Source organism: Brassica napus, chromosome C2 (genome assembly GCF_020379485.1).
Source record: "Brassica napus cultivar Da-Ae chromosome C2, Da-Ae, whole genome shotgun sequence".
In the NCBI taxonomy this organism is placed as follows: domain Eukaryota; kingdom Viridiplantae; phylum Streptophyta; class Magnoliopsida; order Brassicales; family Brassicaceae; genus Brassica; species Brassica napus.
Window position 1 is genome coordinate 29,360,327 of NC_063445.1, and position 124,467 is coordinate 29,484,793.

Sequence of the window (124,467 nt, forward strand, 5' to 3'; positions counted from 1 at the left end):
TAATACACCATTCCTGGTTTTGAACCTTCCGTGACATGATGATGCTTAATATTTTTTTTAAAGAATATATTATTATGTGCAGCAATTTATATGGTTGGAATCAGATACTTGTATTTTTCATGTTTTCAAATACTCTATTTTTCTCTTACTTAAATGGAAATATAAAAAGTTAACATTTATATCAACACAGAAAAACATAGTTCAAAGAAAAAGTATAATAAGCATTTTGAAAGATAGGAAACAAAATATCACTAACCTAGTATATTTTCGTAGTTGATTAAACCTTGTCCACTCTAAAAAATATGAAGTTTGATTTGCCTTTTTTTCTAAAACATTGTGAAAATTATCATCCACATGTGTAGTTTCCTATATTCATATAAAAAAAAACTGAATGGATTCGTGACAATATGATTATAGTATAAGAAAAATTTTTATTGTTACCTTAATTTTGGATATAAATTGCTGCAACTTTTTCTCTGATGCTTACTGAAAATGAATTGATGGTTTGTTTCTTCAGATTTTCTTCGTTGTTAACTTCCCCTTCTGTCATATTTGATGTTGCTTCAAGTTTGTTGATGATTCATGAAATCTTATTACTGGCAAAACATAGTAGAATCCCTTGTCATCTTCTTTCAAATATGTGTTCTCCATCTGTAAGAAATAGGTAACATAATTTTTTAAATATAATTGACAAAAACAGACATGAAACTTAACTTAGGAGACTTGGAGTTGCAAGAACACGTAGGATTGATTGCTCATATTTTTCCATCGCTATATAATAAGTTAATAACAATGAAGCACTTACCGCATCCTTTTTGATAACGTGAACTGGCTCCTGATTTTGATAAATCAATTACAAATTACACAATCTTTGGTGATAGATAAAGCGTAGAGAAGAAAACAATAAGTTTTTAAATTTTATAGAGAAGAAAATAGTTGGAGATCGAAGAAGTTAACTAAAACGTGAGATGAAAATTTTGAGAAAAATCCGAAATTTAGGTAGTTGAAGATTTGGATAGCACAAAAATAAGAGATAAAGGAAATACAATTTTAATTGTTTTTTTTAAGTTTTGCCATGTGTCAGAATTTTAGTGGTCATGTGACTTGTGCTTTATTATATAAGGGATTTGGCCGCTGCTTAGGTAAATTATTTGGCACAACTACGCATAAAACATATTTTACGGTAACTATGTTAAATTTTTTAAATTTTTAAATTTTAAAAAACAAAAACATATTCATATTTTCTTAATGAATTTTTCAGAAATATAAGAAGCTCAAACCAAATTTTGGATAGATTTTTTAATTTTTTAGAAATATTTATAAAAATAGAATATTATAGCTTTGTGTTTCATTTCGAAAAATGTTAATATAATTATATATTGTGAGAATTTGGTAAGAATGATCCATTAATAATATATTTTTGAAAAGGGATTAACAAGCTTTTGATAACTCTATTTAATGCTTAGTTCGTTATCTCTTTTGTGATTAAAGAAGAAACTCAAAGAGGTGTTTCTTCATCATTACTTGGGCTCAACTTTTGTCATAACAGAGTAGCCACCACTATAATCAAAAGCTCCATCTCCATCACGGGCTTCTTTCTTCCTCACAATCTCTCCATACAAAACTTTATCACCACCTTTTACGCCTCCAAAATCTGTCGCCGAAGACGAAGCCGACGCAGAGGAGCTGCTAGTGCTCGCTCCACTGTTCTGTATAATAATCTCGATCTCCTTCACCACTTCGCTCATCGTTGGCCTCTCAGACGCCGTCTCATCGACGCATTTTAAAGCTAACTCCATGTAACGTCCGAGTTCTGGCAGAGCTCCGGCGTCTCTCAACGGACGATCCATCTTATCTCTCAGACCGTAGTATTCCTCGTCGTTCTTGTTCATTACAAGCTTGATCTCTCGGACAATGTACTTGCCTTTCTCTATCGGCTGTTTCGCGGTGATCAGTTCTAGTAACACAACGCCGAAGCTGTACACATCGCTCTTCTCTGTAAGTTTCTGTGTTGTGTAGTATTCTGGATCCAAATATCCCTGCCATTGACAGTTTTATAATGGATGTGAGAAAAATAACACAGATTATACAAACGAACTACGTCCGCATGGAAGCGTCACATGCAAAAAAAGATCTTATTATTTAAAGCGATTTTGAGTGCTCCTCAGGTTAAATAATGCAATTAGTAATCAAGAAACACAAGATTATATGAGTATTCTGCATCCGAATCCAATAAGAGTGACTAAATAGAAACGGGTCGAACATATTTAAGCAATGTTCAAAAGATCGCTAAATTAACGATAACTATGCGCTTCATAGGGGACTAGCGACTGGTACGCCTATACCGATTTTTAGAACATTGTATTCAAGACATATGAACATATAGTTTCTTCAATAAAGAAGCCAGTGATTCATGGATGTTATATCATGATATTAAAGAAAGGAACCTTACCAAAGTGCCTTTGACTTGGGTTGAAACATGGCCTTTAGTGCAGTCAGAAACCAGCTTGGACAAACCAAAGTCAGCAACCTTGGCAGTGAGATTCTCATCCAAAAGAATGTTGGTTGATTTCACGTCCCTATGGATGATGGGAGGATCCGCCAGTTCATGGAGGTATGCTAGTCCTCTTGCTGATCCCAGAGCCACTCTTAGTCTCCTCTTCCAGTCCAGGGCAATACTGGATCGCCCTATAAACAATGCACAAGGAATTAAAATGTATCTTACTGTTTTAGCAGCTAAAGACCATACTGTGCAAAGTACCTGTCAAGCTGTCTTTTAATGATCCGTTTGACATGAACTCGTAGACCAGAATCTGTTCGCCTTGTTCGAAACAAAACCCGACAAGCCCAACTAAATTCTTGTGATGAACTCTAGAAAGCAACTCAATCTCTGTTTTGAACTCGTGACCTCCTTGTGTTGATCCTTGCTGTGCTCTTTTTATAGCCACCATCTGTCCATCTGAGAGCATTCCTTTATACACCTTTCCATAACCTCCAGAACCCAACTCACTGCTCATAGAGAAGTTGTTGGTGATCTTCTTGAGTTCTTCATAGGAGAACCATCTAGCCCCTTTCAGCTGCGGCGCGCCGCCACTGTCTTTCCCACTTGATGCCCATGAAACTGAGAGACAACCACTGTTTGTCTTAGCTAATCAAAAGATTCATGGTAAAACATAATATTGCATCTTCTATGTTATAGTGAATGTAAGCTAATATGAAGTTTTTTCTTCTCCTTCTGGTGGACGCTCTTTTCAAAATTTACTTGTTATCCCTCTATTAGAAATGTTCCAGAAATGTCTGTAATTGAGTAAATAGCTCTACGAACTTGCTCATACTCTGAAGGCACTAAAAGCATATATTGTTTCTTCAAATAATGCAATTTCTATATAACATTTGACTTACCAAACGGTCTACTCAAACCGATAGCTTGCTCTGCACGTCTCTTCTGCCAAAATGCGTATATTCCTAGGGCAACAAGGCACAAGACCAAAGCGCTGCAACCAGTTATTATCCCTGTGACCATCCTAGAGCTCAAGGAACGTCCGTTACCGTCAGCTGCATAAAGTTTCAGGACTGTTAGAGCCCAGTTATAACTAAGGTTATAATTAGTTTTTTTTTATGTACATGTTACCTGGGAAAGTGTAGGGAGATGCAATGAAATAGTAAGGTCCAAACAGTGGAGGAGGTTTATAAGTTTGATTACTCAAGTCAAATCCAATTCTCTGTACTTCACTTCTGTTAAAATACTTCCCCATAGATGGAAAAAGCTCCAACTGTATCTGGAGATAATCATCATTGTTGAAGAAAGGGTTTTGTAGAGAGACTGATCCTGGAGTGAGTCCTAGCTTCACCCACAAGCTCATCTCTAGTGAATGGTACGTGTTTGCATTGGTAAGGTCTCTGAACATAGGCCCTCGGAAGTAGAGTGTGCCTTCATAAGGGTAGGCGCATTCACAGCTCTGAGGGCTAACCTTTTGGTCTAATGGACAAGATTTTCCTCCACAGTTAGCAAGACTGGTCGAGTATATACGTTTGGCTTGTTTCTGCTGAATCTGGCAGTAGTTTGTGTTGGAGAGAGCTGTTGTGCATACAGGGTTTCCTACGAGTCTACAACAAAGAGGGCTTAGTTAATAAGTTGCTAGAGAAAGTTTTAGTAGCTAGTTAGTTAAAGAATAGTTTTACATTAATGTATTAGTGTATCCAGAGCTCAGTGTTACAGAGGAAATGTCATTATCTTGCAGATCAACGAGTTGTAGCTCTGGACCTACTGTGTCTCCTAAGCTCAGTGTTCCATTGAATGCATTCTTTCTCAGTTTCCTGCAAATCAAAATTAGATTTGGGATGATATTTAAAGCTGTTGTTAACTTGATGAGGACTTACACTTGCTGAAGCTGTGGGTAGCCAAAGAGCTTATTAGGCAATGGTCCATGAAGAGCCCCATATTCCATTACCCTAAAACAAGAAAAAGAAGAAAATATGTTTACATATTTCCTCATGAGATGGTAAAATGTAATAGAGCAGCACTTACAGTGTGGTCAGTGAAGGTAAGGTTGAGAACCAGAGAGGAGACTCTGATGGATCAAATGAGTTGTTGCTCAGGTCTCTGTAATATATATCACATTTTGTCACAAAAGTGTAGGCAGACAAAGGCGGTTTCTGGTGTTGAGAAACTTACACATAATTCAGAGATTTCATGTCTGATAAATCTGGTAAAGATCCTACCAGCTTGTTGTGTGCTAAGTTCCTGAGAAACCACAAGTAAAACAATGTAATCTCTCATATGATCCATATGTAAATATTACAAGTAGTATGTTGATTAGACTCACAGTTCAATGATGTTTGTGAGATTGCTAAGATTCTCTGGAACTTTTCCGGTAAGAGTGTTTCTGTCAAGCCGACTGATACAAGTCCAAGAGAGTGAGATAGTGCTACTAAAGGGAAATAGGGAAAAATAATATGAAGCTAAGGTACAAGGAGATGGTATGTTACTCACAGAACCTCTAGTGTCTGAACAAGTCCCAAAGTGGAAGGTATGCTTCCTGTGAATTGATTTCCATCAAATAATCTGACATTTGAAACAAACCATCAGTAACCTGAAATCTTGTGTTAGATTAAATAAGCAATCTAAGTCCCACATCAAATATTAGACTAAAGAAAGTATAATACATAAGACTAAAGAAAACCAAATTTATAAGTCTGGTCCAACTCCACTTAGTATGAGAGCTCTTGAGAAGCAACCGATCCAATAACAAATACGTGATGGTTTAGGCCTAAAGCGGACAATATCTTACTATAAGCTAGGGATTGAACATTTGGTAAAATACTATTTGACTTACACATGGATCAATATCATCTCAGAGCTGAATAGTTTTGGTGGAATAGTGCCTGAGAGCTGATTCTTGTTGAAGTGACTGCATTTTTAAGCATTTGCATCAGATGAAGCTGAAGACATACACAGACAGAAGATGTCTTGTAATTAAAAAAATACTCACAAGTGTTTGGCTTTTAACAGAAGATCAAGACCAGGACTAGAGCCTGATGATATTGGAATGGGTCCTGTCAACTGATTATCCGCAAGATCCAACCAATAGACTTTGCTGAGGTTTCCTAGAGACGCTGGAATTTTACCAGTGAAGTTATTGGAGTTCAAGGCCCTGGAGAAAATATGATGGAACCCATCAGACAATGATTTGATTTCAGGATAAGAAGTATTAAAGGAGCTTATTACAAGAAAGATAGATCCTTGAGATAACCAATCTCATTTGGGATGCTACCAGTGAAGCCACATCCAGCAAGTATACTGAAAATCCAATAGGACTGTTTGTTAGATAGATACACAACACAAACACAAGGAAGAGCAGGGAGATTCTCACAGAATGTTGAGCTTTTGCAGGTCTCTTAAACGAGAAGTAAGTGAACCTGTGAGTCCTGGATTGAATGAAAGGTCCCTGAAACAACACAAAGTCTCCACTTTAGGTAAAGAAATAACATATGTTCATGTCTTGTGTTCATAAAAAAAGAGACTGACAAGGATCTTAGTTCGGATAGTTCTCCAATGTCTCCACTAAGCCTTCCTTTGAGACCCATTGTTGACAAACCCCTGAACAGAAAAGACTTGCTTGCTCAGTACGTTATCAAAATGAAGCAAGCCTAATGTATTAAGCAACACTCACAAAGCAGTGATTCTGGAGCTATTGCAGGAGACACCTTCCCAAGGAGTTCCACAAGGATCATCAGAGCCTCCCCAGCTAGGTGGCGTGTTGTCCCACTGATCCATCAAAGAACGAAGAGCCGCCGCTAATAGATACCAAACAAAACAAAGATCAAAGAAGCATTACAAATCATTTCCGTTCCATTCAAGGGAAAAGCATGAGAATACTACCATCACGAGGGTCAGTGACTGATGAAACCATCGAGAAGACAGTGAACGAGTAAGTGAGACAGAACAAGAACAACCGCGAAGTAGCCGTCATGGTGGTTGTTGCAGCCACCATTGTTCCTCAAAATACATGAGTTCTTGAGGTTTGATATTTAAGTGAAATTTATGAGAGAACAAATAGTTTAAAGTATCTTCCTTGTGAGACACGATTAATCATTATATCATCAAGAAAGACAAAATGTGTGTGCCAATAGGAACACGAGTGCTACCAAGAAAAGTTGGTTTCATTTGCTTTCAATCAATTTTCCTTTACTTCTAAGTCAATCTAACGGCTGGTATGTCTCTTTTTCTTAAAATAATTTTTAGTTATTAAAACGTTTGAGTGATACATCTTCAAATAAGTACAAAATCATTTCAGATAACCAATACAAAGATAATCATGTAAGCTTAAGTTACCGTTAAGCTATGTTTTATAATCGAAGCAACCTTCTTCCATCATTATGCTCAGACAAATAAGATAGTGGAACCTACAACTACAAGTGGGTCCTGTCAGCACCAACCATCTCAATATTTGTTAAAATAGTGACAATAAAAACAATTTGTTTTACAAGCTTCAATCAACCCAAATACCATAATTTTGAGAATACAAATTTATTATCTAATATATATATAAATGTTTGATATTATTAAATAAAACAGAAATAATCATATAAAATTAGTTAAAAGCTTTTATACATTTTGAAGTTAATACACTAGTAAGAACTTCATATGAAAGAATAAAATAATGTGTATTTGCAAAATATTTACATCTATTAAGATGTTTTTCTTAAATGTTTTATCAACAAAAGTTGATTTGTTAATGGAAGGCTTAATGTTTTTCTAAAACTCTATTAATCAAGGTCTTAACCATTATTACTTATTGTGAGACCATGAGTGTTAAAGAAAAGTTATACAAGTCAACAAATAATGCTTTTCTAAAAACATTAAGCATTTTACTACAAAAACTATTAATATAAATCTTGTTGTTTTGTTGTGAATTAAATATGTATGATGAACTATCTCACATGTCTAAAATATTAATTGAAAAAAAAAAGTTGAATATGAAACAAAGAACATGGTGATGATGTGTAGTGTTTGTGTAGGTTTAACTTAGAAGCACACAAGTAAACAAAAAAAAAAGTCACAACCATTTTATCCAACTAGTTGATCTAAGCTCACCAGAGAAGAACCTTGGAATGCTCAATAAACTATTAACCCTCGTCAACCCTTCCAAAGCAGACCACTCTTCATCATCCTGTGCAACCGATATACATTCAGCAAGTGTCATTGTCATCATCTTTGACTCAATCCCACAACTCTTAGAGATACTTTCCTCTTTAACTGGAACAATCTCCTCCTCCTTGTTACTGATACTGACACTCTCTACAGAGTCTTCTCTGAGTGAATCCTTTACTACATTGCTTGAATCTTGTAGAAAGAGGCAGACTACAGTACAGTCATCGTTCTTTGAAGTTGGATACTTGATTCTCCATGATCTAACCGCTGTGTCCACCAAAGCTCTAGCTGCTGTGCTTCGACTAGGAGCTGAAGCAACAATGTCCACAGCTTCTTTGTTAGATAACACATCCCATACACCGTCGCTAGCAAGAATGATGAACTGGTCTTCTTCTGTAAGGCGGCGGTAGTTAATGTCCGGGACTGAGATAAGACCGTAATCTTTGAGACAGAAGTCACCAAAAGCTCGAGCCATTGCTAAACCAGGTGAGTTGCTGTTTGGTAACCATACACGAGCTACCTCTGGCTCATCTTGCAACGCAAAGACTCTGCCTTTGCATTTTTGGATTCTCGCTGATTCACCTGAGAGAGTACATAGAAAGATAATGTTACTAAACTGGCTTCTCACTTTGTCAAAGTTTTGAAAGATGGAACATACTTGGCAAGTCCGGTTTTAAGTCTATGGTTAATTGTACAGCGACCAAAGCATTGTCTTTGTCTCTTGTGGCAAGAACAGCTCTCGAGTCACCGATGTTTCCGACCACCAAGTCCTCACCCTAAAAAGCAGTCATTATTGAACAATAAAAGCGATGAGATTAGAAGTAAGAGTCTAAGCTAGTACCTGCTTGATCAAAGTGACAGAAGTGGTTCCACTGCAGAAACAATCAATAGTTGGATGCATTTTAAGCTCTTTATCTATCTGCTGACAAGACTTGAGCAACGCGTGTTTAAGAGGCAGATACATCTCTGGAAGTTGTTCACCGTTTGGATTCAACTCACACCATTGCTCATCCATAGTAGTATTAACAGACTCGCTTCTCCGCCCTTCTTCTTCCTCATTCACTAAGCCGCTTTGTTCTGACTCTGATGCTAATTTCAACTGTGTTGAGAGTGTGGAGGGCAATGTGTCTCTGACTTTCTTGGCAACCATATGACCAAATGGTCCGTGTCCATCGAATACACCACAAAACACTGTATCGTCTCTCGAACAAAAGTTCTGCATTTTGGAAGTAGTTTTCATAAGTTATATAATTGTCTTTTTATCTAAATATAACACTAAAAGAAGTAATAAGATAGATACAAGAAACTAGTGGTCCCTTCACAATTATGTGGAAACAGGTCAAAGACTCAAAGACAGCACAAGAAGAACACAAAGACACCTCATTTTCAAAGCTCTAAGAGCATCTCCAATGTATTACCCCATTTTTTACTCCAAAATGGTGCAACACCAAAATGGAGTAAGGTTTTACTCCAATGTATTAATCTATTTTCTACTCCAAAAATAATATTTTTTAAATGATTTCATTTTTATTTTATCAATAATTGCAAATAATATCTTATACTTATAAAAATTTACCAATTAACCCCAACTATTTTATGTTTATAAATAATTAAAACATAAATTATTTGAATTAAATATTTATTATTAAAAAGTACAAGAAATCATTAAAAAAGACAACATATATGTGGGTTCAACAATGAGCATTAGAATATTTTTCCCACAAATGATCAACTAATGCATTTCGTAATGAAAAATGAGCTTCTTTATCTTTGATATTCCTAAATCGAGCAAGAAAATTTTGAAATCGGACATTTTCATCTTCTGCAATTTCGATATCCGGAGGTGGAGCTTCTCTTCCAAGTTTAATTGGTGCATCGAGTTCACGCTCATCTTCAATTATCATGTTATGTAAAATTATACATAAAATTATACATGTAGTCATAATGTCATGTAACACATTTTTTTTCCAAAAACGAACAGGTCATTTGACAATGGCGAAGCGCGACTGTAGAACTCCAAATGCACGTTCAACATCTTTCCTGCATGCTTCTTGTTGCGTTGCAAAATATTTTTTTTTTGGACTCCTTGGCTCTTGAATAGTTTGTACTATGGTCGACCATTTTGGATAAATACCATCCGCTAAATAGTAACCCATATAATATTCTTTTTCTTGAATAAAATAATGAACAGGAGGAGCAATACCTTGAGCAAGATTGGAAAAAAGATGAGAAGAGTCCAACACGTTGATATCGTTATTAGTGTCTGGCATTCCGAAATATGCATGCCATATCCAAAGATCATAATCTGCGACAGCTTCAAGAATTATAGTTGGTGATCCACTACGACCCGCATATTGTCCCGCCCAACCGGTAGGACAATTCTTCCACTTCCAATTCTAATGCATGCAATCTAAACTGCCAATCATTCCAGGAAATCTTCGGTTTTCACCAATATAAAGAAGTCTAGCAATATCACTAGACGTTGGTGACCGTAGGTATTTTTCTGAAAATATATTGACGATGGCTCGATTTTCTGAATATATTATTTTCATGTTATTGTATCATTTTAAATATTATTTAAGTAAGAAATAAAAACATTAAAGATTCAAAGGACCATTTTATAAATAAAAAAAGTTCAACTCCAAAATGGAGTAATGGGTAAGATTACTCCATAAATGGAGTAACCCTAGCCATTACTCCATTTTGGAGTTGAAAATGGAGTGGGGTTGGAGAAGATTTTACTCCATAACGATGTTTGGAGTTGAAAATGGAGTAGGGTTGGAGATGCCCTAAGCTCTGTGATGGTCCAAAAAAAAAAAAAAAAAAAAAAAGACATGCAACATTCCAAGTTTCTCTCACTAGCAACAACAAAAAATAAAGCAACAATGTTCTGAATATCCATTTGATCTCCAACAAGTAGCTTCACTCAAACATTGAACAAACCTTTCTTTCGAGTAGTGATCAATTCCTAGTAAATGGGTTGCAAGAACTTAGTGAAAAGATCAAAACTTTGGAGGAATATGAAAGAAACAAACCTCAAAAACGAGCATAGCGTCTTGATTGGTTCCTTTCTTGCCTTGCTGCGTGTAAAGACATGCACTTTTATTTGAACCATTCGAGATCAACCGATCCAAAGCCTGTTGAGTCCCTTCGATTTCGCCGCCTCCCTTGTAACCTCTCGGCCGCCGCCACCTTCCGGAGCCTAATATATCATCCTCCGCCGTAGAGGCGGTGGTGCTTGTTTCTCCTGGTTCCTTCCTATCTACTGAATGACACAGACCCATTTTTGAAAATCCAGAGAAAAAAAAAGCTAGAAGCTTTGATAAACAAGATCGAAATCTAGGAACTTTTTGGGGGTTTTGTTGGTATAATCTCCTCGACGAACAAATGAGCCAAACGAGAAAAATGAAACCCAGAAAAAGAGTTCTTACACAGCTTCAAAAACCCATACTTTAGCTTTAAGCTTTAAGCTTTAAGCTTTAGCTTTTAAACAAACAAAAAAGTCAAATTCTTCTGAATTGAGTTACGATTCCTTTAAACGCAGTGAAACCAATTCTAGCAGAGCCCAACGTTTTACTTACTCCACTTCCCCGTTCCAGAGAGAAGTAGTGTAATGCTACAAAGAAAGAAACAATTGTGAGAGAGAGGGAGACGAATGATCAGATTCAGACAAGGGTCATAGTTTGGTCCCGCACGTGACCTCTTTTCTCCTTTTTAGCTTTTTTTTTTTTTAATAGTAACGGTGGGAAAATTAGGTTCTTGGCTGCACCGTACCCTCCATCACCAGAAACTCACCCAATTACGACTTGCCACATGTTGAAAACTAGGGTGTCTTCCATCTTCTGGCTGTGTGTAATGTTTAGAATTTGAACTTAATAATAATTTATTAGTTTAGCTCCACTAATTAATATTTAGTTGAGTGTTAACTAGTAATCAGTCACAATGTCCCTTTCAATCTACATTCTGAAGCCAGCAAAATTTACAAAAATGAATTTTTGTCCAAAATTATTAATCTAAGTACCCACTTGTCTTTAGACCATATCACATTTTTGAAAGCAATGTCTAGTTAATTCCTTGACTAAAGGTGTTAATCTGGATTTTAGTTTGGTTTATGTTTAAACTTTTAAATCTATACTATTAAAGCAGGATTTTATTGTCATAATTACCTTAGGGGCATGTTTCCTTGACTAACATTGCATGTTTCATTAAGGGCAATTAAGTAATATTAATAACAAATCTATATTGGATCATTATTTTTGGATCCAGCCCAAATCAAATCTCTCTTGGGCCATTTGAGCCTATTAAAAAATCAGATTCAATTCTCACCTTTTTTTTTCCTTTGGACCATTGAGTCCAAGTTCAAATAATTTTTTTTCAACTATTCTTAATTATTATTTTTTTCTTTTCTTAATATAATTTAAGCATTCATAAAAATAATTGAATTTTTTTATTGAAAGTATAAATCTTTATTAAAAGTATATAATTTTTTAATTAAAATATTAACCCCATAATAAAATTAATTTATCAGAGTTATACCAACTTAATTCATTAAAAAATAAAGTTTAATTTTTTTAACATAAATAGTCATTTAAAATGAAATACGATAAATAAAGATAAAATTTTTAAGTCTTTTATAAAATAAAACACAAATATATGAAAATGTGACATTTACTAAATATTTGTCAATTGAAAAAAAAACAAAAATAAACCCGCGCTTTGAAAGCGCGGGTCAAAATCTAGTTTTAAGATCTTAAATAAACATCAGAGAGAATATAAAGTTACTATTGAGTTAACTAGGTTTTCAATTCGGCATGAGTTAGGCTAGTATACTCTAAGAACATCACAATATAAATAAATATGTAAACACCAGAGCGTTAAAAAAGAAGCAATTATGACTGAAAATAGAATTCACGGATTGTGTGTTGGCCTATGCGACACCGAAGACAAGTCTTAGTTGTCCCATTGAGCTGGTGAGAGAGAGAGAGAGAGAACCTTTTGAAAACATTTTTATGGTTTGAATGTAGAGTGGAACATTAGGAGTATTTGTTATCACACAATTAAACCACATTTTGGTACATCATTGCAGTCTTGTCAGATTCCATCATGACCATGTTCGTTGAGGTACCAGTGGTTCAACATCTAACTTAGGCGATAAATCAAAGAGAGACGCTGGAGCAGTCATGTCCACACTCCAAGAATCATCTATGTTAATTTCTATTGGCATTTCTTCTTCTTCTTCTTCTTCTTCTTCCTCTTCTTCGATAGTTACCTCTAAATCTTCAAGTGATGAACGGATCTTCTCAAGGTCACTGGAAACCTCTCTCATGCTTGGACGCTTCTTCCCTTTTAGGCTTAAACACCTTCTCGCAAGTTTTGCCACAGCCTTGCACTCTTCTTTGATCCGAAAATCAACTATATCAAGAACTCTGTTCTCTTTCATGGCCTCGATGAAATGAGATGCAAGCCCTCTGTTTTCTTCAAGCCGCACAACAGAAAACGGTTTTTCTCCCGTTATAAGCTCAACCAAGACAATCCCAAAACTATAAACATCACTTTTATCAGTGAACTGGCTAGTTTGAAAGTACTCTGGATCCAAATATCCAAAAGTACCTGCAACATGAGTTGTCAAGTGTGTCTGATCTATGCTTATAGATCTCGAAGTACCAAAATCCGACACCTTGGCTCTATACTTCTCATCCAAGAGTATGTTTGTGGTCTTGACATCTCTGCGATAGACCGGAGTAGATGCAGCCGAGTGCAAGTAAGCAAGTGCTCCAGCAATCTCTACAGCGATTCGCAAACGCACTTCCCAAGCCATTGCGTAATCATCTGAATCATCATGTAGCCGTTTGAATAGATCTCCGTTTGGAATATGCTCATAAACCAAGATAGGAACCTCTGTCTCGAGACAACACCCCAAGAGTTTCACGATGTTTCTATGGTTAATCTGCGAGAGAACATGAACCTCATTGATGAACTCTTCTACTTTGTCTTTGTCCAAAACTTTAGATCTTTTCACAGCTACGATTCGTCCATCTACCAACATTCCTTTGTAGACAGTGCCTTGACCTCCCTGTCCAAGAACCCTGTTCTTGTTGAAGTTATCGGTCGCTTTCTCCAGCTCTTTGGAGCTGAATATCCTAGATGTCTCAGCATTACCTCCTTCTTCTGTATTTAGTTGTTGTTTCAACAGTAAGCCTCCATTACGTTTAAAGAACTCCCTCTTTCGAATAATCTTTCTTTTCTTCTTAACCAATTTGATCAATCCCCATATCCCAAGAACCAAGAACAACAGTGTCAAACCTATAACAAGACCTGAACAATGACGAAAACAAAAACATAAAAGATCAAACTCCTTTTTGCTTTGTTATGTGACTTCAGAATCTAAATTAAAAAAAAAAAAAAAAACTCCTTTGGTTCACCTTGGATCACAGGCTTGATCTTCTCTGTTTTCTTTGGCACACACCTAAACGATCCAGGGACATTCACACAAGTTTGTCCTCCACACCTGCTTTGTCCTAATTCTCCCTCACATTCATCAATGTCTAGAGAACAATAACAAAAATGGCAGAATCAAATCAACAGATCCATAATAAAAATAATTAAACAACATTGAAGTCAAATAAGATGAAGATCTTACCAACACATCCACCCTGAAGATACGGATTCCCTTCGTAACCGTCATTGCAGAAACAGCTACTGTGACCAAACCCAGATAAGTAACTATCCTCGCAAACACAACTTGATTCGCTCGTGTCATAATCATCACCCGTCAAATTAAAACAACCCACTGGCTTCGCTAACTGAGTAACTGATGCATCAAAGAACCATCCAAGCTCGATCACAGTAAACCCATTACTAGAAATTTGCTCCGGCTGGATAACATTCGCCGGAGAGTAAGTCTCCTTCGTCAAGAAAGCGACTTTACAGCTCCCTCCTTGTGTTGTGTTACCACCAGCGGAGCTTTCTAAGTCAACGCCGATCACTTGCGGTCTATCCGCCGTGATCATCGCCTGACAACATCTGTAACCACCGCAGATCTTGTCTAGGCCTAGGCGACTCTTGTTCCTGTCGCAGCTCGATTCACATCCTATGCTCTGAGATTCGAGGTCGGTAACCAAAGCTCTGGTGTCGCAACCTACAGAGACGAGACGATTTGACTGGGTGATGAAAAAGGGGCTTCCTTTACCGGTGAGGTTTAAAGGAAGAGGCTTTTCGTCTCGTTGAGAACAGCCGGAGGAAGTCACCGTAGATTTGATGTGAAAGACGCCTTGGGTACTGTCGATTGTTTTTCGAAGTGTTATGCTCATCAATTCTCTGTTGATCTTAGAGAGGAACGGAGTGGAGAGGGAGCTGGTGGTGTTGGTGTTACAGACAACCTCGTACCAGTCGTTGAGATAACAATGTTTCGGTCCGATACCGAAAGGGAACGGAATCGAGATTCCTCCACAGAAACGATTACATAAACTTGAAGAAGGGTCAAGGTTTTTAGCTGTTATTAACAGTGTTAGGAGAGAGAGTAGAATACAAAATAAAAGTCTCTTGTTCTTCATTATTTTCTTCTTCTTTTGGCTATGTTTTTTGGTTTCTTCATGTCTGTGTTTTGCCTAAATACTGTGCATGAAAGTTGGCAATTATCAGTGTTACTTTGAATATAGCCTCGTTGTAAATTTTATACATCACACTGACAAGTAATAAAAAACTACTCAACGGTCTGAGAACCCATGTGCAGGTTAGGTAAACTCTATTACTAAAAAAAAGCTCGATCAACTAATAAAAATACAAATAAACTCCGCATGTTTAATACTCCCAGTTTTTTAATATAATTCGTTTTATAATTGTCCATATAAATTAAAAAATTATTTTTTTTAAATATTTTTTAGACAAAAATATCATTAATTATTTATCTAACCACAAATCAACCAATAATAAATAAAATGTATATTATCATTGGTCATATAACATTAAGTGTTGATAAATTTTACATAGAAAATCGAAAACGTCATATAATTTGGAACATAAAAATTTCTCTAAAATGACTTATATTAAAAAGCGGAGGGAGTACATTACGAAATTATTTTTATGTATCCGGAAGTGTCTATGGATACAAACAAGATCAGTGATTACAAATTTAGAGTCATTCACTAAAAAAGAAAATACATTCACACACACCGAGCCTGGACGTAAAAACAAATGCATTATTAATTTATTATTGAAGTTCTTACCGTGTTTGAAACGGAAACAAAGGCTCACATCGACAAGAGAAACTTCCTAATAGTTACATGAAAGCATATTTTTGCGCTATTAATATTTTCACTAACATAGTAATAGTATATTAATATTTGCATATAGACATAAGACAAATCATTTTCTCCAATTCCATGTTACACTTCTCCCGGACGGGGAGTTGTGGTCATTGGTTCCCAGTTCCCCAACTCTGTTGGTTTCCATTGTTCTTGTATAATCCATATGTGGTGTTGTGACCTCCATTGTAGCTTCCGGAACCTTGTCCGGGTTCACAGATGCTGCAGGCGAAGCTGTTAATGCTTTGACTTCCAAAGGCACATGTAATACCTCCTTTTGATTTACCAAGGAAGGAACACAAAGAGATGAAGACTCCTAATGAAAGCTAAATCTCTGAACCAGATACTCTGATAAAAACAGTTAACAGAGATTTAAATGGCTTTAACAATTGATAAGTTTCTATTAGAAACAGAGAAAACCAGAAACATAAAGAGGGAGAGAGAACCTGGTCTATTTCTTGACTTGCACGCGATCTAGTGGCAGAGACAGGAAAAAGGTACTCATGGGCTCACTTATATTAATTGGGCCAAGGCCCAATTAGTCTTACCCGACCAAAATCGAAAAGATTTCTTTCCCAGACTATCTATCACTTTTGCTCAGGCGATACAGATCTTGGCGACGACCTCGTTAGGGTTCTTACTACAGGTTTACATCTTCTGTTATAATCTGGAAAGGTTCGTACTTTATCTGTAACTCGGTGTTGGGTTTAGGGTGTTTCTACAGCTTGAAATTTCAATCTATGGGTAGGCACGATAGTTCATCCGAGGAAGAGGAGAGAGTGAGAAGAGATAGAAGCCCAGATGAGAGGCGTCGGGTTAGGGTTTCTGATGATGACGACCGTAAGAGCTCGCGAAGAGATCTAGAGATTGGTGGTGTTGCACATAAGATGAGAGCAGATAGCTCCTCAGGTGAGGAATCAGGTAGGCGGTCTAGGAAGAATCGAGGAGAAGTAGACTCTGGTTCTGACGATGATAAAGGAAGAGATAGAGAAGTGGATGATGATACTGTTCGCGAGAGGAGGGCAAGCAAGGATAGAGTTAGAGCAGGCACTTCTTCTGATGAGAAGCATCTTTCAAAGGGTACTGAAGATGGAAGAAAAACTCGTAGAGGTTTGGACGATGAAAAGGAAACAGAAGAGGTTGAGGGTGATTACGAAACGAAGAGAAGCAGGGAGAAGCATGATAGAGAGAGGGGTCATAGGGGTAGTAGAGTCTTAGCTGATAAGCCTTCTGGTAAAGAAGCTGACAGGCAAAAGAGCAGGAGAGGTGGGCGAGAAAGCGAGAGGAAAGGTAGAGATCACCAAGCATCTGACGACGATGAGGAAGGTGAGATTAGGAACAGGAGAAGAGGGAGAGAGAGGACTGATAGAGGTAACGAAGGTCTCTTAAAGAGAGATCGGAGGGAGAGAGACTGGTCTGATAGGCATCGGAGGGACGATGGAGGTAGAGATGAAAAGGAGAGGCGACACAGTGACAGATATAACGATAGCCAAAGAGACAAGTTGAGAAAGGAAGAGAAGAGCGAAGTTGCAAAGCCCAAGTTGCCAGAACTCAATCCATCTGATAGCAACGCTATGGCTTTGGGGAAAACTGGTGGAGTTTATATCCCTCCATTCAAGCTAGCACGCATGATGAAGGAAGTGGAAGACAAGAGCAGTGTAGAGTATCAACGTCTTACATGGGACGCTCTCCGTAAAAGTATTAATGGGCTGGTGAATAAAGTCAATGCGAGTAACATCAAGAACATAATCCCTGAACTGTTTGCTGAGAACCTCATCAGAGGAAGGGGACTTTTCTGCCGTTCATGTATGAAGTCTCAGATGGCATCTCCTGGATTCACTGACGTCTTTGCAGCTCTAGTCGCTGTTATCAACGCCAAGTTCCCTGAAGTTGCTGAACTTTTATTGAAAAGGGTCGTTTTGCAGCTTAAGAGAGCGTATAAGCGTAATGACAAGGTTTGTCCTTTTCCCTGTAAGCCTTGTAATGCATTTTGATTATGTATGTCTTATTTATGCATTTGCGTGTTCCGTTTTCGTTTCACCAGCCTCAATTGCTAGCTGCTGTTAAGTTTATAGCACATCTAGTGAACCAGCAAGTCGCTGAGGAAATCATTGCACTTGAATTAGTCACTGTACTTCTGGAAAACCCGACTGATGACAGTGTCGAGGTGGCTGTTGGATTCGTTACAGAGTGTGGTGCGATGCTTCAGGACGTTACACCAAAAGGATTGCATGGTAAAAATCTTTTCAACCTCTCCTTCTGTTATATTGAGAAACATTAGACTGCTTGTTTGGCATATGCTGCTATGATAATCTAGTTCATCTCTTGTTGAAAGATAACTTTGAAATCTGGTTGTGTATCTAAGTGATTTACTTCACGCATTCATCCGTGTTTTCATGGCATGCATGTTCTATTTTGCCACAGGTCTTCCTTTTATTTTGTGTTTTTAAGCTCTTTCAATTTCTAATACAGGGATTTTTGAGCGGTTTCGTGGTATACTGCACGAGGGAGAGATTGATAAGAGAGTTCAGTATTTGATTGAAGGACTCTTTGCTATTAGGAAAGCGAAGTTTCAGGTAAAGATTGTAGAACTTGCTTGAATTTTATTCTGAGATTATCAGGTTGTTGCAGAGATGGAACCATGCTTTGTTTTCACAGATAGCATATTGCTCATAAAATTGTGTGAATGATTTACTTTCAGGGACATCCGGCTGTTCGTCCTGAGCTAGATCTTGTGGAAGAAAAGTATTCGCATGATATATCTATTGATGACGAAATAAATCCGGAAACCTCTCTTGGTAAGCTTTGGTAACACATGGTTCTGTAGAGATAGATTACTTTTTAGTGTTAGTAAAACTCTTCTTAACTTTAAAAACTCTCTCTGATTTTTCTTCTGTTTGCAGATGTTTTCAAACCTGATCCTGACTTCCTTGAGAACGAAAAGAAGTACGAGGTCCTGAAGAAGGAATTACTCGGTGAGGATGAGTCTGACGATGAAGATGGCTCTGATGCTAGTTCAGAGGACAACGATGATGAGGAAGATGGTTCTGATGAAGAAGAAGATGAAGAACAAATGAGAATAAGAGACGAGACAGAGACCAATCTTGTTAATCTTAGGAGGACAATATACCTGACCATTATGTCTAGCGTTGATTTTGAGGAAGCAGGTCACAAGTTACTTAAAATTAAACTTGAACCAGGCCAAGAGGTAAGCCCCTTCCAAATCTTAAAGTTTGTGATTTACTGGTAGTAGTCAAGGCTTATAACATTCTTTATCCAATTCAATGTCGCAGATGGAGCTATGCATAATGCTCCTGGAATGTTGCTCTCAGGAGAGAACGTACCTGCGTTACTACGGTTTGTTGGGTCAGCGTTTCTGTATGATCAACAAAATTCATCAAGAGAATTTTGAGAAATGTTTTGTTCAGCAGTACTCAATGATCCACCGACTCGAGACGAACAAGCTGCGTAATGTGGCTAAGTTTTTCGCCCATTTACTGGGCACAGATGCACTCCCCTGGCATGTGCTTGCCTACATTCGGTTAACCGAGGAGGACACAACTTCGTCTTCCCGTATCTTCATTAAGATCCTTTTTCAGGTAACTTGAATCAATCAGCAACACATTCCATGAAACTCATTTTGACCATTTCAGAGCTGTATGTCTCATTGGTTTGATTGTAGTTGGGTCATGTGATTGGTTAATTCCTTTGTAGTTGTGTTGATTTGGTTACTACTTTGCATTTGGTTGTAGGAATTGTCAGAACACTTGGGGATTAGGCTACTTAATGAGAGGCTTCAGGATCCAACAATGCAGGAATCACTTGAATCCATATTCCCTAAAGACAATCCAAAGAACACGAGGTTTGCAATCAACTTTTTTACCTCCATTGGTCTTGGAGGCATCACGGAGAATCTGAGAGAGTACCTGAAGAACATGCCACGGCTCATCATGCAACAACAGAAGCAAGTTGCAGAATCAGAATCATCGTCTGGATCAGACAGTTCTGGTTCTGAGTCAGATTCATCGACTTCTTCTTCTTCATCTTCTTCTTCTAGTTCGGATGAAAGCGACAGAGAGAAGAGGAAGCGAAGAAGAAGATCTTGAGAGAGAGTCTGTTTTGTTTGTCAATTTTCAACGAAATTTTTTTCAACATCTTGTGTTGGGTTATTGAATCTTGAATTTACATGAGCAGTCATTTTGGTTATGTTATTGCATAAGCTGATGAACAAAGAGACTAGACTATAAGCTAAGACGATCAAGATTGTGAACAAAAATGTTTTCTTTGTTACTATGATTGTCTTCCAAGTTTTTTTTTTTTTCCCATCAACATATTTTATTAAACCAAAGTAGGATCATACAACACCAACGGATAATATGATTCTCCGTGGTTAGCTAAACCGGCAGAAGACAGAGATATCTCCGGACACTAGAATCCACTGCGGGGTAGCAAATAAGAACGAAGCAAACTACACTCTTAACACAAGCAACTAAACTTCTAACCCTCCAGAAAAAGTTTAACAACAACAGCAGGGATGACTAGCTTTTAGAGAATCTATAACAGCTGTTTAACGTGAATGCCCTCGGCCAGACCACCGCTAAACCACCACCTCCTAGCACAATGAAGAAACACCTCAAGAACCAAGGCTTCATAAACCAGAAGTTAAAATCAATCACAGATTCAGACGAGAACTCCCGAAAGCGGTTGGGTCTTCATCAACTCTTGAAAGCCTAGGAATGAAGCCACAAAACAACAAATCTCCACGAGATTTGAACAGACAGCTAGGGGCGAGGCCCACCTGATCCGGAAGACGAGCACAGGCCAAGAACGGCATAAGAGTGGACTAGATGGAAGCCACAACAGACTCTACACAGACAGCCTACACCTACAAAGAAGAGACCATCCCAGAGGCGAAGAAGAAACGCAACATCAACCGGGCAAAATAGATCTAGAATGAGGTTCGAAAACAAAAGCCTTTGTAGTTAAACTACACCGTAAATCGATAGATCCGGTACTTTTGTAGCAAAAACCCAACCAAATCAGAAAGCCCAAGTTGATTTGAAGTGAACGAGTCTCTCCCAAAACAGAGGTAAAGTTACACATCGACAAACCAAAAGTCATGGCTACACAAACTACAACCTAAAGGAGACAAAGCGAACTAGACCGGCGGTGGCACTATCGGAGCCGCCACGCGCCGGTCAATCGGAGTTACAGAACCGCCGCGAGTCTCTTCCAAAACAGAGGTAAAGAGTTATATCAATGAGACGAAAGAAAAAAAAAGATTGTCTTCCAAGTTTAAAATATCTCTTTTCAGTAAATTTTATCTTTATTTTTTAGATAAGATGAGTGCGACATATGAAATGTAGAAAATGTATTTTTAAAAAACAAAAATGTACTATATCTATTGAATTAAATCGTAAGAAATAAATGTGATCCACAAAAATATATAAAATTTGTGTTGAGTGTATTGAAGAGAATCATGAGATATTTTGAATAGTGAAAAGTATCAAATTGGGAAAGAATCATTCTTGTATTTTTTGTCCATCAAATTATTTTGGATAAGAACGCAAAAAATATCAGTCTTTTATTTTCTTAAAAAATGTCAGTATCATCATCTTGAAAAAAGAAAAGAAAATGTGGTACATATCTCAAAGTTAATACTGCTGTGAGAAGCTTTAGGGATCGCGTAGTGACAATGGTTTTTACTTTTTAGATTAGATAAAGAGACCAGATTGGTAGTCGAAAACCCACAGTATCTAAAACATAATTAGGAAAGCTAATAAATTGATCTTGCTTACATCTTAAAATACACCAAACTTTTAAAAATAAAATAAAAAACATGTAAATATAATAGTAACAAAAAAAGTAGGAATAGATAAGATTGTAATAAAAATAGTAAAAAGCCTTTGGAAATGGATAAGGACACGTACGTAGAGATGACAAAAGAGACCAAGTCACCGTTTCCCTCTTCGTATCTGTGTATATATAATCCCGCTCTATCCAATCCATTTACTTAATATCACAAATCCATTTAACTCTTAAATCTCAAAAAAATTCTTTATTTCTGTAAATCACATTACATTCAGTTTGATTCTGTCTTGTTCAAAACATGACTATTGCTTTAACCATTGGAGGAAACGTGTTCTCGGGTCTATCCGGATCAAAGTCCAGCAGAAGAAAGAACGCGAAGATGCTAAACAGAACAAGAGTCGTTTGTTCTTCATCTTCTGTAATGGATCCTTATAAGACCCTTAAGATCCGACCTGATTCATCCGAATACGAGGTCAAGCAAGCTTTCAGACAACTCGCCAAAAAGGTTTGACCATTTTTTATACTAAATTTAGTTAATTGGGTTTCTCAAAGTTGATAACTTCTTGTTGTCGGTGATGTTGCAGTATCATCCTGATGTTTGTAGAGGAAACAACTGTGGGGTACAGTTTCAAACAATCAACGAAGCTTACAATGTAAGAGGGTGTCTCTATGAAAACATCTTAACAATCATACTCTTTGATCATTAACAAAATTAATCTCCTTTTTTGGTATTTTTGAAGATTGTATTGAAGCAAATAAAGAATCAGATGGAGGGAACAGAGGAGTTTCAGCCGTTCGATGTATATGAGGAGGGGTTCAACGGAATGAACGATCCAGATTGCGACACGTGGGAGGAATGGATGGGATGGGAAGGTGCAGGAACCAGAGACTACTCTTCTCACGTCAATCCTTACGCTTGAAGTAATGATCCGAATTGCACATAAATAACAGCCGAGACTGAAATGGAACAATGTAAATATAGGTGTCGTCTATGGGACTTAAAAATGTGAATAAACGAGTAATTTCTCCAATCATGTGAATCTCAAACGTGAATCTGCAAGTAATAATATCATTAGACTTCTAATGTTTCTGTCTCGACTTTAAAAACCGTCAAGGGTGAAGAAGTTCTATTATTTCTGTAAAATCAAATGTTAGACCAAATCATCAATTCTTTTCAACTGCTTCTTTATACTATTTTATAACGTAAAAAAAATTATAAACAACTCAAAATACTTGTTAAGAAAGTCGTTTTGGTTTTTCTTTTGCAATTTTCTTCGAACTTTTAATCCATGGAGAATGCTCTGCTGCTGCAGTACCCGAAGAGATTCAAAGATCAAACATCATTTCGTTTGTTTTGGTGGATTAGTAGTAGTAACAGAAAACACCTGTTGCCAGAGTCTGTACTGTAGGCTGTAGCATCAAGAAGCGTGACTTAATTGCTTTCTCTAATGCCATTAGGGATGTTAATAAGGGCTCAAGCCCCACAGGGTTAGGACAACCATTTGTAGCCGTAACCCTGTGAAACCATTTGTAGCTATAACCCTTATCTATATAACAATGTTTAAAAAGGGCCGGTCCTAATAGGTCTAGGGCTTAAATCTTAACCCTTTAATTTTGATTCACAAAATTATTTTATACAATATTTAAATATATACTGAAATTTTAAATTTGTTAGATAATGCAAAATATAATTTTTCCGTCAAAATTTCAAAAACAAAAAAAATCAAAATTTTCTGCCAAAACGGAAAATTAAGTTTTAGCTAAAACATAAAATTGAGTTTTCCCGCCAAAAACTAAAAATCGAGTTTTTCCCCTACAACTAAGAATCAAGTTTTCCCGCCAAAAACAAAAACTCGATTTTTCCGCCAAAACCACAAAATAAAATTTTCCCCCAAAACCGGAAAAACTCAATTTTAAGTTATAGCGGGAAAATCGATTTTGCGGTTTTAGCGGGAAACCCCAATTGTGATTTTTTTTCCCGAAAAACCTGACTTTTTGTTTTTGGCGGGAAACTCAAATTTTCGTTTTTGGTGGGAAAAACTCGGGTTTGCGATTTTGGCGGAAAAACTCGGGTTTGTGGTTTTGGCAGGAAAACTTGATTTTGTGGTTTTGGCGGAAAACTCGATTTTGCAGTTTTGGCGAAAAAACTTGATTTTCCAGTTTTGGCGAGAAAACTCGATTTTTGTGGTTTTGGTGGAAAAACGATTTTGGCAGAAAAAACACAATTTTTGTTTTTGACGGAAAACTCGATTTTGCAGTTTTGGCGAAAAAACTTGATTTTCCAATTTTGACGAGAAAACTCGATTTTTATGGTTTTGGTGGAAAAACGATTTTGGCGGAAAAAACACAATTTTTGTTTTTGACGGAAAAACTTTATTCTTACTTGTGGGGCAAAAACTCGATTTTGCGATTTTAGCAGGAAAACTTGATTTTGATGCTCAACAAATTGGAGGAAAGTATCATATCATATCTTAATTTTTCTAATTTTATCTTTAAAATTTAAGAACAAAACTAAATAAAATATTTTTTTAATTAAATGAGCTAACCATAACCATGATACTAACCATAATCCTTGATTATAATAGTGTTAAAATAGAACTGGGTTAAAATAGTGTTGAGCTTATAATAAACAAAACCCTAACCCTCTAGTTAACATCCCTGAATGCCATGCAAGGCTCTTTCCCACACGTTATTCCTTGCTCGGATCGGATGTAGGTTTCAATGTCTTTCTCTTGCCTCGTACGGCTCATCGTCATCCATTGGTCATCCCACCGACTCTTTTTAAAGAAATAAATTGCACGTCGTCATCTCAATCTAAAACCATTCAATACTCCGTATTAATTACTTTTGTGTCGTCACGCTTAACTAAATGGACTAACATTAACTATCTACTTAACTTTTCTAGTGGTTAATATCGTTATAGCAAGTATTAATCTGAGTTCAGTACATTTTAAGTCTAAACCAAAATAAATTAGTTAATAATCGGTTTACATTCCGGTTATTAAGCTCTCTCTTCTTGTAATTTGCGTCTACAAGGGCAAAAGGTGTGCTTACTTTTTGCTTCTTCCGCATTAACTCAATCAGATTGGTTAAGAATCCAATCCAACGAAGTCACTTCGGAATCAATTCTCGATTTTAGCTTCAAGGGTTTTCCCGTCGCGAGGATTTCGATACGTAAGTGTACAATTTGAGACCTTTCCGATCATTTTTTTCTCTGTTTTATGATTCTGAGACGATCCATCTGATTCTTCTTCTGGGTCCCAACTCGATTCTGTTACATGTGGTCGTATCTCTCAGCGTTCCTAGTCACGATATTGTTTTATGATACTTTTCTTGTGGTGTTTTCTATCTAAAGCTTCCATCTTTGATACTGCTTCCTCTTTTTCTTATTACAGCTGTGGCTAGGACAGAGTAAGAACAGGCGAGATCGGTCTTGATTCCTTCAACACGGAGGTTTGAATCTTCTTCCTGATCATATTTAGAGAGAGTCTTGTAATAAAAGTTCATTCCTTTTTTTTTTTATAGCATCTGGAGATTATTAGCAAACAATGTCTGATCTCAAGGAGCGTTTGCTTCCTCCAAGACCCGCTTCAGCTATAAACCTTAGAGGAGAAGCAGCGTCTCGCCCTTCTGCCTCAGGGAGACAGCCTCTTCTCGGAGTTGACGTCTCTGGTCTCAAGAAGCGTGGACAAGGTCTCAAGTCCTGGATCCGTGTTGACACTTTCGCCAACACACAGGTCATCGAGGTCGATAAGTTCTCAATGATGCGTAGATGCGACTTGCCAGCACGTGATCTGCGCCTGCTTGATCCTTTGTTCGTGTATCCCTCTACTATCTTGGGGCGTGAGAGAGCTATTGTTGTTAACTTGGAGCAGATTCGTTGTATTATCACTGCGGATGAGGTTTTGCTGTTGAACTCTCTCGATAACTATGTGCTTCGGTATGTGGTTGAGCTCCAGCAGAGGCTTAAGGCAAGTGCTGTTGGTGAGGTTTGGAATCAGGACAGCAACGAACTCATCAGGAGGAGGAACAATGTGTTCCAAAACTCGTCCCCTGATTATTTACCTTTTGAGTTTAGGGCTCTTGAGATTGCTCTCGAAGCTGCTTGTACCTTCCTTGATGCTCAGGCTTCAGAGTTGGAGATTGAAGCGTACCCGTTATTGGATGAGCTTACCTCAAAGATCAGTACTTTAAACTTGGAGCGTGTGCGTAGACTGAAGAGCAGGCTTGTGGCATTGACGAGAAGAGTTCAGAAGGTGAGGGATGAGATTGAGCAGTTGATGGATGATGATGGGGATATGGCTGAGATGTATTTAACCGAGAAGAAGAAGAGAATGGAAGGGTCTTTGAATGGTGGTGATCATCACTCCTTACTTGGATACAGATCAAACGATGGTCTTTCACTCTCTGCACCAGTGTCTCCTGTTTCTTCTCCTCCTGATTCTTCAAGGAGACTTGAGAAAAGCTTGAGCATTGCGAGGAGCAGGCATGACAGTGCAAGAAGCTCGGAAAGCGCAACAGAGAATATAGAAGAGCTGGAGATGTTGCTGGAAGCTTACTTTGTTGTCATTGACAGCACTCTCAACAAGCTAACCTCGGTAACATAAGAAACCACTCCTTTGTGTTTAGTATCAGTTAAAAAACCTGGTTTAATCCTCTGCATTTCTCTTTTACAACTCAGTTAAAGGAGTACATTGATGATACTGAAGATTTCATCAACATTCAGTTGGTATACCCTTTAAATCTTGATCATGCTTATACTTTTATTTTGCTTAGAATCTATGGTATTGGCAGGATAACGTGAGGAATCAGCTGATCCAGTTTGAGCTGCTGCTAACTACTGCAACGTTTGTGGTGGCCATCTTTGGGGTTGTAGCAGGGATCTTTGGGATGAATTTTGAGATAGATTTCTTTGAGAAGCCTGGTGCTTTCAAATGGGTTTTGACCATTACTGGAGTCTGTGGTCTTCTCGTATTTTTGGCATTCCTCTGGTTCTACAAACGTAGAAGGCTCATGCCTCTGTGAGGACATATAACTGCCCTAGACAAGTAGGAGATTTCCATTTTACCGTTTAATGTTGCTTTTATTAATCATCTGTGACCTTCACAAGACGGAAACAGTGCTCTAGATGAAATATTATGAGAATGAAGCTTTAACTTTGAGGCATTATCGATGAGAAATCTTCAATTTATTTTGATACAGAAACTTATGAGTACGTATCTGAACAAAAACCAAACTGGCTCAGACATTACATTACGGAGTTAAGTTCCTATGGACTACTTGTCAGAGGATGAAGATGAAGAGAGACGCTTTATCAGCCTTCTCCATGTAATCTTGGTGAGACCGATGATTAGATCCTAAAAAGAAACCAGAATTTAACAAAGAGTTTAAAGATCAAGGAAGAAACCATGCATACATAAGAAACTACTAAAACGATGTGATCAAGAAAGACAAAGCAGACAAACACGGTAGGATTGTGATCATGCAGGATGCAGGTATACGATCCTAACAAGATAAAACATTGGGACTCATCCTCAAATTCTATCTGTTAAGCCAATCTATCAATCTATCAATGAGTTTCAAAAAAAAAAAAAAAAAAAGCCAATCTATCAATCATTTTGTTAAGTTTTCTGGACATTCAACTCGAAACTAATTAGCAATTAGTGGATTGGATTGGTTATTTAAGACCTATGGCCTATTATTAATCTCTAATGAATCCCAATACGTTTTTGCCAATAGTCCAAACATACCATTGAAGGATAAATTTAACAGCTGTACCGCAAAAATGTCATAACCCCCTCAAAAAGAAACATTTTTCGATAAAAAAATCTTTACTTTGCATCTAATTATAGCTTGTATTAACACAAAGAAGTTGAAATTAATCTAAAAACGAATCAAACCTTGATTCATAAGGTACCAAGGGATGCCGAAGATGACGGTGAAGATCCCGATCCCAGCTAAAACGTGATTCTTCTCCCCACTGTACACATAGTGCCCTAAACCCTCCTCCACCCCATGTTCGAAGCTCCATTCATCTTCTTCTCATTTACCATCTCCGTCGTTCCGACAACTTCTCCGACTCAGGTTTATCAGGAGTTTGATTTCTCCGTAACGACCCTTTTTTCGTCGGCGTTTCAGGACCATCTTAAATGGGCTTTCATTTATTTATGCCCATTAACATAACTTTTTTATTTACTTAAGCCCATTAACATACGTGACCCCCTCCATCAGTTCCATAATTTCATCTCTTCGTCTCACAAAAGACGCAGTCAAAAAACCATTCCGAAAGCTCTCCTCTCACTCCGATGAGCTGTGCTGCGATTGCTAGGAAACTAACGCGTACAACACAGCTGTTGATTGTTCAACGTCAGTATCTTTCACGTGCAGTGTCGAGATCGTTTTCTAGCTCATCTTTCCACATTGTTTCCTTCTCCTCAGCATTTCATCGAACAGGTCTTGCGCATTCTCAAATCTTAAGCCATGTCCCTTATTTTGTCTACTACAATCGCTTCTCCACCAAAACCATCTTCGAAGAATTTGATATCAACAACGAAGTGGCTCCTTTGGAGAAGGGTCTGATTGATTTAGTCAGACAGGTCTCTGAGCTAGAGTCGGAGTCGGATGCCATGGTTTCTCTGGAAGAGTCAACCTTTGATCTAAATAATGGTTCTTTGTACGCTTTAATCTGGGAATTAAGAGATGAATGGAGGCTTGCCTTTCTAGCGTTTAAATGGGGAGAGAGACGAGGCTGCGATGATCAGAAAGCTTGTGACTTGATGATCTGGGTGTTGGGTAATCATCAAAAGTTCAACATAGCTTGGTGTTTGATCCGTGACATGTTTCATGTCTCAAGGGATACTAGAAAGGCCATGTTTCTCATGATGGACAGGTTTGACTTTCTGTCCTCTTATGTTTAATTTGCTGTGATCAATGTTCAAGAAATCGTTAGCCGTAGTGAAAGCTATTAGGTGGATTATATGGGGTCTCTAGAGGTGAACAAATTATTGATTTATATATATATATATATATTTTTTTTTTTTTTACATTTACATTATATATTTTAGTTTTTAGGTTTAGTTATGAAATTGTTTTGATGAATTATTAAATTACATATTCAAAAAAGACAAATTTGTAGATTTGCACAATTTTTTTTACTTAAATCTAACATATTTACACTAATTTAGATCGATTTAGCCCAATTTTAACCAATTTAAAATAGTTTAAACCGGTTTGAGTTCCAATTGTTTCGGCTATGGCCGATTTGCCCGTCTAGACGAGCAATTTTTAGAACATTGGTTGTGATATTGAATTGGTGTTAATGTAGGTATGCTGCTGCTAATGATACAAGCCAAGCTATTCGAACATTCGATATCATGGATAAATTTAAGCACGTTCCTGATGATGAAGCGTTTCAAGGACTGTTACATGCCTTGTGTAGACATGGGCACATTGAAAAAGCTGAAGAATTCATGCTTGCAAGCAAAAAGCTCTTTCCTTTGGACGTTGAAGGATTTAACGTGATTCTTAATGGTTGGTGTAACGTTTGGACTGATGTGACTGAAGCCAAAAGGATTTGGCGAGAGATGGGAAACTACTGTATCACGCCTAACGAGGACTCTTACAGTCACATGATCTCTTGCTTTTCCAAAGTTGGCAACCTTTTTGATTCTCTTAGGCTCTACGATGAGATGAGGAAACGAGGGTTTACTCCCGGGGTTGAAGTTTATAACTCTTTGGTTTATGTGTTGACTTGCGAGAATTGCTTTGGTGAAGCTGTGAAGCTTGTGGAGAAGATGAAGGAGGAAGGTTTAAAGCCAGATTCAGCCACTTACAATGCGATGATACGGCCTCTTTGTGAGGAGGGAAAGGTTGAAGAAGCGAGGGATTTATTGGTGACGATGATAAGTGAGAAGCTAAGTCCTACAGTTGATACGTTTCATGCATTCCTTGAAGGTGTGAATTTCGATCAAACTTTAGAGGTTTTAGGACAAATGAAGACTTCTTGTTTAGGTCCTAAGGAAGACACCTTTCGCCTCATTCTTGGAAGATTGTTTAAGAAGAAGCAACCAGAGAATGCTTTGAAGATCTGGGCAGAGATAGGTAGTTTTGAGGTAGCTGCTAATGGTGCTCTTTACTTGGCCACAGTACAAGGGCTTTTGGCATGTGGGTGGCTGGAGAAGGCCAGAGAGATGTATTTAGATATGGAAGCAAAAGGATTCCCTGGTAGTCCTAAGCTCCAGAAACTTCTTAAGGAACAGAAGGTGAAGGGGGTTAGAAAAACCAAGAGGAAAGATCTTCAAAAAGTTGGTTCTCGAGGAGGCTATAGAGGTCAACGATCAGTAGTATACAAAAATGTATCTGATAGGGGTAAGACTTGAGATCAAACGATCACTCAAGTAAAGTTGATTCTCAGACCTCGTGGTCTCAGCTCCTCAGAATGTGACGCATGCAATGTGTTCTAGCTCGTCTGTTCCATTTGGTTTGTATGCAGTCTTCCAATTACCATATTGGTGATCATACCTTTGCTTAGCCTAATAATATCAATCAAACTGCAGGGCTAAACATTTGCAACCATGCTGATTCAGGACCGGATTACATGAAGATGTTATTAACAATTCTTATTCTTGACTGTTCTTGGCACACACGTCCACACATCCTCCAAGTTCAAGTAGAGTAAATTTAAGTTCAACGTGTTGTGATATGAACCAGACAATTCAAGAGGCAGATGCTGAGCTCACTTTGTTTCAAAAGCAAGATTTTTAGGACTCTCCTTGTCCAGCTTGTCTTTTTCTGTGTTCTTTTGTCCTTAGTTTTGTTCATAACTCATCTGTCTCATTTAGTTACTCATGAACCGTGATGATTGATATTGCTTGGATTCTTTTTGAGTGTTGCAATTGTTATGCCACATTTCAAGCTACCATCAAAGAAAAAGTTATGGGTCCCTTGCTTTATGACTTGTTTACTTTAGCAGCTGGCAATCTTCTAAAGATCTAATTGCTTAGTTGCTTTTTTAAATTGTCTTGCTTGGTTATCATTGAGAGCATGCAATTTGGGTTTTGAGGCATTTCAATACTGCAATTGAGAAATCTCTCACAACAAAACTGCACTTGAACTATAATTTGATATACATTCTTCTGCATTTTGATTGAGTTGGCATCTCAATCATAGATTACAAAAACATCACAACATAATACAATTCGCAAAAGTTAAATTTAACAATTTCATAAAGAAAACACCAACAAAAAATCAGACCAAACTTCCAACTACTACTCTGCAATGCTCTGTTTTTAACTTCTCCGCTTTGATCTACTGCCATAAATTTTTGCAGGAGGCGATGGAGAAAACTCAAAAGCAGTCGCTGAAATCTCCATTTCACCTCTCAGTATCCTCACAACTTCACTGATATCAGGCCTTAGCTCAGGCGCTTTCTGTAGACAAGCCAAAGCCAAGTTAATGCACAGTCCCGCTTCTTCCTTGCTATACACATCCTTCAACCTCTCGTCCACCAGCTCAAGAACGTTCCCTGACTGAGCCAACTGCCTACACCAACTCACCAAGTTGGCTTTCTCAAGCTTCATCGGCGACGCAAGGACGTGCAAAGGCCTCCTACCTGAGATGATCACTAGGATCAGCACTCCAAAGCTGTAGATATCTCCTTTCTCCATCAAGTAACAGCAGCCGCCTCCGTACTCTGGTGCTATGTAGCACAGTGTTCCTCTCATGCTCGTAGTGCTGCTTAACTCTCGGCTGAATAAATCTCCACTCCACATCTCACTCCCTATTGATTTATTCTTCTTCTTGCTGCTGCTGCTGCTTTTCCTTCTCCATCCTCTTCTGAAGCTGAACTCTCCCGCTGCTGCTTCTCCTTCTCTATCTTCCACGCCGTTTTCGCCTTTACCATGGAAACAGTACCGAAAATGTGGGACTTTTAAACGGTTCTTGAACTTGATTCTCAAGACTCTAATCTTCTTTTTGTCTTGATGTTCTTCCTCTTTCCACCATTCCTCCATGTTCCTATGCTTCTTCTTCTTCTTCCTTTTCGATTTCTTCTTCTCGTTGTTCTCTTCCTTTGCAAACTTCTCTTCTAGAGTGTCAAACCTAGCTTCATTCAAACCAGACTCATCTTTATCTACTGTCCTAGTTGAAACTCCCAGCTCAGGAGTGTTACTGCTAACGGTGATCTTCTTCCCATCATCATCCCAATCCGGATTCTCGGTGTGAATCTGACTCCCTATCCACTCCCTAACGTAATCTTTACTACACAACTCGCCACTCCCTTCTTGCTTCCACCACCAATCTCTCCCCCACTGTTTCCCCAAATCAAGAACCGAGTTCGGACTCACACTCATCTCCTTGCTCTGCTCAAACTCATTCTCCTCCTCAACCTCTTTCCCTTTCGCCTCACTTTCTTCCATAGCCAAACTCATCGAGCTCAGATGCATTCCCTTGATGTTACGGCTCGTCCTACTATTCTTAGAAGACGAAGAAGCTTGTAACGCAAGAGAGAAATCAACCTCATGATGATGTGTTGGAGTGCCAACGCCCGTCTGAGGAGTGCTCTCAGAGAGCTCTTGACTGAACAAATCAACCCCACCATAACCTCCTCCATCCTCCACTTTCACTCTAGACAAACCAAAGTCAGAGATCTTGGCCCTAAACTCAGAATCAAGAAGAACATTACTCGGCTTGATATCTCCGTGAATCACCGGCGGGTCACACCCGAAATGCATAAAGTCGAGAGCTTTCGCCACATCAAGAATGATACCAAACCTCCTCTCCCAGCTCAAGCACGAGCCTTCTTCGTTGAAAAGAAGCTCTTGGAGGCTCTTGTTGGGCATGTACTCGTAGACCAAGAACCTGTGGTGATCCTTCTCGACGCAGTACCCCAAAAGCGTCACGAGAAAAGACGATTTTAGCCCCCCGAGGATCTGCAGCTCGTTCTGGAACTCGGTCTCGGACTGGAGAGAGAGGCTGTCGAGTCTCTTGACCGCGAAGAGCTTCCCGTCCCTCGTAATGCCTCTGAACACGGTCCCCGAGCCTCCTTTGCCGATCACGTTGGACTCGTCGAAGTCGTTGGTTGCGAGCTTGAGTTCTTTGTAGGAGAAAAGCTGGAGCTTTGATGGAGGAGAGGAGGCGACGTCGAAGAAAGGGATGGTTCTTGAGCGGTTGAGGAGGGATGTCCAGAGGTGGTAGATGAAGTAGATGATTGCGAAGAAGATGAGGAGAGACGATGAGACTGTGAGGATTAGGAAGAGAGCTCCTGTTCTGCTGTTGTTGAATGGCTTTGGTTGGATTGGGTTTTGTCTTGAAGGCATCTCTCTCTCTCTCTCTCTCTCTCTCTGTTTCTTGCAATTGAAAGATGAAATCGCTTCTGAACATCCGGTAATATCTCTGAATCTAGTCGTTGAACATGTCTAGTGATTGTTTTATTCTCTTTTTTATATAGTTTACTTTTTTTAAAAATAAAATCGTATAAATGAGAGAATCGATGTTCAAACTGCGTAATAATTACTTTTAGGAAAAAAAAGGGATAAACAATAGTGGAAGGATTTGACAAAAATATAAGAAGACAGAAAAAGTTGTAATTTAAAAAAAAAGTTAGGAAATGATAATGTTGTTTTTAAATGATGATGTTACTTGCTTTTCCTGTAGTGGATCATATAGTGATGTTTAAGATTGGACTTTAATTTGATCACTTGATTTTGACCTGCTCTTTCAAAACGCGGATTTAATTATTATTATTTTTTCAATTGTCAAAATATTTAGTAAATGTCATATTTCATATATCTGTGTTTTATTTTATAAAAGACTTAAACTTTTTATTTTTCTTTATCGTGTTTCATTTTAAATGACTATTTATGTTTAAAAAATTAAACTTTATTTTTTTAATAAATTAAGTTGGTATAACTCTGATAAATTAATTTTATTATGTGTTTAATATTTTTAATAAAAATAATTATATACTTTTAATAAAGATTTATACTTTTCAATGAAAAAATCAATTTTTTTTATGAATGCTAAATTATATTAAGAAAAGAAAAAAAATTAAGAATGGTTGAAAAAAAATTATTTGAACTTGAATTCAATGGCCCAAAAGAAAAAAAAGTGTGAGAAGTAGATCTGATTTCTTAATCGGCCCAAATGGCCCAAGAGAGATCTGATGTGGACAATGGGCTGGATCCTAAAAAATGGCCCAATATAGAAGTGTTATTAATATTACTTGATTGTCCTTAATGAAACATGCAATGTTAGTAAAGAAATGGCATGCTAAGGTTAAAAGGACAATAGGATCCTGGTTTATTTTTTATTTTTTTCAATGGTCAAAATATTTAGTAAATATCATATTTCATATATTTGTGTTTTATTTTATAAAAAGACTTAAACTTTTTATCTTTCTTTATCATGTTTCATTTTAAATGACTATTTATGTTTAAAAAATTAAACTTTATTTTTTTAATGAATTAAGTTGGTATAACTCTGATAAATTAATTTTACTATGTGGTTAATATTTTAATAAAAATAATTATATACTTTTAATAAAGATTTATACTTTTCAATGAAAAAATCAATTTTTTTATGAATGCTTAAATTATATTAAGAAAAAAAAATAATTAAGAATGGTTGAAAAAAAATTATTTGAACTTGGACTCAATGGCCCAAAGGAAAAAAATGTGAGAATTGGATCTGATTTCTTAATCGGCCCAAATGGCCCAAGAGAGATCTGATGTGGACAGTGGGTTGGATCCGAAAAAAATGGCTCAATATAGATGTGTTATTAATATTACTTGATTGCCATTAATGAAACATGCAATGTTAGTAAAGAAAGGACAGGCTAAGGTAAAAAAGACAATAGGATCCTCGTTTATTAGTATAGATTTTGTATTCTTTTGTCCTAGTCATTTACTTTGCTAGATTATGTTGGGATTATATTTGTATGAAAAGAAGATTTTAATTGAATTTTGGGTTAACTAAGAGAAGAGATTAGTTAGTTTGTTAACGAGATTCAAGCGAAGAAGAAAAAAAATTGTTAACGAGTTGAGAGGCGAAGTTTTCAAGATCCGCTTTGACTGCTTTGAAAGCTATGCATATATTTATTGATTTTGTAATTTTTGCCCCATATCTTTAAAAGATGCATATCCCACCCCCACTTTTGTAGTCTTGTCTCTACGATGCACATAAAAATATGCATAAGAACAACATTGCTTTGATCACACTTGCCGCTGAGAGAGACATTGTAGCTGTTTGGCAAAATGTGCACGAATCTTAAAGATTGCAATGGATTTTTTTTTTTTTACTTCAAGAGATATCAGTATGAAGTTTAACATTTTTCTGAATGCAAATATGAATAAATAGTAATATATGTATGGCAAGTGGCAACATTCTATTTTGAGCTATTTTAGCATGGGTTAGCATGTTCTTAATATGGTTTTAGAGTAAAGGTTTTAATTTTAGCCTGTATCTTACTTGTGGATATCTAATTCCAGAAACATCATGTATGTTAGTCCAATCAAATGGGTGTATTATATTTCACATTAAGAATTGAATGTGAATGATAAGAATATAAGGTAATATTTTACTTTTGAATTATATGAATATGAGTTAGGTCTACTACTACTAGAGAACAACTTATGTGTCATGACAAATATAATGTTTTAAGTTCATAAGAAAACAAAAACTATATAGGATAGGATGTCCCATTCCTTTGTGTTATGATAAAGTCGTAAGTGGATGTTTTGTAGGCCTACAGTGCCATGTGCACTCAGATTTTGAATTTTATTTCGTTATACAAGAAAAGAATAGTAACAAAGAGAGTGAGTCAGGTCATGTATAAAAAGAATCTCCACTGACTTTTTTGTTTTGTTGCGCTCTTACAGTGTTCAATTCTCATTGAACAATTGCTATCATTCATATTGTTTTCTTTTTAGATATTGGTGAAGGAGACAGTAGACATAATTCAGTACTCTTCGTAATTCGATTGAGTCTCTTTTGTCTTTCCTGATCTTTAGCAGTTTAGCTTGTGACCTTTTTGGTATTTGCTTGTTGTATATACATACTATAAAAGGATATTTAGGTTACTATAAGAGAAATCTGTATATAAATTATTGTACATGTATGCAAACTAGTTTATTTCACTGGAAGATTAGATTGATACTAAACCAATAATTACATGATTGTATCTCAAAACCGGTGAGCCATTAAGACTCCCTGAGCCAAAAGGTCAGAAGGAGTGTTTTGTTGGTTCAACTTCTAGATTTCCTTCCACTTTATTGGCATCAAGATTTGCGGCTAACGGGCTTAAGGGTCATAAGCTAAGAGTCTCTGAGAGTTCAAAGAGTTTGATGAATCTGCAAAAGCCACCAGAACCTGATTTTACAGAGTAATTAGAATTCGATCCGAGCTAAAACGCAGATTATGTTTTTTTTGTTTCATTTACAAAATCAACAAAACAGATTTATTGTGTTATATTAATTTATTTGATAAAATGTTTAGTTAGCTGGAGCTATATTTCTTTTGTTTTAAATTTTGCTTAGATATTTTTATCAATAACGGCAACTTTGTATAGAAACTAATTTTTTATTCTATTTAATAGTTGATGCTATACACTGTGTAATGATATTAATTTATATTTTTCAGCATTAATACATAATAGTTAGTTTTATACAAATTGTTTTTCATAATATATTATAAATCTCATATAAACGGGGTTAACATAAACTAAGTGAGAATTTTAAACAATATTACTTATCAGATAGTATATATCTTGAAATATATTTTTACATTATTTTTAATCAATTCAAATCTACTATCACGAAGCAAATCAATTGTTTCCAAAATATAGTATACTAGAGAGAGACATGCGCCTTGCGCAAGATGAACGTTTATGACAATTAGCTTGTTAAATCTAGATTTTGGTCCGATTTCGTTTCAGTTTCTTCAGTTTTTCAGTATACAGTTTATAAAAATTAGCTACCATATATTTGAATCATATCTAGTTTGGTTCGGCTTATATATTATCGATTTTCGGTTTATTTATCTTTATAACAAAATTTAGTTTGCATGATTATAAATCAAATTTATTAAAACATAATTACATATTCCTTACTTTAAGTTTTAAATATAATATTTTCTGTTTTATTTAACTATTAAAACAAAAGTAAGAAAAATAGTAAAATAGTAAAATCATATTATTATATAATTATATTTTAACACAATATTTACCGTTACAAAATAATTTTATTTACTTTGATGGAAATGAGGGAAACAAATATAACATTTTTAACTTAAAACAAAATAACAAATTATTTAAATCAACGTTTAAATTATGAATATCATATTAATAAAATAATTTATGTATATATTAATTTTATTATGAAATATATATATATATATATACATATATATATATATACATATATATGTATACTAATATATTTAATTAATTGGTTTCTTCGGTTGGATCGGTTAATATACCGAACTATATCCATATACATCAGTCAAGAGTTACAGGAGACACTTGGATATTATGAAATTGTTGTTGGCTAGTGACTACTTTAATATTTCATTTTTTCACGGGATATATAAGGGTTTTTATTGGAGGTTTAGGGGAAAATTATTATGGGTTAGGGATAAGGTAATGTTAATAAGCTTGAAGATATTAACGTGGAGAAGAGATTTTTTACTTTGGGGGTTGGAGAATTCAGGGTATCATTACACCTAATCTCCACAGCTCAAAGGAGCTTTTTATATATATATATATATATATATATATTTTTATATATTTTTTCAATGAGAACACTAAGTTGGAATTTCCGAGGAATGAGAAGTAAGTGGACGATAAGTTATTTAACGGAGATATGGCATAAACATAAGCCGGATTTTTTATTTTTATCGGAGACAAAGCAAGAATTTGAGTTTGTCCAGAAATTTCAAGGTCATTTCGGATTCGATAATCTGGTCACAGTGGATCCGGTGGGACGAAGTGGTGGATTAGCGCTTTATTACAATAATGAGTATCAGGTTAATGTGTTATACTCAAGTAATCGAATGATAGATGTGGAAGCAGTGGCTCTTGGGAAAACGGTATATATGACGTTTGTGTATGGAGACCCAGTTCAAGATTTACGAGAACAAGTGTGGAAACGTTTAACTAGATATGGAATTTCGCGATCAGAGCCTTGGTTTATTATTGGTGATTTAAATGAGATCACAGGAAATCATGAAAAAGAAGGTGGAGGGTTGCGAAGTGCGAATTCATTTGTTCCTTTTAATAATATGATAAGGAATTGTGGTCTACTGGAGTTCCCAGTCAAAGGAAATAAGTTGTCACGGCAAGGAAGGAGGGGTAAGGGCAAATGGGCAGTAATGGTTAGATGTCGTTTAGATCGTGCACTAGCGAATGAGGAGTGGCATACGCTATTCCCCTGTTCTTATACAGAATATTTAGGGATGGTGGCATCGGATCATCGTCCAGTGGTGGATTATTTGGAAGATAAAGTTGCTAAGAGGAAATGCCAGTTTAGATTTGATAAGAGATGGGTTGGACAAGAAGGTCATATGGAATCAATCACAATGGGATGGTCCGATAATAATGAAGGGACAAGACCTGGTATAGTGGAACAAATTAGTAATTGCCGCCGTGAGATAGCCAAATGGAGGAAAAATAATCCACCTTATGGGAAGGAAAAGATATCGGACTTGCAGAAAGCGCTTGAAGAGGTACAAACAGATGATACTAGAACTCAGGAGGATATTATGGAGGTGTCTAGGAAACTACAAGATGTGTACAAGGATGAGGAGGAGTATTGGCACCAGAAAAGCAGAAATATGTGGCATTCATCTGGTGATCTCAATACAAAATTCTATCACGCTTTAACTAAGCAACGATGGGTCCGTAATAGGATAGTAGGGCTACATGACGGTGAGGGAAATTGGATTACAAAGGACAATGGAATAGAGAGAGTGGCGGTTGAATATTTTGAGGATTTATTTACTACTACTTCTCCATCAGAGTTTGATGAATTTCTCTCAGAGGTAACACCAGGTATAACTCCACAGATGAATCAACGATTACTGCAGATAGCGACAGAGGATGAAGTTAGAGAGGCTCTGTTTATGATGCATCCAGAGAAGGCACCAGGGCCAGATGGCATGACAGCTCTTTTTTTTTTAACATTCATGGCATATTATTAAGAGAGATTTGGTGGAGATGGTGAATGATTTTTTGGTGTCTGGAGAAATGGATACAAGGTTAAATATTACTAATATTTGTATGATTCCAAAGACAGAGAGGCCTACAAGGATGACGGAGTTGCGACCTATTAGTTTATGTAATGTAGGGTATAAAATTATTTCGAAGGTTTTGTGTCAACGTTTGAAGGTATTGCTACCTTCCCTAGTCTCAGAAACGCAATCAGCATTTGTGGCAGGGAGGCTGATCTCTGATAATATCCTTATAGCTCAGGAAATGTTTCATGGATTACAGACTAATGAGCCGTGTAAAGGAAAGTATATGGCAGTCAAAACGGATATGAGTAAGGCTTACGATCGGGTCGAATGGGAATTTATTAAGGCATTATTACAAAAAATGGGGTTCCATGATCATTGGATTAAACTAATGTTTGAATGTATATCTTCGGTTCAATATCGGGTTCTTTTAAATGGTCAACCTCGAGGACTTATTATACCACAGAGGGGATTACGTCAAGGAGATCCTTTATCCCCCTATTTATTTATTCTGTGTACCGTGGCTCTGATAGCGAATATTAAGAAGGCGGAACGGGAGAAACAATTAACATGAATAAAGGTGGCCAGAGCATGCCCTTCAATATCGCATCTGCTTTTTGCGGATGATAGTCTCTTTTTTTTGTAAAGCTCAAAAGGAAGAATGTCATACCATTCTAAGGATCTTAAAGGAATACGAGAAAGCTTCGGGTCAATTAATAAACTTTGATAAGTCTTCAATTCAATTTGGACACAAAATCGAAGAATCTGTAAGAGCTAAGAGATATTTTGGGCATACAAAATCTGGGAGGCATGAGAACTTATCTAGGATTGCCGGAGAGTCTCAGGGGTTCTAAGATACAAGTTTTTGTCTTTGTACAGGATCAGCTAAATAATAGGGTCAATGGCTGAACTTTTAAGTTCTTTACGAAAGGAGGAAAAGAGGTGATCATCAAATCAGTCATTACGGTTTTGCCAAATCATGTGATGTCTTGTTATCGTTTACCTAAAGCTACCGCAAAAAAAATTGACGAGTGCGGTAGCACAGTTTTGGTGGAGTCCTGGCGGTAGCACAAGAGGAATGCATTGGAAATCATGGGACAAAGTATGTGTCACTAAGGAAGATGGAGGCTTAGGTTTTAAAGATATCATTGATTTTAACACAGCGATGCTTGGTAAAAAATTATGGAGGCTGATAGAAAAGCCAAATGCTTTATTTTCTCGAGTTTTTAAAGGTCGGTATTACAGGAATGCATCACCCCTGGAACCGATTCGCTTATATTCTCCGTCATATGGTTGGCGGAGTATAGTTTCTGCTAGATCTCTGGTAAGCAAAGGACTAATCAAAAGGGTGAGAACAAGATCTTTTATATCCGTATGGAATGATCCTTGGCTCCCAACCACTCGCCCGAGACTAGCCAACAAAAATCAACACAATCTTTACCCAGACCTTACTGTGGATTCACTTATTGATCCTCATTTGCGAAGATGGAATTCGCCGGCGATTCGGGCTTTGGTGGACCCACAAGATGTGAAATTAATATAAAGTATACCATTGAGTAGAACTCGGATGGCAGACAAAGATGGATGGCATTTCACAAATAATGGAAAATATACGGTTAAATCTGGATATCAGGTTGAAAGGATATACCCAGATAAGGAAAAACCACCAGTAGTGTTTGGACCCACGGTGGATATTTTGAAGGCATACTGCTGGAAATTACGGTGCCCACCTAAGATTAAGCATTTTCTATGGCAATTGGTGACAGGGTGTATAGCAGTCAAGAAAAATCTGCATAAGCGAGGGATACCCGGCGATATCGTTTGTACAAGATGTGGTGCGGAGGAGGAATCGATCAACCATATTTTTTTTGAATGTCCTCCTGCACTTCAGACATGGGCTCTTTCAAAGATTCCAACAAATCCAACTATGTTTCCAACAAGTTCTCTCTTTGTGAACATGGATCATCTTTTTTGGAGAGTTGCTCCACAGATGGAGGATCATCAGTTTGCATGGATACTATGGTATATATAGAAGGGAAGAAATAATAAAGTCTTTAGCAATATGGATGTGAATCCGTTGGACACCCTTAAACTGGCTGAAACGGAATCAAAACTCTGTGCTGAGGCACAAATATTGAATGGTAACAAGAGATCCACAGGTAGAGGCAACGATTCTTCCGTCAATTCCAGGAAGATGGTGTTTCACGGATGGTTCCTGGAAAGAGAATGATATTTTTTCAGGACAAGGATGGTATAGTACTCTAGAAGGATTTGCGGGTTTGATGGGTGCAAGGAATGTTCGGGCGTCCCTTTCTCCTCTTCATGCAGAAATGGAAGCTTTGTTATGGGCAATGGAATGTATGAAAAATTTACGACAATTTCAGGTTACGTTTGCAACGGATTGTTCTCAATTGGTGAAGATGGTTTCAGCACCAGAAGAATGGCCAGCATTTGCAAGTTATTTGGAGGATAGAAACAGCCTGAAGGAGAGTTATTCCAGAGCAGAGATTATCTATGTACCAAGAACGCAGAACAAGAAGGCGGATAGCTCCGCAGTGCTAGGAAGGAAACGTCTTTTGTAGTTCACATGGATCAAGATCTCCCAGTTTGGTTCACAGAGTCAATATGAGTCTGTAAAGTTGATGACAAAAAAAAAATCGGTTTCTTAAAAATAATATCCATTCGGATTATTCGATATCACCAAATTGAAAACACTTTTTATATTTCGGTTCAGTTTGGTTTTAATTGGTTTTGTTTTACCGGATTGAACATATAATGAAATTAAATATTTCGGGCTGATATTATATAGAAAATTTCCAAAACTGAATTAAACTTTCTTGAAGCAAAACTACTCATGAAGATCACAGACTCGTTCTATAAGAAAATGAAGAGTTTTGGTAATCCAAAGTAAATGTTTTTACATTTCACTTGTAAACGTTCCTTCATAGGTAACTACTCAGTTTGCATGTGTTTATATATCTTTACTTTATCAAACTTTATGATTTGTTCGACGAAAAAAAAAACTCTCTAAGACATGGCTTTTGCGTGTAAACTGAAACTCAAAAGAATAATAACAGCAGAGTAAAAATTGTTCTACTGCAGAGCTTCAATATACAAAACATAAAAAAAGGCCACCATGCATCCAGCCACACGACCGCTTACACTGCTGAAAGTAGCTCGAACTTCTACTGACCCAATCGGGATTTGTTCCTATCAATAGCCACATGATCTTCAGTTTTAAAAACTCCAAAATGGCTCATAAAGTGAGACTACAACCTACGTTTTATGATACTCCATGACATAATAAGAGATCTCATCATGTGTAGCTCTAAATAGGAATGTTGATCAGATCAAACAACACAAAAACGCTTCAGAAGTAGTAATGAAACTGGTGCTAACCTCAACAGACTCAAGAAGTTCTTCCATTGTGTTTTGTACATCGTCAGTAAACTCATAGATAACTCTCTATAGTCGTATTTCAATATTTTTGTGTTCTGCAGTTTTTTTTAACAGAGACATATGCTTAAACATTAAAGCCAAAACAAAAATGATGGCTTCAGTCGCTGATGCTAAATCAACATCATTGTTGCTTACATTCGTAGGAAAGAAAATTTCCATTAGGAAGTGGCTGTGTCTGTTTGAAAGCAAAACATCACAAAACCCTCGAATCTCTCGACCTCCACGAAACCCTCCTCCAAACTCCCCACCATTGTCGTAACCTGCAATGCCGGCTCTCCATTCCGCCTCGTCACCTTCATCTCTTTCACTAACTGCTCCCCTGATCTCTCCATTTCATCCACAATACTCAAAGCTCTCTACCGTTCTCTCATCTCCCTCTATTTCCCCAAGGCGAAATCTTTGTTAAGACGATGTGTGTACATGCTACGATGATGTTTACGATGACGTTGATTGAAGATGCCGTATAGGTGCTAATATGATGTTGGATGAATCTAGGTTAAGATGATTTTGGATGAAATCTAGGTTAAGATAATTTTTTCTAGCAAATATAAAGTTGGACTAACATTTTTTAAAATTGATTCTAATAACCCCACATAAGCAAATTGGTATGATAAAAAGGTGACACATCAGCAAGTTCATTTTGTAATTAATACAAAATTAAGGTTACATCTTTTTAAAAGATCCTCAATTAATATATATGGGATATTAGATTATTGTTTCGGTACATGGCTATATTTTTAAAAATTGTGTTCAAATTAGAAAATAACCCAAATATGCCAGATTCGTAATAATATACTCAAAAGTTATATATAACTACACAAAATGTAGCAAAAATCAAGAAGAGTAAACAATTTTTAAAAGTATATTTAAATTTAAAATAAGAAGTTATTGCAAGATTTATTAGGTTATTTAATTTTTTTTGATAAAATGTTTAGTTAGCTGGAGTTATATTTCTTTTGTTTTAAATTTTGTTTAGTCACTTTTATCAATAACGACAACTTTATTTACTCGTATATAAAATTTTTTTTTTAATAGTTGATGTTATGTATTATGTAATATTATTAATTTATAGTTTTCAAGATTATTGCATAACAGTTAGTTTTATACAATTTTTTTCTCATAATATATTATAAATCTAAAGTAAAATCTTGCAATAAAATTTTATTATAAATTTAAATATACTTTTTAGAATTGCTTACTCTTCTTGGTTCTTGTTACATTTTGTGACGTTATAAATAACTTTTGAGTATATTATAACGATTCTAGCATATTTGGGTTATTATCTATTTTGAACATAATTTTTAAAAAGCTAATCACGTACCGAAACAGTAATCTAATATGTACTATATTTTGGAAATACCTGATTTGCTTCTTGATAGTAGATTTGAACTAATTAAAAATAGGGAGATTTGCCAAAAATGACTTAAAACTTGATTTTGAATACAAAAGTACCCCAAATTCAATCAAATGCAAAAGTAACTCAAAAGCCTAGTGAAATTACAACAGCCCCTTATGAACAAACAAAAAACATGTATTCAATTTTACCATTATAACCCTTCGTTAGAGAAGACTTATTTGTAAGTCTTCTCTATGATTACTTATTTGTAAGTCTTCTTGTTTAGTAGATCTTAAAAATAATTTTATAATTTTATTAAAAATATTTTAATGGGTAAAAAATTGAAATCATGTAATAATAAACATTTCTCAATGATGTAAATTTAGTTCATTTGAAATTGAATTGTTTTCAACATAGATGAGTGAATGTATATTGGTTCATGAGTCATTGGTTTAGGGTTTGGTAACATATGTTATAGTATTGTATGTATCTTTAGGGTTAGATTCTAAAATCTTACCTTCATTTTTTTTTCTTTTTCAAATTGACTCATATATGTTTAGTAACTATTTAATAACTTGATTTAAACATTTTTAATTTTTTTAAGAAAGTGTTTTTTGCATAGTTAATTGATTTTAGGATCAGAAAGACTCACAGAAGACTTAAAAATAAGTCTTCAGACACCTCCCGCCTAAATTTTAGTAGAATTTATGGTTTCCGCCTAAATTTTGGAATAATTTAGGTTTCCCGCCTAAATCAAAGTCTTTCATAAGTCTTCCAGGAGTCTTCCATAAGTCTTCCAGAGAAAGTCTTTTCATGGATTAGATCTTAAAAATAATTTAATTTTTTTTTTAAAAAATATTTTCATGGGTTAAAATTTGAAATCATGTAATAATAAATATTTTTCAATGATGTAAATTTAGTTTATCTGAAATTGAATTATTTTCAACATAGATGACTGAATGTAGATTGGTTCATGAGTCATTGGTTTAGGGTTTGGTAACATATGTTATAGTATTGTTGGTATCTTTAGGGTTAGATTTGAAATCTTATCTTCATTTTTTTTCCTTTTTCAAATTGACCTATATGTGTTTAGTAACTATATAATAATTTGATTTAAACACTTTCTAAGTTTTTTTAAGTTTAAAAAGGTTTTTTTCATAGTTATTTGATTTTAGGGTCTAAAAGACTCACATAAAACTTAAAAAAAAAGTCTTCTGACACATCTCACCTAATTTTAAGTAAAATTTAGGGTTCCCGCCTAAATTTTGGAATAATTTAGGTTCCACCTAAATCAAAGTCTTTTATAAGTCTTCCATGAGTCTTACATAAGTCTTCCATGAGTCTTCCATAAGTCTTCTGGGTTGAAAATATTTAACTAATTAGAATTTTTGTCTCCATATATAAAGAAAATTTACACATTCTCTTTCTTTCTCTCAAATGACTGCAACAAAAATGTAATGTTTCTCCCTCTAAAACTCTCCAATCTCTCTCAAATCTCTTTGAACATCAAAAAACCAAACTTTATATCCATTTCTCACTTTTTCTTATATCTTCTCACTAATTTATCTTTTTTTTCAGGTTTTTCATTACATGATTCTCATCTTTCACTCTTTCAAAGGTCGATCTCTAAATTTTGGATATGAATTTATGTATGTGTTTATATGTTAGATTCTAAAAAGCTATAGATTCATCATAGTGTGACTGTTTTGTTTATTTTGTAAGCATAAAATTTTCATTTTTGAAGTTTTTCTCTGTTTTGAAGTCATTTGAATGTTTTTGAATTTGCAGATTTTTCCAGATCTGAGAGACTTTGAAAGAATTCTCAGAAGACTCTCAGAAGACTTCACAGAAGCCTTCTTAGAAAGTCTTCTAATGCATTTTAGGCTAGAATACTTCCCACGAAGTCTTCAGGAAGTCTTCTGAAGTCTTCTGAAGTCTTCCGAAGTCTTCAGCCTAAAGTGGTATAAATTTTGGATATGTATTTTGTGTGTTTTAAATAGTATATTCTAAAAAATTATAGATCCAACCTAATGTGCCTGTTTTGTTTATTATCTAAAAATTTATTTTTGAAATCTTCTATTTTGAAGTCATTTGAATGCTTTTGAATATGCAGATTTTTCAGATCTGAGACAGATTTTGGAAGACTTCTGGGATAATTCTTGGAAGACTCTCGGAAGACTCTCGAAAAACTCTCGGAAAACTTCTTGGGAAATTTTCTAATGTATTTTATGCTAGAAGACTTCCCACGAAGTCTTGAGAAAGTCTTCCAAAGTCTTCTGCCCAAAGTGGTACAAAGAGATGATGTGAAGTGGAGTCCAATCTTATCTATGTTGAGGAATAATATCTAGCTGTGTAATAATTTTGTTGTGATTATAGTCTTTTTATGATTTGTATGTGTAATATTTTAGTTGTAAATTATTTTGTAAACTTTAAGAGATGTTAATCAAAAGAATGGTAAATATGTTCATGTTTTGCCAAAAGTACTTGACTTCATTAAAGTTATTGATGCAACATACCAAAAAATATTTTAGTAATTCTACCCACACATAACAAAACACAACAACACAAAAACTTAGTAAAATTTGCTAAAACTAAAAGAGAAGGCTTCTCAAGAAACCTTAGTCAAATTCACAAAAGATCAAAATTGAATTTTAAGTGAAAGTTGAAATTTTAAATCTCGTGGAAGTTAAAAATTGTATCTTATGAGGAAGACAACACAAACACAGAACATCAAATTAATAAAACAAAATCATCGGAGAATTCTTATGAAGTCTTCTACAAGTCTTACAGAAGACTTCTCCGTTTAGCTAGAAACATTATTAAACATCAATGTTTGTAACTTCATAAGTATCACCAATTAAGTTATAAATTCGAATCAGTAGTCCCAATATTGACTAATAAACATGAATTAGTAACAAGATATTAAAAATTCATTTTAATTTTGGATAAATTTGAAGTTTAATAAAGATTTACGTAGAAGACTTCTTTTGAAGTCATCCACGGAAGACTTCAAAAGAAATCTACTCTCTGTAGACTTCAAAAGAAGTCTTCTATTTAGGTCATTTTTGCAATTGCAAATTTACGAATGAAGACTTCTTAAGAAGTCTACTCTACAGAAGACATCTTCGGAAGTCTTCCTTTGTAAATATTGGCTTACTCTAGGTAGGTCATTTAGAAGTCTTCTCGGATAAACATGATACTTTTGAATGTGACCGAAGTTAGTCAGAATTTTGACTTTTACCTGGAGAATACTTCTAGGGAAGTCTACCTGGAGAATATTTCAAAAGAAGTCTTCTCTAAGTCTTCTGGAAGTCTTCTCAATGTCGCAAGAAGTCTGCTTGGTTACTTTTTCAATTAACTATATTTGACTTTTCGGATGACTTCTTTAGAAGTCTTCTCTCGCGGGCAAAGGTTTGACCAAAACCCATAATTAAACTCGAGAAATTTGACTTTTTGTACAAGACTTCTAAGGAAGTCTTCTACAAAAAGTCGAATTTCTAACCAACTTCAGTCAAATTTAAAAGTGACCTATTTATCCGAGAAGACTTCTCTGGAAATTTCAAAAAAAATTTGTTTACAAAGGAAAATTAGAAGACTTCTAGGGAAGTCTTCTATTAAAAACACACAAAAGGTCAATTGCAAAACTAACATATGCATTGACTAAAGAAGTCTTCTTCGTCGAACATATCTGAAAAATAAAATGTAGTTCGCGATTTCATACCTTGAACTCGTGAGATGACTTGCGTGATTTCTCCAATTACCCAGAACTTCACCACAATAGCTACCTACTCGTTAATCACCGAGAATCGTGAGCTTATGAACCTTACATAATTTGTAATCAAAATCTTCAGATTTTTTGATGAATTTTGAGAGAAAGTGTAAGATATGTGGTTTGTGTGGATAGAAAATGAGAAAGGATAAGAAAAAATCGAAACTTTAGGACATTAACACTCTCAATTTGGTAGTTCATGATGGTTGAGGTATAGATATCAATGGCAAAGTTGTAAATATTTGGTGAAGATGAGGATGGTAAGATAAAAGCCTTATTTTCGGAAAAAAAGTAATGGCAATTTCGTGAATAACTAGAACTTCTAGGGTGAATAGGACAAAACAAAGTTTCAAAAAAAAACATAGGTTATTTTTGTGTTTGACTTGAAATTTTGAGTCATTTTAGAAAGAACCCCTTAAAAATAATGTAAGTATTTAACAATACTATTTCAATACATATACTATCTCATAAGTAATATTATTTAGAACTCTCACTTAGTTTATGTTAGCCCGGTTTATATGTGATTAAGAGGTTTAATATATGATCATATTTTGGGCTCAACATTATATTATTTTTAAGAATGCATAGAAGGTAGATTGATAATTTATCGTTGATACAATTTGTTTAGTGGTTTGTATAGCTGAGTGTAATGTAGAAGACTAATATATAGTGTATGGTTAACCGGTTCGCATGATAATCGTTTATATAGGGCTCACTAAGTTAATTAAATGATCGGATAGGCATTGATTTCTACTAAAATTAAGAAAGGTGGCTTGCATTTGATGATCAAGGATGGTTAATATGATTTATATCAAAATTTATGTGCCAATTTAGTTTCAAAAAAATTATGTGCCGATTAATGTTGATTAGTATCGGCTAGATGGATAACTAACTTATAGGAAGGCAGTGGTTATGCAAAAAATAAGGAATCTACGCGATAAATATGAATGGTCAATCATTTCAAATTTTTATATGGATAATTATATTTATCACTAATTTAATATCTTATTGGCCCATTTTAAATTTAAATGACAACTTTTGATCGATAGATAAAAAATAGGTTAGATTTATCTAAGTACTTAGATTTTTTTCTTTATATCTAAAACTCAACCGGTCATATGTCATTCTATGATCAAAATCTAGAGAAACATTTATGTAAAATATATATGACATTCTCTGATCAAACATTCATTATAACTTGTTTGGTTCCAATTTTGGTTTGGTTATTTCAGATAATTCGGATAATATCAGATATTTCATGTAAAATGTCAAGTAATTAGGATGATTCAGATAAAAATTCGAATTATTTATATATTTTGGATAAAATTATTCGGTTACTTTAGGATAATTTGGGTATTTTAGATAATTTTGATAATTTCTGGTTTTCATATGTTTTCAGATAATTTTCCAATTTTTTTTTTCCCGTCAATGGTTTTGATATTCATTCCAAAGTGAAATACAAGAGTTCATACATAAGCTGGCGGTCTAACATGATAACCCCAGAAACAAGAGCCCATAGAAAACGGCAACTAGAACCCACACCGGGGCAACTTAAAAACACAACATAAAGCTAAAATCGCAGCTAAACCCAAGACAAACGATTAACTACTACACTCAAGTATGAAACATATCAACTCATCAGACAAATTATAAGCACATGCCAATGATCGGGATTTACCGCTGCTGCACATAGCCCTACCACACGGTAACTTCCACTTCTACACTCACACCACGACCGACCTATCGCTGCTGCCTACGCCCGCCAAACGATAACGCCCAAGAACCTGAGACTTCATAACCCGACAAGAGGGATCGATACTCGATCAACACTACCTTCAGATACAGAGCTGACGCAATCATAAACGTCCATTTACTCCTAGATAGAAGCTCAGCCACAACACCACTAAAACGAAGCCTTACCACCCGAAACTTACCGGACGCATTCACGGAAAGGAAACGGACGACAAGCGATCACTGCACTCACCACCATTGGAAGAAAGTCTGCTAAATCAAATGTCAAACTCCAAACGCAGAGACATCGAAACCCATATTTGAGCGAAAACAAAGGACAACTGATTAGTAAATACGGGTTTCAACTCCTGACCAACCATTAGTCACAGAGCCACCGAGACACCAGGGTGGACCACCAGACCCGGAAGTCGCCACCGCTCTGCATAAGGACCCAAGAGGTAGATCCGGAAACCAACCACCAAGATCCATAGCAAGAACCCAAGCTCCACCTCCACGCGCAGCCTTCTCGAGAAGCGGACGAAAGGGGAAAACGACCACTTGAGAACCCTAAAAGCAGAGCCTCTCCGACAGCTACCACTCTCCTCCGTGCCTTAACTCCAGAGCTAGTAAATCCCACGCCAGATCGAAACTCTTCTCGAGCGAAGATCTCACCGGGTGAATGTCCAGAACCAGAACCTTGACAAGACGGAGAAGAGGAAGACACCACGGAGAACCAAAGGAAAACCAGCGGAGAAAAGAAGAAGATTGACGTCTCCGGCGCCGGGACGCGCCACGGACACCGGAACTTACGAGATCCACGCGCTTGTCTTCGAGAGTCGGGGGCTCTCGAATTTTATTTTAATAGAATAGATATGATAATTTTCCAATTATAAATATATATATGTGATTATGTTATATGTATATATAAATAAAAGAATCTGTGTTTTCAGGTATCTGTTTGTATTTTGGTTCAGTTATGTTAGATACAAATATAAAAACTGTTTTGGAATCTGAGGGTTTTGGTTCAGTTTCGGTTATTCTCGTTCGGTTCCAATTTTTCCAGGCTTAAATTGTATATAAAGAAGATATGGCTGTGAGAATTTATTGGGCTAAAAACTATTTAAGCCCATTCATAAACCCTATCAGATAGCTGTCTGAACGAAACTCAGATTTTGTCGGGGGAACTCAGCAAAAGACTCAAACGAGCAAAGAAGTATCGGGAGAAAAAGGAAAGTAGAACGTAATTCGAAATGGGGATAGTAGCTGCGATCGGAGTGTTATTGCCATTCCCTTTCTACTGGTGGCTATGGACGAATCCTCAGTCTTGGGTCAATCTCTGCGGCCAAGGAAAAGACCCTTCCACGGTGATGGCACGTGTGTCTCACGTCCTCAAGGCTGCTCAACTCCTCTCTCTCTTCTCCGTCGCCTCTCTCTCATGGCCGCCTCCGCTTTACTTCTGGCCCGTCATGGCCTTTGGCCAGTTTCTCAACTTCAGGTCCCAGTCTCTTTGTCCTGGTTCTGTCTCAGTTTGTTGGATCGAAATCGAATCGAAAGCGTAGATATTGATGGAAAGTATGAATCTTTAGTCCACCCATTGTTCGCATTTGTGTCTAATCTCTAGTGGGTTTGTTAAAGTTTGTGTCTTTTTCAAGTTTCAATCATCGTATCTGGTCTTGTCTCTTATATCGACTGCTTAGATGAAGTTATATTGTGTTTTCTTAAAAAAAACAAGGTGACTTCTTTGCAGGGTATATCAACTGTTAGGTGAAGCTGGAACATATTACGGTGTACGATTCGGGAAGAACATACCTTGGGTTACAGAGTTCCCATTTGGGGTCATCAGAGATCCACAGTATGTTGGGAGTGTCATGTCTCTGTTGGCTTGCCTCTCTTGGGTTCCGTTCCAGTACATTTTCCTCTGGTGTCTCGGTTATGTTTTCATGATGCTAGTCGAGTCAAAGGAGGATCCCAGTGCTCGTGCCAAACCAATCTCCTGATGTCTTGGCATTACACACTAGTTAATAGAGTTTTAACTCCCACGAAAGTCAGGTCTACATTTCTTGTTGTTTTGATTGTTTCTGTTCTCAGCTTTGTACCCAAACTAATTTTGTAGTTCCACGGACAATGCAGCTAGACTTTATACATTTTTGTTGTCAAAAGTTATTGGAACAAAATATAAGATATGTAATAAACATAAACCAGTAGTGAAAATTTGTAATAAACAAAACCTAAGTCTTTTGTCTGTGGACTCCCTAAGCAATTATTAAGCAAGAATAATACTTTATAAGTTGTTTGCATCCGTTCTGTTCATGTATAGTAATCATTAAGCAAGAATAATACTTTTGAAGTTGTTAAATTTTCTACTCGTTCATGCAAACAGCGGGTCTCACAAACAACCATCTTACTAGTTGCTTCAGACCAAGAATGCATATCCATGGACCTAGAATGTCCAAGAAAGAGAGAATAGTTTGACACTTTGCTGCTTAGTTTCTTATTTAGTTATGTGTTTGCATTTGTTGTCAAACTAGGTATTGGAGATTGCATGAAAACGATTACAATGTTACATTTTCAGTACCGGAAGGGATCATATGATCTACTCTCTCTCTCTCTCACATATGCCAAGTTCAATCTAAAAAAAACACTTAATAGAATTTGAAGCTAAGCTACTTGTCGGTTTGATTCTGTTGGTACAGTTTCCCGGTAACAGCTGCTGCTAATGCTGCTGTGAAGTTAGGATCTTTTGTCAAGGAAGACGCCATTTGCTCCACCAAAAGTTTCTGAACTTCTGGAAAATCTACTCTTGATGGGCTTGTCACTTTCTTGGTTTCAGTCAGATCAATGGTAGTCACAGGCTCAGCCAAGCTCCTACTTCTGTTGGCAGCACCAGGAGAACGGTTTAGGCCACTGTTTGAATCGATTTGTGATGGCATTGGATGGTTATGTTCACCCTCATAAGTTGCTACCAACACTGATTGATCCTCCACACTTCTTTGAACCTAAAGACAAAACAAACATAAAATCATAATCAGATTAATATGCCTAACAGCAATTTCTATTGATTTTTTTTCTTAATCTTTTTTTTTTTTTTTTTTTTTTGAATTTTTAAGGAATTCAGGGTTTCCCCAAAGGCTTTCTAGGCCCAAAGGACTAATCCCCCTCCTGGCGCTGACGAGCTCCATGTAATAATGCCCCAGTGGCCCGAGAGAATTGTTTGCAGCGTGAGGCTTCGAACCCGGGCGTATTGGCACCATGGGCACCTCAACCACGAAATTCTAACCACTCGCCCAACTCAGTCGGGTTCTTAATCTTGATTAGTAGTACCTTCTTTTTGACAGAACAGCTTGGAGCACAAGCACATTTGAAGTAAGCTCTTGGAGATGGATTATCTCTAGTCACTTTCTGTCCATACTTCCTCCATTGATACCCATCTTTCACAACCTATAAGCAAGAACTTCTATGATCAATAAACTATATATATTTTTTGAAGTTTCTATACAGAAGCCTGCAATCACTCCTTTAGTTCCTGATCTTGTTCTTGGTGCTTGTCTAAGAGTATGAATGTTGTTTTTACATAAATGACATTTTTTGAAAAAAAATTGTTTAAGATTACATATGTTTTTAATTTCAATGCGAAATTTATTAATTTTTATGCAATGTGCGTCTATCTTCTATTGATTAAAATGTTATTAGATAAAAAAATAATGATGTTTTTTATTTTAAAATATATAATATACAATATTTTGTTAATTTGCGTGCACAAAAGAAAAAGTTATTTAAAAAAACTGAAATGAGTGATTTTATGAAAAACTTACAAGGGTAGTGTCAGAAGCTTCGGTCTTGTAATAAACCCTTGAGACTTTCTCCTTCACAACAGTCTCTTCTCTTTGCTTCTTACACAGATACTGATCATCCTGATCCGTTGAGCTACTCTCCGACACTCCACCGACCACCGCCGAACTATTTGCGTCATCTCTCGCTGGAGATTTGCGTTTCTTGGGAGGACTGACTTGGTCTCTCTCGGTATTGTTAACATATTCCATAAGCTGTTCCCTCAATACGTTGTACTTGTCACACATCAAAGTTAGCATCTCTGAGAGCTTCTTGTTCTCAGCATTCATTCGGTTTAATTCATCCACTAAAGCAGTTGTCTGCAAATAATATGTATGTATATTGCATGAATTTAGTAACTAGGTGTATTAACATATCCATTTTTTTTGTTAAAATCACTCCTTTAGTTCCTGATCTTGTTCTTGGTGCTTGTCAAAGAGTAGGAATGTTTTTTTAAAATAAATGACATTTTTTGAAAAAAATTGTTTAAGACTAACATATCATAACTTTATACGACCTAAAATTTGCTGTTACAATCATATCATGAAGTTACCATTTTTTGTCAAAATACTAGCAAGTTTTTTTTCAAGTTTCTAAACTTAAAGTATATCTAAAAATCTTTGTGTGTATACATATATATTTTATATGTGCCTATGTAAAGATATTTACGTATGCAAAACTATAGATTGTTGCGATCGTATACATGAAAATCGAAAAAAAAAAATATATATATATATACATGTGTTCATAAAAATGAAGTACTAACAGTTCGAAATCGGATTCTGTCTACAAAGTACTTTGAAAAACCAAGGCTAGGGGGACTACTTCAACACTGGTTTGCAGCCCATGATGGGCATATTTAGATTGATTCCCGCTATTTTTTATTTATGCATTGTACATAAACATTTTTGCTTTAGATGATCAATAAATTTAACATTTCATAAATAAAAAAATACTAACAGTTTTCATGAATATGTGTTTTAAGTGAAACTTTCTGAAGATGTATAGGATCAACAATACAAGAGAAGCATACCGTGGAATCTTCTTCAACTCGCATACGCGTAACACCAATAGTGAGATCTAAAGAAGTATCGACCAAAGACGATGGGTACTGGTCCATGGATGTTAAGATTGTGATGAATCTTCTTGATTATTGAGTGTATGTATATGTAAGCTTAGAAAGAACGTTGAGAGACTCGTAGTAAGAGTTCGATCTTATTGACTTCTTCTTTTTTCTCTTCTGGGATTTGTGGAAGAAGGAATGGTTTTGATTCCTATATATAGAGAGAAGTATTGATAGGAAACTCGGTGGAAAGAGAGAGCAACATGTGCTGTTTTCATTTTAATGCAATAAACTAGTGGTCTTATCATATTCCTTTTACTTTTAGTCTTTAGACTCTCGACTCGTCTTTCTCGGGTCCACAGTTGCACATGTATTTGGTTCAATCCTTATTACCACCATTTGTGCAAGAGCATCTCCGACGTACACTTCTATAATTTTCTCTAAAATAGAAATCTTTATTGCAGAGATGAAAATGCTCTAATGTATACTTTTATAATAGAATTCTTCTGTTTTAGAAGAAAATATAGAAGATAATTACTTTTTGCCTCTATATTTAGAGGTGAAAATAGCATATCTCTATATTTTCTCCTATAAATAGAATAACTCTATAATAAATGCATACATTGGAACATTTTTACCTCTATAATAGAATTTTTCTATTTTATGAGAAAATATAGAGATATAAATAGAGATAGATTGAAGATCGTTTAATATCTAATTATCTATTGCTCTTTTTCTTTGCAAACAATTATCTATGTTCTTTTTTTGTATAGTTGGTTGAAATTCTTTTTTTCTAACAAACATATTGCATATGATTGGTTCTGCCATCTACTATATACATTATTAAGATTATTTCCACGTTTTCCTTTGAGATGTCATTATTTTCTTACGTTTCATAATTATCAATGTCCAAACTGAAACTAGCCCTCCCAAAAAAAATCATATTAATATTGCAACAATTTAAACATTTACTATATCAAATCGTAATTGAAAGCATAGTAGGAGAATTCGAATTCTAATCTCTAAACCCGGATGACAATTATTTTTGAACTACTAAACCACCTTGTATTTGTAACTATAAACAGTTATTTCTGTGAAATATATATATTGAAGATTGAACCCTTTATATATACAACACAAATTATGACATTATTCGCGCAACTAAAACGCTGATTCGTAGAATAAATTTGTTTGTAATGCATCATTCTATTGAATTCCTTAAAATATTTACCAGTTAGCAAGAAAACGTTTTAAAATCAATTCCACATATTCTATTTTTGGAATGAAACAAAAGAATACATTCTTTATAAAATATATTCTTTTTATTTCCTATTATAAATGTTCATGAATAAATGGAATAAGGGCTAGTTTCAGTTTTTATTCCATTTTGTCCATCATTCCATTTTCTTATATTCCAAAATTTCATTCATTTTTATCTCGTACATTCCATTTAATAACAACCATGTTTCTTGAAGGCAGGGACTTGGCGGTTTTATTTTTTACTAGTTGGTTTTGCTGTATAAAGAATACAAACTATTTACATTATAGTATGTTTCTGGAAGATAAGAACTTGACGTTTTTATTGTTAGTTGGTTTAATTATCATGTAATTAATAAGTCTACGCTCTTTTGAATCTAGAAATCATGATCGTTTCAGTTATTTATGAGCCAAGCATGCAAAGCCAGCGAAGATGTAAAATTTTAAAACTTTGATTTATTTCGATGAAAATAAAAGAACAAAGAAATGATAACCTGGTAAAACACTGGACATTCTGTGGTTTAAGTGTATGTGTTGATGTTATCATATTCCTGATTCGAAACATGGTAGAAGAAACGTTAGCTGGTTCCGAAATAAAAGAGATTATGGTCTAAAATCCAAACTCTTCTTAGTTAAAAAAACTTGGTTTAGCTATGCTAACATTGTAACATGTTTCTTAGCATTTACACCCAAAAGAAACAAAAAAACTTTGTAACATGTTATTGACCAAGAAAACATAGTAAGATCTGTTTTTTAACCAGAAAAAAAAAACAGTCAACACGAATTCTTAAACAAACTTAAAGCAACAATTCTTAAACAACGTTAAAGCGTGATTCGACACATTTGCTAATATTAATTTTCTAAAAACATGTGCTATTATTTTGTCATGTAATTTAACTAGTTGACCTAAACATTAGACAACAGTTATAATGTCTTTAAAGATAACTAAATACATAAAGTAATGGGTACCAGCGACATGCGGGATAAAAGAAATGACCGAGTATTGGTTTATAATAGCATAATGAATGTAATAAAGGCGTGCTCAATTAGAAAGTTTAATGTTCTGTTTAAAAATTGATTGCATTTGCATCTGGTTGACCAAAAATAGTGATGAGTAGGATAGGATGCCTACAAAAGGACATCCCCAACTCAATTTCATTTTTTATTTTAAAATTGAGTAAAGATAGACATGAAGTAATAAATGCTCTAATCCAACTATATAATTGAGTTTACTATACTTATACAGTAATTTATTTTTTTGTTTGTCCACTATTTTATTATAGAGGGATAAATGAAATAGGATTAGAGTATTTTTACTCTATATCTAATTTTACTCTATTTTGGAAGAAAAAATCGGAAATGCTCTTAGGTCAAGTCCAACCACACGGTAAAACAACAAAATAGTGTGTTGATTTGATGTTTCCTCTCTCCAACCGAACGTTATATCAAACTGCATTTTAGTGTCATTTTCCTTTTTGCTACAGTGTCACACCATATTTGGTGCAACACTGTAGCAGATGGCAAAAGTTTTTTTTTTGATTTTTTTGTTAAAACGGTTTATTTATGTATTGTTTAATTATATTTGATTTGTATAATTAGCTTACAATTGAATGAATATTTTTTAGTTATATCACCATTGTTTTGTTATATTTTAATTGTTATAAAATATTAGGGTTTATAAAACAAATATAAAATTAATTTTTAAATACATAACAAAGTTTAATTCAAACATTTGTAGTTGGAATATTATAATATTTAGATCTAGTATGTTATAATTTAACTTTTTTTGTGTGTTTCATTAATTAATATAACAATATGTATTAATAATAATGTTATTATATAATGTAAATACATTTATATATAATTATTATTTTAGTTACAATTTTGATATTAGTTAATATATTTTAGTCATAAAACTATTAATATTTATCAAAATTATTAAAAATAAAAGAATTTGATAATAGTAAAATAATGAAGAAAAATCATTTTTAGTGTAACATTTAGCGTTGTGGTTGGAGATAAGAAACATCAAATCAACATACTATTTTGCTGTTTTACCGTGTGGTTGGACTTGGCCTAACAATTGTATTATAGAGTGTGCGGAACGTGGTTTATATGTTTCTAATGCGAGTTACTCTAAACAATTGGGAGATTCTTCTGAGGTAGTATTATTATTAAATTATGCAAACGTGTGCCTTTCTTCATTTCTTCGGTCAAAGTCAAGCCGACGCGGCTTTTCAAAAACAATTGGACAAATTGACGACGAACTTTATCAAATCTTAGTTTCCTTCTTCTTAAGTTTTCATTTATTTAATCTTTTTTTTTTGACAAATTTTTTTTTTGAAAATTGGCTTTCAAAATTTATTAAATATTATGATTCACGAATATCAAATTATAATATATTTACACGTAAGATTAGAAAACCAAAAACATATATTGACATGAAGCATATCCACTATCTCACCTAGAAACTTGACGAAGCTAGAGGTGGGATCACCGTGGAGCGATCATTTTGGAATTTCTCCAGCATTACAGTATACATTTTGGTCCTTGATCTTCTTCTTTTTTATTCCTTTCATATATCCACGTAAAAATGTTAATTAAGAAAAACAAAAATCTCACACATTGTAGAACTCATTTCTGACTGAATTTTTGCCATTTAAAGAACCAATTTTTTAAAATTTCATTTAACTATAGTTTTAATTTTTTCGACAATGTAGTGTTTTCTTATAACTAGAGGGGCTGAGCCTAAATAATTCTCCAACATATTGATATCAACGAATGTTTAATTCTGAATTTTCTAAGTGAAGCGTTAGACATTATATCATGTCTTCTAGCCAAGCAATAACAACTTAATTCTTAAAAGAAGTCAAATCCATAGTTGATAGATTTATGAACTATCTAAAATTTTCCTTTTACAACTAGATTACTAGTGTTATCTTTAATTTATTACTCTCCCTCTGTTTCATTATAAGTGTCGTTTTAGGTTCCAGCACACGGATTAAGGAAACAATTAATTTTGTACATTTCCTATAAAAAAAAATATTACCTATACACCTAACCATATTTCAACCAATAGAAAAATAAATTTTGCATTGAAAATCGAAAACGACACTTATTTTGTAACGAAAACAATTCTCTAAAACGACACTTAATATGAAACAGAGAGTACATTTTATAACCCAAATTTATTAATAACTAATTAATCCATGAGTTCATGACACGAGGCCACGCGATGAAATCTTTATCCCTTATGTATTAAAGGAGAAACATTGTAATAAATGCGTTCATACTAAACTGAACATATGTCTTGTGTAGAAACATTGTAATAAATGTGTTCACACTAAAATGAACACATGTCACATGTAGAGAGCTTCTCAGCCAAACTCTACATAAATATGTTCACATTATGTACTTACGTTTTTTAAATATAAAACTCTCATGCATGGTTCTTCTTTAAGTTATTTTTACTGTTTACGAATAGAGCTGGACAAATTATTCATAAATTTTGATTCGATTTGTTATTTGTTTTGATTTGAACCGAAAAATCCGGATATCTGTTACTCTACGAAGCAACTCAAATACTAAAATGCAATATCCGAAAAAAAAGCAAATCACAAATATCAATATTTATAGCAATGAATATCCAATTTGATCCGTTATATGCATATATATATACATATATGTAAAGAATTATATATAAGTTATATATTATAGTTTATATATATTTTACAATATTTTTGTTTTTAAATAATTTCCTTTTAAGAATTTTATTTTCATGTATTATTTTGAAAAAATGTCATTTAATATTAATTAATAGTATCTTTATATATTTATCAACCATCTTTATATACTTTTACATACACATACATGTGCACATTGACGTGAGCACCTTATAACTAAGTATTTACCATAGTTGAAATATCTAATTTTTTTGGAAGTTAAAATATTATTTTTCTTAGTGTTTCTTTCACTATCGACCAAATTGTAGTAAAATGATTTGTCTTAATAATTTTCTTTTCTTTTTTGAACTATTATCCGTTTAGAAACTATAATATGAAACCATTGGTTTGACATCACAATTATCTAAGATTCATAACATGAAAACAAACAAATAATAGTAAATTTTGATTATCACAGGAAAAAAAACTAAAAACATCAAATATTTTAACCGAACAAACCAAATAAATATTGATTTAAAATGATAGTTATACTTTAGGAGATTAAAAACCAAAAAAAAACTTAAAACCGAACCGATATCCAGATTAAACAGATTAATGTCTCCTTATTAAAAAGTAACGAAACTAATAATCACATTCTGCGCAAAGCGCGGATTATTACCTAGTATAATATATAAGCGACGAGAAATTTACTAACTATACATACAAGTACAGCTAATATCATCGGAATATTTATCTGCGAAGTGTCTTTTTTTTTTTTGTCAAACCTGCGAAGTGTCTAACGACGAACTACTAGTTGAGAAAAATGACAACCCCCATTTACCACTGACATATATAACAACCTGCAAAAAAAAAATGTCATCTAGGAAACTTTGTACCTAAAAGAAAGATTGTACCTAAGTCGTATAGCGATCTATATTTAGAACTAGTCGTCCACAATATCTCTCTCTACACATTCAAACAATCCAGTGAAACAATAAGTTTCCTTCCTAATCAGTAGAACCGAACTATCTTTAGTTTATAAAATATATATGATCAGCTTGTTTTGTTTTAGAACGTAAATGAGCTCTTATTGTATTCCAGAAATCTCTAACCTGTAAACCCTACAAAATACTACATTAACTACAAATTTTTAATCATAATAGACGGTTAGATTCGTCGTATATAGAAACTAACTAACCAACCTATTTCAATTCCTTTCTTTATATAGAAACTATTTTAAGACATTAGCCATTAGAGATTCATTTATTTTACTGTTTCAGCAAGTGCTACGAATCTTAAATAAGATTGAAAAAAGATTCCAGTACTTGTTCGAACGGTTAAATAAACGAATTTCTATTGGCTAATATTGTAAAGTAAAACAATGTTTGCTAATAGTTTCCTATATAAAGAAACAAATTAAAATAGATTGGTTAGTTAGTTTCTATATACTAGTAACAACACTCAACTAACAATTTGGACTTAAACCAGAATTGCTTCTTTTTTGCAAAGAATAAAAAATGCATAACATGAAATCCTTTCGAACTATCTGTTAGTTAGATTTAGTGCAAACACTATGTATGTTTGTGAATGGATTAGGATGTCCAAGAAAGAAATCTGGCCGACCATAAAACAATCGAAACTGTTGAGACAAAAAAAAGAAGGTCGGTGATGAGATATTGGACGTCACTGGTGATGATGAAGTCATTAAAATAAAAATATAAGTGGACAAAACTATTCTCGTCCAGACAGAACATAACAGAAGCAGCGAGGTTACAAAAGCACAATTCCTTTCCTGTCTTTTAAAGACTTTGACCGTTGACCACGTTGACTTGGAAACTCCTTACGGCTTACGCACGGGTGGAGTGGTTTGGTTTAGTGCACAAGACCACCTCCATTGGTGTCTCTCGAGGCAGGTTCTAAAAAAAAATTAAAAATAAATAAATAAATAAAAAAAGATAAAAGAGTAAGAATCGGAGTCTATTTTAGGATTTTTAGAGGTGTTAAGAATCTTTATGTGTCACGTTCTTATTCACCTCTCATTTATGTCTTTCTTTTTCCTCCTCCAATCTAGATCACCTCATTTTCTCCTATGATTCTGATGTCATTTTTATTTAAATTTTTTATGTATGTTATTTTTATGTTATTAAATACAATCTTTCAAAAAAAAAATCCAATCATTAAACTTTTTTAAAAAAAAATTAAGAACTTTAAAGAGGTTCTTCCATTGAACCCAAAAAAAATTAATTATTCTAACAAAGGTTCTAAACTCCTCAAATCACAAAATTAACTATTAAATTATTCATTAGAATCCATAATAGGTTCTAACCATCGGACTTGCCGTAACTTTTCCCTCGTATCTTCTTCTTATTTTTTCTTAACAAATCGCCATTCAAGTTTATTTTGTAAATTGCTTGATTTAAAGTATAAAAGATTGAGAAAATTAAGGTATCAAATCCGTACGTCTTATTAGACTAGAAAAGAAAATATTCTATTGACATAACCAATTTTAAAACGATCTTGCATTATACACTCTTTTCTTTTGATTTGCAAGTATATAACTTGCATTTACATTTTTTAAAAATCATATTATGATTAGTATAATACGGATAAATAATTAAATTATATAACTAAAAATTAAATTGATGAGATCGTTTATCCAAATCAAACAAAACTATTCGAAAGAATCAAATTTCTCATGTTTGTTAGTAATATATTCAAAATCCTTAATCGATAGATGAACTAAAATTATCAGTTTAGTTTGTTTATGCAATTTTGAACAAAATAGTTCAATTTTTAATCAGATTAACCCTAGGTCTCTACTAATACAAAAACCCTAGGTCTCTGCAGCGATATTTCTCTCGGCCTTTAAAACACTTTTTTTTTATTGAGGCCCTCTCCGGTCTGGTTTTCCACGCCGGTGTTGTGAAAGGGTCTCCTCCTCCTCCTTGTCTTTTCAAGTTTAAGTTGATTTTCTTGTGTTTGGTTTTTGTTTCTATGTTGTCGTTTTGGTGTGACTTTCCGGTAAAGGATTTTGCCTGGTATCAAGTGATGTTGGGATTCAACGTTGGTAAGTGCGCCCTCTCACTACAAGAAAACAGCGACATACTGAGGGAAAAAATCGTCGGTATGTCGTCGGAATAACGTTATTACGACGACATACCGACGAAACAAGTCCTCGGAAATTCATTTTTCCTCGGAAATCCCTCGGAATTTTCCGACGAAATTCCGAGGAAACAAATTTCCGAGGAAATTCCGAGGACAACCTGTTCGTCGGAAAGCTTCCTCGGGATATTTCGATGGATTTTCCGATGGTCCAATCCTCGGAAGTTCCGACGAAGTGTTCTTCGGAATTTTCATCGGAAAATTCCGAGGAACGGTGTCCCTCGGAATATTCCGAGGAACATTTCCCTCGAAATTTTCCGAGGAACATGTCCCTCGGTATATTCCGAGGAACGGGGTCCCTCGGTATATTCCGAGGAACATGTCCCTCGGTATATTCCGAGGGACCCCGTTCCTCGGTATATTCCGAGGGACCCCGTTCCTCGGAATTTAAAAAAAAATTATTTTTTTTTAAAAAATAAAATTTTTGAAATTTAAATTCGAAAATATAAAATTAAAATTAAAATTGAAATCATTAAAATTAAAATTAAAATTCGAAAATATTCAAAGTTTCACAAATAACAATAAAACATTCCGAGTTTTTGGAAAAAAAAAACTACGGGTCTGGCACGTCCGGGAACACCTCGTTCGGGTACATCCTCTGCATCATCTCCATCATTTGCTGGTTCAGCCTCATCTGTGCCTCATAGCCCGCCTGTTAAGCCGACATCTGGGTCTCCAACAAAGATATGCGATCATCCTTGTCCTTCAACTGAGCCGTAAGTACTTCTGGATCAACAAAGGGCGGTGGTGCAGAAGAAGGAGGAACCGAGCGCGTGCGACGACCCAAACCGACCAAACGTCCCTTCTTCTTTGGAACCGACTAAAATAGAAAATAGTCAAATTTACAAATTTAAATCAAGAAATAAATGAATTGAACTTTTAAAAAAATAACTTACGGATTCAACGATTTTGTTGATTCGAAACCGGGACAAGTTGGTCGAAGCCGTCGAAGCGTCATCCTCGGTTTGAAGCTGAGACACTTCGTCTTGCACCTGAGTTTGGACCAGGCTGACCACTTCTCTCACAAGACCGTCATCAATCTGGCCGGTCTTCTTGTTGGTATACGCCCTCTTCATTAGGGCGAGATCATCAACCGGCTAGCCATCATTTTCTTCTGCCTTGAAAAAAAACATAAATTAAAGAAACATTAGAAATTAGAAGAAAGAGACAAAAAAATAAAATTTCAAAACTTAAATAATTGAAGAAAAAGCGGCTGAACTTACCATGCGATCTCCCAGAGAGGCAATTGATTGAGCACCCAAGTTATGCTTGAAGACGCGCTTCCCTTTACGGTCGCTCCTGCGGTTGGTGGAGTTGGTGGAAGAAGTTTCTTTCGTCTCTTCCTTATCCCAATGCGCACACAACTCCGTCCAGACCGTGTTGTTTATCGACTTTGGGACCTTTTAATAAAAAAAAAAAAGTTTAATAAATTAAAAAATAGTTTAATAAATTAAAAAATTGTTTAATAAATTAAATCGAACCTTATTGATTTCCCACTTCTTATTCCACTCGTGGATCTGCTTCCCATAGTTGTCCATAACTTTATGGACGAAGTGGTGATAGATAAAGAGCGTCTCATCGGAATTCTAGTTGAATTCTTGCTGAAAAAAAAACACAATTAGTAGAAAATTTATATTAAAGATTAAAAATATAAGTAAAAAATTAGAATACTTACCGCAAACTGACGAAACCACAGATGCTGCTTGTCGGTAGGGAAGTCAGTGAAAGTCGGATGTCCCTTGTCGAGGGCCGAGTACATCATACGGTTGATCCATGCGCTGATCCCGTTCCCGGATCGGTTGAACCTAATAAAAAGAACAAACGCCTAATAATGAATCAAACTTTAATGAAAAAAAATATATGTTTAATTACCATGTTTGACCCCGTCCATGTGGATACGGAGTGAGATAGGGAAGATGGTCACGACCGGGCTGTCGAGCCAATTCCGCAACACTCATCACGCCCGGAGGACCCGGAGGAGCAGGAGCGGGTGCAGCAGCGGGAGCGAGAGGAGCAGGAGCGAGTGCAACAGAGGGAGATGTATGGTAGGAGTTGTGGGGCGAAGGGGAATCCTGAAAATGGCTGGAATCCCGAGACTGGCTCCCCGTACCACCACGACCACGACGCTGTCGAGGTCGGGTCTGATCATCATGCGACCTGTAAATTAAAAAAAATTATTTGATAAATATAGAAATATATAAATTAATTTTGTTTTTTAAGAAACAAATCCCAAATAATAGTTTTTAATCACAAAAAAAGTTTTATAGATATTAAAAATGTTTAATAAATATATAAAATAGTTCTAATAAACAAAAAATAGTTTTAATAAATAAAAAATAGTTTAATAATTACAAAAAATAGTTTTAATAATATTAAAAATGTTTAATAAATATATAAATTTATATAATATAAATATAAAAAAAATATTTTTTTTTAAATCCCAAATAATAGTTTTTAACAACAAAAAAGTTTTATAGACATTAAATTTTTTTAATAAATATATAAAAATAGTTCTAATAAACAAAAAATAGTTTTAATAAATAAAAAATAGTTTAATAATTACAAAAAATAGTTTTAATAATATTAAAAATGTTTAATAAATATAGAAATGTATATAATATAAATATAAAAAAATTATTATTTTTTTTAAATCCCAAATAATAGTTTTTAATCACAAAAAAAGTTTTATAGATATTAAAAATGTTTTGTAAAATCCTAAAAATCGAATTTATATACAAAAAACGTTTTGTAAAATCCAAAAAACGAATTTATATACAAAAATCGTTTTGTAAAATACAAAAATCGAATTTATACACAAAAATCGAATCTATATACAAAAATCGATTTTATAAATACAAAAAATATCAAAAATTTATAAAAAATTCTAAATCAATTCAACAAAACAAATTATTCAACCAAATCACAATTCTAAACCTATTATACAACCAAATCACAATCCTAACCAATCACCCTAACAAAAATCTATCAAATCTACACAAAACCTAATAAATAGAACCTAAGAGAGTAGGATAGAGTCCTTACATGATTTGTGTAAGAGAAGGGGGAGATCGCCGGAGATATCGTCGGAGAGAAGAAGGTTTTCGCCGGAGAGGAGGGAGAGGAGGCGCAGAGGAAGAAGAGAGAAATGGGGAAGAAGAAGCGCCTCGTGGTTATAAAACCTAGGGTTCGACGGATAGTATCTGTCGGAATTCCGTCGGAATTCCAATTTCAATTTTCGCGAAATATTTGCCCGGTTAAATGAAAATATTCCGAGGAAATTCCGACGGATACTTAAATATCCCTCGGAATTCCGTCGGAATATTCCGAGGAAATACCGAGGAACTAGTGTTTGGGGTTTCAAAACATCAATTTTTTTTGCCATATTTCATTTCTTATACAATTGTAATGCATAACATTGAGGATTCTTTGTATAGATGATCATAAACCATGAAATAACAAATTTCAAAACGAATTGAAAGTATTCCCTTTACCGTTCATTAAAGTGTATAAGTGTTTCTCTTACGTTGTGGGGATTTCGTTCATACAGTCGGAAAAGTGTTTATTATAGGGTAAGGAACAAATTTTTGACTTCATAATCAGTCTAAGACACTTAATAAGGGTTATATAAGTGTTATTCAAACCGCTAAACGTTGTTTTCGGTTTAAAAACCCTATTTCCTCGGAATGTCCTCGGAATATTCTAAGGTAATTCCGAGGAAAACCTATCTTCCCTCGGAATTTCCTCGGTATTTCTATTAAAAAAAAAAAGTCGATGCTAGTCTGTTTCCGAGTCATCATCACCAGATGAATCTGAATCTGGATCTTGGTGAAACTCTCCAATCACTGGTTCATCATCTACGTGAACGACGGCTTCCTCTTCGAAGTCGGTTAAATCGACTACAAGGCCAACTCCAGCTAAATCTTCTGCTGCACTTAAGTTGCCGGATGTGCTTCGTTGTAGTGGGTCTTCCAGCTCAGAACTTCCCTGAACTCGGCCTCTCGGGTTGAGTCTTGTAACAGTAACCCATGGATCATCTCTGTTCCTTACCCGGGGGTACTTGATATAACAAACCTATAACATTTAAAAAATTATAAGTAAAATTATAAATTAATACACATGATGATGAATCATTCTAAATAATTAACATTTAATTACCTGATCGGCCTGAGAAGCAAGAATGAAAGGATCATAATATTGCAGCTTTCGCCTCGAATTTACTGATGTAACACCAAATGCATCTGTTCTCACACCTCGATCTAGAGTGTTGTCGTGCCAATCACAATAAAAAACAGTACAGCGCAATCGAACCATGCCCAAATACTTGATTTCCAAAATCTCACGTATGTGTCCGTAGTATACATCATCTCCTGATGCAGAACAAACGCCAGCATCATAAGTCGTACTCGAACGTCTCCTCTTCTGAGTTGTGAATGCATATCCTCGAGTACAAAATCTCGGATATGACTTCACAACAAATTTTGGTCCAACGACCATCTCGCGTATCCAATCGTCAAATGTTTCACCTCTGGCCAAACCAGCACACACCTATATTAATAGCACATATATATGTTATATCAATAAATGTGAATTAGTATAAATATGTGATAAATGATATTTTAATTTGTTTAAAGCACTCACATAAGTAAACATCCATCCAGAAAATTATCTCTGCTTCATTTCTTCTAGCTCGTCCTCTGTGGTGTATCTATATTCGAACCGCTTTTCTGCCATGAAAATCCGGTACATATGATGATAATAATGTAATTAATTAAGATTTAAATTTCAACTTGTTAAAATAAAAATTTGTAAGCTAATTTATTTACCTCTCATATTGAAGAACATCTTCGCAGTTGGTGAGCAAATATGTTTGCAAATTACTGCGCTCCTGCTCAGTAAGTCGACGGTCCTTTGGTTTTCCGCTAAGTCGTCCAACGTCTGTGAAAATGTCTGGAACCGTAACATGATATGTTGCCCGTTCGCCTCTATCATCATGCCGAGCAGGTCTTCTGTTTTTGGTCTGAACTTCTGCTGGAAAGTAGTACTCGGCAAAGTTTGAAGTTTCTTCATTGATCATCTATGCGACTATAGAACCTTCCACCCTACTTAAATTTTTCACCATCTTCTTCAAATGGAACATATACCGCTCATACAGATACATCCATCTATACTGCACAGGACCACCAAGTTCCAATTCTCTTGCCAGGTGAATAAAAAGATACTCCATAACATCAAAAAATGAAGGAGGAAATATCTTCTCAAGGTTGCACTGAATCACGGCTATGTTAGTCTTCAAATTTTCAATACCTTCAAGAGTCACTGATCTCGTGCATAAATCGCGGAAGAAACCACTTATCCCTGCAATTGCTTCATGAACATTTCGTGGTAATAGTTCCTTGAAGGCAAACGGAAGGAGGCGCTGCATCATTACATGGCAATCGTGGCTTTTCAAGCTAGTAAACTTTCCTTCCTTTCTGTTGATACAGTTACGCAAATTAGATGCGTAACCGTCTGGAAATTCCACATCGTTTGATATCCAATCAAAGAACACATCTTTTCCCTCTGCATCAAGTCGGTATATGGGAAAAGGAGCCCTACCATTCTCATCAACATGAAGTTCTGAACGAGCACATATATCGACTAAATCCAGTCTTAACTTCAAATTATCCTTTGTTTTACCTTGAACATTAAGGATCGTGTTCATGAGATTGTCAAAAAAATTCTTCTCAATATGCATGACATCTAAATTATGCCTTAGCAGATGATCCTCCCAGTATGGCAGATCCCAGAAAATATTATTTTTGTGCCAGTTATGTAGGTCTCCAACAGCATCTACCGGAAAACGCTCATGTCCACCAACGTCTGGCGTCCTTTCTGCACCAAAATCTCTTAGTTGTGTCTTCAAATCTTTCCCACAAATTTTCGGAGGTGGACTGTCAAACACCCTCTTGTTCTTCGTAAACAAATTCCTACTCCTACGATATGGATGATCAGGTGGTAGGAATCTCCTGTGACAGTCAAACCAACACGTTTTCCTTCCGTGTTTTAGTTGGAAAGCATCAGTGTTATCTTGACAATATGGACATGATAGCCTTTCATGCGTTGTCCATCCAGATAACATACCATATGCTGGAAAATCACTTATTGTCCACATTAATACTGCCCGCATTTGAAAGTTTTCTTTACACGAAACATCGTATGTTTAAGCACCTTGAGCCCATAGTTGTTGCAACTCATATATTAGTGGCTGAAGAAACATATCAAGTGATCTCTTAGGATGCTCTGGTCCGGGAACGAGAATCGAGAGAAACAAAAACTCTCGTCGCAAGCACAAGTTTGGGGGTAGGTTGTATGGTGTAAGAATGACGGGCCATAGAGAATACTGTCTTCCACTCTTGCCAAACGGGCTGAAACCATCAGTACATAATCCAAGGTAGACATTTCTTCTCTCATACGCAAAGTCGGGATACTTTGATTGGAAATGCTTCCACGCTTTTGCATCTGAAGGATGTATGATCTCACCATCTGTTGAGTGCTCCGCATGCCATCTCATTGGTTGCGCTGTGCGTTCAGACAGATACAACCTCTGCAACCTTTCCGTCAAAGGCAAATACCACATCCTTTTATATGGCACTGGAACTCTTCCACTCGTATCTTTATAACGAGGCTTTCCACAAAATTTGCATGTAACCCGCTGTTCATCCGCCCTCCAATAAATCATGCAGTTATCGCTGTATACATCTATTACCTGATACGATAAACCAAAACTAGCTACGGGTTTTTGAACCTCGTAGTATGAACCAGGAGCTACATTATCCTCGGGTAGAATACCTTTTACAAAATCAGTAATCGCATCCACACAGTCTTCAGCCAAATTATAATCTGTTTTAATGCCCATCAATCTTGTAGCAGATGATAAAGCTGAATGACCATCTCTGCAACCTTCGTACAATGGTTGCTTTCCAGCATCCAACATATCATAAAATCTCCTAGCTTGTGCATTGGGTAAATCTTCCCCTCTAAAATGATCATTTACCATCTGCTCAGTACCTACACCATAATCTACATCCGTTCTAATTGGTTCTTCTAATCTAACCGCTGGCTGAGGTTCGCTAGTACTACCATGTTCATAATCAGTTTCCCCATGATGATACCAAATTTTGTAACTTCGTGTAAACCCACTCAAATATAGATGAGTCCAAACATTCCACTCTTTAATAACCTTTCTATTTTTACAATTAGAGCAAGGACATCTTAACATACCTGTTTTTGCTTCCGGTTGTCGGTGAACTAACCCCATGAATTCGGTTATACCTCGTTGGTATTCTTCCGTAAGCAATCTCGTGTTCGGATCCAAATGAGGTCGATCGATCCAAGAACAAAAATAATTTGAAGAAGACATGTTTTTTATGAATCAAATTCGTGTGTAAAGAGAGTAAGAGGGAGGATGAAGATATGGAGTGAATGAAGAGGAAGAGGGGTGCTTGTATTTATAGTTGAAATCCTACCGACAGTCCGAGGAAATTCCGACGGAATTCCGACGCCAACGGCTAGTTCGTCGGAATTTTCTCGGAATTTTTAAAATCCCCCAACGGCTCTCTAACGGCTATAATATATCCTCGGAATTCATCGGTTTTTTCCGAGGAATACATTTTTCCTCGGTATTCCATAAGAATATTCCGACGGATTAATATTTCCTCGGAATTCCGTCGGTATATTCCGAGGAAATTCCGAGGAAACCAAATTTTGTGTTTCTTCGGAATTTCCTCGGAAATTCTGAGGGATATTCCGAGGATTTCATTTTCCGTCGGAATGTCCGTCAGAATACCGCTGTTTTCTTGTAGTGTCTATTTTATAGGGGTGTTGCTTTTTGGTTACTATGGTGGTGTGAGGCTTTGATGTCTCGTGTGGTTGTATGATTTCTTACGTGGTGTATGGCATCTCGTCTATTCCCCTGAAGAAAATGAGTTCTTGGAATAGAGACTCAAATCTCAGGATTAAAAAGAGAATTTTGCATTGGTTTTCACCTACGTCCATCTATTCAGATCTGGGTTTCTGAAACTATATTTATGTGGTTTGTACTTTGCAGTTCAAATTTGTTCAGCGGTAACTTAATAAATGCTAACTCAGAACAAAATTGATAAAGGCAATGAAGAAGAAGACTTATCTACACTATGAGAATTTTTGTCTTGATTTTGTTTAAGATATTAGAAGTCTGTCTGCTACTGCTAGAACGGAAACATCTAATTAATCTTATTTTGAAACAAGACCGGTTTGGTATTGCTAATGTGTCATCGTTGATGTTTGTCCTGCTAGTTCCCGATGCAGAAAAACCATTAGTTTCTCATTTTTATTTTGTCGTATTCTTTTTTATTATGTAATAGATTGCAAATCATTATATCACAGAACAAAGCCTTAAAAATAGGGTCACAAACATTGTAAAATAGTATTTATTTGAATTAATTTAACATTCTTTTAAAAATGAATATTTGATGCCAAAAAAAAGTTTAGACAAAACTTAACAAAAATATATTTACAAAACTAAAACTAAGATGTAGTTAAAGCAGTAGGTCCACTAGAGATGCATGAACTTGGCTAAAAGAAAAAGGCCGTACAAGTCAAGGGTTCATGCACTTATAAAGGTCTACAACACGTGTATTGAATATTATTATGATAATAGGATATAGTCTTTTTTGGTAAAATAACAGGATATAGTTAAGCAGTCCACTAAAGATTCTTTAACTCCTCTTGCCTTTTTGGAAATGGTCTTTTGGTTTTTGTCTTTAGTGTCTATGTTCACTTAATTTTACGACCAAGTATGAAAACCAAAGAATAATCTCAAATCGAACATCATTGTCCAGAATTTCATAAGACGGGGTTTTCAGAGAAATATAAAAAATTATTTTTTAATTTTTAACTAAAAAGTTAAGAAACTGTTTCTTAAAGTACTAATTTAAAAAACAGTTTCTTAACTTTTTAGTTAAAAATTTAAAATAAGTTTTTATATTTCCCTAAGAACTCCGCCTTAAGAAACCATGGATAATGATCCTCTTAGATTCTACTCCAGCGCCTTGTTTTACTTTTCTTCTATTTGTAAAAGGCTGTGTATATTACATTGTCCCTTTTCTTAGTTGTGATATAGTATTTCAGTAAACTAACTCTAACCTCAGAATATTCGTTTTGGAAAAGACACTTATTAGAAACTTGATTACGTATTCACTGTAACTGGAAATGAATCACATAATGTGATGAATTTACAGAACGATTCTGGAAATAGTATACGTTGCCATATAACTGGAAAAATCGTTCATAAAAAAGAACGTTACTGTAAAAACCAAGTCCTACGTATCCCTATAAAAAATCTATTTAAGTCATAAAAAAGAACGGTACTGTTGCTCTGATGGCTAAGACTATAATAATAGACTTAATAGTATATAACTGGAAAAAAAAAATCGTTCAGATTTTTTGCCAATTGTGAATATGATCAAACAGAGTTCCAAAAAGAAAAAGAAAAGTGAATATGATTAAACTAAGTTCTAACTGGAAGAAGAGTTGTTCCGATGGAAAACTTCAACCGACCATGTCTTGGTTTACATAGGAAAATAAAACGGTTTAGATCATTTTTATGTGTCATATAACTGGTTCACGTCTTTTTACTTTTGAACATTAATTCATAATTTAATATATTATTATTTACTTAAGAAACTCAGTAAAGCTACCATATTGATAAAGATGCTTTTAGTCATCTATTGTGTTATTGAAATCATAGTTCTATTAATCGATTTACCATGACTGGTAAGCAGCGTTCTTTCAATTTGTTTTGCCCTTTTCTCGTGGCGGGGAAACCAACGGGCATTATCTGCTTGATATGTGTAAAGCCCATATTGTATTTTATTAGTTGTTTGAACCAAGCTCCTATAATTTCTTACATCTTGCTTAGAGCCCAAACTTTAAAAGGCATAATTGAAAGCACATATTTAACATCAAACTTACAACCAATCCCAGCTCCCTATCTCATACCAGTCAAATATCGGGGACCCCCATCTTTATCTAGTAACCTACTACATAATATGCATGCATTTTGTGGCCATCATGTCATATATCTCTATACCCGTAAAGTCTCCAAAATTGTTATCAATATCTATATATTAATACTATATACAAGTATACAACACACTTTTTTTGGTAAAACACACATACATACATTACTACATAATTATCGTCACGATTATCTCATAGATATATCATATCTCTTATATAGTAAAGCGCATGTCGCCTAACTAACTAAATAAAGACATGTGGAAAATTTTACAAAACAATAAATAAATAAAAACAATTGAAAAGAAAAAATAGCAAAAGCAACACACGTTTCATAATTTTTGTTTAGCATATGAGGGAAGTTCAAATTTTCAAATTACTAACTTTTTATAACTTCCTCGTTACAAAGACGAAATATCCATTGCTTTCGCAAGTTTTACGTTCCGTTAACTGTCAGACGTTTAACGTAACCAACACTACAAGCTGGAAAAATGGAGATATCCAATCCATTGGTGTTCAAAGAAAAAAAAGATTCCCAATTCAAAAAAATATAAGAAAAACGAAGAATACAACAACAACATCAAAAGGCGAAACACAATATGTTGCAATGGTAAATGATTTTAATTACACTATCAAAGATGACATCATTAAAATAAAATAAAAATAGTTTGAAAGAATAAAAACAAAAGAAAACAATAGAAAAGAAAGATGCAAGAAATATGTTTCAAAGTTACGTGTCAATTTACATAGTTACTAGATAAAATCAAAAATATTTTGTTTACTTCACCTCGCCGTCTATTATTCTTTCAACACCTCCACGATCACCATTTAGGTTTTACGTCCTATATTCTATTATTTATAAGATTATTCCATTACTCCACCACTACAAGAAAACGTAGCAGTAACAATGGCGGTTTACGACGAAATTATTTCCTCGTAAATTTACATGGGCTTTACAACGCAATTACGACGAGACATTATTTCGTCGTAAACTCCATGGTAATTGACGACGAAAGGATTTCGTCGTAAAGTCAATGTAAGTTTACGACGAAAGTACGTGGAATGCGAAATAGTTGTAAATGTTACATCGACATTACAACGAATCATGTTACCGTTATATAAAGGTGAAAACGTGTATTCAATGTGCTTTAACTTACCTAAATTCGTTGTAAAGTCGTTGTAAATGTTCCATGTAAAATCCATGTAAAACTTTCTTTGTAAAATCATTGTTATATTTCTCTATATATATGTCATTTCCCACAACTCTCTTCCTCACAACACACAACTCTCTTCCTCTCGAACCTGATGGCGTTTAGACTCTGTTCCTCATTCAGCCACCAATTACTATTTCGAAGATGACGATAAGGAACATGAGTCATTCGTCTGTCTGCCAATTCAGTGGAGCGACAAGGAGAAGTGGACGGAAGTGCAGCTGGTTTATACTTGAAAGGAACCTCCGACCATCGTCAAAGGTTCCTCTCAAGTACAAACCAGCTGCACTTCCGTCCACTTTCTCCTTGTCATTCCACTGAATTGGCAGACAGACGAACGACACAGGTTCCTTATCGTCGTCTTAGAAATAGTAACTGGTGGCTTAACAACGCAATTACGACGAAACCAACGAAACCAAATTTCGTCGTAAACGCCATGTAATATTACGACGCAAGTACGTCGAAAAGTAAACTTTACATCGACATTACAACGAATCATGTTACCGTTATATTTAGGTGAAAACGTGTATTCAATGTGCTTTAACTTACCTAATTTCATCGTAAAGTCGTTGTAAATAATATGTTAAAACCATGTAAAATCCATGTAAAATATTCCTTGTAAAATCGTTGTTATATTTCAACTACCCAACTCGAAAATTTCTCTATATATATATGTCATTTCCCACAACTCTCTTCCTCACAACACACAAACGGGAGAAAAAAAATCCGAAAAAATCAGAAAAAAAAAGATTTCAAAAAAAAATCTAAGAAAAAAATGGCCGGTGGCGGTAGTATTTACGAGTTACGGAGTTGGATGTATTTGCACAAAGATTCCGATGGGAGGGTGACGAACGCATTTCTGAGCGGGCTAGAGACATTCATGCACCAGGCGGGCTGTACACCGATCACACAGGAAAGCGGTAAGATGTTCTGCCCCTGTCGGAGATGCAAGAATTCAAAATTTGCACGTAGTGAAACTGTATGGAAGCATTTAGTAAACAGAGGATTTACACCACAGTACTACATTTGGTATCAACATGGAGAGGGTTATGGGGGAAATGAAGCTAGTAGTAGTAATAATAATTTTGAGGATGGTCATCATAGTGAAGAACCGAATCATTTGCATAATGAATATAATTATCATCAAGATCATGAGCAGATGGTAGATCATGATAGGGTTCAAGATATGATTAGTGATGCATTTTTAGAAACAACTACAACAATAGCTGATGGAACTGGAAATGTAGAAGAACCTAATTTGGATGCAAAAAGGTTTTATGAAATGCTAGATGCTGCAAATCAACCAATCTACACTGGTTGTAGAGAAGGTCTCTCTAAATTGTCTCTAGCAGCTAGGATGATGAATATTAAAACGGATCATAATTTACCTGAGAATTGCATGGATGCATGGGCGGAGTTGTTTAAAGAGTATTTGCCAGAAGACAACGTGTCTGCTGAATCTTATTATGAGATTCAGAAATTGGTTTATAGTCTTGGGTTGCCTTCGGAGATGATTGATGTTTGCATCGACAACTGCATGATCTACTGGAAAGAAGATGACAAGTTAGAAGAGTGTCGATTCTGCAAAAAACCACGATTCAAACCGCAAGGCCGTGGGAGGAATAGGGTACCGTACCAAAGGATGTGGTACCTACCAATTACAGACAGATTGAAAAGATTATATCAATCTGAGAGGACTGCTGCATCGATGAGGTGGCATGCGGAACATGTCCAGAGAGATGGTGAGGTTGCACATCCATCAGACGCAAGAGCGTGGAAACATTTCAACAAGGTACACGCAGATTTTGCTACAAATATTCGGAATGTCTATCTTGGGTTATGCACCGATGGATTTAGTCCATTTGGAATGTCTGGTAGACAATATTCTTTGTGGCCAGTCATTCTTACGCCGTACAATTTACCGCCGGATATGTGCATGGAACAAGAATTTCTATTTTTGACCATATTAATCCCTGGGCCGAAGCATCCAAAACGGTCTCTTGATGTTTTTCTTCAACCGTTGATAGAAGAGCTAAAGCAATTGTGGTCAGAAGGGGTGAGGACGTACGATTGTTCCTTGAAAAACAATTTTACGATGCGAGCAGTTCTGCTGTGGACGATAAGTGATTTCCCTGCTTATGGGATGTTGTCTGGCTGGACAACACATGGAAGATTATCTTGTCCATATTGTCTTGGATCGACGGATGCTTTTCAACTGAAGAATGGTAGGAAGAGTTGTTGGTTTGACTGTCATCGTCGCTTTCTTCCACTTGCCCATCCGTACAGAAGAAATAAGACATTGTTTCGGCACAAAAAAATTGTCAGAGACGGTCCTCCTCCATATCTCACCGGCCAGCAGATCGAAGCAGACATTGATTATTACGGAGCTCAGGAAACAGTTAAAGTTGGAGGAAATTGGCATGTTCCTGGAAATATGCCTGATGGATATGGTGTGTCTCACAATTGGCATAAGAAGAGTATATTTTGGGAGCTACCCTATTGGAAGGATCTTCTCTTACGCCACAATCTGGATGTCATGCATATTGAGAAGAACTTTTTTGAGAACATCATGAATACATTACTTAACGTCCCTGGGAAGACAAAAGATAACAAAAAGTCAAGGATGGACTTACCTGATATTTGCTCAAGAAGTGAGTTACATATCAAGAGCAATGGAAACGTTCCTGTTCCCATCTTCCGGTTGTCATCAGAAGCCAAAACAACCTTGTTTGACTGGGTTGCATCAGAAGTTAAGTTTCCTGATGGTTATGTTTCAAATCTGTCAAGATGTGTTGAACGAGGTCAAAAGTTCTCCGGAATGAAGAGTCATGATTGTCATGTGTTTATGCAACGACTACTTCCATTTGCTTTTGCCGAGCTCCTTCCAGCAAATGTCCATGAAGCACTTGCAGGTAATTATAAAACGTTAATATATATACATATGTTATGAAATGTTATTAATTTGATTACTTTTGCAATATACAGCCATCGGCGCTTTTTTCAGAGATCTCAGCACACGTACGTTCAAGGAAGAAGTCATCGAACAACTTCATCATAACATTCCGATCATATTGTGCAACCTGGAGAAGATATTTCCTCCTTCATTTTTTGACGTCATGGAGCATCTAGTTGTCCACCTACCGTATGAAGCATTGCTTCGTGGACCTGTTCACAACGGATGGATGTATCCGTATGAGCGACAGATGAAACATTTGAAGGGGAAAGCAAGAAATCTTGCAAAGGTGGAAGGTTCAATAGTTGCGGGAAGTTTGACAGCCGAAACATCTAACTTCACATCATACTACTTTGCTCCAACTGTTCGTACGAGGAAAAGAGTTCCTAGAAGATATGATGATGGTGGAGTACCGACATCATATCCAATTGATGGTGTTCCTGACATTTTCTGCGAAATTGCACGGTTTGGTGGTAAAACGAAAGAAGTATGGTGGTCATGTGAAGAGGATAAACATAGTGCCCACACTTATATTCTGCTCAACTGCGAGGATGCAGTGACCCGTTACTTTGAAAGGTAAATATTTTTGTGAATGTTAATTATATGAATTGCAGTTAATTATGTATGACTTGATTATTTGTTTAATTTGCAGCATGTTTGTATCTCAAGTTGAAGAAGCAATACCAGGAATATCTGCAACTGATGTGGACACACGTAAAGATAAGCACTTTGTCAAGTGGTTAAAATCACAGGTACGTAATATATCTCATACATTGATTAATTAAGTAAGTGTTTTGATACTTCAATATTAATTAAGAATAACTGCTTTTGGCAGGTTGATTATGACGATCCTTATTATCCCGTATGGTTTCACGAATTGGTTCAAGGTCCAGTTGCAAAGGTCACCACATCACCTATGTATTTCACACGAGGATTTACCTTTCACACATACGAGTATGGGAGACATCGGGCAACGAGTAACTACGGAATATGTGTGAAAGGTGAAACGGACTTTTACGGGATCTTGCAGGAGATTATTGAAGTGGAATTTCCGGGGTTATTGAAGCTAAAATGCGTCCTCTTCAAATGTGAATGGTTCGATCCTGTTGTGAACCGAGGGATTCGGTATAACAAATTTGGTGTTGTGGATGTCAATTTTGGGAGAAGATACAACAAATTTGAGCCTTTCATTTTAGCTTCACAAGCCGAGCAAGTAAGCTTCCTTCCTTATCCTCGGCTTCGAACTTCCGGGATAAACTGGTTAGCTGCTATCAAAATTACACCTCGTGGACGCATTGTCGCTGGAGAAGAACCGCCCTTGCAAGAAGAAGACGCTATCAATGAAGTTGAGGTACCAGAACAACCAACTGATGAAATCCTTTTGATCGACCCGCAAAACTTTCAATATGAAGATATTCCCGAAGATGCGACAGATGAAGCACGTGAAGACGAGTTCGAGAGAAGCGACGATGATGATTGTAATGATAGTGATGAGAACGAAAACGATTTAGAGTGATGTAATATTGATGAGAACGAAAACGATTTAGAGTGATGTAATATATGTCTCTGATGTTGTATTTCTCTATTGTAACGTATGTTTAAAGAAATATTGTTTTTTTACCATCCTAATGTATGTGTAACAAATGTTGTTTTATATAATATGTATTTGTGTTAATTTTAAAAAATTATTTGGAGTTTTAGGGTTTTAGAGTTTATGTTGGAGAAAGAGCACAAAGTAGTAGAGAAGAAGAGATATGATGTTAGATGATATGTGACTTTGGGGTTTAGGGATTTCATTCTCGGTGTTTAGGGTTAAGCGTTGTAAAATCGTCGTAAACCGATGTTTCCACGTAATTTCGTCGTAAATGGAAAAACGCGGGCCTGGTAACTTCGTCGTAAACGTGGGCCTTGTAAATTCGTCGTAAACCGATGTTTTGACGTAATTTCGTCGTAAATCGAAAAACGCGGGCCTGGTAACTTCGTCGTAAATGAAAAAACCCGGGCCTGGTAACTTCGTCGTAATGTTACGTCGCGTTTACGACGAAACATTTTTTATATATTGGGACGCCGAGACGAGGCTGCCTCGTCCATTCCTCCTAAACTCCTCTCCTCTCCCTAAGGTACATTCTTTTCCCTCCTTTTTTTTTTAAGTTAGTTTAGGTTATTAATTAGTTAGGTAATTAGTTTAGGTGATTATTTAGATAATTAGTTTAGGTGATTAGTTAGATGACGGAATCCTATAGTTTAGGTGATTAGTTAGGATACGGAATAAGTTTTTAATTATGTCGTCATAATTGATTAAATTTATTTAAATTTTTTTTAGATGGCTCCTAGAAGGAAACCAGCAGCACCTACTTATGCCCAGTTGTTTGGCAATGGTTCCGGTACATCTTCTTCCGGTCCATCGTCTTCCGATGCAGTTCCAGACTCTCAGACTTCTCAGAGAGTTTTTTCGAGTCCTCCTCTTCCACCGCAGATGCCTCCACCTCCTCCTCCAGCGGCTGCACCTGAGCCTGTCCCAGAAGGTGCAGTTCATCCGGATTTGCGTGTGCCTTCATATGCTCCCTTCGCGAGATATACGGTGGAGGATTTGCTTGCCCAGCCTGGACGGGAGGGTTTGGATGTTCTAGACCCCGATAGACCCCGAGGAATTTATTGGTAAGTTATTAATTTTTATTACTTTAAAATTTAATTAATATTTTTTTTGTAACGGTTAAATTGTTTTTTTCAGATTTGGGGCTAACAACCGTGTTAGCCGGAGCGTTTCGGCGACGATTAAGGGTTACTACGACGGGGCATACCCGAACTGGAGCAAGACACCAAATCACGTTAAGATCACGTGGTTTAAATGTTTTGCGGTAAGATTTTTAAATTTAATTAAATTTTCACTTTTAAATATATATATATATATTTTTAATATTTATTATTAATTGTAATTTTTTCAAAATTTTTATTTTTCAGCAAAAGTGGCATTGGTCTTTGGGAATCACCGAGAGGGTGAAGGCGGAATTCGTTGCAAAGGCAAAGATACGCCTCTGCAACACAGTCTCTGATTGGAAGGACAAGTGGGAGATCTACGGGTATGAGGGAAAGCCCACTGAGCTCACGACGGATGTGTGGGATGGCCTCATCGCCTATTGGGAGCACCCCTCTTCGATCAGAAAGGCCAATTCGTGCTCGGCTTCTCGAAGGACGAAGGATAAAGATGGTCATTTGCCCATGCTTCACAGAACCGGACAAAAACCTCATGCAGGAGTCCGTCTAGAAGCTGTAAGTTTTGTTTTAAATATATATTTTAAAATATTCAATTAATATAATTTTTTTTTTGTAGTTCGAGAAGACGGGAGTCTTACCTTCTCTGTCTGACCTATTCAAGATGACTCACGCCACATCCGACGGAGTTTTTGTGGATCCTGCATCTGAGAAACTCTTCCGAACAGTGGCTGGTCGGATTGAAGAACGGGAGACGCAACTAACCCAGGAGTCTCCCGATGGATTACCAGTCACATTGTCCACCCAAGAGGTCGACAGAATCTTCGAAGAGATAACTTAAAATTTTAGTTTACATTATTTTAAATATTTTAACATAATTAACTATATTAATATATGTTTTGATTTTATAGGTGGCTCCTAAAAAGAACGGACGGATAGTCGGTATAGGCTCTGTTAACGAAGTTGCAAGGGCAACTTCGTCATACACTTCGAGACGGGATGAAGAGACTGCTCAGATGAAGGCTCAAATGGATATCCAGAAGGCTCAAATGGATAGCCAGAAGGCTCAAATGGATAGCCAGCAGGTTCGTTTAGACTCTCTTGAGAATTTGCTAGACGTGATGGCCGTGGGAAACCCGGTTATGCAGAGAATGTTGAGTGAGAGACGAGCCGCTCTTGGAATGCCACCACGAGATCCCCAAGAGTCCGATCCAACCCGTCAACAGCCGAGCAACCCCACCAACTATTTCGACAATATGTAGTTTTTTTTTTTCTGTTTGTATTATGAATTTAAATATTATTGTATGACTTTTTAAAAATATGTTTTCCAATTTCATATTTTGTTTTAAAATTTAAATTATTTTAAATTCTGAATATTAAATATAAATTAAAATCTATTATATACTAATTAATAATAATATAATAAGAAACGATGTAAACTCCTCGTAAACATTACATGGAGTTTACATCGAATGTTTACGAGTGATTAACATCGAAATATTTACGAGGATTTTACATGGAAATGTTTACGAGTGATTTACAACGAAAGTATTTACGTGTGCTTTACATCGAAACAATTACGTGGGCTTTACGACGAAGTCTTACGTGGCGTTTACGACGAATCCTTTCCCTGCGCTTTACGAGGGATATATTTCGTCGTAAACTTAACGAGTCATTTACGACGAAACCTCCGTTACGACGGACGTTTAACAACGAAACGTCTTTCGACGTTAATTCGTCGTAACACACCGTTTACGACGAATTTACAACGAATACTGCCCTAGTAAAAAATATGTTTTCTTGTAGTGCACAATTCAAAAGATCTCTCTTTTGTTTTTCATCTTTCTTCTTCATTTTTTATTTTGTGCTCGAGTGCAGCAAAAAATATTTATACAAATGTCTTGCCTATATTCATATTTATTTGTTTCCTTCTCAGTTTAACAGTTTAGTGCTCTCTAATTCTTTCTACATGATTCAGGTTGAGAGGTTGAAGATGGTACTTAAGAATTCTCCTATTTCCAAAACTTAATTCTTTCAAAGAAGAAGAAAAAGAAAATTCAAAACTTTGTAAGCAACTTAGGTAACAGTTAGTATGTCTTAATTTACTATATACAAATTGATTATTTACAGATTTTTGCTTTTTTATAACTGAACATATTGACTGCAGAGGAAAAGGAAAACGATGGAGTAGAATCTAAAAATATAAGTTCAAACAAAATATCCAGAAATGTATTTTTTACTTGGCTTTTTATATGTGTCTTGCATCTCAGATATTAAACTATTTAATATATACTTTCAATAAAAATTTAATGTTTTCATAATTTTTTTTCCCACTAATATTATGTTTAAATAGATATGTTCACTCCAAAAGTATATTGTTAAAGACTTATTTTAAAAACAAACATAGATAAAAGTGAATGGATTAGATGTAGTAAATTTAACTACATTTAAATTCTATAAAATTATTATCTATGTTTGTAAAAAAATAATAATAATAATTGTTTTAAGTCTTCTAAATATGTTGTTTGAATACAACACTTCTAATATTATGTCACCATTTTATCTAAATTCAGAATATTTAACTAAAATAATGTTTATTTTTGATTAAAGGGAAGAATGTTAGAATTTTATAAAGAAAATAATTAAAATGTAAATTATATCTTATTTTAAAGCAGTATTATAATATTTACTTTTATGTGTTAACATATATCTTATTTTTATAGAAACAAGCTTTCAAAAACATGTATGTTGTATATATTTTTCAAAACTACATCATAGAAATTGTTTCAGTACTTCTAAGTTTATGTATTAATGTTGGGAAATCGCCACAAATACTACATTCATAGTACCATTTTTCATGTTACACTAATCACTTTTACCCTCACTTTTATTGATGGGTAGAAGACACTTACACCCCTAGGGTTAACTAATCTAGACTTATGGTTTAGAGTTGGGATAGGGTTTTTGGAATATGAAATTTAGGATTCTAATAAATATATAAATAAATACTTAAAAATATTATTTATTATTTATTTAAATAATGATTTATTATATATATATAGAACAAGTGTATAAGAGTCTTTTGCCACTTAATGAAGAAGATATTTTTGAAAATGTCCCTTTAGTGGTGGTAAATACGAAAAGTTGTATCATGAAAATGGTAAACATTAAATTTATCCATTAATGTTTACCTAGGTTAAGAAAATATATAAATAAAATAATAATTTATTCTGATAGTTATTTTATGATCAGATAATTTAGAATACATTAAAATTGATAGGTGCGTAGCACCGGGGATAATACTAGTATATATATATATATATATATATATACTATGTGTTTTGCCGCACATGCGGGCATAATCATCTTACAAATACTTATTATTTTATGTCTTATTAATCCAAAAATTGGCATTATAAAACTCTAATTGGTGAACATGTTAAAAGAAAAAGATTATGGTGAATTCTTTGTTCCTCAAAATTTATACCATTTATGTTGAATTTTAGTCAAATTATTGAAAGGTAGATCCCATTTTTTTCTTCTAAATTCCCCATGGAGGAATGAATTTATAAGAAAAAAATTCCCTATGCAATTTTGATAAGGACCAAATTGAACAAAAATTCGTATTTTTTTATTTTTTCAATTCCTTAAATGAAATTTTATTTTTTTATTTTTTTCATTTTTTTCATTCTTCTAGTGGTCACCAACGAAGCTATAGAGTTTCACGGATTAAACTTAAACTGGTTTAAAGTAAAAGTAAGAAAACTTGTTTTGAACTCAGTCACAAGTTAAGTTATTATTTATGATTTTAAATAGTTAAATCAAACATCAAATTATTTATATATGTCAAAAAATGTTCATCAAACTATGTACTTATTATTGTGTTAAATTTTTAAAACATTCATATATTAGAAATAGTTTAGAAAATATCTTTATATAAATATTTTTGTTTAACTAATATTTAATTATAAATTGTTTTATATCTTAGTTTTTTAACTTTATAATAAAAATATTGTTTTCAGATAGCAACACAATATATATAAGAATTCTCTTAATTTTTAAATATATTTTCACAATTTTATTAGATTAGTTTATAATTAAATATTTAATATAACATATAGATTTAATATTCTTAAAATAAAATGCGTGTTTTATTATATATAAAATTCATTACGGGTTTTGTGAAAATTAATAAATACTCAGTTAAAAACTAATAATAAATCAATGACCTATATAAAAGCTTAAAACCTAATAAAATATGACAAATAAGAAAATAAGAATTTTAATATAACATATAGATTTAAATATTATTAAATCAAAATTCGTTTTTAATTATATATAAAATTTATTACGGATATTTTTTTAAATTAATAAATTAGTGATTCAGCTAAAAATTATTAATAAATCAATAACTACGCTAAAAACTAATAAAAACATGATAAATAAGCAAAATTGACTAAAATTATGGAACACATAAAAAATAAGCAAAATCAAAATAATTATATATCTAATTACATGTTTTATAGTTATATTATTTAAATTCAAAAATTATGGACTCAACTAAAAACTATTAATTAATTAATGATTCAGCTTAAACCTAATTAAAACTTGATAAATAAGCAAAATTATCTAAAGTTATGGAAATCACGATAAATAAGCTAAATGACTGCATAAATAATAGTCTACACCGGTAGATTCTCTACATGTGATTGTGGCGATCGTTACATCTTCACCGCTAGACTTTCAAAATATGTTCAGTGTATATATAGTTTGTCGCGAATCGACATCTACAGCGGTAGAATCTCCAATATATAAGATAAGAACGCATGCATGCTTAACGTAAGTCAACATCCATATATAGCCAAAAAAGCATAACAGTATCTACTGGTTTTGCCTTGACTGGTAAACAGTGTCTTATATTTTACTTTCGAATGCCGTAGAAGACTTTAGTATCTAAATTGGATTGTAGACTTTACATTATACATATTTTTATTTTATTTTATTTTGAGATTTAATAATATTTTAATTGATTTTACAAATCAAGATATGTACTAATTTAGAATTCAGTCGCAGCTCAAACAAAATTTTGTTGGGGAATTCGATGCTATGCCATCGTTTGTTCCTAATCCCAGGTCCGTTGATCTTTTCCATTGATTCAATCCACGTTCATGACTCAAGAAGTTTTCACCCAGTTCACCGTCGCACCGTTACATTTGGGGTGGATCCAAGATCCACAACATCCACTAGGAAGTATCGGAAAACACTTTCGACATAGTTTATAAGATCATCACTCTCTCTGTCCTGGGTATACAAACCCTAGAGAGTATACAAGAGATAATACAAAAGAAGTATGTTGCCAAAAGCTAAGCCTAGAATACATATATATATATATAGCTTACTCTATCTCTCCAAGAGACGGCATAGAAGCCCTTTCTGGATGCTTGAGGCTCCTGCCTCCCAGAGACTTGGCTTAGAGGTTCCTGTCATGACCTCTCTTTCTTTGTGTTGTCAGCACTTGACCTAATGGCCTTCTTCGATTTGGCCCATAGATTTTATGTGTGTGACTTGTGCAAGTCGATCCAGCCGATGAACAAATCCGATGGGCTTGACCAAACCTCACAAAACTCCACCTTTTTGGTCCAAGTCCATAACCCTTCCTTTGTGCCGACACCTCTTGATGCTTGAGTAAGCCTACTCATCTTCTGCATGTCCTTGTCTTCTATTATCTCTTCTCACTCCTCTCAGCTCCACCTTGAGCCAAGCTTGAAGTCCCTTTATGATCTTCTTGAAACCTACATAAACTTACACTTATACACCACAACTGCTTAAGTAGATTAAACACTTAAATCCACTTAGCCCCATCAATAAAAATAAACATCACCCTTGATGAAGGGTATGTGACAATCCCATTGCCATTCTGAACTTCCATCACCTTCATATATTGTTTTGAGTTGCGAACCAACCTGCTATACTTCAAAGTGTCAAGCTCAACTCCTCATTGACGTCGTGTTACTTCATATCTTATTACTCCTCGTGAACTTATCAATAACACAACCTTGCTGTTAAAATCACGACCATGTTCAAGTGTTTGAACATAAACTTGAACTTGCGACTTCGAACGAAAGAGGTCGAGCTCGGGTCCGAGCTCGATGTGATGGTGGTTTCGGATTTCTCCGTTGGGAAGCTCAATCTGCCTCAGATTTCGTAGAATCTACCAGATGATTTCTTTTCTAAGGTTCCCTCAGCGGCAGACGATGTGACGAAGTGCTCGGGTGGTCAGTTCGAGGATGGCAAATTTGGCATCGAAGAGTAGCTTTATGGTTTTTATGTTTCTGTTTTCCCTTTTTGCTTCTTGTTGCTTTATTTATTATTATTTAATAAAGAGGGGGTCGTGAGTCCCGGTTTGTTTGATGTTATTATTTTGTTTTTGTGTTTATGCGAGGCTGATCTTTTGGGCCGTGAGTCGATTTTTTGGAAATACTTTCATCGATGATTTTGTTGTAACAAAAGATTTTGTTAGCTAGTTTCGTCGCGCTCGTTGGCGGAATTGGCCGCAACCGAAGACTTGATCAGGGTCTTGGTTTTCGGTCGACTGTCATAGTTTTGCGATTTGTAGATATAGGAAATCTGATATGCTCGAACTGAGATATCAAAGAGCTATATTTATTAATATGTCGGATTTTGTTTCGTTGCAGATTTGTAAAAAAAAAAAGCTGTTTAATATTGTCGTGCCGTTGTCCTTCGGGTATTGCGATGTGCTCATTCTGAGTTTTGTAGTTGGAGGGTGATTGGACTCGTGTCGTGAGTTGCCTACGTACCCTCGTCGAGGGATCAAGTAATAACGTAGTTCGATTATTTTCCCTGAGACAGGGTTTGTTGGTCGGTGGTTCGTGTACATGGGTACGTTTGTTGTTGGTTTTGGCCGCTTGATTAGGGGTGTTGCTAGATGTCTTTGAAGCTTGCGAGGTAGCATGTTCTGGAGCTCTTCTGACTTCCTCTGATAGTCTCGACTCCTTTCGGGGTTGGAAATTTCAGGCATTGGTGATATGTTGAAGGAACTGCCTTCATGCTATATAGCCAAGGCCTCCCAAGGATTGCGTTAAACGGGGCTGGACGGTCTATCACGATGAATTCTACGATTTTCCTAATTTCTCCGGTGGTTACCGCGAGTTCGATCGATCCGAGGGAATAGGTGGTTTCTCCTGCGAACCCGATGAGGGGTGTTCGTTCTTGCTTTAGGAGTGCTTTGGTGAATCCCATTCTTTTGAATGCGCCGTAGAAAAGGACATCAGTCGAGCTTCCGGTGTCGATCATTACTCGAGTTAGTTCGCACCCGCCGACGTCGAGTCGTATCACGAGAGCGTTGTCGTGTGGTTTATCGAGACTTGCGGTCTCGTTTTCGTCGAAGGTGATTTCATAATCGGGACCTGATAGGGACTCTCTCACTCCTACGTTGTTTTCGGCTCTCCGTTGGTACGCTTTGATTGAGTTGACCGAATTGCACAACTTGGAGCCTCCGTAAATGAAGTCGATTCGTTTTTTGCCTTTGTCGTGGGCTGGAAAATTCCATCTTTTAGTCAGTGCTGGACGGCAGTGTTTCTGCCCCCCCCCCCCCCAAGACAGATTGCGATTAGGGGTCTGCGTTCTGTCTTTTTTCTGAATTTGTAGGGCAATCAGTTTTTCCAGTAGCTCGCGAATTTTGGTCATCTTGTTCTTTCGCTTGAATTTGGGGATTTTTCCGCAAGGAGACTTCATGTTTGGGTTGTACTGAGCGATGCTGAGAGGAGGAGTAGCATCATCGGGGTCTTCCAATGTGCGGATTGCTACTGTGATCTCGAAACGTATTTTCCCTTCGGTCTGGCTCCTGATTTCGTCGGTTGCATTGATGTTGGCCCCCACGTAATCATGTCGACTCTTTTCTTCGGAGCTGGGGGTGGGGAGCTTGGTGATTCCTGCTTGGTTTCCCTGCCTCTTTTGTTTGTCGAGACTTTGGCTTTTCGGTTGGATTTTGGAGTTACTGGCTCTTCCTCTTCCTCTCAGGTTTCTTTAGTGGTTTTCTTATTTTCGTTCTGACTGCGAAGCGCGGCTCGACATTCTTCGGTCGAATGACCCTTGCGGTCATGGAAGGCACAATATTTGCTGAGGTCGCATGTCGAAGACTTTTGCGGTGAGTTGTTTATTGCATAGGAATGTTGTCCTTTGGTCACCGGCTCCTTAGGAGCAGTAGGCTTTTTAGTCGCATTATTCTTGTTCGCGTTATACTGTTCCTTTAAGGTTGTGACCTCCTCTTCATGGGTGGCGAAGTAAGAGGCTCGGTGTAGGGCGTCATCCAACGAGATAGGTGCTCGTACTGCTAGTTCTTCCCTGAATTTGGATGAGAACCAGACGCCATTCTTCAATGCTGCTAGGGCGACGACCTCGTTCGGATGCGAAATCTTGGCGTTGATTTCTCAGAACTTGTTTATGTACGCTCTTAACGGCTCGAAAGGTGCTTGCTTGAGATTCCAAAGATCTGTCTCGGTAACACTTGTCTCTATGAAGACTGAATACCGTTTGAGGAACGTAGATACCAACTGAGTGAAATTTTCAATCGAGTTTTCTTCTGGTCCAGCGAACCATTCGAGGGCGGCCCCCGTGAGGTTCTCGGCGAAGAAGCGGCAGTAACCGGCCTCTTTTTCGTCGTCGGTGAGGTGTGCTCTTGATATTGTTAAACGGAAGGCTCGTACATAGGCCTTTGGGTCTGTGTTTCCTGCATATTCGGGGAACTTTAGTTTCCTGGCGTGATGCAGCCTGACGCTGGCGATTCTGTTTGTAAATGGAGTCCTTCTGGTTTCCTCGATGACCATGTCGATATCTGGGGCAGAGCTCGTTGCCATATGCACAATCGCATGTATCCTTTTGACCTCGGCATCGTTCCTATCAATATAATTCTGAAACGCTCTGATTTGATTCGGGATCCCTAGGTCTTCCCTTTGGAGATCGATATTGACGGAAGTCATGCCTCCGAGCTTGTTCTGTTGAGTTATCGAATCCCGCTTGGTGGAAGGTCCTTGTGGCAGATGGATTTCGATTTTTGGGGATCGAATGGTTCGACGGTGGGATTCGTGTTCTTGGTTCTCCCTGTCTTTCTGTTGATCTGTTCTTGAATTGGATCAGAGTGCTTCGTGGGCGCTGAAGCCCGGTATCGATTTCGTCCAATCCACTGTAGCTTAAGCTTCGGTGGGTCATGCCCTGCGGCGGGGGTCGTTGTGAGTTTTCTCTCGTGTAGCGTCCGGATCGGATGCTTGGGATCTCTGGAGTACCGAACAGACCGGTGCTTTGGGGGTTCGACGTCGCTCTTAACGGATCGAGGGACGTTTGATTTCTTGCTCGAATGTTTGCAGCTCGATGCTCTACGAGTTTTCTCTCAGCCTGGTCTGGTCGGTTAGTGATGGTTTGATTGGTGACCCTTTGTTTACGAATCTCGTCAATCAGAGATGAGAGCATTCCTCGAAATTCGGTCATTTCTTCTCGAGTTTGTGCTAGAGGGGTCGGCGAAATTGGTCTGGATTGAGATCGGGTCAGGTCATCGGTGGATTGTCTGTCTCTGGGACGGTTCCAGACTCGAGCTCTGACTCGTTATGGGATGGATGTCTGATTGATCGAAAGAGATCGATCTTGACTTGAAGTCGCGATCAGAGGGATTTGTTGCGTCTAGGTTGTTCCGGTCGCATCATTGGCTCCCGTTAACCCAGTTGGTGTCACTTCGGTCCCCAAGTCGGATCAGATAGGATCGATGTTGTTGACTCTTGAGGGTGTGGTTCCGGTGATTTGGTTGGGATTCATAGTCGCGCTTAGGAAACTTAGTTCGGTTTCTTAGCAAAGATGTTTTTTGTTTATCTTCCCCACAGTCGGCGCCAAAATGTAGAACCTAAAATCTACACTAAGTATTTGATAGTGATCGGGGTTTGATCTAGGGAAGACAAATAATGTAGGCAACAATATCTTTAGAACACAACGATGTTAAAGAGTTTCCAGTAGGTAAAAATGGACTTTATTGCTGAATAAGATCGAATACAATGAGTTGAACTAGATCGAGTGATACAAACGAGATTCGTAAAGAAAGAGTCTAAGATCGGGAGGAAAACAAGGTCGATGTAAGTGTGTAGCTCTCTCTAGGGTTTTCAACGTGTCTTTCTTCATGTCTCTTCTCCTTTCTTTATAGTAAGTCGACTTCATGATCTCCGTAGCTGCTCTGTGATCTCCGGGATAGCTCCGCGATCTCTGGGGCCTCGACTCCTTTGCTTTTCGAGCTCGATTGCTTGTTATGGGCTTCGGTTCCTTGCGGTCCATAACTCTGATCGCGGCCCATTGATGTATTGACAGAAATTGGGTCCAACAGTATTGTTTGCCCCTAATCCCAGGTCCCTTGATCTTTCCTATTGATTCAATTCTTGTTCATGATTCAAGAATTTTTCACCCGGTTCACGGCCGCACCGCTACATCTGGGGTTGATCCAGGATCCACAACATTCACTATAAAGTATCGGAAAATACCTCCAATGTGGTTTACAATATCATCACTCTCTCTGTCCTGGGTATACAAACCCTAAAGAGTATACAAGAGATAATACAAGAGAAGTACATAGCTAAGAGTTAAGCCTAGAATACATATCTATATCTAGCTTACTATATCTCTCCAAGAGACGCCATGGAAACACTCTCTGGATGCTTGAGGCTTCTGCCTCCCAGAGACTAGACTTATAGGTTCTTGTACCTTTTTCTTTTTTTGTATTGCCAGCACTTGACCTAATAGGCTTATTCGATTAGGCCCATAGATTTTATGCGTGTGACTTGTATAAGTCGACCCAGCAAATGAACAAATCTGATGGGCTTGACCAAACCTGACAACAAATCATATGTCATCCTAAAACCATATATTCTAAGCTTTTTGACATTTAATACAAAATGTTAAACTGTTAAAACCAAACAGTTTAATATGATACAGTTTGTGCTGTTTTAGATTGAAGTATAACAAGGCAAAAGTTTATAAGACAAAAACCATGTTGTATTTCATTTCTATGTTATTTTTTTTGTTTTTTCGGGGGATATCTGATTTTTATTTTTTATTTTTTATTTTTTCAAAATTTAAAATTTAGTAATGTTTAAGATGGTCTTTATACTAATTTATGTAGCCAGATAAAAAAATTAAAACTTGTTTGGTATTTTCAATAAATCATATATAAAGATGGTATAGTTTAACTGATATCCTCCCATCTTAATTTTGGTTTTATGAATTAGCTGCTTTTCTTTTTATTTTTGGCTTGATAAGTAATGGCCGTAGATTGTGGGGGGGGGGTCGAATGTACGTGACACTGACATCTAACTCTGCTCTTTCTTTTCATGAATTGCAATCAGTGGCTCTCATATCTACAGAACGTACGGGTTAAAGCCAATAAAGCATATAAACAGAATTAAAACTTTATTCTTCCGTCTTCAAAATAATATTCCGTTTATGAACTTTCTTCTTCTTTTTATTATTCCTACAAACTACTACTCTATTAACTTTAAAAAACCACTTAATCCTCATAAATTGTTTGTTTTCTTTTTAAAATAGCAAAAGTCAGATACCTCTTTAATCAACAAAACAAACTGTAGCTTCAGGGATTTTTTTTTAAAACAAGCCATCTAAATTATCAAATTAATAGAGTAATAAAATCTCAAACAAACAAATTTCAGGCTTTACATCCTATAACAGTTTGATTTATTCTTCAAATTCTGTAACAAATAGTGAGATTTTTTATAAACAAAGAGTGTTCTCTTCAAACAAATTTAAATGTTTATATAATTTTGTTTTCTCCTTTCTCATTTTTTTTTAAATTTTCTTATTTTTTGTTAATAGGAAGAAACAGGATTGTTGATTACGAGACAAGCGGAAGCCATCCAAGTACACTTTTCCTCTTCACAGAGAATCTATCGGAAAAGAAAACTGAAAGTGGATGGGACCCACCTCGATCGAGATCCAATCGTTACACACACGCGCGAAGCTTCAACCGGGACCCATCATCTAGTTGGTTGTGTTTATAAAAAGACTTTCCGGTTACATTACTACTTGCTTGCTTGGTTCGTATGTAGTATGTACTGTATTTTTTTTTTGGGTAAAATGTTCGATTTATTATACCAAAATTTTAATTTTTTTACAAAAAAATACAGAGAAACTAATAACAGAATTGCAAAAATTAAATCTAAACACTAAGCAATATACAAAGACGGGAGCTCGACTTAGGCAAAAAATGAAGTCAAAGCAACAGAAGAAAACGAAGCAAGCTCGGACCAAGGAGACGGAAACGAAGCGGGAAGGCTCAACGGTTGCCACGAGTCTGAGAGAAAAACGCCATCAAACCTTGGATGCATGGTGCATACAGCTTCCTAGAGACCCACATAACACAAACTAGTCCAAAGAATCACAAGCATCGACTAACTCACCACATGGCACAAACTACAACCGGCGACACAAGGTTGCAACACCATCTGACGATGCCGTTGTATGAGTGGAAGAATCCTTCCAAATCCGCCTTTCGTGACCGTATATGCCTTCTTAACCGAAAACCCATATAAAACAAAGAGACTGAATGGGTACATACCTCCGAAACAGCTAACCTCGAGCGAGAACACACTAACCAAGAGCATAATTGTTAGCATGTCACTAATAAAGACAATCACTACAACCCTCAACAAAGAAAATGTACTTGTAAGAAACACAAAGAGAAAAGACAGGGGCGCAGAGAGCCACACCGCCAGTAACTCAGGTTCTGAAGTGCAGAGCTAAAACTAACCACAAAGCATCGTCCTTGAACACCCCTATGAGGAGGGTCGAGACCCATCCTCAGAAGACTCCACGCTACCCACCACCAGTGAAAAACGAAACCCTAGCTCGAGACCGAGCAGAACAGCTCCAATCGGACCCTGGAAGAAACACATCCTCATAACAGTTACACGCCACACTAAAGGAGGAGAGAATACCTCGGAGAGGCCGCTGACGTCTCATGCGCCACCTGCCATGAAGAGCTGAAACGAGATATGAAAATCTTACCAGATAGAGACCGCCATCGAAAGAGGAGATAGGTGCGACGAGGCGAACACTATCCTCAAGCACCATCCACGGCTCTCGGCCATCCACAGCACCGAGAGCCTCCTAAATCTACAACAGGAGCTCTAGATCTGAGCCAGACGAGTTCGACTCGTCAAGTTACCCTCCGTCGGAGTAAAGAGACAATAAAAGTGTATAGATTTTTCTAGAAAAAGGCGAGAGAATAAAAGTTTAGAGAGAGTATCTCTGACGACCTCAATGTTTTGATCGTTTGAAATTGTTAATATTACGATTTTTTTTTGTTTTGTTTTTGTTTTAAATTATATCATCTTTTTATATTTTAAGATGGTATAGTTAAAAAAACTCAGTTTTAAAAAGTATCTGATTTATATCATCTTTAAAAAATATTGTATAGTTTAAGATGCTATAGTTTAAGAAATTAAACTATACCATCTTTATATCTGATTTATATTTTTCTTACTTATCTTTTCAATTTTTTTAATTTTTTCTACGCTTTTAATCTTGGAATATTCTGCAAAACTACCCTACGATTTTGTTGGATTGGATCATAACAAAAAAAAATTAGAAAAGAAGAACACTCAAGACAAAACAAAATCGTTCTAATGTACTTTGAGGTCCCAACAAAAGAAAACTCTCCATCTTGTCAGTCACAACCTTTGAACTGCTCTCGAGATCTCTCTCTTACCTTTTTCGTGTTTCTGCTACACTTCTTTTGTTCTGAGATTCCAAGGTTCTTCTTCTACAGAAATTAAATAAATTATTCACTAATTAAATCCCATTTTGACAATTCTCTCCTCGAAACTCGCCTTCCCTTTTCTATATATATCGTTTTTATCACTCAAAAGACTCAAAAACCAGATTACTAACTAGGAAGAGAGATAGCGATGGCGGCTTCAGCATCTGAACGTCCTCAATTCATATCGAGTAACGGTGGGAACAGAAGCTTCTCCAACGCTCCACTCATCGACAACTCTGACCCTAATCAGATTATTGTCCCCGAGGTTTGGCTTTTTATAATCCCTTTAAAATATTAATCTCTAGATTTACGTCCCTTGAATAGTTTGTAGATTTTGCATGTGTTCTAATCTTCTAAAAAGTCATAGGTGTTCGATTGATTTGTTATATCACTAGTTAACTGAGTTAATCCAAATCCAGTTACAGTTGTTTCGGAGTCAAGAAATATCCCTGTCCGAGTCAACAAAACCACACCAAATCTAGATTTGATTTGTTTGATTAATAACTTTATTTGATTTTTTTTCTGAATATGTTTGCAGAAAAAGAGCTGGAAGAATTTCTTTGCATACTTAGGACCTGGGTTTCTTGTTTCAATCGCATATATTGATCCTGGAAACTGTAAGATCATCATCTTTTAATATCATTTTCAGTAATTATAGATTATTAATGCCTAACTCTATAAATATCATTCTTGTGTGTTTGCAGTTGAGACTGATCTTCAAGCAGGAGCACAATACAAGTATGAGGTGGGTAACTCTTTTATAGTTTTAGATTTATTTAAAAAAATATATATATATATTATTGATTTCTTTGTAACAAAAACAGTTACTTTGGATCATATTGGTGGCTTCTTGTGCCGCTTTGGTGATTCAATCTCTGGCTGCAAATCTTGGTGTTGTCACAGGTTTAACAAAAGTTTTACTCTTTGCTTCTAAGTTGTTACACATCAACTTTGCTAAATCCATTTGGCTTATATGATCATCACAGGAAAACATTTGGCTGAGCACTGTAGAGCTGAATACTCCAAAGTTCCAAACTTTTTGCTATGGGTTGTTGCAGAAATTGCAGTAGTTGCTTGTGACATTCCAGAAGGTACCAACTTTCTTTACTGTTGTTTCAAATAACGCTTCTCTAATCAAATATCTCTGCTTGTGCGTATTGTCATAATCTGTTTCGTTTCTACAGTTATTGGAACAGCTTTTGCTCTGAACATGCTCTTTCGCATACCTGTTTGGATTGGTGTTCTTCTCACAGGCTTAAGTACACTGATGCTTCTTGCACTTCAACAATACGGGGTATTTTTTTTTTTTTTTTAAATAACTTTAATCATTTTAATTTCACTGTGCTATGGTTGGTCAACTCTTATGTGGTGAGATATACAGGTGAGAAAGCTGGAGTTCTTGATTGCATTTCTGGTGTTCACAATTGCTCTATGCTTTGTCATTGAGCTACACTACTCAAAACCAGACCCAGGAGAAGTCCTACATGGTCTCTTTGTTCCACAACTCAAAGGAAATGGTGCAACTGGTCTTGCAATCTCTTTGCTTGGAGCCATGGTTATGCCGTAAGCTCACTCACTCTCTCTCTCGTCACCCATCTTCATAAAAACTTTCTTTATAACAACCACTCCTTTATTCCACAGGCACAATCTCTTCCTCCACTCTGCGTTGGTTCTCTCCAGGAAAATCCCACGTTCATCTACTGGGATCAAGGAGGCTTGCAGGTTTTACTTGATAGAAAGCGGATTGGCTCTAATGATAGCCTTTCTTATAAACGTCTCAGTGATATCAGTAAGTGGTGCTGTTTGTAATGCCCCTGACCTAACCCCCGAAGACCGTGCTAAATGTGAGGATTTGGACTTGAACAAGGCTTCGTTTCTGCTACGAGTAAGTGTCTTGCTTGCTTACTTGCCTTATGCTTTTGTTTCAGAACATTAAAGCTTTTTTGTTGCATCTTCTGTTTTGAAACAGAACGTGGTGGGTAAATGGAGCTCAAAGCTATTCGCCATCGCGCTTCTTGCTTCAGGGCAGAGCTCAACTATAACTGGAACTTATGCTGGGCAATACGTGATGCAAGGGTTTCTTGATCTAAGACTCGAGCCATGGCTCAGAAACTTGTTAACTAGATGTTTAGCTATTATCCCTAGTCTAATAGTTGCTCTCATCGGTGGTTCTGCTGGAGCTGGAAAGTTAATCATCATTGCCTCGGTACACACAATCATATCCCATTTCTAATCATATACTCCTCTGTTTCATACTAATTAATTATATATTACGAAATCTACTTTTTCTTAAAAGTAACACCAAAAATTTAATTTAAATTTAATTTCTTTAATTATTAATGAAAATAATAAAAAGAATACAGTTTTTGAGTATGTGAAAACATCTTATATTATGAAACAAAAGAATCACATAAACATTGTATTTATTGAAACAGAGAGGTTATATATGACTTACTACACCTTATGGTCTGTATCATATCATTGACTTATTAACTTTAAACAGATGATCTTATCCTTTGAGCTCCCATTTGCGCTAGTTCCTCTTCTCAAGTTCACTAGCTGCAAAACCAAGATGGGTTCACATGTAAACCATATGGCGGTATGTAACTACCCAACACATTCTTACTCAACCAAAGAAAAATAAAAGATCGAAAACCACCCATTATCTATTAACTTCATGTGCTACTTTGTTGTCTGACAGATTACAACTTTGACTTGGGTCATTGGTGCTCTGATCATGGGAATAAACATATACTACATAGTAAGCAGTTTCACTAAGCTGCTCATCCATAGTCACATGAAGCTTGCCCTTGTCATCTTTTGTGGAATTCTTGGGTTCTCAGGCATTGCTATCTACTTGGCCTCCATAGCTTATCTTGTCTTCCGGAAAAACAGAAAAGCTATTCCTCTTCTTGCTTCAACAAACTCACAAACAGTGGAGACACTTCCAAGACAAGACATTGTTGACATGCAGTTGCATGGTAAAGCGGCTGCCTCAGATCTTGATTGAGTCTTATTCAATCATATATTAAAAATTAGGATTCCAATAAAATTGGACTCAAACCAAGTCCACAAAGACCTCTTTTTAGTACTAGTTAAAATGTTAAGTGTTGGTTTTTGTCATCTTTTTTAAAAGGGATCAGATTCTCGTAGGATTATATAAGGAACAATGTTACAATAACATCGGATAATAGAATCATTGCTTTATAATATCATACACTATGAGTGATGCATATTATAGATTACAAAAATAGCAATCAGCTATATATTTATGTGTGATAGGATTAAACAAATAACTTAGTTGAATCAAACGTATTACTTTAGAATAAAGCTTTTGATGTGCGTGTATGGTCAGAGTGTATGGCCGTGTTTCCTGTTCTAGGATTCGATTATGACGTTTTGGTTCGAATCTTGAGGAAGAGGAAGATGCCCTTTCTCTTGCAAGCTCTTGACAGATTCGTAGAGAGATTGCTTGATGGGTTTAAACTCCAACCCTAAGTCTTTGATCTTTTGAGTAGTGAACTTGTAAGGCTTTGCCCTCGGATTCTTCTCGTCCGAACACCTAAAAGAATTTAAAAAACAACAATATGATAATCAATATACGAAATGTGGATAAGATTTCTTGTGTAACACTCTGAAGTAAACGTATCAGTTATTGAACTAGCCAAAGGAGACACAAACTAGTGACCAAACTTTCCCGGGAGTAGGTGAAGAAAAACAGGTACACTTCCGTTTTTTTGTCAAATGGAGTTGGACCCGCAACAAGACTACACGTTTTTAGTATAAACACAAAGACAAAAACACAAACACGAACACAACGTGTATAAATATGATTTTTTGTGATCTCTACGTCAGCATTAGGTAATACATGACATGGACAATGTGTGTGACAAGTGACAAGTGACAAGTGCCAATACCAAACACCACTCATGTCCCTTTTATCCTATCTAATAATATCTATTGATTGTTGAAACAAAACGTATCTATGTATCGATGAGTCTGACAAGATCGTGTTGACTTTGATATAATTGTAGACCAAAGTGTTAAAAGAGACAAACGTTTTGACTTACTTGATAGGAAGCGGATACTCCGGGAAGAATTTAGCAAGAATCTCAACAACCTCCCCACGGTGAAGCGCCGTCTCGGCGAGGATGTAACGGCCTGAGGCGGAAGGTGATTCGTACACCATAACATGGCCTAGTGCAACGTCACGGACGTCCACGTACACCTGAGTCAGGTTAGCGTAGGTCTTGGCTGAGCCGGTGAGGTACTTGAGGATATGGACTAGACTAGCGTTGACCGCTGACTGGAGCGGTGGTCCAAGAACTAAAACAGGATTTAGCACCACTAAGTCCACACCTTTGGCCTTCGCCGTCTCCCATGCTGATTGTTCCGCCACCATCTTCCCGTAGCAATACCAATTCTACAAGGCACCAAAAAGGTTAAAATATATTGAAGTTTTCGTGCTAACACGTAAACCTATTACAGCCACATGCTACAAGGTCACATGGATTTTGGTCGGTGGGTTTTGATGAAAACTTCTAGCCAAAAATAGATAAATATATACCTTTGTGTTCTTGCAGAAATCAAGATCACTCCAACAACTTTCGTCGACTATGGTTTGAGGGTCACGGTTAGGGTTCATGTAAACCGCACCGATCGATGAGGTGAACACAACACGCTTGACCTTGGCTTTAGCCGCTGCGTCGATCACGAACTTGGCTCCGTTCACCGCCGGCTCCAACATTGTCTCCTATTTACATTAATTAATAAGACCCAAGCTAAGAAGACATATATGGATCAATTGATTTTATGAAAATAGTTTACTAACGGGGTCATCGGTCATTGGAGAAGCGGTGTGGAAAACGCCATCGCAGCCATCGATCGTGGCGCTTAGAGCTTCATAGTCAAGAAGATCAGCACTGTGAAGAGTGAGTCTTTCTTTAGCTCCTTGAAGCTCTCTGAGATGGTTGTTCTTGGGATCAGCTGGGTTCCGTACGGTTCCTCGTACGGTGTAGCCTCTCTCCAAAAGCAACTTAACGATCCAAGAAGCTATGTAGCCGCCGGCTCCGGTGACGCAGACGAGTTTCCCGTCGGCAGGCATTTTTTCTGCTGCTAGAGCAAAAGATCGATGGCTAAGAAGGTTAGAGAATGGTATGGGTTATAATGTGTCGTTACAGGGAGACTTTGTGATTTGTATTTATAGAGAGACTTCAAAACAAACGACGGTTTTGAGGTTATGACTTTGCCGTGTTTCACCTAACCATGGTCAAGAGTTGGTGAGTCTTCGTAAGATAATAGTATATTTTTGTAAAAGAACAAACCGAAAAGATTGAATATTTTCTTTTCTTTTACTGATTTATTGAAAGAGTGTAGCTCTGTGGGTCTGGTGAATGAAATATTACCGGGATTAATATTTTATTTTAATTTATTTAAGAACACTACAGAAGTAGAATAGTTTGAACTTCGAAGTTGTAGGTGATAAGAGCATGATTAACCCTATAACCCTATTTGGATTTTTTAGTGATTATTTAAATAATTAATTGTACTTAAAAATTCTAGTTAAGAAACTATTAGATTTTGTGTTTTAGTAGGAGTTTCTTAATTGAGGATTCTTAAAAAAATTAATTTTTTTTAAAGATAAAATTTATTTATTAAATAAAACATATTAAAAGATAACATTTTAAATATAGATTTAAAAAAAAAACATAAAAACAAGGATTACTAAAAATAAACGAGAATAATTTGAAAGAAATATGTCATATATGTGATCAAAATGTAGAAAGTGTTTTTGATTATTTTGTGAATAATATTTGTGATGAAGGAGACTGTTTGTGGATTACTTTGTAGAAAGACTTTTTCGATGAGAAGAACGGAATGAGAGAATGGAATTTGTTTGGTGAGAAGGAGAGAAGAAGAGTTTGTGAATAAAATGCTTTGTGAATAAAATTTTCATATATAGAGCAGGAGAGAAGAACCCTATGCTTGCGACTTGAATAAAAATCTTGTGACTTGCACACATACGGACAGCACATACAAACATACATAACAACTCGTGACTTCTCTTGACTTGCACACATACGGACAGCACATACAAAGTAACAAACATAACAAATTCGCTTGTGAAACATCTTGTGACTTGTACGTCTTGGGGGTAGAGGAAGAGTCATACAAGGATAGCACTTGCTGAGTTAGACACAGTAGGGGAAGACACACATCGCTTCGAAAGGGTAACGCAAAAGGAGATATAAGAGTAATAATGTTTCAACATGGAAGAAAGAGAGAGACTGTATCTCTTTGATTAGAGACAATATGATTATTGACGAAGAAAATGGTTTCATTCCCTAACACTAGCAGAACCATTTCACACCAAGATTCTTCATTTCTGCTCTTCTGTTGGCTTCGGACCTGCTGCTGCTTCCTTGATCTTGTCTGCAGATTCATCCTGATCCACACCAACAAAATTTTCATCATCCATTACATTATGAAATCAAGCAACAGCTGTTTAGTGTGTAAAGAGAGAGAAAAAGAATAAACAAACCTGCATGTCGGATGTCCAGAGAGTGAGATTGTCACGGAGAAGCTGCATGATCAAAGTGCTATCCTTGTATAACTCTTCCCCTAGTGTGTCTAACTCTTGTGAAACATAACACTCGTGACTTTTGTCTCATTGTGATGGAATCCAAGCACAAGCCTTTGTCTCTCTGCACAGGAAAAGAGATACAATAAGATGCTTATCCAGAACTACCAAGAACCGAAAGTAACAAATAAATTACTGTCCCATTGGTAAAGCAAATAAAACAGAACATGTTATAGATTCCTTTCAAACGCATAGTTAACCATAAATTCCTGCTCGCCATTGCAATACGATCCTGACGCAAAGCATTCACAATAACTATACAAGATTACATCAACCAAAGTCACTAGGCATTGACATCTCATCACCACACCACATTGACCACTAAGAATTGACATCCCTTAAACCGATGAAACTAATCAAAGATTCTTGACAAGCCGATGAACCGGATGTGGCGGCGTGGCGTCTTGCGTCGTTGATGGCTGCTTCTCGGAACCTAACGGCGGCGTCTGAGGCTGAGAAGGCAAGTCTTCTTCTCTCTGATCTTGCGAACCGAGAACGTAATGCGACTGTTTCATCTCCCTTCCACTAGCAGATTCCATCTTCACCTCCACAACCACCGTCGGGACGGAGAAATCTGATTGGTACGCCGAATTGTTACAGTTAGAACCCGAATCTTGATCGGATTGCTCCATTATAGAGCGGAGTGTGATGGAGATTAAGCCGATTCAAGCTTGAAGGAGCTCGTCGTCTTCGTTTGTTTATTCGTCTCTTGAGTTCTTTTGAAAAAATCGAGCTAGAGCTGGAGCTTCTCCATGGTGGTAGGGTGGAGAGAAACGACGGAGTTGTCATCGTTGATTGCTTCATCGACGAGAAGACGGAGAAGACGAGACTAGACGAGAAGACGAGACCGAGACGAGAGAAAATAAAAAAAGAGAGAAAAGAGAAAAAAAATAGAATCAATGCTTTGCTCACGTGTTTCCAAAACCCACTTTAAAATCGGTTACAAAAATCTTAACTTAAGGATCGGTAATCTAATTTTTAATTAGTTCTGATTTAATTAATTCAGTTATTTTCCTTAAAAACCATGCTAAGAAACTGGGATAAAGACCAAACGTACGAAATGGCCAACTAAAGGTGTTGTGAAGCTGACTTTTTCCTTCTTCTTTTTTTTTTTTGCCAAATGGAAATCCTTATTGGTTAGCTTTAAAAACTTAGAAATACGAAATTGCTAAATATATTTGAAAAAAACAATTGCCAAATAATTATCATGTTTTTCTTTTTGGTAGCTGGCTAAATAATTATTAAGTTTATAATTCAGATGTATGGAGTTCTGGCAGACATTGATAAGAAGTTAGTAATCGTATAAGATCTTCCCTGAAAATCTAGGAACATTGCTTTTTAGTAATTTTTAATTTGTTTCTCAATTGGTTCATTATCATTAGCTAGTTTTTAAAACCACAAGTGGTGGTAAGAGAGGTTGAGAATATTGACATTTGACTCTATTGAGCATCCGTAATTCACATTATTAACTAATTAATTTGATGCATCTTCATGGAAAAGATTAGTAAATCTTCAGTTGTCAATAAAAGTAAGTAGTACATCATATTACTAGTTGTACAAGTTGAGTGTCTAATTCAAACCGTGTCCCTTCCAAAGATTGTTGAATGTCACTAAACACAGGATTTCCGAGTGGGTTCCCTCAATACAGAAGTCAAAGTCGCACGTGGGAAATAACTTAATAACAGACAAAGAAACGTGGCTCATTACAGAATCCTAATCATTGTCACTGGTTGGTTACAAGTTACAACTAATTGAGGTTGAATATTATGTAACAAATGGGCCTCATAAAAATCATAATCCATCATACAGAACCAAGAACATGTCCAATTCAGATTCTTCTTACATTTTAATTCAGACCCAAGATTTCAATTTCAGATAGCAGTGAGTGTTCTTCCTTTTCACTTACGATCCTAATTTTCAAAATTCAAAGTCTGGATCAAATACGATTCAGTGATCATGAATTTCATACCAGTAACAAAACCAACCAGACAATTTTAAGGAATTTTTATTAGAGAGCAACCTGAGCATTTTCAACACCTAATCCATACAAAACACCAGCATATTTCTGCAACGGACCAGCAAAGAAGTTCTCCTTAAGCTTTCTGAAAGTACAAGAGGTCAGCAAACTGTCGGACCCAGCCTGGTGACAGATCCCAACTCTCTCCACCTCCAGCAACTCCGCCAGCTTGTTCAGACCACCGTGAAGGCTGTTACAGAACTTCATCAAATGCTTAATATCATACACCATGGGAAAATAAACATTGATCAGCTGGAAGAAGCCCGTCTGCGAATCGGGAAGGTCTTGGCATGTAAGAAGCTTCAGCAAGTATCCAAAATCGTATCCACTGTGAAACGTAACCCAATGCACGTTCTCGTTCAACACGATCCCCGAAGACATCAAGAGCTCCGCGAATCTGTTGGACTCGATCCCTTCTTGTGTGTTTTTAGCGAAGTCGATGCCTGATTGCTTAAGAAGGTCGATTGAATCCACGGCGAAGATGTCGGAATCGAGATCGAACTCTCGGAAGTTGAACTGCCAGATGCAGTACTTGTCGGTTCCACAGGTAGGGAGGTTACCTTGCTCGTTGGAGAAGGTGAGACCGAGCTGGATTATGCTGAGGATGTTGACGTTGAGCTTTAAGGTTTCGTAGTGGTAATCGGCGTTGGATTTGAATGTTCCGACGGGTCGCACGACGATTCCGGGAAACTCGGTGTCCATGGCGACGTAGGGGAAGTCGTCGACGACTTGTCGGATCAGATCCATCTCCTCGTGGAGGTTATCGTTCCATACTTCGCGGATTTGAATCGAATCGTCTTTTAGAAACAGAGACATGTCTATGTGCTACGAATCTCGGGAGCATCTGGATTTGACTTAGACGGTGGAGATCCGAAACGTGGAACGGATCTAGAGGTAGACCCGATCCGGTTTCATCAATTCTGCGAGAAATTCAACACACGAATCATTTATTATGAAATTCAATTACAACAAATCTGCAGCATATTCGGTGGAACCGAACCTGATAATCAAAGGAGAAGTATGTGGAAGAGGCGGGCGGCGATTGGTCGTGGCTAGGGTTTCAGAAGAAGATGTGGTGGTTTATCGAAAGGGAAATGGAAGGATATGAAGTGATGATTATTAAATCATAATTTATAATTATACCCCTTTATAATTTGTATATATAATTTATACTTTTTATATATACAAATTCTTAAATAATTATGAAAACTAAAGCTCCTAATGATAACGAATGATTACAACTGATTGAGCGGTGCGGAACAAGCGGATTAGATACTGCGGTACGGTTTAGCTGCAGTTTGTATAAGAGAAACACATGCTGTGAAACAACTCCTGTTCATCTAAAATTAGCGATCAAAACAAAATATGAATGGTGACATGTATAATGAATAGTGTACCTGCAAGATAAATATAATATATTTATATTTTATAAACTAAAAATTAGTGATACTAATATGATTTTTTAAATATAAATTTTATTTTAAAATATTTTTTATATATTTGAACTATGAAATTTAATATGTGAGATTTATAGCCATTTTTTTAAATTATAATTGTCCTAGTTTATATAAAAATCTTTTATATATGTGAAAAACTTTATGTATTTCTTCAATCTAAAATATTGTGTTGTCAAATTTAAAAACAGTTACTATGCTGGACACACTTATACGAAACCAAACCGAAAAACGAGTTTTGATTCGGATTTTCTTATTATCAGTTATATACTAGTGGATCATATATTTCTAGAATCGGAAAACCGAAACCCAACTGAAAATATAACAATTGATCATTTTATTAAAATTCCAAAATAAATAAAGATTTTTTTAGGTAATCTTGAGACTTTTTAAAAAAGATCCATGTTGATTATTTTTCATTGCAACTTTATCAATGATACTTTTCTTTCTTTTTTTCGTAAATAAAAACTAGATTAATATATATTTTAAACTTAATTATTTATATTTAATAAATTAAAGAAACTGAAGTGAACAAAAAACTAAAACAATGTGTCTTCACGTACCTTTGCAAAGTTGCAAAATTTCATGTGCTTTCAAGCTATTGTTATATTTTAATACAAGTGTAAAATTGTTAAAAATAAATAAATAAAACTCACCAGCCTATCAAACCACACCAACTCGTCTTCTTGTGCGTTTCAACTTGGGGATGTAAACCGCACTTCCAATTTTAATTTTTCTTTTCTTTGGCTTAGAATGTTTTAATTCTTCTGCACCGCACCACATTAACAAAAATCTTTACATATACCATATATCTATATGTTTTTATAACTGTTAGAATCGTACCGCAATTGAACCGTTTGTCCTGCACCGCTCAATCTGCTGTTACCTTTCAAAACTTTTTTTATCACAAACCACACCATGTATTTTGTGGATGTATTTAAGAAGAATGGTTACATAGATGATAAACACATGTGTTTACTTGTACCCACTGCAAACATTCATAACCTAATAACTATTGGCAATAGTCTATTGCTACCAATCTGTATATTTAAGATGTAACTTGAATGTTTTCTGTGGGACAAATTGATTTTGAATGTATCATTATATATGATTTCATTAAACAGATATCAGTTAAAATGAAACTTTTTTTACAACAAATTCACATATTTTATTTTCTAAACAAAATATTTTTTGTAATTTTTTTTATTTTTCAAATTTTAAACGTCGATGAATAAATAGAAAGAGGGGAATTTACAATTCAATTAATAATTTTAGTTCTTATTTTATTTTATTTATCATTCATTTTTTATTTTACATATAATTTTTTCTACGCCCTTTTGATTAAGAGTATCTCCAACCCAACTGCAAAAAAAAACTACAAAATAGAGTGGAAAATGCAGTCATGAACAAACAAAAAAGACATTACTCTATATATGCAGTAATGTTTTTTTTTGTTTGTTCATGACTGCATTTTTCATTCCCTTTTGCATTTTTTTTTGTAATTGGGCCGGAGATGTTCTAAAGTCATATATGATGCAACTATCGCGCTTTTTCTTCTATTATCATTACACGCCATGGTAAGACAAATCAATATCCTTGGTCAATTCAAACGAGTGAAATGTCTGATGATGAAAATATCACATGAGACCAGATTTGATGTCAGTTTGAACTTACATTATTTAGCCTTGCTACACTGCATTTTTTGCTGACTTGAAACTTTCGTATGACTTTTATTCTACAAAATAATGAACACATTTTTTTATGAGAAATAATGTTTCACATTTAATTCCAATTATATGGAAAGTATATCCCGTAATATCTTAACCAAAAAATTATGTGAACATGATATCAATGGTGTAAGAGCTATTTATTAATGTATTATATGATTTTTGTACATTTTTTCATCGACCATCTATATAGTTGACCAAAAGCCAGTTACAAAAAAAAAAATATATATCTTTTTAGTTGACCGCAAATATTGTTTATTATTCATCTTTATGAGATTCAAACAACTTTATATATTACAAGTTTTCAAGTATAATATATGGTAGCATTGAGCAAATATATGAATTAAGGTATTTTTTATGAGTTATTCTTAGACTCTTCCTTTAAGGTGAACTAGATTTTGATCCGCACATCCGCGCGGATGTATTTTTTTTTAAAAATGATGGTATTTGTGTTTTATGTCACAATTTAGGGTTGGACAAAAAATTCGAATTCGAAAAATCGAATCGATCCCAATCCGAATAAGTAGTACCAAACCCGAACCGAAATTGATTAAATATCCAAATTATTCAAACTTTTGGTATTTGAAGAATTGAAACCTAATCAGATCCGAACCGAAGTATTTTGGACATCCAAAATAGATTTATATACTTATATATATTAATTATTTTTAGATTTAATATATACAAAAACATCCAAAATATATACAATACTTTTAAGTTTTTTTTAAATACTTGGAAATATATACAAATAATCAAACGTAAATATCTAAAATAGTTAAAATATACTCAAAACTCTAAAAACACTTAAATAATTATTAATTCTCAATCCAAATATTTAAACCAAACCAATTTAAATTGGTTATCCAAATCCGAACTGAATCCTTAAAGATCTGAACCGAACACGAAATCTCAAACATGCCCGAAAACGAACCCGATAGCCCACTCCTAATTTCACTATTATATATTTTATATGTGTCATCATAGGTTACAAAAATATGTGTTATCATATAATTAATCGTATTTTATACGTACCATCAAATAAGTTTTCTTATAATTAATAATATTTTATACGTACAATCATATAAATAATCACATATATTATATTTTTAAATTTCAATGTGAAATATAAAAACCATAATTTAAGTTGATGTTTGAAATTGAGCTTTGTATTGTATTTTTCTTATATATGTTGAAAACATTTTTATAATGGTTTTTGGAAAATATGTTAGTAAAAATCAAATTTTGAATACATGAATATTTTTAAATGAATTTTTAATATAAATAAATTTTAAATTATTATTTTGATTTGAATATGTATATCAAGTAACATAAACCCATTATTTTTTAATATAATGTAATGAAATTCCAATTTTTTAAATAGCATAAGTCCATTATCTTTTTTTCCTAACTTACTGTTATCCTTGTTTCCAAACAACCTTATTTTTTTAACTGCTATCTATATTGCCAAACAAAAGATTAAAATACTTATACTTTAATAAGATAGATTTCTAGGCCTATTAACCAATAAGATTTAATTATTTTAGAATTATATCTTTTAAAAAAAGAAATCAAATAATAAGAATTTATGAAATTATATTATGTTTTTAAAATAAATAAAAAATAATAATAACTACCAAAAAATAGATTTTTTAATATTGTTAAACCTATGAGCAAAATACTAAACCATAAACCCTAAATTCTAAACACTAAACTCTAAACCCTTGGATAAACCTTGAACTCTTGGGTAAACCTTAAATCCTTGGACAAATCCTAAACCCTAAACAAACACTAAACCCTTAATTCTAAACTCTAAAACTAAACCCAAAACCCTAAATTCTAAACATTAAATCCTTGGATTTAGAATTAATGGTTTAGGCTTTAGGATTAAGGGTTTAGGATTTAAAATTAAATGTTTAGGGTTTAGGATTTTTCCAAGGGTTTTAGTGTTAATAATTTAAGGTTTAGAGTTTAGTATTTTGCTTATGGGTTTAACAATATATAAAAAAAAAATTTGGTAATTATTACTATTTTTTATTTATTTCAAAAACATAATATAATTTATTAGTTTTTATTATTTGGTTTTTTTTAAAAAAAAATATTGAATTTATAATAACTAAATCCTATTAGTTGTGAATCTTTAGATTCACCATAGGGAATGAACCTAAGAATGGGTCTTTTTTTTTTATTACAACCTTCATTTATTGTCGGTAGATATTATTCATTCTTGATAAAATAATTTAAAATTTCATATTTCTCTTATTTGCATAATGACTATTTAAAGTGTACAATTAAGTTCATCAAACTTAACTACACTTTTAAAATGGAAATACCAATATTTAGCTTCCTCAAATACTGTAGTACATTTAATATTAGATATAATATCGAATTTTACATTTTATGTCCGATTATATACAAAATTTAGGTATACAATTTGAAATAAATTATGGTGTCTTTTATATATATATATATATATATATATATATATTTGGTATGAAATAAATTCACATTATATGTATGTAATAGATATTTTATAAAATACTTCATCCGGCGCAAAACACGGATCGTCATCTAGAATAATAACGAAGCAAAATTTCTATTTGTCTTTTTTTAACACCAACTCTTTCCGTACATACGGCTATAACATGCCTAGAGAGCTCTGAAACCTCTGAAGCTTGCATCTTATAATCCGTAAAAAAAATTATGGGATTCAAACTCTAAAATTGGGTGTAAAATCCTTTAAGCCTTGGTTAGTTTCCAAGGTTCTTCCACGATCTCTAGTCTCTATCAGTCTAACTAGTAACAATACTTGTATCAACATTCCCTCCATTTTTGATCAAACCAAACCTAACTAGTAAAGTATATTGGGCCTAAGAGATATTTAATTTAATGAGGCTTCTATCGATCCACTAGATGATCAACCATATCTGCTCTTAGTTAAACGTTACTGTTCTTTTTATTGTTTCGGTCTTCTAGGGTATCAAAGAGATTGGCGGTGCAATAAGTTGGATTGGGAAACGAAAGTATTATGATTACGAAACATCAAACCAATGACGATACGACTTGTTAACAATTGGATTGTGCGGCTCGATAAAGAATTTTATCTGTGCAAGCAAGAGTTAACATTAAACAAAATACTTATCTATTTAAAACAGAAACAATATTTTGTATTTTTCATCTTAAAATCTGATTTCATAAACGGTTGTTCATTTGATTTCGTACTACAAAGGTATGTGTACATCTATAAAAAAAATACATATATGCTCTAAAATATAAAAAATGGATTTTTTTTTTTGAATTTTAAATTGGCTGTGCAGCAAAAGAAGTCGAATTGGGAAACGAAAGTTATGATTACGAATGGTCAAATCAATAAGAGTTTTAAATACGGCTTGTTAATTTTTTTTTTTTTTTTTGACTTGTTAATATTGAATTGCGCTACTCGATAAAAAGTTTTATCTGTGCAACCAAGAGTTAACAACTTAACATTAAACAAAAAACATATCTATTTAAAACAGAAGAAGGAACATCAGAGGTGGAAGCAACCAAAAACAAAATAAGATGAACCCTAACCACAAGATCGAAAGCGATAAACTTGCAGATGGACTGGCTAAGAAAATTGTGGAAGAGATAGAAAAGCGGGCGAACGAAATGACGAAGCAAAAGAATGAAGAGCTGAAGAAAGTAAGGAAAGAGAAGAATGAAGAGCTGAAGAAAGTAAGAAAAGAGCTTAAGCAAATAATCACGGATAAAGATAAAATGTTGAAGAAAGTGATAAAGGAGAAGAAGGAAGAGCTTGAGAAAGTAATAAATGACAATGATAAAATGCTGGAGGAGGAGCGTTGTGAGTTAGAACAGTTAGGGGACATCAACTCGGCACTCATCATAAAAGAACGTCAAAGCACTTATGAGTTACAAGAAGCGCACACAGAATTGATTAGGGTAACTTATATATTCATGATTTATTTTCATTAAAAAAAGGATTTATTTTCATTTTCTTTAGTGCTGGTGATATAACTTCTGTTTATGTATTTGCAGGGATTCAGAGATTTATCGGGTGAAGGATCCGTGATCGGAGTAAAGAGGATGGGAGAAGTTGATGGAAAACCTTTTCTGAAAGTATGCGAACAGAGATTCAATGGCGAAAACGTCGGGCTGCAACATGCCATGCTTTGTTCAGAATGGCAGAAAAACATCAATGACTCAGCGTGGTACCCATTTAAATTAGTAGTAACTGGAGAAAAAATGAAGGTATCGTTATATCTCATGTACCTTTACCAGTACTCTCAGTTTTACAAGTGATGACTTTGGTGAATGGTGTAGGAAGTTGTGGATGATGAAGACGACAAACTTAAGAAATTGAGTGAAGAGTTGGGAGAAGATGTGATGAACGCAGTGAAGACAGCACTCGAGGAGCTTAACGATTTCAACCCAAGTGGTCGGTATTCTGTTCCAGCACTGTGGAATTTTGTACACGGGAGAAAAGCCACACTCAGTGAAGGTATTGCTCACATGACGCAGCAGATCAAAAATTTCAAACGCCAGCGGACCTAAAAGGTATGTGCCACAACTTTGCAAATGAATCTCTCTAGGTTTGACGGTATACACATATACATATAGCGATGCGTCAGTTTCGTTTTATGTTGATGATACTAAGACTAGTGTAACTTGTTACAGGAAGCAGGATGATCAGTGAAGGATGTTAGATAGGTTCTTAACGGGTTTTGTAATTGATAAGCAAGGAGATACTTGTTGTTTTGTAAGGGCTTGTTACTTTCTAGTCAGTGCTTCTCTAATTTTATTTTAAGCAATCTAAACCCGTTCGAATGTACTCTTTTGAAACTCTACTACATTCCTATTAGTATTAAGGCCCTGTTCGTTTGCTCACCCAGATGGATAAGGCAAATCGATGTTCCTTTTGTGCATTATAATGTTACATCCAAATGGATCACCCAACTGAATTTTAAAAAACTCATCTCAAATTTTCACCCAAATGAAGGTGAGTCTTGATGGTGCATCTGGATGCAGATGCATCTAGTTCAGTCCAAAATGATAAATGGCAAAAATGACCTTTTAAAATCAAAATATTATTTTCAAACCGTAAATTCTATTTTTTGCAAATCAAATTTTTCGCCAGAGCCGAAAAATACATTTTCACGCAAAAACTGAAAAACACAATTTTCCGCCAAAATCGCAAAATGCGTTTTTCCTCAAAAAACGTAAAACACATTTTTCCATAAAAACACACTTTTCGATCAAACCGGTAAAACAGCACTTTTTGGTCAAAACCAGAAAAACGCATTTTCCCGCCAAAACAAAAAAAACGCATTTTTCCGTCAAAAACAAAAAAAAACACATTTTCCCGCCAAACTCCAAAAAACATTTTTCGGCCAAAACCGCAAAAAGCATTTCCTCGCCAAAACCGGAAAAACGCTATTTTCTCGCCAAAACCGGAAAACAGAATTTTTCCGCCAAAACCGGAAAAACGCATTTTCCCGCCAAAACCGGAAAACACATTTTCCCGCCAAAATCGAAAAACGGAATTTTTCCGCCAAAACCGGAAAAACGCATTTTCCCGCCAAAACTGGAAAACACATTTTCTCGCGAAGACCGGAAAAACGAATTTTCCCGCCAAAATCGGAAAAATGTATTTTCCCACCCAAAACTAGAAAAAATTTATTTTCCCGTCGAAACCGCAAAAATGCTTTTCCCGCCAAAATCGCGAAAAAACTTTTCCCCCCAAAATCGCGAAAAAACTTTTCCCACCAAAATCGTGGAAAAAACTTTTCTCGTCAAAAACACTTTTCCCGCCAAAACCGCAAAACACACTTTTCCCGTCCAAACCGCAAAAACGTATTTTTTCGCCAAACCTATAAAAACGTATTTTTCCGCCAAAACCATAAAAGTGCACTTTTTCGCCAAAAACACATTTTTCCTCAAAAACCGTAATAATGCTATTTTTCCGCCGAAACGTAAAAAATTATATTTTATTCATTTTATTAACAAGTCCACCTGGATGTAGATGAAACTTAAAAAATGAAAAGCAAACGAACATAGTTGCATTCAGATGATTCATCTAGATGCATGGACGAAATGAAGAAACGAACAACACCCATATAGAGCATCTGGATAAGACATCTAAATAGACCATCTGGATGCATCTTCCAGGTGTACAAACTAAGAGGGCCTAACTATTTTCTTCTCGTTGGTTTGGTAACATGTTTTTCTTTTGCGTCTTATAAACTAAAACCTTCGTTAGGGTAATTAAATTACGTGGCCTTTCTCAAATTCTCATGTTTTTTTCTTGTAAAACAATTGCTATGGACGTCTAGAGAGCTGAGTAATCACAGTTAGGCATCCATTCATTTGTACAAAACAACAGTGGAAAATTGATAGACTCATCTCATATGCCTCAGTACATCACTCAACAACTGCAACACATAAGGAACAAAGTTTACCAACCTGATGAGAATGCAGAGAAGAGTTTAGTTTCAATCACTAACTGTTAGCACGCTTTGGTTTAATTGTGTGGCTCAAAGAACAATATTGAGACGAACTTCAAGTTCTTTATATACTCCCTCCTTTCTTTTATAATTGACTTTGTATCATTTCACACAAATTTAGGTAACTAGTAAAATATATATTCTTACCTTTTATAATTGTTTAAATTTAATAAAATTAAAATTTCGAATTTTTAAAACATTTAAGTAAAATTATTAATCTTATAAAACCCAAAAAATTCAAACCTTGAGAAATTTTAAAACTTATAAAAACTCAAGTAATTTGAATTTCTAACTAAACTTATAACTACATCCATTTTGAATTTTTTTATTTTCTTAAATTTTAGACAATTTATAAATTATTTGAATATTTTTAGTCTGAGAAAGTTTGAGATTAATTACTTGAACATGTAATACTTTTTAAAAAAATTACGATTAAAAAAATCAAATTTCTGACTTATTTAAGTTTCTGATTTATTTTTTTTGTTATTTTATTTATTTTTTGCTAAAAACTGAGACTTTCTCATTTTTAACTTGTAAACTAGATTTTGATCCGCGCAACCGTGCGGGTGTTTGTCTTCACTTTTCTATACATAAATTATTATTTCAAAACATAATTGGTATATATTGTTGTTAAAAAAATGGTATATTTTTTTAACTTCAATCATATACTTAAATGTTTATATAACTATTTCAAATACAATAATTTTATAATTTACATGTTATAATTAATCAATTGTTTAAAATCATATGTATTTGTCACTTCTTATTATATATTTATCTTATTTTATTTGCATTTAGTTATTAAACAAATTAATATATTCAAGAGAAAACATATTTGAAAATTATTTTGTATTTAATTTATGCTAAATTCTGACCCGTCTTTCAAATCTAGATTTCTTTTTACCAATATTTTTTTTGCTTATTCATTTTTAATATTTTATTATATATACAAAAGTTTAAGATATGTTAAGTCTTAGACATGTATTATATAGTTTGCTAATTTTAAACCGTTCTATCATCATATTATAATTTTAAAATAAATAGTTTATATTTATGAAAATAAAATTTATAAATTTTTCAACTGAATATAATTTTACCATATTTATTTAAGTATAATAATTGTATATTAACATGATCATGGCTATAAAGTAGATAAAATATGATATAATTTTTTTTATAAACGATAACTTAAAATATATTAATTTATTGTTAAAATATTTTTACACAGATTTATTAGAATTTTTAAAATATAATATATATATTTAAAATAAAAATATATTTTATATATTAAAACAGAAGTCACAACCTTGATTCATGTGTGATTTTTTTTTTAAATGGATCTAATGAACATATTCCTAAATGAACATATTCCTAGAAAGTCATGTTACATTTAATATCTAATATTATCATTTAAATTTTGGGCGTACCATAAATTTTTATTGGGCTATCAATAATTAGATTTAAACAATAGATGATCCATTGGATTTATAGATAGTATAAATTAAATAGATATAATTTAATGTTGTAATACTATACCTCCATATGTTAATTATTTAAATATTTGTCGATGTTAACTTTTAAAATTATAAGAAAAAAATTTAAATAACAAAAATCATATTATCTAACAATGATTAATCTTTACTATCTTAAACCAATGAAAACAAATTTTAAACTATATAGTTTATTTTAAACATTAAACAAAAACTAAATGTTTAATTATTTACTTGATAATATAAATCTATGAAGAGAAAAGTTTAATTTTATAAAAACTTTATAAATTTGTGAAATGTTATAATATCTTTGAATATGATAATAAAACAATATTTTACTAATCTTTATATATATAGTTACGATTTTAATAATGAAATAAAAATCTGAAAATATATATATAGAAGAAGATACAAGTACATCTGAAAGTTTGAAACAATCTATTTAATGAAAAAAATATAACGTAAACTTATTATGTTTTAAAAATTGATAGACACATATATATTATAATATATACCAATTTAGAATTGAAAACAAAATATTTATATAAAAATAAATTAAAACAAAAACCTGCACGGTTGCGCGGATGATCTAGTTATGATTAAAGTAGTTACAAAAATTTTATATTATTAGTTTTAAAGAAATGCATGTTAATTTTTATACATGTATTATATAGTTTGCTAATGTTAATCTATCTTACCAACGTATTAGATTTTATTTTTGAACATAAATATTTTATACTTACGAAAATAAAAATATATATAAATTTATAAATTTAATACAATTTTATTATATTTAGCTCAATGTAATAATTTCTTTTAATATGATTAATTATGATTATATAATAGATAAAATATTTTAAAATATTTTATTTTTCATTTTACAAACGATAACTGAATATATAAATGCATAATAATATTTCAAACTAATTTCAAAATTAGTAAAAATATTTAAATATAATTTTGAAAATGAAGATCTTGTAAAAATCTTTTAAAACAGATTTATTAGAGTTTTAAAATAAAAAGATATGAGATGATATTATGATTAAAATATTTTAAAGATTCTATGTGTTATTAGTTTTAATAAAATACGTTTAGTAAGATTTTTAAATAATGGTCCAAATTAAAAAAAAATCACACATGAAAGAAGTTTTGACTTCTATTTTAATATATAAGATGAATAGTTTGTTCACATCCTCGACTTGATGAACATGTAAATTAAATACGTTAGAAGTTTAAAATGTAATTAAATACCATTTTGAGGATTTTTATGCAATTTTCTCGATAATTTTCTGGCATCACTTTTTTTCTTGGCACAAATGTTATGACGCTTGCTTTAAGTTTTTTTTTTTTTGACTAAAGACTTAACTTGCTTTTAAGTTTTTAGAGTATTTTCAACAATATTCCATTTTTAAGGTGGTTGATAGAGTTTAAGGGTGAATTGTTCTAATGATAATTTTAGAAAATATTTTCATTTTCATTTTGTATTATTCATTTTAAAATATAATTTCATAAACGGTTGTTCATCTGATTTCATACTACAAAGATATGTATCTACAAAAATACATATATGCTCTAAAATATTTTTTTTTTAAATGTATTTTTGAATTTTAAATTGGCTGTGCAGTAAAAGAAGTTGAATTGGGAAACGAAAGTTATGATTACGAAATGTCAAATCACTAACGATACGACTTGTTAATAATGAATTGAGCTGCTCGATAAAGAGCATGCAAGAGTTCATTAAACAAAAACTATCTGCTTAAAGCAGAAAGACGGAACATCAGAGCAACCAAAAACAAAAATAAGATGGACGTTGATGAAGATACGAAGAGAATCGAGGAAGGGCTGAATGAAACTAGGGAAGAGATAGAAAAGCTGAAGAAAGAATTGAAAGAAGAACTGAAGGAAACTAGGGAAGAGATAGAAAAGCTGAAGAAAGAGTTGAAAGAAGAACTGAAGGAAACTAGGGAAGAGATAGAAAAGCTGAAGAAAGAATCGAAAGAATTGAAAGAACGGAAAGAAGATCTCGAGAAGAAGATTGAAGAAAAGCTGAAGCAACTAAGGAAGGAGCATAATGAAGAGCTAAAGAATGTAATCACTGAGAAGAACGAAATGGTGAGGATAGTGATGAAGGACAATGATAAAAAACTTGAGGAGAAGCGTTGTGAGTTAGAAGAGTTAGAGGATACAAACTCGACACTCATCATAAAAGAACGTCAAAGCACTGGAGAGATACAAGAAGCATTCACAGAATTAATTAGGGTAATATATTTACGAGTTATTTTCATGTTCTTGAGTGCGGTACTGCCGTTGGTATAACTTATATGTGGGTGTCTCATGTAAGTCTGTTTATGTATATGCATGCAGGGACTGAGAGATTTATCGTGCGAAGGATCTTTGATCAGAGTAAAGAGGATGGGACAAGTTGATGAAAAACCTTTTATGAAAGTATGCAAACAGAAATTCATTGACGAAAACGTTGAGGTGGAATACGCCATGCTTTGCTCAAAATGGCAGAATGCCCTCAACGACTCAGCATGGCACCCATTTAAACGAGTGGGGACTGGAGAAAATATGAAGGTTTCGTTATGTCTAATGCTCTTTTCTGTACCAGTACTCTCTATATTGTTTTACATGTGGTGATTCTGGTGAATGGTGTGGTGTGGTGTGGTGTAGGAAGTTGTGGATGATGAAGACGAGAAACTTAAGAGTTTGAGAGAAGAGTGGGGAGAAGATGTGAAGAACGCAGTGAAGACAGCACTCGAGGAGATGAACGAGTTTAACCCAAGTGGCAGGTATATAGTTCCTGTACTGTGGAATTTTGAACATGGGAGAAAAGCCACACTCAAAGAAGGTATTGCTCACATGACTCAGCAGATCAAAAATCTCAAACGTAACCGAACCTAAAAGGTATGTACCATAGCTTTTCAAATTAATCTAACCTAGGTTTAAGGCTATACACATTAATATATGTATGCGTCAGTTTCATTCTATGTTTTTAGCTTTGAATAAAATGGTTTTGTAAAATATAAATTAAATGATGATTCTAAGCGCTCGTGTTCTTGTGTTACAGGGAGCAGGATGATCAATGATGGATGTAAGATTGGTTATTAACTATTTTTTGTAACTGATAAGTAAGCAGCTATGTGTTGTTTTTAAAAGGATTGTTATTTGCTTCTCGGTGTTTCTCATTTTGCATTTTAAGCAATCTAAACCCCTGGAATGTACTCTTTTGAAACTTTGCTACATTCCTACTAATATTAACTATTTTCTTATCCTTCTCCAGCTCTTTGGTTTGGTGACATGTTTATCTTTTGTGTCTTGTAAATGAAAACCAACGTTAGGGTAACTAAATTACATGTTTTATGTATATAATGTCTTTACTTAAATCATCTTCTTTCTTGGTGTCTCAGACTCTCAAACGTTATAAAGTCTCAGACTCTCAAAGGTTATAAACAATCACCATAAACACTCACCGGTGTACACACCAAGCATCTCATAGTTAGACACCATTTATTTGTACTAAGCAACTGTGGAAAATTGATAGACTCGTTCTCATATCCAGGCCTCACATCACTCAAGAACTGCAGCACATAAAAATTAAGCAACAAAAGTTTCCCAACCTGGTGAGAATGCAGAGAAGAGTTTAGTTGCAATCAATATTAATTTTCCAATCCAACAGTCGAACCAATAATGGCATCACATTTTTCTTTGGCACAACTGGTAGCATTAGCACGCTTGCTTTAATTGGGTTGCTCTCAGAGCCGGTCCCAGTAATTTTGTGGCTAGAAGCCAATTTAAAAAATGTGGAAGGTGTACTTCGAACCCGTGATCTTGAACGCTTACAATATTAAGCCAAACCACTATGATACTAGCAACAAAAGTTTCCCAACCTGGTGAGAATGCAGAGAAGAGTTTAGTTGCAATCAATATTAATTTTCCAATCCAACAGTCGAACCAATAATGGCATCACATTTTTCTTTGGCACAACTGGTAGCATTAGCACGCTTGCTTTAATTGGGTTGCTCTCAGAGCCGGTCCCAGTAATTTTGTGGCTAGAAGCCAATTTAAAAAATGTGGAAGGAGTACCTCAAACCTGTGATCTTGAACGCTTACAATATTAAGCCAAACCACTATGATACTAGGAACTTCCTGTTCAAATGTGGCCGTTTAAAATGATTATATTTGTCGGCCGCAAGCACAAGCTTCATTGGCTTCCCTCTAAGGCCGGCTCTGGTTGCTCTGGCACGAGTTACGGTTAGATTTAGGTTTATTAATGGATTCCGATTTAAAACTAATTGGTGATCAGTAGATTGACATAACCTTTTATATACTCACTCTGTTCCTAAAATTAAATTATAAACATTTATTAAATTCTTTTTTACTTTATTATACACTTTTCAATAACTTTTCACCAATGAAATTTAATCAATTCAAATATTTTCAATTAATGTTCTTCAAAAGTATAAAAAAGTACATTAACAATATAGAAAATCTATCTTTGTGGAACAAGAAAAAAATCTAAAAAATCTTACTTTCGGGAACGGAGGACATTTATATGAGATATATATCATTAATCTAAAAAATCTTACTTTCTAAAAAAATCTATTATTTAATGTCTCTTAAAATTTTTGATATGAGATATATATCATTAATACCCTTTCTCAAGATGATGGCTCTTATCGTCCAGAAATCTCAGAACTTAGGACATTTATATTCGAGCGAGCGAGTTTAATACGAATTTTATAACCGGTCGAAGGGTTAATCAAGACCTTTATACCCGGTCGGAAGGGTTAATATTAATTAGGAGTTTAAGGTATTTAGGATCTGAGCTCTGATACCATGTTAGATTCGAGTTTATTATGGGCTTTCAACTTAAAACCAATTGATGATTAGTGAATTTTCCCTAAACTTTTTATATATTGGTTAATATCCCATTGAATTCCCAATGTGGGATATTTTATCTCTAATACCCCTTCTCGAGATGATGACTCTTATCGGCCATAGATCTCAGAACTTTAGGACATTTATAATCGGTCGAGCGAGTTTAATACGACATTTATACCCGGCTGGAAGAGTTAATCACGACCTTTATATCTCGTCGGAAGGGTTATATTAATGAGAGATTTAGGATTTTTAGGATTTGAGTTCTGATATCATGTTAGATTTAAGTTTATTATGAGCTTCCAATTTAAAATCAATTGGTGTTTAATGGATTGACTCTAATCCTTTATATATTAGATAATGTTTCGTTGAATTCGCTGCGTGAGATATATGTCACTAATAAGTTTGAAATTTCTTATACAACTTTTTAATGTTTAGTCCGAATTCACTTTTCTAAGTTTTCATCAAGTATAACATAATATACCAATATCTTTTCTTTAAAATATTTGGACGGGCCATATACATAAATTACATACACGGTGGTTAATATGCCTTCATATAAAAATACATATATATATATATATATCTATATATATATATATATCATTAGAAGGACCAACAGAAGCGCTGAATTGAACGTTTTTCTTTTTGCTGAATCAAACATCGAGTCAATTATGCTAACCAAACAACTTAAGAAACATGTTGGGTCCCTCCTAGATGGAGAAAACCAATTGGGGTGAACTTAAGAAATAATAATGTTCCCCCTTTGTCACTAGAATCACAATAATAGAGTTTAGAGAGAGAGACAAAAGAGAGAAAAGGAGAAAAAGAGAGAGAAGGAGAAAAATCGTAAGGTGATTTCAAGACTGGTTTTGGAGGATCAAACGGAACTTGATCGGGCTGATATTTTGTGGGAAGCTTCTTCAGTCAGTGGGTTAGAGGTTCACCGAAGGGATTTGGATTTCAACGGTTGGATCTTCTGTTGTCTGGGTTTTCTTGAAGCTGGTCGCCATAGTTCTTCAGCAGAGCAGTCTTGGGTGTTTGGTAAATCCAAAGGTGAGATCTTCTCTTATTGAGTTGAAATTTGGCAGAGGTATTGTCGACTTGTTTATCTTGGATTTGTACGGTTGGATTAGTTTCTGGAAGCCGGAATCTTTGTGAGCTGAGGTCGTTTGGTTGCTGCCGGTTTTGAAGCTTTGTGTTGCTCTCTTGTTGTTGTTGTTTGTGTTGGAGATAGCTCTTTGTAGCTAGACTCTCTGTTCTGTTCAGGCTGTTGAACAGGGAGGACGTGGTTGTACTCACAAACATTTATATAGTGAATTGTTGAGTGGACTACGGTCCCGTGGTTTTTCCTTCTCACATCGAGGAGGTTTTCCACGTAAAAATTGTGTGTCTCATTTACGTTTTCTGCATATTTCATCCCGCCATCGTCGAAGTATTTTCTTCACAGGTTCACACAAGGTCAGGGGAACACGACCATTAGTATTTCCGCTGCGCCGTGTGACTTTCCCCAACAGAGTGGTATCAGAGCTTCTGGTTTTAGAGCTTTGGTTTTGATAACTTTGGGTTGTTATTTGCTTGTGTGAAAGATGGAAAATATGAGCAGGATGATAAGCTTGAATGGTGCTAACTATCATCTATGGAAGGGCAAGATGGAGGATTTGCTCTTTGTTAAAGAATTCCATGTTCCAGTCTTCGAGGAGCAGAAACCTGAGAAGAAGACGGATGAAGAGTGGAAGCTGCAGCATCGCCAAGTGTGTGGGTTGATAAGGCAGTGGGTAGATGATAATGTGTTGCATCATATTGAGACTGAGACGGATGCTCGTTCTTTGTGGAAGAAGCTGGAGCAGTTATATGCTAGGAAGACCGGAAACAACAAGATGTACATGATCAAGAAGTTGATTGAGCTGAGGTATCAGGAGGGGACTCCGATGACAGATCACTTGAATGCGTTTCAGGGATTGCTCAACAAGTTGTCTGATATGGGCATCAAGTTTGATGATGAGATTCACGGTTGTGGCTTCTCGGTACTTTACCGGACTCTTGGGAGGTTTTCAGGATGTCTCTTTGTAACTCCGCGTCGGAAGGTGTTATTTCGATGGATTCAGTGAAGAACAGTGTTCTTAATGAGGAAGCAAGAAGGCAGTCGAATGCTAGCAGTTCGCGTTCAGATGTCTTTGTTACTGAGTCAAGGGGGAGAAGTACAAGTAGAGATCCCAAGAGAGACAAGAACAGGAGCAGGAGCAAGTCTAATAGATTTGCTAATATGGAGTGCTACTTCTGTCATAAGAAAGGGCACATGAAGAAGGATTGCTGGAAGTTGAAAAACAAGCAGCAAGGAAATCAAGAAGAAAAGGTGGATCGGGTGACTCTCACCGAAGATCAGTTTCTCATTCTTCTTGAGGGTGATGCCATTAATGTCGCATGCCAGGACACCAGTTGGGTGATTGACAGTGGAGCTACTACTCATGCTACATCACAGCGGGATTTGTTTTCTACCTATACTACGGGTAATTATGGTTCTGTGAAGATGGGGAATGATGCGATGGCTCAGGTTGCTGGCATTGGTGATGTTTGCTTGGAGACTAGTCTTGGTACTAGGCTGGTGCTTAAGGATGTTAAGCATGTTCCTGATATTAGGATGAATCTGATATCGACGGGAAGACTTGATGATGAGGGCTATTTCAGTTTGCACGGTGGTGGTAAATGGAAGCTCTCTCGCGGTTCTTTGATTGTGGCTCGAGGTGAGAAGTCTTCATCTTTCTATTGGATGCAGGCTAAGGTCTCCAAAGATGTTGTTAATGCGGTGGAGAATGATAATGCCATGGAGCTATGGCATAAGAGACTCGGTCACATGAGTGAGAAAGGAATGGTTGTGTTGTCTAAGAATGAGGTGATTCCAGGAATCTCTGGTTTGCACCTACAGAAGTGTTCGCATTGCTTTGCGGGAAAACAACACAGGGTATCTTTCAAGTCTTCCGCACCTTCTAGGAAACCCGAGGTACTGGATTTGGTACACTCAGATGTGTGTGGTCCAATGAAGACAAGATCTCTTGGTGGCGCATCATATTTTGTGACTTTTATTGATGATCATTCAAGGAAGTCGTGGGTATTTCCTATGAGGACGAAGGATCAGGTGCTGGGATATTTCAAGCATTTTGTGGCATTGGTTGAGAGACAAACGGGGAAGAAGCTGAAGTGTATCCGCAGTGATAATGGTGGAGAGTATCTTGGACCATTTGATGCTTATTGCAAAGAGCATGGAATAAGGCATCAGTTCACGCCACCTCATACTCCACAGTTGAATGGGTTGGCTGAAAGGATGAATCGGACGATTGTCGAGAGGATGAGATGTTTGATCTCACAGTCAGGCTTATCGATGACTTTCTGGGCAGAAGCTTTGAACACGGTGGTTCATGTGCTGAATTTGTCACCAAGTGCTCCATTGGATGGTGATGTTCCAGAGAGGGTTTGGACTGGTAAGGATGTTTCTTACAGTCACTTGAGGGTCTTTGGGTGTAAGGCATTTGTTCATATTCCCAAGGTTGATAGATCGAAGCTTGAGATGAAGTCGCGGCAGTGTGTGTTCATCGGTTATGGTCATGATGAGTTCGGGTACAGATTTTATGATCCCGTTGAGAGGAAGCTCGTAAGGAGCAGAGATGTTGTGTTTATGGAAGATCAAACGATTAAGGACATTGACAAGTCCAAAAAGCCAACTCAGATTTTTGAGGGTTTGATCGATACAGAGGCTACTCCTTCTACATCGGTTCACGGTGAGGTTGAGGTTGAGGTTCAGGATAATGCACCCAGTGCAGATGCTCCCGCACATGAAGATGGTAGTGGTGATCATGGTGACGATCATGGTGAGACACCAGCTGCTGAGAACCAACCTACTATTGTTAGAAGATCCGAGAGAGGTCTTAAACCGTCGACAAGGTATGATCCTAGTGAGTATGTATTACTTACTGATGGGGGAGAGCCTGAAAGCTATGATGAAGCTTTGGAGGATGAACACAAGGATAAGTGGTTTGGAGCCATGGATGAGGAGATGGATTCTTTTGAGGAGAACCATACTTTTGAGTTGGTGGAATTGCCTAAGGGCAAGAAGGCTCTGCTTAATAAGTGGGTGTACAGAATTAAGCATGAGGATGATAATTTGCCACCTCGACACAAGGCTAGATTGGTTGTGAAAGGCTACAGCCAAAAGAAGGGAATTGATTATGATGAAATCTTTTCTCCTGTTGTGAAGATGTCATCCATTCGGGTTGTACTTGGATTGGCAGCGAGCCTTGATCTAGAGGTTGAGCAAATGGACGTGAAGACTGCTTTCCTTCATGGTGATTTGGAGGAAGAGATCTATATGGAACAACCAGAAGGCTATGTGAAAAAGGGCAAAGAAAATTTGGTTTGCCGCTTGAAGAAAAGCCTTTATGGATTGAAGCAAGCACCAAGGCAGTGGTACATGAAGTTCAAGTCTGTTATGGGGGAGCATGGTTATGCAGAGACTGATTCAGACCATTGTGTATTTGTGAAGGTGTTTGGTGAGGATGATTTTATCATCTTGTTGCTGTATGTCGATGATATGTTGATTGTGGGCAGGAACATGGACAAAATTAAGGAGCTGAAAGAGCAGCTCAGTGAGTCCTTTGCCATGAAAGATATGGGTCCAGCGAAACAGATTCTTGGTATGAGAATTATTCGGGATAGAGGTGAGAAGCTGATTCACTTATCTCAGGAGAAGTACATTGAAAAAGTACTTAAGCGGTTTCACATGGACAAGTCTAAAGTGTTGAGTACTCCTCTTGCTCCACACTTAAGACTGAGCAGTCAACAAAGTCCGAAGACATATGCGGAGAAGGAAGATATGGCGAAGGTTCCGTATGCTTCTGCAGTGGGTAGTTTGATGTATGCCATGGTCTGTACAAGACCGGATTTAGCCTACGCCGTTGGAGTTGTCAGCAGGTTTCTCTCCAATCCGGGAAGAGAACATTGGAATGCTGTGAAGTGGATTTTGAGATATCTCAGAGGGACTTCTAATTTGAAGATTACATTCGGAGGTAAGAAGTCTTTGCTGGTCAGTTTCACTGATTCTGACATGTCTGGAGATGCTGATTCTAGCAAGTCTACTTCGGGTTACTTGGTAACATTTGCGGGTGGAGCTGTGGCATGGCAGTCAAGGCTGCAAAAGTGTGTTGCACTATCTACCACTGAGGCAGAGTTCATTGCCGCAACTGAAGCTTGTAAAGAGTTGTTGTGGATGAAGAACTTCTGTGAAGAGATCGGTTTCAAGCAAGAAAAGTATGTGTTGCTTTGTGATAGTCAAAGCGCTATTTGTCTCGGGAAGAATTCTACATTTCATTCGAAGTCAAAACACATTCAGAGGAGATATCATTGGATACGTGATGTGGTTGCTTCCAAGGAAGTGGAACTTGAGAAAGTTCATACGGATGATAATGGAGCTGATATGATGACGAAGTCATTACCGAGGGGGAAGCTTGAGGTATGCCGAGAGATAGCCGGAATGGCTGTCTCTTCCATCTAGTCGGAGGGGGAGTTTGTTGGGTCCCTCCTAGATGGAGAGGACCAATTGGGGTGAAATTAAGAAATAATAATGTTCCCCCTTTGTCACTAGACTCATAATAATAGAGTTTAGAGAGAGAGACAAAAGAGAGAAAAGGAGAAAAAGAGAGAGAAGGAGAAAACTCGTAAGGTGATTTCAAGACTGGTTTTGGAGGATCAAACGGAACTTGATCGGGCTGATATTTTGTGGGAAGCTTCTTCAGTCAGTGGGTTAGAGGTTCACCGAAGGGATTTGGATTTCAACGGTTGGATCTTCTGTTGTCTGGGTTTTCTTGAAGCTGGTCGCCATAGTTCTTCAGTAGAGCAGTCTTGGGTGTTTGGTAAATCCAACAGTGAGATCTTCTCTTATTGAGCTGAAATCTGGCATAGGTATTGTCGACTTGTTTATCTTGGATTTGTACGGTTGGATTAGTTTCTGGAAGCCGGAATCTTTGTGAGCTGAGGTCGTTTGGTTGCTGCCGGTTTTGAAGCTTTGTGTTGCTCTCTTGTTGTTGTTGTTTGTGTTGGAGATAGCTCTTTGTAGCTAGACTCTCTGTTCTGTTCAGGCTGTTGAACAGGGAGGGCGTGGTTGTACTCACAAACATTTATATAGTGGATTGTTGAGTGGACTACGGTCCCGTGGTTTTTCCTTCTCACATCGAGGAGGTTTTCCACGTAAAAATTGTGTGTCTCATTTACGTTTTCTGCATATTACATCCCGCCATCGTCGAAGTATTTTCTTCACAGGTTCACACAAGGTCAGGGGAACACGACCATTAGTATTTCCGCTGCGCCGTGTGACTTTCCCCAACAAAACAGAAGGGAAAAGAAGACAAAATAAGACTCAACGACTACAATGAAGTGAGCCAGCTATATTAAAAAAAAAAAAATCAGAAAACAAAGAAAATAATTAAGAAAATATGGAATATAGTTGACCAATTCATGCTAGCCACGATTAGTGAGGGACAAAATTATTTGGACCGGACTTTTTGATAATTTTACTCGACCCTCAACATTTTTTTTTTTTTTGGAACGCAGATTTCTAGGAAGCTGTCTCTGCCTCGACCCTCTACAACATTTCTATTTAGTCTCTTCTCTCTTTTACACTTTGATACATCCCCTTCAAAGTCATATCATATTCTTACATACACGCAACCAAAATAACTAGTCCTAATTTATTCTCACTACGGATGTTATTAACAAAC

The 124,467-nt window shown here is 35.5% G+C and overlaps 16 protein-coding genes and 1 long non-coding RNA gene across 19 annotated transcripts; 8 read left to right on the forward strand and 9 right to left on the reverse strand.

Annotated features, from left to right (window-relative positions):
• Window positions 1–1,388: 1,388 nt before the first annotated feature.
• Window positions 1,389–6,625, reverse strand: LOC106381499 (leucine-rich repeat receptor protein kinase HPCA1). The gene is made up of 18 exons (XM_013821398.3): window positions 6,383–6,625; window positions 6,174–6,297; window positions 6,029–6,100; window positions 5,874–5,948; window positions 5,729–5,800; window positions 5,493–5,654; window positions 5,337–5,411; window positions 4,994–5,065; window positions 4,827–4,898; window positions 4,676–4,744; window positions 4,529–4,603; window positions 4,381–4,452; window positions 4,183–4,317; window positions 3,632–4,107; window positions 3,403–3,555; window positions 2,762–3,121; window positions 2,453–2,688; window positions 1,389–2,039 (listed from the first exon to the last, which is right to left on the reverse strand). The coding sequence occupies exons 1-18, from the start codon at window positions 6,492–6,494 to the stop codon at window positions 1,521–1,523; spliced, it is 2,931 nt and encodes a 976-aa protein (XP_013676852.2). The 5' UTR covers window positions 6,495–6,625; the 3' UTR covers window positions 1,389–1,520.
• Window positions 6,626–7,425: 800 nt separating this feature from the next.
• LOC106381498 (probable protein phosphatase 2C 18) lies at window positions 7,426–11,312 on the reverse strand. Its single transcript, XM_048747456.1, has 4 exons — window positions 10,690–11,312; window positions 8,496–8,870; window positions 8,313–8,430; window positions 7,426–8,236 (listed from the first exon to the last, which is right to left on the reverse strand). Exons 1-4 carry the CDS (start codon window positions 10,936–10,938, stop codon window positions 7,560–7,562), a joined length of 1,419 nt encoding a protein of 472 aa, XP_048603413.1. The 5' UTR covers window positions 10,939–11,312; the 3' UTR covers window positions 7,426–7,559.
• A 1,280-nt stretch (window positions 11,313–12,592) lies between these two features.
• LOC106381497 (wall-associated receptor kinase-like 22) lies at window positions 12,593–15,368 on the reverse strand. Its single transcript, XM_013821394.3, has 3 exons — window positions 14,295–15,368; window positions 14,077–14,199; window positions 12,593–13,969 (listed from the first exon to the last, which is right to left on the reverse strand). The coding sequence occupies exons 1-3, from the start codon at window positions 15,205–15,207 to the stop codon at window positions 12,756–12,758; spliced, it is 2,250 nt and encodes a 749-aa protein (XP_013676848.2). The 5' UTR covers window positions 15,208–15,368; the 3' UTR covers window positions 12,593–12,755.
• Window positions 15,369–16,492: 1,124 nt separating this feature from the next.
• On the forward strand, window positions 16,493–20,268 carry LOC106381496 (pre-mRNA-splicing factor CWC22 homolog). The gene is made up of 8 exons (XM_022698905.2): window positions 16,493–16,603; window positions 16,682–17,912; window positions 18,002–18,191; window positions 18,430–18,533; window positions 18,659–18,755; window positions 18,861–19,165; window positions 19,251–19,556; window positions 19,710–20,268. Exons 2-8 carry the CDS (start codon window positions 16,698–16,700, stop codon window positions 20,061–20,063), a joined length of 2,571 nt encoding a protein of 856 aa, XP_022554626.2. The 5' UTR covers window positions 16,493–16,603; window positions 16,682–16,697; the 3' UTR covers window positions 20,064–20,268.
• Window positions 20,269–21,880: 1,612 nt separating this feature from the next.
• LOC106381494 (chaperone protein dnaJ 8, chloroplastic) lies at window positions 21,881–22,852 on the forward strand. Its single transcript, XM_013821391.3, has 3 exons — window positions 21,881–22,273; window positions 22,353–22,421; window positions 22,509–22,852. Exons 1-3 carry the CDS (start codon window positions 22,067–22,069, stop codon window positions 22,686–22,688), a joined length of 456 nt encoding a protein of 151 aa, XP_013676845.2. The 5' UTR covers window positions 21,881–22,066; the 3' UTR covers window positions 22,689–22,852.
• A 1,862-nt stretch (window positions 22,853–24,714) lies between these two features.
• LOC106381553 (magnesium transporter MRS2-10) lies at window positions 24,715–26,937 on the forward strand. Its single transcript, XM_013821466.3, has 5 exons — window positions 24,715–24,942; window positions 25,164–25,221; window positions 25,294–26,366; window positions 26,450–26,497; window positions 26,563–26,937. Exons 3-5 carry the CDS (start codon window positions 25,317–25,319, stop codon window positions 26,791–26,793), a joined length of 1,329 nt encoding a protein of 442 aa, XP_013676920.2. The 5' UTR covers window positions 24,715–24,942; window positions 25,164–25,221; window positions 25,294–25,316; the 3' UTR covers window positions 26,794–26,937.
• Window positions 26,938–26,939: 2 nt separating this feature from the next.
• Window positions 26,940–27,904, reverse strand: LOC106378249. The gene is made up of 2 exons (XR_007319297.1): window positions 27,669–27,904; window positions 26,940–27,125 (listed from the first exon to the last, which is right to left on the reverse strand). It is a non-coding gene; the product is annotated as an uncharacterized LOC106378249 (long non-coding RNA).
• LOC106381552 (pentatricopeptide repeat-containing protein At1g80880, mitochondrial) lies at window positions 27,888–30,717 on the forward strand. Of its 3 annotated transcripts, none has more exons than XR_001276637.3 (3): window positions 27,888–28,657; window positions 29,093–30,251; window positions 30,324–30,717. XR_001276637.3 is itself a non-coding variant. In XM_048747457.1 (2 exons), exons 1-2 carry the CDS (start codon window positions 28,074–28,076, stop codon window positions 30,144–30,146), a joined length of 1,638 nt encoding a protein of 545 aa, XP_048603414.1. In that variant the 5' UTR covers window positions 27,888–28,073; the 3' UTR covers window positions 30,147–30,717. The 3 variants fall into 3 exon arrangements, 1 of the variants encoding a protein (XP_048603414.1); XR_001276636.3 differs by having other exon boundaries at window positions 29,093–30,247; XM_048747457.1 differs by having other exon boundaries at window positions 29,093–30,717.
• A 137-nt stretch (window positions 30,718–30,854) lies between these two features.
• LOC106381554 (putative receptor-like protein kinase At1g80870) lies at window positions 30,855–33,288 on the reverse strand. Its single transcript, XM_013821467.3, has one exon. The coding sequence runs from the start codon at window positions 33,081–33,083 to the stop codon at window positions 31,056–31,058; it is 2,028 nt and encodes a 675-aa protein (XP_013676921.2). The 5' UTR covers window positions 33,084–33,288; the 3' UTR covers window positions 30,855–31,055.
• Window positions 33,289–50,415: 17,127 nt separating this feature from the next.
• LOC106379558 (phosphatidyl-N-methylethanolamine N-methyltransferase) lies at window positions 50,416–51,583 on the forward strand. Its single transcript, XM_013819489.3, has 2 exons — window positions 50,416–50,781; window positions 51,034–51,583. Exons 1-2 carry the CDS (start codon window positions 50,537–50,539, stop codon window positions 51,281–51,283), a joined length of 495 nt encoding a protein of 164 aa, XP_013674943.1. The 5' UTR covers window positions 50,416–50,536; the 3' UTR covers window positions 51,284–51,583.
• A 308-nt stretch (window positions 51,584–51,891) lies between these two features.
• Window positions 51,892–54,236, reverse strand: LOC106381555 (probable WRKY transcription factor 40). Its single transcript, NM_001316274.1, is given in 4 exon segments — window positions 51,892–52,282; window positions 52,608–52,724; window positions 53,099–53,434; window positions 54,148–54,236. Coding segments are annotated over 4 exon segments (873 nt in total). The 5' UTR covers window positions 54,235–54,236; the 3' UTR covers window positions 51,892–51,949.
• Window positions 54,237–86,111: 31,875 nt separating this feature from the next.
• LOC125582317 lies at window positions 86,112–88,168 on the reverse strand. Its single transcript, XM_048748949.1, has 3 exons — window positions 87,639–88,168; window positions 87,377–87,533; window positions 86,112–87,134 (listed from the first exon to the last, which is right to left on the reverse strand). The coding sequence occupies exons 1-3, from the start codon at window positions 88,166–88,168 to the stop codon at window positions 86,112–86,114; spliced, it is 1,710 nt and encodes a 569-aa protein (XP_048604906.1).
• A 4,645-nt stretch (window positions 88,169–92,813) lies between these two features.
• Window positions 92,814–96,209, forward strand: LOC106381556 (metal transporter Nramp1). Its single transcript, XM_013821469.3, has 11 exons — window positions 92,814–93,259; window positions 93,533–93,611; window positions 93,699–93,739; window positions 93,819–93,897; window positions 93,981–94,085; window positions 94,179–94,288; window positions 94,376–94,557; window positions 94,636–94,879; window positions 94,964–95,200; window positions 95,498–95,593; window positions 95,696–96,209. The coding sequence occupies exons 1-11, from the start codon at window positions 93,143–93,145 to the stop codon at window positions 96,002–96,004; spliced, it is 1,599 nt and encodes a 532-aa protein (XP_013676923.2). The 5' UTR covers window positions 92,814–93,142; the 3' UTR covers window positions 96,005–96,209.
• LOC106381558 (cinnamoyl-CoA reductase 2-like) lies at window positions 96,120–98,166 on the reverse strand. The gene is made up of 4 exons (NM_001316283.1): window positions 97,826–98,166; window positions 97,562–97,747; window positions 97,065–97,417; window positions 96,120–96,556 (listed from the first exon to the last, which is right to left on the reverse strand). Exons 1-4 carry the CDS (start codon window positions 98,096–98,098, stop codon window positions 96,373–96,375), a joined length of 996 nt encoding a protein of 331 aa, NP_001303212.1. The 5' UTR covers window positions 98,099–98,166; the 3' UTR covers window positions 96,120–96,372.
• Window positions 98,167–99,215: 1,049 nt separating this feature from the next.
• LOC106381560 (probable CCR4-associated factor 1 homolog 6) lies at window positions 99,216–102,812 on the reverse strand. Its single transcript, XM_013821471.3, has 3 exons — window positions 102,652–102,812; window positions 99,536–102,571; window positions 99,216–99,439 (listed from the first exon to the last, which is right to left on the reverse strand). The coding sequence occupies exon 2, from the start codon at window positions 102,465–102,467 to the stop codon at window positions 101,643–101,645; it is 825 nt and encodes a 274-aa protein (XP_013676925.1). The 5' UTR covers window positions 102,468–102,571; window positions 102,652–102,812; the 3' UTR covers window positions 99,216–99,439; window positions 99,536–101,642.
• Window positions 102,813–108,387: 5,575 nt separating this feature from the next.
• LOC111203181 (factor of DNA methylation 5-like) lies at window positions 108,388–109,380 on the forward strand. The gene is made up of 3 exons (XM_048748950.1): window positions 108,388–108,768; window positions 108,865–109,077; window positions 109,150–109,380. The coding sequence occupies exons 1-3, from the start codon at window positions 108,388–108,390 to the stop codon at window positions 109,378–109,380; spliced, it is 825 nt and encodes a 274-aa protein (XP_048604907.1).
• Window positions 109,381–115,073: 5,693 nt separating this feature from the next.
• On the forward strand, window positions 115,074–116,215 carry LOC106378252 (factor of DNA methylation 5). Its single transcript, XM_048747458.1, has 2 exons — window positions 115,074–115,396; window positions 115,493–116,215. Exons 1-2 carry the CDS (start codon window positions 115,178–115,180, stop codon window positions 115,721–115,723), a joined length of 450 nt encoding a protein of 149 aa, XP_048603415.1. The 5' UTR covers window positions 115,074–115,177; the 3' UTR covers window positions 115,724–116,215.
• Window positions 116,216–124,467: the final 8,252 nt, after the last annotated feature.

What these genes read in the sequence shown, in the direction of transcription:
- LOC106381499 (XM_013821398.3), bottom strand. Translation starts at nt 6,494, where the DNA reads ATGGTGGCTGCAACAACCACCATGACGGCTACTTCGCGGTTGTTCTTG. An exon ending in GAGATGATATTGATCCATGT is followed by an intron (nt 5,066 to 5,336) that starts GTAAGTCAAATA and finishes TTCAAATGTCAG; the next exon opens with ATTATTTGATGGAAATCAAT. An exon ending in CTCACAAACATCATTGAACT is followed by an intron (nt 4,745 to 4,826) that starts GTGAGTCTAATC and finishes GTGGTTTCTCAG; the next exon opens with GAACTTAGCACACAACAAGC.
- LOC106381498 (XM_048747456.1), bottom strand. Translation starts at nt 10,938, where the DNA reads ATGGGTCTGTGTCATTCAGTAGATAGGAAGGAACCAGGAGAAACAAGC. An exon ending in CTGTCACTTTGATCAAGCAG is followed by an intron (nt 8,431 to 8,495) that starts GTACTAGCTTAG and finishes ACTGCTTTTTAG; the next exon opens with GGTGAGGACTTGGTGGTCGG. An exon ending in CTTAAAACCGGACTTGCCAA is followed by an intron (nt 8,237 to 8,312) that starts GTATGTTCCATC and finishes GTACTCTCTCAG; the next exon opens with GTGAATCAGCGAGAATCCAA.
- LOC106381497 (XM_013821394.3), bottom strand. Translation starts at nt 15,207, where the DNA reads ATGAAGAACAAGAGACTTTTATTTTGTATTCTACTCTCTCTCCTAACA. An exon ending in TCTTCAGGGTGGATGTGTTG is followed by an intron (nt 14,200 to 14,294) that starts GTAAGATCTTCA and finishes ATTGTTCTCTAG; the next exon opens with ACATTGATGAATGTGAGGGA. An exon ending in GATCAAGCCTGTGATCCAAG is followed by an intron (nt 13,970 to 14,076) that starts GTGAACCAAAGG and finishes GTCATTGTTCAG; the next exon opens with GTCTTGTTATAGGTTTGACA.
- LOC106381496 (XM_022698905.2), top strand. Translation starts at nt 16,698, where the DNA reads ATGGGTAGGCACGATAGTTCATCCGAGGAAGAGGAGAGAGTGAGAAGA. An exon ending in CGTATAAGCGTAATGACAAG is followed by an intron (nt 17,913 to 18,001) that starts GTTTGTCCTTTT and finishes TCGTTTCACCAG; the next exon opens with CCTCAATTGCTAGCTGCTGT. An exon ending in TACACCAAAAGGATTGCATG is followed by an intron (nt 18,192 to 18,429) that starts GTAAAAATCTTT and finishes TTTCTAATACAG; the next exon opens with GGATTTTTGAGCGGTTTCGT.
- LOC106381494 (XM_013821391.3), top strand. Translation starts at nt 22,067, where the DNA reads ATGACTATTGCTTTAACCATTGGAGGAAACGTGTTCTCGGGTCTATCC. An exon ending in TCAGACAACTCGCCAAAAAG is followed by an intron (nt 22,274 to 22,352) that starts GTTTGACCATTT and finishes GTGATGTTGCAG; the next exon opens with TATCATCCTGATGTTTGTAG. An exon ending in CAATCAACGAAGCTTACAAT is followed by an intron (nt 22,422 to 22,508) that starts GTAAGAGGGTGT and finishes GTATTTTTGAAG; the next exon opens with ATTGTATTGAAGCAAATAAA.
- LOC106381553 (XM_013821466.3), top strand. Translation starts at nt 25,317, where the DNA reads ATGTCTGATCTCAAGGAGCGTTTGCTTCCTCCAAGACCCGCTTCAGCT. An exon ending in CTCTCAACAAGCTAACCTCG is followed by an intron (nt 26,367 to 26,449) that starts GTAACATAAGAA and finishes TTTACAACTCAG; the next exon opens with TTAAAGGAGTACATTGATGA. An exon ending in ATTTCATCAACATTCAGTTG is followed by an intron (nt 26,498 to 26,562) that starts GTATACCCTTTA and finishes TGGTATTGGCAG; the next exon opens with GATAACGTGAGGAATCAGCT.
- LOC106381552 (XM_048747457.1), top strand. Translation starts at nt 28,074, where the DNA reads ATGAGCTGTGCTGCGATTGCTAGGAAACTAACGCGTACAACACAGCTG. An exon ending in ATGTTTCTCATGATGGACAG is followed by an intron (nt 28,658 to 29,092) that starts GTTTGACTTTCT and finishes GTGTTAATGTAG; the next exon opens with GTATGCTGCTGCTAATGATA.
- LOC106381554 (XM_013821467.3), bottom strand. Translation starts at nt 33,083, where the DNA reads ATGCCTTCAAGACAAAACCCAATCCAACCAAAGCCATTCAACAACAGC.
- LOC106379558 (XM_013819489.3), top strand. Translation starts at nt 50,537, where the DNA reads ATGGGGATAGTAGCTGCGATCGGAGTGTTATTGCCATTCCCTTTCTAC. An exon ending in GGCCAGTTTCTCAACTTCAG is followed by an intron (nt 50,782 to 51,033) that starts GTCCCAGTCTCT and finishes ACTTCTTTGCAG; the next exon opens with GGTATATCAACTGTTAGGTG.
- LOC125582317 (XM_048748949.1), bottom strand. Translation starts at nt 88,168, where the DNA reads ATGACTTCCGTCAATATCGATCTCCAAAGGGAAGACCTAGGGATCCCG. An exon ending in CCTTTCGAGCCGTTAAGAGC is followed by an intron (nt 87,534 to 87,638) that starts GTACATAAACAA and finishes ATCCAAATTCAG; the next exon opens with GGAAGAACTAGCAGTACGAG. An exon ending in CTACTGCTCCTAAGGAGCCG is followed by an intron (nt 87,135 to 87,376) that starts GTGACCAAAGGA and finishes CAAAAGAGGCAG; the next exon opens with GGAAACCAAGCAGGAATCAC.
- LOC106381556 (XM_013821469.3), top strand. Translation starts at nt 93,143, where the DNA reads ATGGCGGCTTCAGCATCTGAACGTCCTCAATTCATATCGAGTAACGGT. An exon ending in AGGCTTCGTTTCTGCTACGA is followed by an intron (nt 94,880 to 94,963) that starts GTAAGTGTCTTG and finishes GTTTTGAAACAG; the next exon opens with AACGTGGTGGGTAAATGGAG. An exon ending in AGTTAATCATCATTGCCTCG is followed by an intron (nt 95,201 to 95,497) that starts GTACACACAATC and finishes AACTTTAAACAG; the next exon opens with ATGATCTTATCCTTTGAGCT.
- LOC106381558 (NM_001316283.1), bottom strand. Translation starts at nt 98,098, where the DNA reads ATGCCTGCCGACGGGAAACTCGTCTGCGTCACCGGAGCCGGCGGCTAC. An exon ending in CTCCAATGACCGATGACCCC is followed by an intron (nt 97,748 to 97,825) that starts GTTAGTAAACTA and finishes TAATGTAAATAG; the next exon opens with GAGACAATGTTGGAGCCGGC. An exon ending in ATTTCTGCAAGAACACAAAG is followed by an intron (nt 97,418 to 97,561) that starts GTATATATTTAT and finishes GGTGCCTTGTAG; the next exon opens with AATTGGTATTGCTACGGGAA.
- LOC106381560 (XM_013821471.3), bottom strand. Translation starts at nt 102,467, where the DNA reads ATGTCTCTGTTTCTAAAAGACGATTCGATTCAAATCCGCGAAGTATGG.
- LOC111203181 (XM_048748950.1), top strand. Translation starts at nt 108,388, where the DNA reads ATGAACCCTAACCACAAGATCGAAAGCGATAAACTTGCAGATGGACTG. An exon ending in CGCACACAGAATTGATTAGG is followed by an intron (nt 108,769 to 108,864) that starts GTAACTTATATA and finishes ATGTATTTGCAG; the next exon opens with GGATTCAGAGATTTATCGGG. An exon ending in TAACTGGAGAAAAAATGAAG is followed by an intron (nt 109,078 to 109,149) that starts GTATCGTTATAT and finishes TGAATGGTGTAG; the next exon opens with GAAGTTGTGGATGATGAAGA.
- LOC106378252 (XM_048747458.1), top strand. Translation starts at nt 115,178, where the DNA reads ATGCAGGGACTGAGAGATTTATCGTGCGAAGGATCTTTGATCAGAGTA. An exon ending in GGACTGGAGAAAATATGAAG is followed by an intron (nt 115,397 to 115,492) that starts GTTTCGTTATGT and finishes GGTGTGGTGTAG; the next exon opens with GAAGTTGTGGATGATGAAGA.